Source organism: Canis aureus, chromosome 8 (assembly GCF_053574225.1).
Source record: "Canis aureus isolate CA01 chromosome 8, VMU_Caureus_v.1.0, whole genome shotgun sequence".
NCBI lineage: Eukaryota > Metazoa > Chordata > Mammalia > Carnivora > Canidae > Canis > Canis aureus.
The window spans coordinates 32,468,378-32,612,556 of record NC_135618.1 but is presented as its reverse complement, the minus strand read 5'-3'; the positions used below and the strand labels follow the sequence as shown (position 1 = coordinate 32,612,556).

The following is a 144,179-nucleotide window of genomic DNA, read 5'->3' as shown; positions in this document are numbered from 1 at the left end:
TTTTTCTTATGTATGAAAACAACCCAATGAGCTAGGTGATATCATTATGCTTCATAAGTAAATAAACCAAAGCTTACAAAGTATTAACCAGATGCATATAGTTAATACAAATGGAAATAGAAATCAAGACCACATATCCATAACTCCAGAGCCTTGCTTTTTAACCACTGCTCTATACTGCATTTCCTGGATGAAATGTTTATCATCTTTGAAATAATAAAGTTTAATTGCTATTTTTTCTCCCCCTATTTTAATGAGAATTTTATGGGTTTAAAAAATTCCTTAGAATTTAGCAATTTTAATATTTTATCATTGTGTAAAATTAACTACTTTCTTAGAACATGTGTAATCCAAATAATGGGATTTGTGCTATTTCCTCTATCCTTTAAATTATAACTGCTAAAATAAATTTTTCAGTTTAGTGTTTCTCATTATTTATATTTTGACTTTGCCTAGAATCTTAGTAGAAAACAAACAGGCAAAACTAATGAATAATTAATAAGAAAACAATGCCATATTTTGGCAGAACAAAAAAGAAGGAAGGAAAGTAAGTTACTTAGATAAAGCAATAACTTGAAAAAAAAATAGTATGTATGCAGCCAAATAAAGGACCAGTGATTGGCATCTCTTACTGGCAAGCAAATGTAACAAAGAGAATGGTCCACATGATGGAGATCAAGAATCTAAGAAAATGGAAAACAAAACCTTGATAAAGAGCAAATCATTAAGTTGTGAAAAAAATATTACAGGAAGAGAAAGAAAAAGGAATTTTCTCTAATTTTTTGGTGTCTGCGGCCTTTGTTGATGGAGTAAGTTGCAAAATTAGAATGAGAACAGGATTATGGGCAGGCACTGGGCACCCTCTTCGGGATCTTAGGTTCATTTCTAAGCCCTCTTGCGGACTGTGGTGGCGGGTGCAAGCAAGAGCTGCTGTAAAGGGTGATGTATAACACCAATGATCCCAAATGTCCTATGTGATGTTGGCCAGGGACCATGGAGCCTGAGGATTTTATTACTTTGTCCATTTGTCATTAAAGAGAAAAAAAAATCTTATATGACTCGGGTAATGTCTCAAATGTGGTCTTTTACAAAAGGCCATAGCAGCCTTTTTTTTTTTTTTTTTTTTCACTTAGAGTGAGATTCTGTGATGATCCTTCAGGTTGAATTGTTAGATGTCTCTCTCTGTGTGTGGAAATATAAATAGGTGTAATTGCTGCCTTATTATTAAGGAATATTATTTATTTATTTTCTACCCCATTTTCTCTGTTTCCTTTATTACATACTAAAAGCTTAAAAAGAATAATTCTTCAGTGACTTTTTAAAAACTTCCCTTAGAAATTATTTCTTTTATGTCTTTTATCCTAAGACATTTGACATAGAGAAAGCCATCAGGGACTATTGTTTTTTCCTCTCAGAAAACATTTCTTTTAAGAACAACATCAAATTGGCATGAATTTTCTGCTGTCTTCTTTGAAATTAGTGTTAGTGCAGGTGTAAAAAACAAGCATGTATTTATTTTCTAATCCATTTTATTTCCTTGCACTTCAGTACTTCCAATCTGACAACAAATAAAGTGCTTTCTTAAAAAATGACTTCTGCAATTTCTTATCTTCACTTTTTTAAAAATAGAAACTGTGGCTATGCAGATCAAAAGATGCTTTTTACTTCCTTGTTTGAACTTCAGCTTTCTCCTCTATAAAATGAGGATAATATCACCTACTATGTAAGATTGTTGTATATATTACTATGATCATCTCTAGAAAGTACATAGTATCCGGCACATTGTGAATCTCAAATACATGTTAGCTATTATACTATTATGATTATTTCTCTAAATGATGTACAATCCACTTTCCCACTCTCCTATCCCTTTCAAGCATATTATACTAATGTGGCCCTTACTATATAGCGAGCTATATCTACTGATCTGCTTTCAGTCGAGTGAATCCACATAGACCTGAGATTTCCTCTAGTTGAATCTGTAAACATAGCTCATATCATGATTTGAGCTCTTCCATGTTCCCAAATCATTGTTCTGTAAATTTCAATGGAATCAGAGTAGAGGGTTTTGTTTTGTGAAGTCAGCACAAAAAATTACTTTTAAGAAATGACTTTTAGTAATTAAATTTTAAATAAATTACATTAGTAATTATTGAGATATAGTACAAGTGAAAGATGCTACAAAGAAAAGAATGTTTGAAAAAAATTGTTTGAATGTAAATGATGTGATAGTTGGCATCTTTTGATCAAATATGACGTATAATAGAGGTAAAAAAATTTCTGCGACAACTTTATAGTTTAATGTGACTCATTTGGATACCCCAGTGATGTGAAGGAGTTAATGTTATTTCCAAAGTGCCTGGTCCCTGGTCATCATTATTTATTCAATGGGAAAGTGGTAAAAAGTGGTAAAAAGAATAAAACCAATAGTACTATTGGTAAGCCAGAACTCTCTTGCTCTCCAAAGACAGTCTTTAGGAGATTTTTAAAAATGAGCTCCACCGTATTTACTCTTATAAGCAAGAGAGGAAGGATATTGTGATGAAATATGGCCCCTCAATAAAACAATGCCCTAAGCACTTTCACTCTCAAGCAAATATCCACAGCTACAGCCCTAAAGTATCAGGCTTATCTATTACTTGACTACATATTTATAGCATATTACCCTCATAATGCTCAAGGAAATAAAATGCATCTCAGCTTTGTACTGGGGAAACCTCAGCACTGGCATTGAGACCTCAAGTTTGCATTTAATGTCTCTTCTGGATGTCTGAGTTGGATGGGTCAGGGGTGTCTTTATGAAATCAAACAAGAGGGTTCCCTTTCTCAGGGGGAATTCTGGATACAAATCTTATTTCTTATGATGCTCACATACATATGTATGCATGTGTGCATATAACTTGTGGCTTGGTGTCAGTTGGAAATTTATTTATATTATCTTTACTTGTTTCTTTCTGAATTGTCATTGTTATTGTTAACTCTTGAGAAATGTTTAGCTCTTGCAAATCCATGCCAAACTTTTGGTGGTGCTACCCTAATTTAATTTGTTCATTTTATTGGCTGCTGACATTAAGGAATAAGGGCTACAGTACCAGGAGGTAACATGTTAGATGTTTCTAAAACCATGGTTTCTCACAGAGTCTGATTTTCCAGATTTTGGTCATAATGATATCAATTTTATTATTATTACAAATGGTTTAAAAGTACATATCAATTTATTTCTGGTGATATTTTTCTATACACTTTTCTAGAGAAAAAGAATTACTGGAAAATCAATGGCATTATGAGAGACAAATTACTGAATATTTTGAGGAGCATTTAAATCTGCCAATGGAATATTGATAATTGATGCTGTATCATCCTTATATACTACATTTTTATTCTAACTACTGTAGATTAAATGTACTGTCTTCCACTTATATTTTATTTTATTTTATTTTTTTTAAAAACATGCATTTTATTAGAATACTTTAAGAAGATAATTCTTTAATGACTGAATATTTTGAGGCTAAATAAATTTTTTCTTTTTTTTTTTTTGTTTATTCATTTGTTTTTGTTTTTTTTTTTATTTATTTTTTATTGGTGTTCAATTTACTAACATACAGAATAACACCCAGTGCCCGACACCCATTCACTCCCACCCCCCGCCCTCCTCCCCTTCTACCACCCCTAGTTCGTTTCCCAGAGTTAGCAGTCTTTACGTTCTGTCTCCCTTTCTGATATTTCCCACACATTTCTTCTCCCTTCCCTTATTTTCCCTTTCACTATTATTTATATTCCCCAAATGAATGAGAACATATAATGTTTGTCCTTCTCCGACTGACTTACTTCACTCAGCATAATACCCTCCAGTTCCATCCACGTTGAAGCAAATGGTGGGTATTTGTCATTTCTAATAGCTGAGTAATATTCCATTGTATACATAAACCACATCTTCTTTATCCACTCATCTTTCGTTGGACAGCGAGGCTCCTTCCACAGTTTGGCTATCGTGGCCATTGCTGCTAGAAACATCGGGGTGCAGGTGTCCCGGCGTTTCATTGCATTTGTATCTTTGGGGTAAATCCCCAACAGTGCAATTGCTGGGTCGTAGGGCAGGTATATTTTTAACTGTTTGAGGAACCTCCACACAGTTTTCCAGAGTGGCTGCACCAGTTCACATTCCCACCAACAGTGTAAGAGGGTTCCCTTTTCTCCGCATCCTCTCCAACATTTGTTGTTTCCTGCCTTGTTAATTTTCCCCATTCTCACTGGTGTGAGGTGGTATCTCATTGTAGTTTTCATTTGTATTTCCCTGATGGCAAGTGATGCAGAGCATTTTATCATATGCATGTTGGCCATGTCTATGTCTTCCTCTGTGAATTTCTGTTCATGTCTTTTGCCCATTTCATGATTGGATTGTTTGTTTCTTTGGTGTTGAGTTTAATAAGTTCTTTATAGATCTTGGAAACTAGCCCTTTATCTGATATGTCATTTGCAAATATCTTCTCCCATTCTGTAGGTTGCCTTTGAGTTTTGTTGACTGTATCCTTTGCTGTGCAAAAGCTTCTTATCTTGATGAAGTCCCAATAGTTCATTTTTGCTTTTGTTTCTTTTGCCTTCGTGGATGTATCTTGCAAGAAGTTACTATTGCCGAGTTCGAAAAGTGTGTTGCCTGTGTTCTTCTCTAGGATTTTGATGGAATCTTGTCTCACATTTAGATCTTTCATCCATTTTGAGTTTATCTTTGTGTATGGTGAAAGAGAGTGGTCTAGTTTCATTCTTCTGCATGTGGATGTCCAATTTTCCCAGCACCATTTATTGAAGAGACTGTCTTTCTTCCAATGGGTAGTCTTTCCTCCTTTATCGAATATTAGTTGCCCATAAAGTTCAGGGTCCACTTCTGGATTCTCTATTCTGTTCCACTGATCTATGTGTCTGTTTTTGTGCCAGTACCACACTGTCTTGATGACCACAGCTTTGTAGTACAACCTGAAATCTGGCATTGTGATGCCCCCAGATATGGTTTTCTTTTTTAAAATTCCCCTGGCTATTCGGGGTCTTTTCTGATTCCACACAAATCTTAAAATAATTTGTTCTAACTCTCTGAAGAAAGTCCATGGTATTTTGATAGGGATTGCATTAAACGTGTATATTGCCCTGGGTAACATTGACATTTTCACAATATTAATTCTGCCAATCCATGAGCATGGAATATTTTTCCATCTCTTTGTGTCTTCCTCAATTTCTTTCAGAAGTGTTCTATAGTTTTGAGGGTATAGATCCTTTACATCTTTGGTTAGGTTTATTCCTAGGTATCTTATGCTTTTGGGTGCAACTGTAAATGGGATTGAGTCCTTAATTTCTCTTTCTTCAGTCTCATTGTTAGTGTATAGAAATGCCACAGACTTCTGGGCATTGATTTTGTATCCTGCCACGCTACCGAATTGCTGTATGAGTTCTAGCAATCTTGGGGTGGAGACTTTTGGGTTTTCTATGTAGAGTATCATGTCATCGGCGAAGAGGGAGAGTTTGACTTCTTCTTTGCCAATTTGAATGCCTTTAATGTCTTTTTGTTGTCTGATTGCTGAGGCTAGGACTTCCAGTACTATGTTGAACAGCAGTGGTGAGAGTGGACATCCCTGTCTTGTTCCTGATCTTAGGGGAAAGGCTCCCAGTGCTTCCCCATTTAGAATGATATTTGCTGTGGGCTTTTCATAGATGGCTTTTAAGATGTTGAGGAATGTTCCCTCTATCCCTACACTCTGAAGAGTTTTGATCAGGAGTGGATGCTGTATTTTGTCAAATGCTTTCTCTGCATCCAATGAGAGGATCATATGGTTCTTGGTTTTTCTCTTGCTGATATGATGAATCACATTGATTGTTTTACGGGTGTTGAACCAGCCTTGTGTCCCAGGGATAAATCCTACTTGGTCATGGTGAATAATTTTCTTAATGTACTGTTGGATCCTATTGGCCAGTATCTTGTTGAGAATTTTTGCATCCATGTTCATCAGGGATATTGGTCTGTAATTCTCCTTTTTGGCGGGGTCTTTGTCTGGCTTTGGAATTAAGGTGATGCTGGCTTCATAGAACGAATTTGGAAGTACTCCATCTCTTTCTATCTTTCCAAACAGCTTTAGGAGAATAGGTATGATTTCTTCTTTAAACGTTTGATAAAATTCTCCTGGGAAGCCATCTGGCCCTGGACTCTTGTGTCTTGGGAGGTTTTTGATGACTGCTTCAATTTCCTCCCTGGTTATTGGCCTGTTCAGGTTTTCTATTTCTTCCTGTTCCAGTTTTGGTAGTTTGTGGCTTTCCAGGAATGCGTCCATTTCTTCTAGATTGCCTAATTTATTGGCGTATAGCTGTTCATAATATGTTTTTAAAATCGTTTGTATTTCCTTGGTGTTGGTAGTGATCTCTCCTTTCTCATTCATGATTTTATTAATTTGAGTCTTCTCTCTCTTCTTTTTAATAAGGCTGGCTAATGGTTTATCTATCTTATTAATTCTTTCAAAGAACCAACTCCTGGTTCTGTTGATCTGTTCCACAGTTCTTCTGGTCTCGATTTCGTTGAGTTCTGCTCGAATCTTTATTAACTCCCTTCTTCTCTTGGGTGTAGGATCTATTTGCTGTTTTTTCTCTAGCTCCTTCATGTGTAAGGTTAGCTTTTGTATTTGAGTTCTTTCCAGTTTTTGAATGGATGCTTGTATTGCGATGTATTTCCCCCTTAGGACTGCTTTTGCTGCATCCCAAAGATTTTGAACGGTTGTATCTTCATTCTCATTAGTTTCCATGAATTGTTTTAATTCTTCCTTAATTTCCTGGTTGACCCTTTTATCTTTTAGCAGGATGGTCCTTAACCTCCATGTGTTTGAGGTCCTTCCAAACTTCTTGTTGTGATTTAGTTCTAATTTCAAGGCATTATGGTCCGAGAATATGCAGGGGACGATCCCAATCTTTTGGTATCGGTTCAGACCCGATTTGTGACCCAATATGTGGTCTATTCTGGAGAAAGTTCCATGTGCGCTTGAGAAGAATGTGTATTCAGTTGAGTTTGGATGTAAAGTTCTGTAGATATCTGTGAAATCCATCTGGTCCAGTGTATCATTTAAAGCTCTCGTTTCTTTGGAGATGTTGTGCTTAGAAGACCTATCGAGTATAGAAAGCGCTAGATTGAAGTCACCAAGTATAAGTGTATTATTATCTAAGTATTTCTTCACTTTGGTTAATAATTGATTGATATATTTGGCAGCTCCCACATTCGGGGCATATATATTGAGGATTGTTAAGTCCTCTTGTTGAATAGATCCTTTAAGTATGATATAGTGTCCCTCTTCATCTCTCACTACAGTCTTTGGGGTAAATTTTAGTTTATCTGATATAAGGATGGCTACCCCGGCTTTCTTTTGAGGACCATTCGAATGGTAAATGGATCTCCAACTTTTTATTTTCAGGCTGTAGGTGTCCTTCTGTCTAAAATGAGTCTCTTGTAGACAGCAAATAGATGGGTCCTGCTTTTTTATCCAGTCGGAAACCCTGCGCCTTTTGATGGGGTCATTAAGCCCGTTCACATTCAGAGTTACTATTGAGAGATATGAGTTTAGTGTCATCATGATATCTATTCAGTCTTTGTTTTTGTGGACTGTTCCACTGAACTTCTTCTTAAAGGGGAATTTTAAGAGGCCCCCTTAAAATTTCTTGCAGAGCTGGTTTGGAGGTCACATATTCTTTTAGTTGCTGCCTGTCTTGGAAGCTCTTTATCTCTCCTTCCATTTTGAATGAGAGCCTTGCTGGATAAAGTAATCTTGGCTGCATGTTCTTCTCATTTAGGACCCTGAATATATCCTGCCAGCCCTTTCTGGCCTGCCAGGTCTCTGTGGAGAGGTCTGCTGTTACCCTAATACTCCTCCCCATAAAAGTCAGGGATTTCTTGTCTCTTGCTGCTTTAAGGATCTTCTCTTTATCTTTGGAATTTGCAAGCTTCACAATTAAATGTCGAGGTGTTGAACGGTTTTTATTGATTTTAGGGGGGATCTCTCTATTTCCTGGATCTGAATGCCTGTTTCCCGTCCCAGATTAGGAAAGTTTTCAGCTAGAATTTGTTCAAATACATATTCTGGCCCTCTGTCCCTTTCGGCGCCCTCGGGAACCCCAATTAAACGTAGGTTTTTCTTTCTCAGGCTGTCGTTTATTTCCCTTAATCTATCTTCATGGTCTTTTAATTGTTTGTCTCTTTTTTCCTCAGTTTCCCTCTTTGCTATCAACTTGTCTTCTATGTCACTCACTCGTTCTTCCACCTCGTTAACCCTCGTCGTTAGGACTTCTAGTTTGGATTGCATCTCATTCAATTGATTTTTAATTTCTGCCTGATTAGCTCTAAATTCTGCAGTCATGAAGTCTCTTGAGTCCTTTATACTTTTTTCTAGAGCCACCAGTAGCTGTATAATAGTGCTTCTGAATTGGCTTTCTGACATTGAATTGTAATCCAGATTTTGTAACTCTGTGGGAGAGAGGACTGTTTCTGATTCTTTCTTTTGAGGTGAGGTTTTCCTTCTAGTCATTTTGCTCAGTGCAGAGTGGCCAAAAGCAAGTTGTATTGGGAAAAAGAGAAAAAGAGAGGAGAGAAAGAAGGAAAGAAAAGGGAAAGAGAAAAAAAAAGGGAAGAAAAAGAAAAAAAAACGAAAAAAAAAAAAAAAAGAGGAAAAAGAGAAAGAAAGGAGAAAAAAAGGGGGTGGGGGAAGGAAACAAATCAAAAATCAAAACAAAACAAAAACAAAAACAAAAACAAACAAACAAAAAAAGAACCACCGGGGAGTATCTTCTGATTCTGTGTACTTTAAGTCCCTTGGCTTCTCCTGGAAGTTGTCCGTCTAGCTGGTGTTCTGGGGGAGGGGCCTGTTGTGCTGATTTTCAGGTGTTAGCACTTGGGGGAGCTGCTGTGCCCCTGCCTGGTGCAGGGCTCAGTGGGGGTTGTTTACCCCGTGAGGCCGCAGGAGGAACAGCCCCAGTGGCGGGGCAGCTCTGGAAACCTGGATTCAGCTCCGGCAGGAACTCCGTCTGCAGGGCCTGGAGGCTCCAGGGCGGGGCCGCTGATCTGCTCAGCTCCGGGCAGGAGCGTCCTCGCTGTCCTGGGCCCTCCCGGCCTCTGCCTGTCCCGGGGGAGGCGGGATCCTGGGCTGTGTCCCGGCGCCCTGTGCTCCGGAGCCTGCGCTGGTGGATTCGCGCTCCCGGGCCGTGCAGCCCCCTCCGCGGAGCTGCCACCCAAGCCCCTCCGAGCTGCTCCTGGAACCGCGCAGCCCCCTCTGCACGGAGCCTCTTCCTCTGCCCGAGCCCCTCCGAGCTGCTCCCGGGGCCGCGCAACCCCCTCCGCGGAGCCGCCGCCCGAGCCCCTTCAGCTGCTCCGGGTCCCGCCTGCGCGCTGCAGCCCTTAGGGAGCTCGGCGCACTCTCCTGGGCGCGCAGTTGCTGTTACTGTCCCCGGGAGCCCGAGGGCATCCCCGCCCTCCTGGGTCCTGCTCCACCTCCCTGCGAGCCCCTTTCCGCCCGGGAAGGTCGGTGCAGCCCCTGCTCCTCCGGGACGGGGCTCTCCTGTCCTGGGGACACTCGCCCCGGCCTCAGCCCGGCTCCTCGCGGGGCCCCTCCCCCTTGGAGGCCTTTGTTCCTTTATTTCTTTTTCCCCGTCTTCCTACCTTGATAGAAGCGCGAACTCTTCTCACTGTTGCATTCCAGCTGGTCTCTCTTTAATTCTCAGGCCGAATTCATAGATTTTCAGGATGATTGGAAGGTTTTCTAGGTACTTTGGTGGAGACGGGTGATTTGGAGACCCTGCTCTTCCGCCTTCTTGCTCCTCCCCCCTCCACTTATATTTTAAAGTTCAAAACTCCAGTACCTCACAATGTGACCTTATTTGGATTCTTCTACAAGCCAAGAAAAACCAAAGATTCCCAGCGTTTCACCAGAAGCGAGGAAAGAGGCATGGAACAGATTCTTTCTCTCAGCCCTCAGAAGGTACACCTACTGAACCTTGATCTTGAACGTTTAGCTACCAGAACTGTGAGATAATACATTTGTGTTGTTTAAGTCACTCTGTCTGTGGTGCTTTGTTACAGCAGCCCTGGCAAACTAATACATTATCCAACCAGTACACACTAGGGGAGGCATAATCGGTTGTTTATAGCAAGCAGGTGTGCTAGTTAGCTGTCATCAATTCCGCCGGATGGCTGCCTCTGCTTTCCTGGTTGTTAAATTTGTGAAAATTATCCCAGTTATTTCTCTCTCAGAAGTAGCCTTCTGACTACAATCGAGCCCAGATACTGGTCTTCAGTTTCTAAATTTAAAATGTGGGTACTAGATGAAATAACCTTTAAGCTGTCATAGAATTCTGAAACCCTCTGAATGCTGTAATTCTAACAATGGGAAGAACTAGCATTTACATGTTACAGATAAGAAAAAGTGAGACTCAAAGCCATTGAGATAGACTAAGAACACATGGAAGTGTCAGAAAGGAATTTAATTCAAGACCTATCACTCCAGTGGGTTTTTCACTTTGCCATTGTGTCCTCAAAATGGTGGCTTTTCGGACAAACATTGACTATACAGTGGACTCTAACATGGATATAAAGTCTGGTCAAGGGGGTTTATTAGTTTATTGTCACGGAAGTGTTATTTATTTATTTATTTTTAAATTAACAGATAGGTATTTCCCAAATACCCCATAATTGTAGGCTTTATTATAATGTTGCTCTGTAATGGATGTCCTTGGAAGAAAAGAGTTGCTTGAGCAAAGGTGGCTGAAAATCAGCAAACTGTATTTAAGGATTATATCTATGGCTGTAAATAGATTTTTAGAGTTCACATTTTATTTGTGTGTTTTTATAGCAATCAATAGGAAGCCTTCTATAGCAGTTAGGTGTTCCCATGCTGATTACTGTGACAGCTACTGAATCACTGCTAGGAAATTCAATGTGTTAACAGGTTATATTGGCTAGCTAAACACATCACTTGAATAGAATAGAAAACAACAGTAGAGGATCAGCTTTAGTTTAGAGGGTAAGCTAAAAATATAAAAATCTAGTTGAACAGAGAATGAAGGGGAATAGAGGCAGTTCCTAAACTTTCTCTTAAGAATTGGCACTTTCCAATGATAATAATATTTAATATTATGTCAAAAATGTATGTTAACAATAATTTCAAATCTTTCATTGTCATATATTCTGTAAGAACAAAAACCAGATTATCACAAAAGAGTATACTGAGATTTTGGTTTGGTCATTTTTGTGATTTTGATAGGAGAAAGAGTAGAGTGGTAGTCCAATCACATTCCCACATACCACTATCAGTAAGTGAAAAGCCATGAGAGTTATTTAGTCCATTGACTTAGTATCAAGAAATTTTCTTCATTCGAGCAAATCATATGCTATATGAGACCTCCAGATTAAATCTCAGAATCCTGGGGGGAAACTGACTGATTGCTTCTTTTTGGACTGGAATTTTAGGAAGTATTTTCCAAAATGGTTAGAATCTAAACTATGAAGGAACTTATATTTCATATCAATGAATGAGAACCATTTACAGGCAATCTTAGCATGCTTATTCCATCAGGTACCATCAACTAAACCTAAGTGACAGACCAGCTCCCACTGGATTTGCATTCACTTTGTAATGGTCTTCAAAGGATGCTTCCCAGGGATGAAAGTTGTACAATTAATCCAGATAAAGTAAAGAAAAACTGTAACATAGTTTGAAATTCCTAACAAAAACATCATAAAGCAGTAGAAATAATTTAAAAATTGGTTTAAAAAAACAAAAATTAAATTAGAGAAAAACTAAGGCTTAGACAAATATAATTAATTACAGGTTTGTGTACTTGTTTAGAGTTTATTTGAAAAATATCCTAAAATATTATGGTGAAAATATTTTTATAATCAGGGTTTTAAAAAATAAATGGAGATATTTAGAAGAGACCTATGTTGATATGTACATACCACTATATTACATATTTGGAGCATGAGTTTCTATTGCTTGTGGAGAATAAGTAGATAGGACAATTTAATTTTTTTTTTAAGGGTATACAGCAGGAGGCAGTAGGTGATTTAATTTGATATATTTATTCAAACACAGAGATTCATGGATTCTTTATAATGCAAAATAATTAAATTGTTATAAAACAATATATATCTTTTTAAATGCACAATTTAATTTGTAAATTTTTGATGCAAATTAAAAAATATAAAAAATGATGTAAAATTTTGATTATATTTCTATAAATATTTATAGAAATATAATCTTTTCAAATTTTGTTTTTTTAAAAAGAGGAGTTAACCTGTGTAATTTTGGCCTGAGAAGGGCTTCAATGTTGTAACACTAATGAAGGAAATAGAGCTTTTAATTTATATGAAGAACAAATGGAGGACATTAAAATATCTTTACACATGATTTTATGTTCTTCCATTAATTGTGGCATTTATAAATGTATATTTCTATTTGAATTACCTATATTTAATTTATGAAAAAAATGCACCACTAGTCAATATGAAGTAATCTTAAATAATTGATTAGTGTGATTTATTTTGTTATAATCTTAACTTTCTGATTGTTACTTTGGATATCTTTATAATATATTTAGAAAACATTGAGCAAAAGGAAAGCTGTAGAAAAATTTAGAATGAAAAATGTATTTGAGTATATAGACTACCATATAAAAATACTTTATAAACGATGTATCCTTTGGTGATTTTTTATGACCTGAATTTCAATGCATTTTTTAAAACCTGATTATTAGGTACAGTAATCCTAATTCATTATGGGTTTTGAATTTCAACAGACCTCAAGGAAAAAAAAAACATGTTTCATCAGCAAAATTACTGCATCTTAAGGCAATATTTAATTATTAATTTCTTAAGACTTCTTTTTTGGTTTCTTTTGCTGCCTTAGTACATAAAATAATAGAGGTTACAATAATATTGCAGAGAAAATGCATCTACTGGATTAATAACAACAAAAAATGCCAGGCTGGCATTTTAAATATGTTGGTCTCTGGAAAAATCTGGACTCTCCTCTAAATCAGTGCTTTTTTAATCAAAGCCTGAAGTGAGAAATTTTCTTTTTTTTATTTGCAAAATTAGGCTGTGAATCATTGCCATTAAAAAGTTTGTTTCTGATATGACACCAAACATTAGCAGAGAATCAGGGAAGAATTTTCTGGTATGTGTAGAATGTCCCAAAACTTAGAAGCATTCAGGAAGTACTTTTCGGAAAGGTTAAAGCTTATTGTTAAAGTTATATTTTTGCCTAACAGAGTATTGGAATCTACTGATTAATGTTGTTTTCATGTTGTAACTGTAATTGTTTCAGAGGCCATAATGGTTTTGAATTCCATTTATATAACACTTATTGTTATAGCACAAAGTTTGTAGAATAAATGGTACATGGGCCATACCTCTGAGATACAATGATGATTTGAGTAACTCTTAACAATAGTAAGATTAATAACCACAGTAATAACAATAGTTTATTTTTTTTCGAGTGCCTCATCTGTGCCATGTCCTATGCTTAGTAGATGATAAACACGATCCCATATTTCCCTCTTAACAAATCCTGATCTATTTCCCACCGTATTATCCTTTTTAATATTACACTTGAGTAGGAGATTCTTCAAGGTATCAAGAAGTTGGAACTTTTTTCACTTGCACCTGCTTTCTGAAATGTTTAGAACCCAAGTATTAAGAAAAGTGGTATATCTGCCATTGAGATGTTTGACTTTGATGCCTATTTTCTGAATCATTACCATTTACTCATAAATTATTAGACCATAATTATTCTATTGTATTGGCCTTTTAGGGTTATGTTGAGAAGGTATCAAGAATTTACATCTTATGCCTCTTTCAGTCAGACTCTACATGGGAAGGCATATATAATTTAGGAAACTCAGTTGTCTTTGTTTCAGTGATACAACTGTAAATAGTACTTTTCTGGAAACTCTTCAAGGATCTGAATGTTGATTTGCCATGAGAGTGTGGATGTATAGGCAGACGAACAGAATATACTGCTGTACTATTTCCCCAGGTATTAAACATGGGGTGCAGAACACTAGCTTCTTGAGCAAATCTGCTACACGTCAATTTTGCTTTTGACTATTAAAACTCTCATTTACTTCATAAACTGTCCTATTTTTGGTTTCATGGATCTAAGAAAAATTACTGACATTCTCTACACAGGGATAACAAACAGTCCTTGAGTAATTTTATAGTTGCTACTGTCTCCAGGTAATAACAATAATAATTAGCAGTAGTAGTAGTAGTAGTAGTAGTAGTAGTAGTACTATCATTATCATCAATGTCTGGTAAAGTATTTCTTCTCATTCTTAAATGCAGGCACTATTATCTGGTGGAAAAGAAACTAAACTGGGATTAAAAAAACTGAAATCCATTCTCAGTTACTTCTCTCTTTGTGACATTGCATTGCCTCAGGATACCTCTGAAAGACAGTTGATGTGGGAATTCATTGTGTTTCGAAAACTCCAATGTAAATTAAGCATGAACTACATCTCATGATATCATGAAATAATAGATCAGGTGTATTCATTGATCTTCCAAATATTATATAATTCTCTAATCATATTAAAATGGCTTATTTACAAATATAAACCATTTGCTAAAAGCCCAGATAGTTATTTGAACTGCATCTGAATCTAGTGCTTTTTTGTACCCCAAAATATACAGTTTGTTTGATTTGGTTTAAGTTTTCAAAGGAGAACACTAAATTGAAGGTGACATTGTCTGGGGCATTTTCTTTTTGCCAAAAGAGTATACAGACAATGGGGGCCAAAAGGACTTCTACAACTAGCAGTAATTTTTATCCGATTTAATATCCCCTGCATTCAAACAAAGAGAAATGAGTTGTACTTTGAGTGTGTTAGAAGACACCTCCCTGTAGGCATGGATAAAAATGTAAAAGATCTTTCCACTTGTACTTGTGTTTGGAATTATTTGGCATCAGTATATTGAGACAAGTGAGAAAGACATAAAATTTGGAATATGGTCTCTACTCTGCCCTTGAATTTCACATTCAATACTCCTTTTTAAAAGCTCCCATAAGAGACCATTTCCATATTATTCCTCTTTATGCTAAACTTGATAGTCAAATATGACTATTTGAAGCCTGATCTTCAAATATAAGAACCCAACCTGGAATTTCAAACACAATTGTATAATAATCTTAGAGCAGAATAGAATGCAACAAACTTAAAATGAATTGAAACACCTGCTTTACAGATATCCCATGGAGGACAAGACATACACACGTGGGCAATTCAACAAATTTAACAAGACCTAATGAGCCTTGAAACTGTAATTTAATTCTTAATTTCTGTGAAGTAAATTTAGTAATGACTGATAAGGATCATCATCATCCACACTTAGAGAGTCATTAACAGGGAAGTGGAAACACCTGTCCTTTTATGTAAGGTGTTTAGTTCACTTTATCTAAGATTTGAAGCTGCTGTCCCTTGTACAAGAGCCACAAATAAAGATTCCAGGACTAAAATGATCTTAGAAACAAAATTCCATACCACAAGCCATGATAATATTTAAAATGAAATTCCATAGCTACCAGTTTAAGGGTAACACAAGCTTTATAACTTGTATTTCTGGAGATGAGTAAGTCTGGTATGACCTCTATACCCTTGGGTGATTACCTGTATGCATGACGGTAGTTACAAAAAAAGGATATGTTTACTTTGTACATTTGAGTTCTAGAAGAGCCTATTTTCCTGCAATGGGTTTCCTTTGTTAATATCACAATGAAGTCTCTGAGCATTCTTCCTATGGTATTATTGTTTCAGCAGAAGAGTTTTTGTATTTGTTTTTAGACAAAGGGACTGGTTATATTCAGCATTGATTCAGACTATGATTGAACAAGTGGGAGACCAAGCAAACTATGAAATTAATATTTGTTAATAAAGTGAAAGAATAATATTACAATACCCATTCCCCTTCCCAATCATCCTGACATTATGAATTGTCAACTCCCTGAAGATTCTTCATGAAGGTGCTAATGGATAAAAATATTTGTCTGTATCTTTAATATACTTTATAAATGAACTCAAATTAGGCATTAGGGGTAGCTCTGAAGGAAAAAATAATGTCACAAAAGCCCAAGAAGCAGTAGATTATTGGAAGCAATGTAGCACCAAATATTAAATCTTGCTTCCACCACCTTCCATCAACCAGTCTAGTGACCCACTTGCATAGTAGGTTACAGGAATGAGTTGATATCCATTGCAATTCTTAATTTTTCTATGATTCAGTTTCCCCATCTATAAATAATGATTTTACTCAACCTGGTGTTTCTTGGGAGAGACCAAGATAAAAATGAAAATGAAATTACTTTGTAAATGATCACCTTGATGTAAGTCTGTTATCATTATTCCCATATTCAGTATTTATTTCATTAGACAAATAATACTGAATGTTTATGGTGATGCAGGCAGATCTGTGAGCTGAGTGAGAAGGGATTGTTGTGAGTGGGTTATATTCCAGGCATTGTGCAGAGCTATCCAGGGAAAACAGATAAAAAATGAACATACTTGGAATTAATGTTAATGTCAATATTAGCATTAATATTTATTCTTTTATTGGTAGTACAACCCAAAGAGCACTTACAAAAGAAGGAATAAGAGATTACTTGAAGGAGATAGGGTTGTGGGCCTGTAGAGGTACAAAGATAGGGTCCTGTATGCCATAGAAGTAAGGGAAGAGAATAAAATGGTAAAAAATTGGAAGAAAAATATAAATAATAAATTCATCTTAGAGTGAGTCTCAGTTTTGATCGAAACAATCAGATAGGATAAATTCAACTGGTGTGCAGAATATGGATTTTATCTAAAGTAATTTGAAATTAATGTGTAATAGGAATGACCCAACATGTTAGCTAAAGCACAGATTTTCTGACTGAATTATCTGAGATTGTTTCAATAGTACTGTACTGAACCCAGGGAATTGAGTCATGTAGCTCATGTAATTGGTTTAAAGACCACACTGGAAAAAAAAAAAAAAAAAAAACTGAGTTAGTTTACCTGAATTAAGTGATTAGAAAACTAAAACCAATAAAATACTTCCTTTCATTGTTCAGTCAAAAGGTTTATTTTATAAGTAGTACAAATAGCTATTATCTTTTATTTGTTTTGTTTTGTTTTGGTTTGATTTGGTTTGATGGCCAGAAGTTTTTAGGTGATGAAGACAAATAAAAATTATTTTCTGTGTATTGTAGTCTGTGTCCTGAGAAAATCTTGCCTACCCAAAGTCATGAAAATATTATCATATATTTTCTTTCAGAAGCATTATAACTGTTACTTTTACATTTTGATCCATGGTTTATCTGAAATTAATTTTTGCATATAATTTGAGATAGGAGTCAAATTCTTTCCCTCATGCCCCACATGGAATCTACTTATTCCCACACCATTTGTTGCAAGTATCCCTTTCCTATTGGATTATTCTGTTGCTTTTTTTTTTTTTTTTTTAATCATCTGACTATAAGCTTGGATCCATTTCTAGGCTTTCTATTCTATTCCACTCATCTATTTGTTGATCATTATGCCAATACCAGGCTCTCTTGATTACTGTAGTTTTATTATATATTTTGAAAACAGGTACTATGAATCTTCCAATTTCGTTATTTTTAAAATTTATTTTGGCTATTATATTTTCTTTGCCTTTCCATGTACATTTTAGTTCAGCTTATTAATTTCTACAAAACACCTTGCTGACATTTTGAGTGAGATTGTATCCAATTTATAAATGTAACAGACCAATTGAAATCTAAATACTGAGTATTTCTACTAATTTAATATTTTCTTGTTTCTTTCAACAGTGTTTATGATTTAACCATACTGATCTTGCATGCATTTTGTAAAGTTTATATATATTTCATATTTTTGGTGTTAGAGTGAATGCTACTGATTTTTATTTAAATTCCTAATTGTTTATTGGTAGTATATTGCCTTTGAATACTGCAGCCTTGCTAAACTCAATGATTAGTTCTGGAAGCATTTTTTTTTGTAGACTATTGGGGATTTTTACATAGAAGTTCATGTCATATGTGAATAAAGTCCATTTTCGTTTTTCCTTTCAAATATATATGACTTTGGTTTCTTTTAATTACTTTGCTATACTGACAACGATATTCTGTAGGTTGTTGGATAGAAGTAGTGAGATCAGATATCTTTCTTTGTGCCTGATATTAGGGGAGAAGTATTCAGACATTCACATTAGATACAAGGGCAGCAGTGAGTTATTTTTTTATTCCCTTTCTATTCCTAGCTGGCTAAGAGATTTTTCAGGAATGGATTTCTTTTTGCTATTGTTACTCATTTTATGTTTACATTTCCCATAAACTCACAATACATTGCTACTCTTTCATCTTTAGATAGCCATTAGAGTAATTGAAAATGAGGAAAAACATTTTATGTTTCCAGTTATTTAAAATTTATTCATAGCTATTCATATGTTTATGTAGATCCAAGTTTCTCCTAGTATTATATTGATATGCCTGAAAATTTCTTTTTTCCTATAGTGCAGGTCTCCAGCCAATAAATTCTCTAGTTTTTATCCAAAAAGGTTTTATTTTTCCTTTCTTTTGAAACCCATTTTCACCAGGTACAGAGTTCTGGGAAGACAGTTTTATCTGTCAGTCCTTTAAAATTTCTCCCATTGTCTTCTAGTTTGCAGAATTGCTGACAAATTTGTTGTAATTCTTAGTTTTTTGGTATATGATAAGGTTTTTATTTAGTGTTGTTTTTTAATAAATTGAATATTGCATGGCTAGATATTTATTTTTAATTTTTTGTTTTTGTTTTTAAATGTATCTTATAGAAATTCATGTGCTGAAATTCCCCATCTTCTCATTTATTTAGAAACTTTTGTACTAGAGTCTTTTATATATTACTTATAGCTATTTTGAACATTCCAATGCAACATTTTTATCATATCTGAGTTTGGTCCTTTGGACTGCTTTCTCTCTTTACAATAGATAGTTTTTCTTTGCCTTTTTTTTTTAAGGGTGTCTTTAAATTTTTGATTCAATGCTGAACATCATGTGTAGATTGTAAAATCAGGTAAGTACCATTTATGCCTGAAAACTATTGTATTTCTTGTGCTAAGGCATAAATGGGGGAGGAGAACTGAGTCAATATAGTCAAGAGTTGAGTTGAATTTGAATTTCTATGGAACTATGTTACTGTCAGTCCTTTTTCCAGTGCAAATTCTTGCACGGTTACCATGTGCTTCAGGGGAAGGTTTTTCTCAATGTTTCTGCTCTCACCTCATATTTAGTTCATTTCTCTGTACTTATGCCTCAGAGAGTGACTCTCTCACATTTTTGCCCTTTCATAGCAGTATACTTATATCTGTCCCTGTACCAGGGCTCAGGGTTGTTCCTATTCTTCCTTCAGGGGTAAAGTATTTGATTCCTTTTCCCACTCCCTAGCCATAAGCAGTATTCACCTCTCCTCTTGAAGCAACAGTTTCTGTTGGTCTTCCTTTAAGAACCTAATCAGTTGTTAGTTAGGAGAGAAAAATCTAAGTCAGAGTTTGTATCTTTCTTGTAGCTATAGTATTTCCTCTTCTCCAGGACTGCACCACTGTCTTGACTCTGATCATTTTTGTGAGTGCCTAATACAGGTCCATGGAGATGAGCCTATAATTGGTCCAATCTCCCCTTGTGTATGTGACTCCTTGGACCTTGTGTATGTTCTCATGCCAGCCAACACTCAGACCTTAGCAATTAGTTTAAATTTTATTTTTTTATTTTTTATTTTTTTAAAAGATTTTATTTATTTATTCATGAGAGACACACACAGAGAGAGGGGCAGAGACACAGGCAGAGGAAGAATTGCAGGGAGCCTGATGTGGGACTCGATCCTGGGACCCTAGGATCACACCCTGGGCCAAAGGCAGGTGCTAAACTGCTGAGCCACCCAGGGATCCAATTAGTTTAAATTTTAAACTAAATTCTTACTCACTTGTATGTCTGGCTAATCTCTTTCTCATGTTTAAACACAGATGATCTAGTGCTGAAGCTCTGTCTCTTCTTAGAAGCTCTTATCTTTAGATTATTTGGCTTATGACCTAAGTTCTCTAAAAGGTTCAAGAAAAACCATGGTTTTGTAGATTATCTGGTGTTTCCAGGATGAGTGACATTGTTTTCAGCTTTCTATATTCTAGGCAGAAACAATTCTCTGTTCTACTTTTCAAAGAAGTCTCCAATTTGTCAGTCTCTTGTTCTGAATAACTTTTGAATTTTATGAATGCCTCAATAAGAAAACAGGTTGAATATCAATTTCAATTTTCTGCCCCTCCATTTTCAGTTTTCAGCAGTTTCTGGCTGCTCAATTCTCTAGTTTTTGAAAACTTGTACTAATAAAATTGCCAAAAACTCTTCTGGGGTTTAAAATCAGATATTTATCCTTTTTATCAATGACAGATTTTCAGCCTCTTGCCTAGCACCCGGACACAGGAAATACTCCACATGGAATGGTTCTCCTTACAGTGTGGTCTTGTTCTTTCAAGTTGGGCTTGCCTTTGCAGTTCTCAAATGCCTCATTCATTCACTCATTCATTTATTTAAATTTTTAGTTTAATTATGGAAGCATTAATCTGCCACAATCCATTCTATTTTAGTTAGGAACAGACATCCCTGTTTCAGTTAATTACTATTTTGTCCTTTCCATTAATCAACCTATCTACTTTACAATGCACATATCATCTTAAACAGATTATTTAATACAATCTGACAGTTTCATCTTGCACCTTTAGGGTACATGGTATGAACTGTATGAAGAAGAGCACCACCTAAAATATATTGGCCCAGACAAGAATTTTTGTCCCCTGGAGCAATCAAGATAGTCTTGGTCTGAAGAGACTGACTTCTGCTCCATAGTCTCATCAATATATTCTGGTTCCTTCTATCATGTCGTTGCTCCTTCTATTAGAATATTGTTCTGGACTTTAGGATCAAAAGTGGCTCAGCATAACCATAGGTTTCAGATTCTGCATTCTGCTGGTGTAGTTTCAGAGTCTGAGATTGATTTAGAGACAGTACAGAGGCTTTTTAAAGGCAGGGCTTATGTTTCTTTTGACAATCAAATCCCCTAAAAACTTAATCAGTTTTTTTTTTTTTCCTTCTCTTTTCTTCTGTCAAATCACTTCTGCAAATAACCACAGCCAAACTTCTCATCTTGTCATAATTCCTGAGCTTAGAAAAAATGGTGCATATTGGTCTTTATGCTAGGTACATCTCCTTTCTCCTCAACTTAATGATAATGAATCTGTGACAAAATGAAAAAAAAAATTTAGTTGCAAGCAAATAAAGTTTCTCTTAACTACACTGTTTCCCCTTCTATCTGTCTACAACTTATGCAAAGCTTGTTTGACTTCATCCCCTGTTGTAGAATTTTACTAAAACAATGATCACCTATCATCATTGTAACTTTTGCTAATACATTCCCTTAGAGCAAATAATAGGCTTGGTGGGAACGTTGTTTACTTTCTGTGTTAGTAAAGGCTATAGTTTTATCAAGAGCCTTATCATTTTTCCCTGATGCAGTATCTATTTTCATCACCAACTGCCCAACCTCTGAAACATTTTCCCACACTTTAGGTATATGTTAGCATGACACCTCCAGCTAAAATTTTCTGTACCAGTAAGCTACAACATTTTTTTTTCATACACATACATTCCTTCCCACACAACTATATAATTATCATGTTAAAAATGAAATGAAGTAAAGAACCATAAGTGATGCCTTATACAAAATCTTTACTGGGTAAGGAACTTTAGAACAATCCTTGTTAGAATAACAATGTCAACTGTAAATAATTAAATATTTTGCATGCATGACTGAATTTTAGAAGTCAGAAAAAATAACTCCAGGATATGCAATATGTTTCCAGCTACAGGTGAAACATTTTTTTTGTCTTATTTAACTATTCTGAATGTTGAATCATTTTTAAATATTTTTTTTGAATGTTGAATCATTTATAAGTTAATCCTATGTTAATGAACAAAGAATTGGCTTTTTGACACAGGTAAGCCTTAAAAATCAATACTGAGAAAATAGTAAAAAATTTTCCATTAAAACAATAGTATTTTAAATTTGATCATTGATTATTTTGCTGATAGGCATGAGATTTGACCTCATGATAAATGCCCACAACTTCATATACCTCTCTTCCAAGCATGATTTGAAATTTAATTATAATAGCTAGTACTGTTTTTTTTCATAAATGTGCAACTTTATTCAAATTATTAAGCTGATCACCAACTGGTTTACAATGCATCAGCTCCTAGACTAATGAACCATATACCTTGTCAATTTTAGTAATGTTTTGACAGTTTTTGCCTCAGTGCCTTTGAATTACAAGTGTGTACAGCTGCATTGCTCCCTGCTAAGATAGGTTTCTCCCTAAGGATATAGGAGGTCATGATTTCTGATTTTGAATTGTTTAACCAAGCAATAATATTTTATTATTCCATCACAAAGAAAACAAAACAATTTAGTTTTTGATCTTCATTAAAATCTTAATTCATTATAAAACTCAAATATAAATAAATATGATTTATGATTTAAATATTTAAATTTATAACAAAAAAGGGGACATTTAAAAATAAACAAAATATTTATAGCATGAGATAGCCCATGGAAGTCCATAAACTCTTTTTTATACTTGTAAAATCTAAAAAGTTCTGAAAAGCAAGATTCTAAATAACTTATTTGATAGCAAATTCTGTTCTAAATTTAAATGAGGCTATTTATTGATATTCTGATGTTCAGTGTGTATATTACATTTTTGTGAAAAAAATACAAATATGTTTGATTTTGGCATGCTGTTCTAACTTCTGCTATGGGAGGCAATTAATGTTCTGTATATATGCATTATTGCTTTACTAAAATAAATATATATATGTATATAATACCCGGAAATAAAATATAGATAAATGGGTTCTATCTATCTATCTATCTATCTATCTATTATAAATCATACATCTACTTGGCCAAAAGGTTTTAGATAAGGGATTATAAATTTGTAAAATTAGATTGAACCATAAAAATAGTAAACCAAAAAGTAGATATTGGCAATTTTATGCAGTTTAACCATCTGGCACAAACTAATATGTTTCTTGATTATTTAAAATAATTATAAACAAATTATTTCATTATATATCTAAATATAGACCATAAAACTGCTAGTAAACTTGATGTTAAAACTAAAAAAAACCCACCTAATTTATAAGTAATTATAAACCTGAAATTCCATTTATAGATCAAATTTTCTGTTTACATTACTTCTTGTAGTTTCTTCTAGTCCTTGTAACTTCACTGTACCTATTAATGCCATCATGTCACCCAGGCTTGAAACCTCAGCCAGACTTGACATCAGCCCCTTGTTTGTTACTCAGTCTAGTTCTCCTTTGATCCTTACTCACATCTTATCTTTTACGTCCATAGACATTAAACTGGTTCAGAAACTTAGACTCACAGCTGGACTATTGTAATAGTTGCCAAATTGACCTTTTTATATCTAGTTCTTTCATACTCCAATTGTTCTATTGATAGGTACTTGTTTAATAGGATTTAACAACTCTTAATCTTTTCCTTAATTTATGTTCAAATTACATAACTTAGCAGTTACTACCCCCTGCAGTTTGTTCATAATTTTATATCAAACCTTATTTCCTTTAGCATTCTAGGGATAGAGCAGACTTCCTCAACTGAATAAAGTGTATCTGCAAAAATCTATAGTTAACATTATACTTAATGGAGAAAGACTAAAAGTCTTTCCTTAAGATCAAGAAAAAGGCAAGGATATTTGCTATTATCACTTATCCTTAGATAATATTCAAAGTCCTAACTAGTGCAATAAGGCAAGAAAAGGAAAAGATCTTCAGATTAGAAACATAAAATAAAAATTTCCATATTTTTATTGGAATGATTATGTAGAAAATCACAAGAAATCTGCAAAACTCCTTGTACTAATAAATAACTTCAGCAACGTTACATTATACAAGGTCAATATACAAAAATCAATTACAGACTTCCAGGGAAGATGATGGAGTAAGAGGACCTTAAGCTCACCTCATCCCGTGCATATGGCTACATAATACCCACCTCAGTGTAAATAAACCAGAAAATGATCTGAACAAACTCCACAATTAATGTAGAGAAAAGGCCACATGGAGAGTAGAGAGGGTGGAAATGTTAGGTTTTTTCCAAATGAATGGTGGAGAAATAAACAAACAAACAAACAAACAAAACAAAACAAAAAAACCCGGCAGAGCCAGGCAGTAGGTTCGAGAGTGCTTTAATGGGGAGTGCTCTCGGGCAAGGTTCTGTGACTAGGAGAGGTGGCCCGAGTCAGGGAAGTCCTGCCTGGTTGGGGAGTGTGGGGGTTTTTAAGCCTTATGGGTTCTGGGTCTGGATCTGGGTGGGTCCCTTGCCAAATTAGGCAAGGGAACACCGTGTCCCTAGGTGATTGGGTGGGGGTGGGGATAGTAGAGACGATGGGGGGTGGTCCCTGGATGGAAAGTCCTGGATGGAAAGTTTCAGTTTCCCGTCTAGGCTTCGATTTACTGGAGATGATGTGGTGGTCATGGCTGCTTTGGCGGGAAGATCAGCCATTTTGACCCAATTTGAGATGTCCGCCATGTTGGGTGCCCCTGTCTCTCAGCCAGCCCAACAGGAAATATATCAGGTCTGGCTACTGGAGGGAGGGAGCCACAAGAATGAAGAGAAGAGAGAAATGGACTAACCATGGAGTCTGCAAGGTGAAGAAAAAGCCCCATAACATTTGACTTTGAAAACCAGAGGAGCCAAATTTCATGAATTCTTACAACCAGTGGGACTTAAAGTCTGAAACTCTAAAAATTGTAGGCTTGGCTCTGGGAGAGCCAGGAGGACAATAGGAAACTGAATCCTTGTCCTTCAGGAAAACAGCAGGACAAACACCCATAGAGATCCAGCAGCAGTTTGAAAAATGCCTGGGGCATACAACAGGAAAAGTTATTCATTAATCTTAGTTCACTGAGGGACTTCTGCAGGAACAAAGAGCTGGCAGGCACCATTTCCCTCCTTTGTCCCCCAACATAAACACACTGTCAATTGTATGAACCAGTAGGGTGCCAGCATTCACTACCTAACTTGCTTACACTATAGCCACCATCTCAAGCCAGGCCTGCCTCAGTCTCTGCACCGCATATCCCCTCCTCAGAAGACCAGGACAAATTCTTCCAATACCTCATCTACCAACTGCATGCTTTTGGGTGGCATTGGTCCCTGCAACAGCCAGTCATGTCTCAGGGAGGTGATTGCACTTTGTGGAGCAGGCATGGCCAACTTTGGTCTCAGCAATGGCTGCACGTGCATTGTAGAAGAGGACCAGTCCCACCTTGTTGAAAGTGTGTACCCCACCTACTACTTTCATGAACAGGAGACACAGCTGGCTTTCCTAACACACCAAAACAGATACAGAGGTCAAAGAGAGAAAAAGGGGCAGATAATTTTTTTTGAAGAAACAATAGCTGAAAACTTCCCAAATCTGGAAAGTAAATAAATTCAGATCCAGAAGGCACAGAGATCCCTTAGCAAAATCAACCCAAGGAGGTTTACAGCAAGACACATAATTAAAATGGTAAAAAACAGTGATAAGAATGTTAAAAGCAGCAAGAAAAAAAAAGCAGTTACATACAAGGGAAACCCCATAAGGCTATCAGCAAATTTTTCAGCAGAAACTTCTTAGGATAGATGATAATGCATTATATTCAAAGTGCTGAAACAAACAAACAAACAAAAAATCCATCAAGGATGTCATTTAGAATAGAAGGAATAGAGTTTCTCAGAAAAAAAAAAAAAAAAAATGAAAGGAGTTCAAAACCACCAAAGCAGCTCTATAAGAAATGTTAAAGATGATTCTTTGAATGGACAGTAAAGACCATAAGTAAAAATAAGAAAAGTAGGAAGCACAAAAACAGTAAAAAAAAAAAAAAAAAAAAAACGGTGTATCTGTAAAAATAAAGGGTTTCACAAAATAAGCATATATAAAGTATGATGAAATCCTATACCTAAAACATGAGGCAGGGAAGAGAGGTGTAAAAACTGGGTTCAAATTTAAGTGATCATCAACTTAATATAGACTGGTATAAGAAGAAGTTATGTAAAACCTAATGGCAACCACAAAATAATAACCAGTAATAGACATTCAAAAAATAAATAAAGAGAATGGAAGCCAAGTGCCTATATAAAGAAAGCCAATTTATAGGGACAGAAGACAGTGAAGAAAGGAACAGAGAATATCCACAAAAGCACAAAACAAACAACAAAATGGCAATAAATACATAACTATCAATATTACTTTGAATGTAAATGGACTAAATGCTCCAACTAAAAGATACAGGGTGATGTAATGGATTAAAAAAAAAAAAGACACATCTATATGCTATTTACAGAGAGTCATTTCAGACCTAAAGACACATGTAGGTTGAAAGTGGGTGGAGAAACACTTATCATGGAAATGGATGTGAAAAAAAGAAAACTGGAGTAGCAGTGCTTATATCAGAAAAAAAAAATGACTTTAAAACAAAGTCTGTAACAAGAAACAAATAAGGACATAATATAATCATTCAGAAACAATTCAACAAAGAGACTTAACAGCTGCAAATATTTATGCACTCAACATGTGAGCACCTGAAAACATGAAAAAAGTTAATGATAAATATAAAAGAACTAATCTATAGTAACATAATAATAGTAGGGGGTGTTACCATCCTACTTACATCAATGGACAGATCATCTAAATAGAAAATCAACAAGGAAACAGTGGTTTTAAACACTGGACCAAATGGATTTGCTATATTCAGAACATTCCATCCTAAAGTAGAAAAATATAAATTCTTTTCTTTTCTTTTTTAAAGATTTTTTTATTTATTCATGAGAGACACAGAGAGAGTCAGAGACCTAGGCAGAGGGAGAAGCAGGCCCCATGCAGGGAGCCCGATGTGGGACTCGATCCCAAGACTCCAGGATCATGACCTGGGCAGAAGGCAGGAGCCAAACTGCTGAGCCACCCAGGGATCCCCAATATGCATTCTTTTTAAGTGCACATAGAACATCCTCTGGAAGAAATCACATATTAGCTCACAAAATAAGTCTTGGCAATTTTAAAAAGATTAAGTTGTACTATGCATCTTTTCTTAGCACAATGCTATGAAACTAGAAATCAATAGTGATATGGTCATTTAATCTTCAACAAAGGAAGAATGAATATACAATGGGAAAAAGACAGTCTTTTCAACAAATGGTGTTGAAAAAATTGGACAGCCCATGGAAAAGGTTGAAACCATATGACTTTCTTACATACACAAAAATAAACTCAAAATGGATTAAAGACCTAAATGTGAGACCTGAAACTAAAAAGATGCTATTGTGATGAACATTAATTTGCACCAAGCTGATAGCAATATAAATAATTCTTGTCCACACCAACATAAATTACTGTTGTTTGGTAGAGATAAAAATAAATTGCTGCCTGTGTTCTCCTCTAACATTTTGATGGATACCTATCTCACATTTAGGTCTTTTGTCCATTTGAATTTATTTTTATGGTGTAGAAAGAGGTCCAGTTTTATTATTCTGCTTATGGCTGTCCAATTTTCCCAACACCGTTTGTTGAGGAGACTGTCTTTATTCCATCAGATATTCCTTCCTGCTTTGTCAAAGATTAGTTGACTATTGAGTTGAGCATCCATTTCCAGATTCTCTGTTCTGTTCCATTGATCAGTGTATCTGTTGTGCAAGTACCATACAGTCTTATGATTAAAGCTTAGTAATACAGCTTAAAGTCCAGAATAGTGGGGATCCCTGGGTAGCTCAGTGGTTTAGCACCTGCCTTTGGCCCAGGGCATGATCCTGGAGTCCTGGGATCAAGTCCCGCATCAGGCTTCCTGTTGGGAGCCTGCCTTTCTGTCTGCCTGTCTCTCTGCCTGCCTCTCTCTGTCTCTGTCTCTGTCTCTCATAAATAAATAAATAAAATATATTTTTTAAAAGCCCAGAATTGTGATGCTTCCAGTTTTGCTTTTCTCTTTCAACATTACTTTGACTATTCAAGGCCTTTTCTGGTTCCATACGATTTTTAAAATTGTTCGTTCCAGTTCTGTGAAAAATGCTGGTGTTGTTTTGATAGAGATTGCATTAAATGTATAGATTGCTTTCAGTAATATAGACATTTTAACAACATGTTTTCTTCCTATTCATGAGTACAAGATACTTTTTCATTTCTTTGTGTCTTCCTCAACTTCTTTCATAAGTGTTCTATAGTTTCCAGAGTACAGATATTTTACCTCTTTGGTTAGGTTGATTCCTAGGTATCTTATAGTTTTGGGTGCAATTATAAATGGGATCAATTCCTTATTTCACTTTCTGCTGCTTCATTGTTGGTGTTTAGAAATGCAACAGATTTCTGTGCATTGATTTTATATCCTGTGACTTTGTCGAATGCCTGTATCCATTCTAACAGTTTTTGGTGAAGTCCTTTGGATTTTCTACATAGAGTATCATGTTGTCTGCCAATTGTGAAAGTTTGATGTCTTCTCTGCTGATTTGGATGCCTTTTATTTCTTTTTGTTGTCTGGAAGGCTAGGACTTCCAGTTCTATGTTGAACAATAGCAGTGAGAGTGGACATCACTGTCATGTTCCTGTCCTTAGGGGAAATGCTCTTAGTTTCTCCCCATTGATGATGATATTAGCCGTGGGTCTTTTGTATATGGCTTTTATGATGTGGAGATAGTTCCCACTATTCCTATTCTCTTGAAGGTTTTTATCAAGAACCTTGATAAGTTAGAAAGGTTCCTTGATAGGAAGCTAGAGAAGAACACAGGCTTTGTTTGACATTGGCCACAGCAACTTCCTGCTAGATATGTTTCCAGGGGCAAGGGAAACAAAACAAAAATGAACTATGGGGACTTCATCAGGTTAAAAATCTTTTGTATAACAAAGGAAACAATTAAAAAAACTAAAGACAACCAAGGGAATTTGAGAAGATATTTGCAAATGACATATCAGATGAAAGGCTAGTTTCCGAAATATATAAAAAACTTATCAAACTCAACTCTCAAAAACCAAAAATACAGTCAAGAAATGGGCAAAAGACATGAACAGACATTTCTCCAAAGAAGATATACAAATGGCTAACAGACACATGGAAAAATACTCAATATCACTCAGCATCAGGGAAATACAAGTCAAAAGTACAATGAGATACCACCTCACATTGGTCAGAATGGCAAAAATTAACAATTCAGGAAACAACAGATGTTGGCAAGGTTGTGGGGTCAAGGGAACCTTCTTACACGTTTGGTGGGAATGCAAACAGGTGCAGATCTTCTGGAAAACAGTATGGAGGTCCTTCAAAAAGTCAAAAATAGAACTACCCTATGACCAAGGAACTACATTACTAGGTATTTATCCAAAGGATAAAACAGTGATTTGAAGGGGCACCTGCACCACAATGTTTACAGCAGCAATGTCTACAATAGCCAAACTATGGAAAGAGTCCAGATGTCCATCGACAGATGAATGGATAAAGAAGACATGGTACATATATACAATGGAATGTTACTCAGCCATCAAAAAGAATGGAATATTGCCATTTGCAATGATGTAGATGGACCTAGAGGATATTATGCTAAGTGAAATCAGTCAGTGAGAGAAAGACAAATACCATAGGATTTCACTCATGTGGAACTTAAGAAACAAAATAGATGAACATAGGGGAAGGTAAGGAAAAATAAAATAAGATAAAAACAGAGAGAGAGAGAGGGAAACCATAAGACATTCTCCACTATAGGGAACAAATTGAAGGTGGCTGAAGGGAAGGTGGGTAGGGAGATGGAGTAATTGGGTGATGGACATTAAGGAGGGCACTTGGTGTAATGAGCACAGGGTATTATATACAACTAATGAATCACTAAACTCTACCTTGAATCTAACATTACACTATATGTTAACTAACTTGAATTTAAATTTTTAAAAAGTCAGTTAGATCTCTATATTAAAAAACAAAACTATTTACAACTGTACCCCCAAAATGGAATACTTAGTTATGTATAAACTTAACAAAATACAAAGGATCTGTATGGTAGAGATTACAAACTGATGATGAAGTAAATTTTTAAAAATGAATGAAAAAAGTGGAGAGATGTAGTATGTTCATGGATTAGAAGACACTTAAGATGTTAAATCTCCTCAGATTGATTTGCAATCAATTTGATGTATACTCAACTTAAATTCAAATCCTGTCAAAATCTTAGCAAGATATTTTGTAGATATAAACAATTTTATTCTAAAATGAATAGCTAAAACAGTTTTGAATGAGAAAACATGTGGACATTTTGGGTACAATGTGGAAAAAATGAAGGTAGAAACTACTCTAGCCAACTTTAAGCCTTGTTATATAAATACAGTAATCAAGACTATTATATTAATAGTGGGAATAAATCAATGGAACACAATATAGAACCCAGAAATAACCCCACAGAAATAGGGACAACTGAAATTTGGTAAAACTTAAAGACAATAAAATGGAAGAAGAATATTCTTTTCAAGGAAAGATGTTGAATTTATCACAGAACTAGAAAAATGAATCCTAAAATTTGTATAAAGTCACAGAATATCCCCAAAAGCTAAGGCTAACTTGAAAAAAAAAGAAGAAAGCTAGAGGTATCATATTCCTTGATTTCAAACTATACTACAAAGCTATAGTAATCAAAACAGTATAGCTCTGGCCCAAAAACAGACACATAGATCAATGGAAGAGGCTAAAAAGCCCAGAAATAAACCCACACAAATGGCCAATTAATCTATGCAAAGGATTCAAGAATATATATATAAGAAGGAGGAAAAGACAGTCTCTTCAATAAATGGTGTTGGGAAAAAAGGACAACTTCATACAAAAGAATGAAACTGAACCACCTATCTTATACCATGCACATAAATAAATTTAAAATGGACTCCAGATTTAAATGCGAGACTTGAAACCATAAAACTTCTAAAAAAGAAAAAGTAGATAGTAAGCATTTTGTAAGCTTTTTTAGACCAATCTCCACAGTCAAGGGCAACAAGAATCAAACAAATGAGATTATATCAAACTAAAAAGCTTTTGCACAGCGAAGGAAACCATCAACAAAACAAAAAGGCAAAATACTGAAAAGAGAAGATACTTACAGATAAGGAAAATGAAATATGGGATTAATATCTAAAATATATAAAGAACTTATACAACTTCATATAAAAAACAATCTATTTTAAAAATAGGGAACTGATTTCAATAGATATTTTTCAAAAGAGGACATACAGATAACCAACAAGCACATGAAAAAATGTTCATCACTACCCTATCAGGTAAATGCAAATCAAAACCAAAATGAGATATCACCTCACACCTGTCAGAATGGCTATTCTCAAGAAGACCAGAAATAAGTGCTGGCAAAGATGTAGAGAAAAAGGAACCCTCATACACTGCAGATGGGAACACAAATTGGTGTAGCCACTATAGAAAGCAATAGGGAGTTGCTCAAAAATTTGGAACTACCATACAACACAGCAATTCTACTTCTGAATATTTATTCCAAGGAAATAAAAGCACTAATTTGAAAAGATACATGCACCCTTATGTTCACTGCAGCATTATTTACAATAACCAAAATACAGAAGCAACCTAAGTGTCAATTAATAGATGAATGGATAAAAAAGATGTGGTATATTAAAATGGAATATCATTCAGCTTTAGAAGAGAATGAAATTTCTCATTTGTGACAACATGAATATACTTAAAAGGTATTATGCAAAACATGATATGTGAAATAATATGAAATATATGTGAAAAATGCTTTTGTTAAAATAATATTTTATTACAATATTTTATACAATTATTTTATTATTATAATAATATTACAATGGTATTACAATTATATTGTAATAACTGTATGGTGATAGATGAAACTAGATTTATCATGGGCATCATTTTATAATATATAAAAATACTGAATCATTATGATGTATACCTGAAGCTAATAGATTATTGTATGTAAATTATACTTATTTTTTTAAGATTTTATTTATTTATTCATGAGAGACAGAGAGAGAGAAAGAGAGAGGCCAAGACACAGGCAGAGGGAGAAGCAGGGTATCTTCAGGAGCCTGATGCGGGACTCAAGCCCGGACCCTGGTATCACAACCTGAGCCAAAGGGAGATATTCAACCACTGAGCCACCCAGACATCCCTGTCAGTTATACTTTAATAAACATAATAAAGGAATGAAAGAAAGAACAAAGGAAAGGAGAAGAGAAGAGAAGAGAAGAGAAGAGAAGAGAAGAGAAGAGAAGGAAGAAAAAGAAAGAAAGAAAGAAAGAAAGAAAGAGAAAGAAAGAAAGAAAGAAAGAAAGAAAGAAAGAAAGAAAGAAAGAAAGAAAAGAAAGAAAGAAAAGAAGGAAGGAAAGAAGGTAGGAAGAAAGGAAGAAAAAGGATAGGCAGATGGGAGGAATGGTGCTGGCCTAATTAGACATGCATAGTTTAAAAAATAACAATAAAAATAACCTAAAAAATTATAGAAAAACATTCAAAATGGATTGTGGATGTAAATGTAAAATGTAGAACTTTGAGACTTTTAGAAGAAAATCTTTGGGACCTAGAACTTGATGAAGAGTTCTTATATGTATAACAGAAAGCGTGATCCACAGATGGAAAAAAGATAAATAAACTGGACTTAATAAAAACTTAAAACCCTTGCTCTGCCAAAGACCCCTTTAAGAAGCTAAGGAGACACACTAGAGAGTAGGAGAAAATGTTTGCAAACAGCATATATGACAAAGGACTTCTATATATTAAAAAAAGATCAAAACTCAACAGTAAGAAAACAAATAATCCAAATAGAAAATGGGCAAATAAATGATCATACATTTCACCAAAGAGAATAAACAGATGACAAATGAGTACGTGGAAATGTATTTAAAATTACTAGTGATTAGGCAAATGAAAATTAAAACCACAAAGAACAGGGATCCCTGGGTGGCTCAGCGGTTTAGCGCCTACCTTCGGCACAGGGCGTGATCCTGGAGTCCCGGGATCGAGTCCTGTGTTGGGCTCCCTGCATGGAGCCTGCTTCTCCCTCTGCCTGTGTCTCTGCCTCTCTCTCTCTCTTTGTGTGTCTCTCATGAATATATAAATAAAATCTTAAAAAAAAAACACGAACTATCACTATGCATATATTACAAAAGTTAATAAAATATACTATTGACAATATCAAATGCTAGAAAGGTTGCAGAGAATTTGGACCTCTCATACATGGGTGGTGAGAATGTAAAATGGTACAGATACTCTGGGCATGGGTATAACTACAAAAGGTAGCGCAAGATTTCTGGCAGTGTAACAGTTTTATAGTGGAAGTGGTCTCGTGAATCTATACATGTGACAAAGCTGCATAGAACTATACACACACCCCACACACAATCACAGATGAGTATCTGTAAAACTGGAGCAATCTTACAAAAATTTCATGCACTGTGCTGATGTCAATTTCTTGAATTTGTTATTATACTACAGTAACAAGTTTGTTTCTATTAGGGGAAACTTGGTTAAGGGAACATGGAAACATTCTGCATTATTTTTACCACATTCTGTAAATATATGGTAATTTTAAAAGAAAAAAACTTATTTTCCACTATTTTCTACCACAAATCTTGTTTCATAAAAATTATTTACTTACATTCTTACATTATAAGTCTGTTGCTCTGCTGTAATATATTCTAACTATAGTATGGAAATAACTAAAGAAAAGGAATTAGGGTTACACAGATCTGGATTAAACTACTGTATCTTCCACTTAAATTCTTTTTTTTTTAAATTTATTTTTTATTGGTGTTCAATTTAAAACATACAGAATAACCCCCAGTGCCCGTCACCCATTCACTCCCACCCCCCGCCCTCCTCCCCTTCTACCACCCCTAGTTCGTTTCCCAGAGTTAGCAGTCTTTACATTCTGTCTCCCTTTCTGATATTTCCCACACATTTCTTCCCCCTTCCCTTATATTCCCTTTCACTATTATTTATATTCCCCAAATGAATGAGAACATATAATGTTTGTCCTTCTCCGACTGGCTTACTTCACTCAGCATAATACCCTCCAGTTCCATCCATGTTGAAGCAAATGGTGGGTATTTGTCATTTCTAATAGCTGAGTAATATTCCATTGTATACATAAACCACATCTTCTTTATCCATTCATCTTTCGTTGGACACCGAGGCTCCTTCCACAGTTTGGCTATCGTGGCCATTGCTGCTAGAAACATCGGGGTGCAGGTGTCCTGGCGTTTCATTGCATTTGTATCTTTGGGGTAAATCCCCAACAGTGCAATTGCTGGGTCGTAGGGCAGGTCTATTTTTAACTGTTTGAGGAACCTCCACACAGTTTTCCAGAGTGGCTGCACCAGTTCACATTCCCACCAACAGTGTATGAGGGTTCCCTTTTCTCCGCATCCTCTCCAACATTTGTTGTTTCCTGCCTTGTTAATTTTCCCCATTCTCACTGGTGTGAGGTGGTATCTCATTGTAGTTTTCATTTGTATTTCCCTGATGGCAAGTGATGCAGAGCATTTTCTCATGTGCATGTTGGCCATGTCTATGTCTTCCTCTGTGAGATTTCTCTTCATGTCTTTTGCCCATTTCATGATTGGATTGTTTGTTTCTTTGGTGTTGAGTTTGATAAGTTCTTTATAGATCTTGGAAACTAGCCCTTTATCTGATACGTCATTTGCAAATATCTTCTCCCATTCTGTAGGTTGTCTTTGAGTTTTGTGGACTGTATCCTTTGCTGTGCAAAAGCTTCTTATCTTGATGAAGTCCCAATAGTTCATTTTTGCTTTTGTTTCTTTTGCCTTCGTGGATGTATCTTGCAGAAGTTACTGTGGCCGAGTTCAAAAAGGGTGTTGCCTGTGTTCTTCTCTAGGATTTTGATGGACTCTTGTCTCACATTTAGATCTTTCATCCATTTTGAGTTTATCTTTGTGTATGGTGAAAGAGAGTGGTCTAGTTTCATTCTTCTGCATGTGGATGTCCAATTTTCCCAGCACCATTTATTGAAGAGACTGTCTTTCTTCCAATGGATAGTCTTTCCTCCTTTATCGAATATTAGTTGCCCATAAAGTTCAGGGTCCACTTCTGGATTCTCTATTCTGTTCCACTGATCTATGTGTCTGTTTTTGTGCCAGTACCACACTGTCTTGATGACCACAGCTTTGTAGTACAACCTGAAATCTGGCATTGTGATGCCCCTAGGTATGGTTTTCTTTTTTAAAATTCCCCTGGCTATTCGGGGTCTTTTCTGATTCCACACAAATCTTAAAATAATTTGTTCTAACTCTCTGAAGAAAGTCCATGGTATTTTGATAGGGATTGCATTAAACGTGTATATTGCCCTGGGTAACATTGACATTTTCACAATATTAATTCTGCCAATCCATGAGCATGGAATATTTTTCCATCTGTGTCTTCCTCAATTTCTTTCAGAAGTGTTCTATAGTTTTGAGGGTATAGATCCTTTACATCTTTGGTTAGGTTTATTCCTAGGTATCTTATGCTTTTGGGTGCAATTGTAAATGGGATTGACTCCTTAATTTCTCTTTCTTCATTCTCATTTTTAGTGTATAGAAATGCCACTGATTTCTGGGCATTGATTTTGTATCCTGCCACGCTACCGAATTGCTGTATGAGTTCTAGCAATCTTGGGGTGGAGACTTTTGGGTTTTCTATGTAGAGTATCATGTCATCGGCGAAGAGGGAGAGTTTGACTTCTTCTTTGCCAATTTGAATGCCTTTAATGTCTTTTTGTTGTCTGATTGCTGAGGCTAGGACTTCCAGTACTATGTTGAACAGCAGTGGTGAGAGTGGACATCCCTGTCTTGTTCCTGATCTTAGGGGAAAGGCTCCCAGTGCTTCCCCATTGAGAATGATATTTGCTGTGGGCTTTTCATAGATGGCTTTTAAGATGTCGAGGAATGTTCCCTCTATCCCTACACTCTGAAGAGTTTTGATCAGGAATGGATGCTGTATTTTGTCAAATGCTTTCTCTGCATCCAATGAGAGGATCATATGGTTCTTGGTTTTTCTCTTGCTGATATGATGAATCACATTGATTGTTTTACGGGTGTTGAACCAGCCTTGTGTCCCAGGGATAAATCCTACTTGGTCATGGTGAATAATTTTCTTAATGTATTGTTGGATCCTATTGGCCAGTATCTTGTTGAGAATTTTTGCATCCATGTTCATCAGGGATATTGGTCTGTAATTCTCCTTTTTGGTGGGGTCTTTGTCTGGTTTTGGAATTAAGGTGATGCTGGCCTCATAGAACGAATTTGGAAGTACTCCATCTCTTTCTATCTTTCCAAACAGCTTTAGGAGAATAGGTATGGTTTCTTCTTTAAATGTTTGATAAAATTCCCCTGGGAAGCCATCTGGCCCTGGACTCTTGTGTCTTGGGAGGTTTTTGATGACTGCTTCAATTTCCTCCCTGGTTATTGGCCTGTTCAGGTTTTCTATTTCTTCCTGTTCCAGTTTTGGTAGTTTGTGGCTTTCCAGGAATGCGTCCATTTCTTCTAGATTGCCTAATTTATTGGCGTATAGCTGTTCATAATATGTTTTTAACATCGTTTGTATTTCCTTGGTGTTGGTAGTGATCTCTCCTTTCTCATTCATGATTTTATTAATTTGAGTCTTCTCTCTCTTCTTTTTAATAAGGCTGGCTAATGGTTTATCTATCTTATTAATTCTTTCAAAGAACCAACTCCTGGTTTTGTTGATCTGTTCCACAGTTCTTCTGGTCTCGATTTCGTTGAGTTCTGTTCGAATCTTTATTAACTCCCTTCTTCTCTTGGGTGTAGGATCTATTTGCTGTTTTTTCTCTAGCTCCTTTATGTGTAAGGTTAGCTTTTGTATTTGAGTTCTTTCCAGTTTTTGAATGGATGCTTGTATTGCGATGTATTTCCCCCTTAGGACTGCTTTTGCTGCATCCCAAAGATTTTGAACAGTTGTATCTTCATTCTCATTAGTTTCCATGAATCGTTTTAATTCTTCCTTAATTTCCTGGTTGACCCTTTTATCTTTTAGCAGGATGGTCCTTAACCTCCACGTGTTTGAGGTCCTTCCAAACTTCTTGTTGTGATTTAGTTCTAATTTCAAGGCATTATGGTCTGAGAATATGCAGGGGACGATCCCAATCTTTTGGTATCGGTTCAGACCCGATTTGTGACCCAATATGTGGTCTATTCTGGAGAAAGTTCCATGTGCGCTTGAGAAGAATGTGTATTCAGTTGAGTTTGGATGTAAAGTTCTGTAGATATCTGTGAAATCCATCTGGTCCAGTGTATCATTTAAAGCTCTCGTTTCTTTGGAGATGTTGTGCTTAGAAGACCTATCGAGTATAGAAAGCGCTAGATTGAAGTCACCAAGTATAAGTGTATTATTATCTAAGTATTTCTTCACTTTGGTTAATAATTGATTGATATATTTGGCAGCTCCCACATTCGGGGCATATATATTGAGGATTGTTAAGTCCTCTTGTTGAATAGATCCTTTAAGTATGATATAGTGTCCCTCTTCATCTCTCACTACAGTCTTTGGGGTAAATTTTAGTTTATCTGATATAAGGATGGCTACCCCGGCTTTCTTTTGAGGACCATTCGAATGGTAAATGGTTCTCCAACTTTTTATTTTCAGGCTGTAGGTGTCCTTCTGTCTAAAATGAGTCTCTTGTAGACAGCAAATAGATGGGTCCTGCTTTTTTATCCAGTCGGAAACCCTGCGCCTTTTGATGGGGTCATTAAGCCCGTTCACATTCAGAGTTACTATTGAGAGATATGAGTTTAGTGTCATCATGATATCTATTCAGTCCTTGTTTTTGTGGACTGTTCCACTGAACTTCTTCTTAAAGGGGAATTTTAAGAGTCCTCCTTAAAATTTCTTGCAGAGCTGGTTTGGAGGTCACATATTCTTTTAGTTGCTGCCTGTCTTGGAAGCTCTTTATCTCTCCTTCCATTTTGAATGAGAGCCTTGCTGGATAAAGTATTCTTGGTTGCATGTTCTTTTCATTTAGGACCCTGAATATATCCTGCCAGCCCTTTCTGGCCTGCCAGGTCTCTGTGGAGAGGTCTGCTGTTACCCTAATACTCCTCCCCATAAAAGTCAGGGATTTCTTGTCTCTTGCTGCTTTAAGGATCTTCTCTTTATCTTTGGAATTTGCAAGCTTCACTATTAAATGTTGAGGTGTTGAACGGTTTTTATTGATTTTAGGGGAGGATCTCTCTATTTCCTGGATCTGAATGCCTGTTTCCCTTCCCAGATTAGGAAAGTTTTCAGCTAGAATTTGTTCAAATACATATTCTGGCCCTCTGTCCCTTTCGGTGCCCTCAGGAACCCCAATTAAACGTAGGTTTTTCTTTCTCAGGCTGTCGTTTATTTCCCTTAATCTATCCTCATGGTCTTTTAATTGTTTGTCTCTTTTTTCCTCAGTTTCCCTCTTTGCTATCAACTTGTCTTCTATGTCACTCACTCGTTCTTCCACCTCGTTAACCCTCGTCGTTAGGACTTCTAGTTTGGATTGCATCTCATTCAATTGATTTTTAATTTCTGCCTGATTAGCTCTAAATTCTGCAGTCATGAAGTCTCTTGAGTCCTTTATACTTTTTTCTAGAGCCACCAGTAGCTGTATAATAGTGCTTCTGAATTGGCTTTCTGACATTGAATTGTAATCCAGATTTTGTAACTCTGTGGGAGAGAGGACTGTCTGATTCTTTCTTTTGAGGTGAGGTTTTCCTTCTAGTCATTTTGCTCAGTGCAGAGTGGCCAAAAGCAAGTTGTATTGGGAAAAAGAGAAAAAGAGAGGAGAGAAAGAAGGAAAGAAAAGAGAAAGAGAAAAAAAAGGGAAGAAAAAAAAACGAAAAAAAAAAGAGAGAAGAAAAAGAGAAAGAAAAAGGAGAAAAAAAAAGGGGTGGGGAAGGAAACAAATCAAAAAGCAAAACAAAACAAAACAAAACAAAACAAAACAAAACAAAACAAAACAAAAAAAGAACCACCGGGGAGTATCTTCTGATTCTGTGATCTTTAAGTCCCTTGGCTTCTCCTGGAAGTTGTCAGTCTAGCTGGTGTTCTGGGGGAGGGGCCTGTTGTGCTGATTTTCAGGTGTTAGCAGTTGGGGGAGCTGCTGTGCCCCAGCCTGGTGCAGGGCTCAGTGGGGGTTGTTTACCCCGTGAGGCCGCAGGAGGAACAGCCCCCGTGGCGGGGCAGCTCTGGAAACCTGGATTCAGCTCCGGCAGGAACTCCGTCTGCAGGGCCTGGAGGCTCCGGGCGGGGCCGCTGATCTGCTCAGCTGGGGCAGGAGCGTCCTCGCTGTCCTGGGCCCTCCCGGCCTCTGCCTGTCCCGGGGGTAGGCGGGATCCTGGGCTGTGTCCCGGCGCCCTGTGCTCCGGAGCCTGCGCTGGTGGATTCGCGCTCCCGGGCCGCGCAACCCCCCTCCGCGGAGCTGCTGCCCGAGCCCCTCCGAGCTGCTCCTGGAACCGCGCAGCCCCCTCCGCACGGAGCCTCTTCCTCCGCCCGAGCCCCTCCGAGCTGCTCCCGGGGCCGCGCAGCCCCCTCCGCGGAGCCGCCGCCCGAGCCCCTCCTGGCTGCTCCGGTCCCGCCGGGTCCCGCCGTGCGCGCTGCAGCCCTTAGGGAGCTCGGCGCACTCTCCTGGGCGCGCAGTTGCTGTTACTGTCCCCGGGAGCCCGAGGGCATCCCCGCCCTCCTGGGTCCTGCTCCAACTCCCCGCGAGCCCCTTTCCGCCCGGGAAGGTCGGTGCAGCTCCTGCTCCTCCGGGACGGGGCTCTCCTGTCCTGGGGACACTCGCCCCGGCCTCAGCCCGGCTCCTCGCGGGGCCCCTCCCCCTTGGAGGCCTTTGTTTCTTTACTTCTTTTTCCCCGTCTTCCTACCTTGATAGAAGCGCGAACTCTTCTCACTGTTGCATTCCAGGTGTTCTCTCTTTAATTCTCAGGCCGAATTCATAGATTTTCAGGATGATTGGAAGGTTTTCTAGGTAATTTGGTGGAGACAGGTGATTTGGAGACCCTGCTCTTCCGCCATCTTGCTCCTCCCCCCCACTTAAATTCTTTATTCTCCAAGTACTTATCTGTAAAATGGGCTGAAAGCAATAAACTTAACTTGCAGAGATTCAGTAAAAAATTAATGAGCTTATGTAACATATCTCATGCAATGGTTAGATTACAATTATTGAATAAATATGTGTGTGGTTGTGTGTGTGTACACACATTGGGAATAGGGGCTTGATTCTTTTAAATCTTTTTAAAAAATCTTAGTACATACATGGAATGAAGAAACAAGTGAATAATTCTACGAATCTAGTACAATGCTATTTCCAAGCAAATTTCAAAAACTGACATATGGTATCTACTCATCATAAGATTGAACTTTAGTTAGGGATAAGGAAATAATTACAGAATAAGATGAAATGGAAGATTTCTGAAAAAGAAGAGAGATTTAGATGCACTCTGCAGAATGGATCAGCTGTGAATTGATGTGAGTCCTTAGAAAATGGTTCTAAACAGTGGTTCTTGGACCACTGCCATAACTGTACACTGGAAGTTTTCTAGAAATTTAACTTCTTAGGTGTCATGATCATCTTACAGATATGTGTTGGAGCCCCCATTCCACATTTTGTTTGGATATTAGCATGAATTATGGATCTCGTGCGTGTGCGCACACATGCACACACACACACCAAGAACATTTGAAAAGGTTTGTAACTCACATGATAGTATTTCTGAGATCATAGTAAGCTCTCAAACTGATTTAAAAATGGCTTGTGAAACAGAGAATGGGGACTGGCATTGGAGTCCTATAGTAGTTTGGGGGTGAGGCAGCAATTGGTGTTGCTTGACTGTACCTCCCAACAGTACCAAAGGAGGGACAGCTTGTCTAGATGTAGGACTAAAAGGGTAAAAGGATTGGTGAGGTTTGAAAGCTTCCCTAAGTGAACATCAAAAATGGAATCAGATTCTATTACATTGGGCTATACATCAGACCTACCGTATCAGAAACTCTAGACTATGACCCGGCAATCTGTGTTTTAATCAGTCTTTTCCTTAATTATGCTCTGTCTGAGGATTACTGACTTAGTAGAGGGTAATGCTGGGAAATGCACAAGCATGAGGGCACTTTGGAGTTTTGGTTGGAAAATATGAAGTCAGAGGTTTTTTAACTGAAGCTGCTAGGAACAAGATGTTTGTATTAGGGTGTGTTGACAGATTTGGAAGGGAATAAAAATAAGTTTAATACTAATAAATGTTATGGACTCATCAGGACTAATAAAAGAGTGAATTTGAGAACATTTATTTTCATTTAAAAATATTTCCCTTTATTACAAAATTCTCTGAAATTTATCTTAAGCATTTAAAGATAGTATGCTTTATGCTAGAAATATTGCTGAGATGTACTCATTATATAGCCTATCAAAAATGGATATAATGGGGAATAATTTCTAATTTCCTTGATTTTGTAAATGTAACTAGAGGCTTCTGAAGACACATTCACATATGTGCATATATAAAGATTTAGGGCTATCTCAAGACTATTGTCGACCCATGGGTCATTGGCTTTCGAAACAATTACCTATCAAGTAATTGAATACTTATTCAAGTAATGCAAATTATTTAGCATCCTAAATTTTATTTTCTTGGAGTGTGATTTTTGAGAGAAAATACATATATTTATTCATCATTTATTGATTTACCCATGTCAAAGACTGCCCTGAGTACTAGAGATACAGTGGTCAAGAAGATGGACCCCCTGTATATGGTACTCAAGATACTATGTCCCCCTGTATATGGCACTCAAGATACTATGATACTAAGGAACTCACTGGGCTCAACTCATAAGGCCCACAGAATTTAAATAATTAGGTTGGCAGGAACCAACTAAGGAGAAATTAAACTCAAATAGTAAAGTGGCTTAGTGTAAGACAAAGGAAGTCTTAGGAACTGTGGTAAAGAGAAGATAAAGGGTCAATTTAAAAGTATTTACAATATAACTTAAAATACTATTGCAGTATATGGATGAAACAGGTGAAATAGGTGATGGGGATTAAGGAGTGTACTTGTCATGATGAACATTGAGTGATGTATGAAATTGTTGAATCACTATACTGTCCACCTGAAACTAATACCAGTATATGTTACCTATTTTGAAATTTAAAAAATCTGTAGCAAACAAAACACTTCTGGAAATACTAATTCAGAAAGACGTATGCACCTCTATGTTTATTGCAGTACTTTTTACAGTAGCTAAGATAGGGATGTAACTTGTGTCTGTAAATAGACAAATGGATAAGGATACGGATACATATTTAAAAAAAGGATAAGGATAAGGATAAGGAATATGTGGTATAGATACAACAAAATATTACTAGCCATAAGAAAGGATGAGTGTGACATTTGCAGCAACATGGATGGATCTGCAGGATATTATGTCAGACTGGTAAAGACAAATATGATTCCACTTATAAGTGGAATATTTTTTAAAAAGCAAAAAATAAACCCCAAATGTATTAAACAAACCAAAAGCAGATCAGACCTATAAATACAGAGAACAAATTGATGGTTCCAGAACAAGGGAGATGAGGTGTTTGGCAAAATGGGTGAAGGAGAGGGACATACAGACTTCCAGTAATGGAGTAAGTAATGAAAATAAAAGGAAGGGTGTAAGGGATACCGTCCATGATGCTGTGAATACGTGCAGGACAGATGGTAGCTACCCTTGTGGTGAAAACAGCATCTTGCATAAACTCTTGAAATCACCAAGTTGTACACCTGAAACCCATGTAACATTGTGTGTCAGCTGTAACCCCACCCAAGACACCAAACAAACAAAAAACACTCCTGGAGGACTGCTCCATAAACAGGTAGGCCACTTGTGCCCTTTCACGCAGCTAGCTGGTTTATGGTGGAGCTTGGTGAAGACCCGGCTCTGCTGTCTTTTCTGTTTATCTCCCTGACATACTTTCCAGTTAAGTGACTTACCAACTATTAGGATTTTTGGAGGTGATTTCAGCTCCCTTCCTTCCCTTCTCCATTAACCTTAGAATGTTTTATTTCTGAGGTAATTAAAATGAAATAGATGACTTTGAAGTTGCATCCAGGATTAAAAAAAAAAAAAAATCACAGGAATGAGATGCAACCAATTCAGGCTATAAGTTCTATGGAGAGGGGGGCATAAATATCTATGATTTTTATTTATTGGATAAATATTTCTGAATCAAATACGATAAAATGTTAAGATTTATAAATTTGAGTGATGCATGTGCTGCTACTTACTACACTATATTATACTATTTTGCAGGCTTGAAATGCTTCATGGAAATAAAATTCTCAAATCAGTTTCTATATGTACACGACAAGTGTATGTTTCTTTATACTCTAGCTATGTACCTAAAAAAAGTGTCAATTAGTATTATATAAATGGAATAATTTTCAAAACTTCGCACAGCTTACTCCGTAAGGGACTCAATGGTAAATCATTTTTTTAAACCATAAAACTTATTTTACATGAAATCTGCTTAAAACAAAGCATATATGTAGGTTGATGAGGTCCAGAGTGAGCACATCCGGGCAATTATGTGGTTTGTATAATTCTAACTCATAATTTAGGTTAGATATGCCCTTGCTATTATAAAGTAAATAAGAGCAATTCAGGCAAAAAGATTTGTAAAAATGGATATATCTTTTCTCTAAGGAAAAGTGTTATTTTATTAATATATTGTAGTGATTCTTTTATCAATTAAATAGGAATTAGTATATTGCATTCTTTTAGATTTCATTGTTTTTCTAATTTTTTCTATTTGGAATTGACTGTCACAGAAGGATAAAATGTTCAAAAGATATAATGACAAAAATTTTATTTCATTTACCACTGGAATTTGGACAAGTTGATATTAAGATGAGCTATAAAATTGCTGGTAATATCTGTGCATAACAGCTGTGCTTACACTGTGTAGGAGTTGGAACTGGGGGTGAATCTCAGAGATCAGGAACGCCTCTGGAGAAGTGGTTGAGGGTAAAAAGAAGGAGTCTAACTGATGAAAAGAACATCTTGCCTTTTTCATATAATTATAATTATAGTTGCCTGCCGATCTTAAAGAGATAATATTCCCAGCCTTTGCCCCATAAGTCAGATCCTTCCTTCCTCTAGCCAGCTGGCTCCAAGACATAAGTACAATTTGGATGAAATTCAGGAGTTCGTGTATAGACCGAAACAGAAGACTAAGGAGAAGGTGATTCACAGCATGACAGTAGCACTTGTTATCAGATCCTTCTACACACCTGCCAGGATATTCAATCTCTAAAAAGCTAAATAAACAAAATTATAAGATCAGGTGCCTGGGTGACTCAGTTGGTTAAGAGTCTGCCTTCGGCTGGGATCATGGTCTCAGTGTCCTGGGATTGAGTCCCGCACTGGGCTCCCTGCTTAGTGGGGAGCCTGCTTCCCCCTCTGCCCTCCTCCTGCTCTTTCTCTCTCTTTCAAAAAAATTTTTTTTTAATCTTTTCTAAAAAGATCAATATCAATTATTGGTAAGCACATGGAGCAACTGAAACTTTCACTCTGTTTTTGGGATTCTAAGTTGATACAACAGTGGTGAAAACCTGTCTGTTGGTGTCTATTACAGCTGAGCAGATGTTTACTGTAGAGCTGCATTTCCACTCCTACTCAGCAGAACATGTGAGCCAGAAAACATGTACAAGAATGTTCATCATGTCACTATCTGTAATGGCCAGAAACTTGGAATAGTAGCAGAGTAGATAATCTGAATTTTATTCATATCATACAGTCACATACTACAGAGCATTAAAAATGAACAAACCATTGCTACATGCAACGACAAAGAATATTCTTAGAAATATAATAGTGAGTGAATGAAGGCAGGCAGAAAAGTGTACGTTGTATCAGTTGTCTATTGCTGTATAACAACTTACCACAAATGTCGTGGCCTAACATAATAATGTATGTTCATTATCTCATGGTTTCTGTGGGTCAGGATTTCAGGAATGAGTAGCTGCATCCTCTGCTCAGGGTGATTGGAGGTGCCTGCTGGCATTGCAATCTCAACTGAGTCTTGGGGTCCTCTTCCAAATGCATGCAAGCTGTTGGCAGAAATGAGTTCCTTGCAATTGCAGGATTGAAGTCTGTGTTTTCTTGTGGTTGTTGGCCACAGTTTGCTCTCAGGTCCTGAAAGTCACTCTCAGCCACACGATCCTCTCAGAAGGTGACAAATTATTCTTCAAGGCCAGTAAGAGAACACATATGACTTTGAAACTCTCTCAGGAAGGGTTGGGCTCACTTGATTACTTGATTAGGTCAGGCTCACCAAAGCTAATCTCTCCTTTGTGTAACTCAGAGTCAACTAATTAGTAACTTAATCCCAGGAATGAAGTTCCATTATATTCACAAATTATTCCTACACTGAAAAGGTGGGGAATATATGGGTCATATATGCGAGGGAGAGGGAATCTTGGGAGCCATCTTAGAATTCTATTTGTACTGTGTAACTCTATTCATACAAAGTTCAAAAATCAAATGTTGAGGAAAGAAGTCAAAACAGAGGTCCCCTTTAAGAAGAAACAGTAATGGCTGGGATGGAGCTCAAGGAATGCTTCTAGGGTCCTAAAAATCTTTTGGTTTGTCTGTCAAGATGGTGGTTACAAGGATGTGTTCAGTCTTCAAACTGTTCAATTATGATGTGGCTGTTTTTTGGCATGTATCTTATAATTTGACTTAATCTTTTATTTAAAAGAGAAGAAATGAAATATTACAGCTTCTCCTTCCTCCAAGAATATATGTAGGTGGACATATATAGAAAATAATAGCATTCTAAGTCAAGAGTGAGTGGAGACAAATTACTTGTGAGCCAGAAATTATTTGATGATTATAGCTCTGATTTGTCACCTAACAAATGGAGAAGTCAGTCAAAATATTTTTTTGTCCATTGTCAAAAAATGAAACAAAACATCTTGCCATTTACAACGACATGGATGGAGCTAGAGCATTATGTTAAATGAAATTAATTTGTCAGAGAAAGATAAATACCATATGATTTCACTCATATGTGGAGTTTAAGAAACAAAACAAATGAGCAAAGGGAAAAGAGAGAGAAACAAATCAAGAAACAGACCTTTAACTATAGAGAACAAACTGATGGTTATCAGAGGGGAGGTCGGTGGGGAATGGGTTAAATAGCTGATGGGGATTAAGGAGGGCATTTGTGATGAGCACCAGGGGCTATATGGAAGTGTTGAATTAGTATATTGTACACTTGAAACTAATGTTATACTGTATCTTAACTAACTGGAATTTAAATTAAAAATTAAAAATGAAAAGAAATGCAACAAAACAAACTTTTCATTTTAAAGAATGGAATTTATGTGTTCCTCTTTCAAGACTCCTTCCTTAAGGGGTGCCTTGGTGGCTCAGTCAGTTAAGCATCTGACCCTTGATTTCAGCTTGGATAATGATCTCAGGGTCATGAGATACAGCCTCCTTGGGATTTTCTTTCTCTCTCTCTCTCTCTCTGCCCCCTCATCCCCAGCTCTCCCTCTATCTCCCTCTCTCTCTCTCTCAAAAAAAAAAAAATCCTTCCTTGAAATGCATAATCAGAATGAAATGCACCAAACATTGCAAAGAAAATTGTGCCACAATGCCCATTTGGACACAATTCAGTTGATGATTGACTTTCAGCCCCTATACATGCCTATGCTCCCCACTTCCCACTCTCTCCGTAAAAGGATGGTTAAATTCTATTTTGTCTAACGTTTTATTTTACTGGTGAAAATAAGGAGGAGGGCTAGTAAGTAAGTGACACTTCCTTAGGAATATTTGAGACTTTTCAGTTCAGTTTATGGTCAATTACATATCATATGCATTCCACCATCTTTGTTTTTGTGTTTCTTAAAACAGTATGTTTCAATTAAAAAAACTTTATTGTAACTTTCTTCATCTTGCAAAAATAATATCCTCCCATATAAGTCACTAATTTTTAGACCCCAGTTCTCAAATTATGAGTTTTGCTGTGTATGCTTTCCTCTGTTGTCTGTTAATTTTTTTCCATTTTCTAGACCTTGTACCACTAGGAATGGTGATGAAGTAGATGTCTGAGTTTTCTTTTCATGTTTCAGAGCATTTTCCTTCAACTCCTCTAAAAATCCCAAGTTTCGCATTTCATACGAGTCGATTTTAGAAACCTATCCTTCAATTGTAGCTGCTATTCCCCGAACACTGGATCATTTCTTCTCATTTCTCCATGAGTCATTTTCCAGGTGTCCCTCTCCAATTACCTGTATCCTAAGTCTTGGTGATTTGAATTAACTTGTTCTCTCCATCTGGCTCAAGTTGCTTAAAATTCTCTACTTCCAATAATCTTATCCTCTACAATACTACGTTATGGTAGTCACCCTCTAGATATAGCTGTTATCAATAATTGCACTCCCTCTGCAACATCAGTCTTGTACAGCTCATTCTCTGACCACTGTCTCTTGTTGTTTTCTTTTTTAGGGCTCTGAATATACATTTTTCACCCTACAATCCATTAATCCTATCAACTTTTCACTGTTCCTCATCCTCTTAATATCCTCTTTCTTGCATTTAAAATTTTACAATCATGCTTTGCACGTACTCTTTATTATTTAACACCTCTCATTTTTGTCATTTGCTTAAGTTAATTTCAATTCATCATCAATTCCCTGACATACATCTGTGTAGCTGAATGTGGCTGGATAAAACATATAACCCTGTTAATTGTTCTCATTATAAATTTATATCCATGAAATTCAAATAAGCCATTAATCATACAAGATGGTCATATGATTTTGTTCTTTTCCATTCATTTCCCATTTCTGAAATCCCATACATCACAAACTCTTGTCTTTATTCTGAGATGATAACTTTCCCTCCATTTCAACACTAGACTCCCCCTTGTGGCACAGAGGACTGAGAGATCACAAAAGATACATACTTGCTTTCTGTAATAAACAATTTTGATAATTAACTATTCATCCTGGGGTTGTATTTTTTAGTTTCCCTTGTACCTGGCACATTATTAGTTCTTAGTAATTTTATGTGGAGGGAAGAAATATACATCACCCTGGGCAAGTGACTAAGAAGTAAATATATCTTCTCCATGCTGTCCTTCCAATCACCAGTCAAGGGGGAAGAAAGGAACTCTCAGATCTTAAACAATAGATTGAAACATAGTATTGAAGAAGTCTTTGTCCTTTGGAAACTTTCATGGAAAACAACCTGCTGAAGACCCTCATGAAGCTGTTGAATGAGTTACAGACTCCTAATGTGTTAAGAAATGGAGGTTTTGGGTAGATCTTAGAGCAGCTAGTGGTAATTTATATATGTTTCCTCTGACCATCATTCTAGATCCTATCTCCTGTATTATTGATTTTTTACTCTTTACTAGAATGCTAATATTCATCCCATATTTTTAAAAAAAGTCCTGACTCTACTTTCCCATCAGTCACCACCAAAGTACTTTGCGACCCTTGGCATCAAAATTCCTTGAGCAAATAATTTATACTAACCATGTATCTCATTCTCTTTTAATCTCACTCCAGTTAGGTTTATTCCCCACTTTCCATCAAAACTTTCCGCGAGATCAGTAGTGACCTTCAACTTGCTAAATCTAATAGTCAATTATCAGTTCCTTTCTCAATTACCTTATCTAGCTTATTAGCCACATGCTAGCAACTGTGCTCCTCTTCTTTGTATGCTCTATTTAATTGGTTTTAAGACACAAGGTGTCTTAATTTCCCTTCCACTTCATAGATCACCTCTCAGGCTCCTTGGCCACTTATCTTCACTTTGAACTCTTCATGTTGGATTGCCCCAGAGATCAGCTTTGATTCTTTTCTTCGTCAACACTTACTACTTTGGTTATCTCATGCACTCTAATGCTTTAAAAGTTGTCCACATGACATTGATGGCTAAATGTATAATTCAAGCACAAGTCTCTCTCTTAAACTACAGATTGTTATTTGACTAAACACCTCCACTTGGAATTTAACAGACATATTAAACCTAATAAATCTGAAATTAAAATTCTGTCCTCATCTAAACCTCTCTTCCTATTGCTTTCCTGAGAAGTCAGATATAATTCTTCTATTTGCTCTTCTCTTTAAGTAAGGGGCTTTCCCCCCACTGCTGCACACACACATCCCCACCCCAACTCTGGCGTCTTTCAATATTTTTTCTGTATCTTTAATTTTCCACTTTGAGTATGATAGACTCAGGGGTAGTTTATTTTTGCTCTTCAACCTTCTTGGTGTTCTCTGAGATTTCTAGATTGGTGGTTTAGTGTCTGACATTAATCTGGAGAAACTCTCAGTCATGATTGCTTCAAATATTTCTTTCTGTTCTCTCCTTCTGCTTTCCCATTACATATGTGTTACACCTTTGGTAGTTGTCTCACAGTTCTTGGATAGTTGTCATGGTTTGTTTTTGCTTCTATTTATTTGTCCCCTAGTCTTATTTTTTTCCTTGATAGTTTTGGAAGCTTCTATTGGCATATTTTCAAGCTCAGAAGATCCTTTCCTAGCCATATCCAGTCTACTAATGAGCCCATCAATGATGCTCTCCATACATGCTGCAGCATTTCTTTTGGATTCTTCATTAGAATTCCATCCTTATGCTTATATGTCCTCTCCTTTGACTTTAGTGTATTAATCATAGTTGTTTTAAATCCCCAGTCTGATAATTGTAACATCCATGCCACGAATGGAATCTATTTCTGGGGATCTCTGGGTGGCTCAGCAGTTTGGCGCCTGCCTTCAGCCCAAGGTGTGATCCTGGAGACCCGGGGTCGGGTCCCACATCGGGCTCCTGCATGGAGTCTGCTTCTCCCTCTGCTGTGTCTCTGCCTCTCTCTCATTCTGTGTCTCTCATGAATAAATAAATAAAATCTTTTTAAAAAATGGAATCTATTTCTGATGCTTATTTTGTCTCTTCAAACTGTGGGTTTCTTTTATCTCTTCATATGCCATGAACTACTTGTTGAGAGTCAGAAATGATGTACTGGATAAAAAGTATGTGGTGAATGGACCTTTAGTAGGGTCATAGTAAGATATGGGCAGGGAGCAGTGTTCTATCACCCTGGATTGTCTCAGTCTGTGAGGGAACCTGGGCCCCTGAGTTGTGAGCTTCACAGGTATTTCTCAGGCCCCTATCTCCCTTTCAGTGGGACAAGATGGCTAAAAGGGCTGGAGCTGGGTATTTCCCTTCCTCAGAGTAGGATAGGCTCTGATAAAACTACAATAGGTTATGGCCTGGAAAATAGTTTCTCTTGAGGGGAGACCTTGTTAAGAAAAAACAGAATGCTTTGGACACCTGAGTGGCTCAGTCAGTTAAGCATCTTCCTTCATCTCAGATTATGATCCCAAGGTCCTGAGATCCAGCCCCCTGCCCTGGCTCCCTGCTCAGCAGGAAGTCTGCTTTTCCCTCTCTCCTCAACCCTGCTCTTGCTGGAGCATACTCTTTCTAGCTTTCTCTCATGCTCCCCCTCCCAATAAATAAATAATCTTAAAAAAAAAAAAAAAAAGAAAAACAGAATGCTTTTCTGTATTTCAAAATAGTTACTTTTCCTTTCCCTCTCTTAGAAGGCAGAAGGGATTTTTCTCCCATAATCACTGTGAATATTGTATCTCCAAAATGGAGGGTAGTAGTTTGCCCTGGGAGCTCACCTCTCTGACAGAACTAAGATGACAGTTTGTTCAGCTTTTTACTTGTTGTTACAATGGGGTGACATTCCACATGAACTGCCATTCCTTTGCTCTGAACTCCCCAGTGTCTTCCTATTTAAATCAGAGTAAAATGCAAACCTCTTTAAATTCCCTCTAAAGCCATGCATGACCTCTGTCACTTCCAGTCTAGAATGATAGCCTACTGAATTCCACCTTGCTCACTCTGCTAAAGACTCACTGGCCTTTCTACTCATCCTGGAGCACCCAGCACTGTCTTGACAATGCCACAATACTGGCTGTTCCTGCTGTCTAGGACTCCTCTGCCCCAGATATCCATATTGCCAATTCTCTGGTTTTCTTCAAATCTTTGCTTAAATTTGATGACACTTGCTATGGAAAAAAAAAAAAAAGTTTAATATTTTAACCCATCCTCCCACCCTCTTACATTCCAAATCTTCCTTACCCTGTCCCTCTTTTAAAAAATCTTTAAACAGCTCTCACCACCTTCTAATATACAATACGATGTATTTATTTATTAGATACATCATGTCTAGCATGTTGCCCCTGCCCCTTAACTCTTACAAATTACCATAGAATGTGAACTTCATGGGGGAACCCAGACAGATATTTTTGTGTGTTCTATTCATTGATGTATTCCAAACACATAGAATCATGCCTGGGACTTAATAATTTGCAGATTGCATGAACAGAGGCACAATATCATTGTTTGTTTTTAAATTTAAAATAAATTTAATTACAGATTTTCACACACACACACATACACACACTAACATTGCACAGCCTAACACAAGCCTAGCCCAGCAAGTGCAACAATTATAGGTTATTCTGATGCTCAAAAATATTTGTAGCATTAAATTGTATTAAAATGCTTACATTTAAAAAATGATTAGTGGATCTTAGCACACAACACAATAACCTGCTGGAATGTTTTAGCTAAAAGTTTCCTGGATAATTACTCATATTCAAACATTTTCTGCAGTTCAATTGTGCTTTTATTTAAAAAACTTATCTCCCTATGACTGTCAGTAGAAATGTGGCCTTCAAGCTGTCTTTCGCATATCTATAGTGCAGAATCAGGACACATTAGTTCTGAGTTCACTGTTCTATTCTTTTTTAATAGTTATATTTAATCAAGCTAAGGTAGGGCTTTGTTTTATTAATTTCTAGCAATTAATCAGGACATTTTGATTATACTGAAGACTGTTTTTTTATTTTACTAAAATATGTAGAGTTCAGTTAATGTTGAAATTCTAAAGACAATCTCTTTCTAATATTAAATGAAAAATATTAAACAAAAATTTTATAATGTTTTCTAATGACTCCATATGCGAATATCCCTGAAAATGATATTAAGAGCTGTGAGGATAATATTCAGGATATCATTCCAGACACTCTGCACACCCATCTACTTAAAGATCATCAAATTATAAGAAATACAGTGTTTGATAGCATTGCTCACTGGTTCTCTACCAATACATTTATAAGATTTATGTGTGCCTTCCAAATTGGCTCTCTACTCTAGATTTCTTAGAAAAAATACATATCTGATGGTTAATAAAATTCATTCTACTTTCCATTTATTACAAGCTATACTTGAACAAATTTATTGAGCATTGAACTACATACTTGATACCGTGTAATGGAAAGAGCTCCTCAGTGTGCCTGAAGAAGAGAATGTAGCACTAGATGTACCATGAATAAATCCATGGGAAAAAAAGGAGAGAGAAAAATGGGAAACTATTATCAATTTGAAGTGGTAATGATGCTTCTTTTCTGAAGAGAGAAAAGTCTCAGAAACTCTCAGTATTTATTATTGAATAAAAGAGTGTTTATTTGTTCCCCAGGCTTCATTCCAGTAAAAATCTCAGTGGAAAAAAGTCACAAAATTATGCCTTTATAATTATGATGACTAATTATAAGTTAATTTTAGAAAGGGAATTTGGGATCAGAGGCTGTGCATTATTTGTGTTCTTGTACTTTGGAGAGAAACATAAGCCAGTTAGCTTTTTCAGATGTGGCATCAGTTGTTTGTTGTTTGTTTGATATATAATCTGTTATTTTAGAATATCTTTTGATTCAGGGAAAAGTTACAGAAACAATTCATAGAATTCACATATACCTCGTCACAGTTTGCTGTTGTTAAGACCTTATATCATTATGATGTGTACCACACAACCAAAGAACCTCTATTGACACATGATTAACTTCATTCAGAGTTCCTTAGTTCTTACTCATTCAGGAGTCCATATTACATTTCATCATTATGTCTCCTTAGATTCCTCTCTCTCAGCTATGACACTTTTTCTGACTTTCCTTGATTTTGATGACCTTGAGTATTTTAAGGATGGCTGGTCATGTATTTATAGAATGTCCTTTAACTGGGATTTGTCTGGTATTTTCTTATAATTAGACACACATTATGAGTTCTGGGGAGGAAGATCACAGAGGTAAAATGCTGTTCTTACGACAATATATGAAGAGTACATGTTGTGAACATGAGTTATTGTTAATTACTATTAACCATCATTAGGTGGTTGAGGTATTAAGTTATTGCACTATAAAATCTCTCTCCCTAGCTTTCCACGCTGATTCTTAGAAAGTCAGTGTGTATAGCCTGGACTTAGAAATGAAGAGTTATGCTACCGCCTGGAGGGGCAATACCAACATAAATTATTTAGAATTATTTATTTTTATTTTTTTAAATGATATCCTGTGCTTTTTTTTTTTAAGATTTTATATATTTATTCATGGGAGACACAGACAGAGAGAGAAGCAGAGACACAGCCAGAGGAAGAAGCAGGCTCCATGCAGGGAGCCCAATGAGGGTCTCGATCCGGGGTCTCCAGGATCAGGCCCTGGGTCAAACACAACACTAAACTGCTGAGCCACCCGGGCTGCCCTAGAATTATTTTAAATGAGAAATCTACTTATTTTCTCCATATATTTATTAATTCAATTATTTCTTTCTATCAACATGAATTCTGAGATACATATTTTATATTTTTTATTATAATCCAATATCACTTTATGTATTCTGCTACTCAGATTATTGCAGTGTTGGCCACTGGAGCTCTTTCACTCTGTGTCCCTTCGATATATTTCAATAGTTTATTTTTCCGAATACTTTCTTATTTTTTGACACTACCTCCAGGGTCATCTTGTGTATTTTCTGTTCCAATATTAGAATAAGCCATTTCTCCAAGAAACCCTGATTTCTTGTTTTGGAGAACAGTATTAGAAACTAAGATCTGGGCACTGGATGTGTTCACTGGTACTTGGATGTGAGTGCTTCTAGGATCTCTAAGCAACAGATTTTGGAATTTTGTGTGTATATACTAACCCATGTATATACACATGTGTAAAACTATTTCTATATTTATCCATCTATATCTGTATTATATTAAATGTAAATTCATACTAATGTTGCCAATTCTAATCCAGTATCACATGGCTTATTCTAGCATTTACTCTTTGCTTTTATACACACACATACTTCTTATTATTTGTGAGAGAGAGAGAGAGAGAAAGAACACATATGCGGGAGTGGGCTGGAGAGGGGCAGAGGGAGAAGGAGAGAGAATCTCGAGCAGACTCCTTGCTGAGCTTGGGGCTCAATCCCAGGACCTTGACTGAGATCATGACCTGAGCTGAAATCAAGATTTGGCTCCCTAACTGATTGAGCCACCCAGGTGCCCCAACTCCTTGCTTATATTTAATACCCCACTCTAACTGTGAGAAATCTGGCTCCCCTCATCCTCCATCCATTTACTGATTTATTAGATCCCAAAGTACAACTAAAGTGGTTCCAGAATTGTTAACTCAGATATCAGTAAGAAACACTTTGCCAACTAGAGGATAGTGCTTATGTATGATTCCTGTTGTCTTTAGTCATATAATCTCCATGAATTTCCGGTTACTTAGATTAGCCTTGTTTTCTCCTCTTCAACTATGTGATACCATACAACTGTTACACAGTTAGATTATTTTGTCACAGTCTGAATTTTATTATGGGATCCCCCAGTGATCTAATTTTTAAAATTTGCTTAATTAAGCCTCAATCTTTATGCTATAAAGTTTGATGGATTTCGACATATGCATAATATCAGATACCGCTTTGTATTATACAAAATAGTTTCACAGCTCTTAAAAAAAGGCAGCATTTCAACTACTCAAAACTAACCCTTCTGCAAACTCCTAGCAATCAATGATGTCTTGTCTTCCACATAATTTTGTCTTATAATCGGAACCACACAATATGTAGCATTTTCACACTAGCTTCTTTCACTTAATAGTATACATTGAAAATTCACCCGTGTCATTGTGTGAATTGACAGTTCATTCCTTATTATAAGTAATAATATTGAATTATATATATGGACTACTTTATTCACTCACTTTATGACGGATATCTTGGTTGCTTCCCTTTTTTTTTGGTGACTGTAGGTAGAGCTATTAGAAACATTTATATGAGGATTTTTGTGTGAATTTGATATTTCAAATCAGTTGGATAAACACCTGTTAGTAAGACTGCTGAATGGTATTTGTAAGACTATGTCTGGTTTCTAAGAAACTGCCAAACTGTTTTCCAAGTGGCTGTACCCTTTTGTATCCCCTCAGACAATGAATAAAAGTTCTTGCTCTTCTACATCCTCACCAGTAATTTTTGACTTTTCAATTTTTTTTGAATTCTAACCATTCTAATAGTTACGTAATATTATCTCAGTATTGTTTTAGTCCACATTTCCCAGATGGTGCTGGGCATCTTTAAATACGCTTACTTGTCATCTGTTTATCTTCTCTGGTGAAATACTTGTTGAGATATTTCGTGCATCTTCTTAAAATTGAATTTTCATTTCCTTCTGTTAAGTTTTAGAAATCTTTGTACATTCTGGATCTTAGTCCAGATATATAATTTGCAGATATTTCTCCAAGTGTCATTTATTTATTTATTTATTTAGACTTTATTTATTCATGAGAGACACACACAGAGAGAGGCAGAGACCAGGCAGAGGGAGAAGCAGCCTCCAGGCAGGGAGCCCAATATGGGACTTGTACCCGGGACTCCAGTATCATGCCCCAGGCCGAAGGCAGGTGCTAAACTGCTGAGCCACTCAGGGATCCCCTCCAAGTGTCTTTCATAGAACAAGTTTGAAATAAAGTCCAACTTCTCAAGTTTCTCTTTTTTAAATTGTAGTTATAGTGTTGTATCTAAAAACTGACCCCGTACACAAGGCCTCTCAAATTATTTCCTATGTTTTCTCCTAGAATATATTTAGGCCTCTAAACTATTTTGAGTTAATTATTTTGAAAGATGTAAGGTTTGTGTCTTGGCTCAAGTTTTTGCATGTGTATGTCCAATTGCTCTAGCATTTTTCATTGAAAATATTCATCTTTCTCCATTGACCCCTTGTATCTTTGTCACACTTGGTTGACCCTATTTGTGTGGATCAGTTTCTGGTTTCGTTATTCTGTTCTATTTATCTGTATGTCTATTAATTCACTAGTAATACTCTGTCATGATTGTTCTTACTTTTTATTATTTCAAAATTAAGTAGTGTGTGGCCTCCGACTTTTTTTTCTTTTTAAACACTATTGGGATTTCTACATTCTTTGTCTTTCCATATAAATTATCAAATGAGTTTGTTGACATACATAAAAGAAAGCTTGCTGAGATTTTGATTGGTATTATATTGAATCTTTAAATATTATCAAGAAGTTTGACATCTTAATAGTGTTGAGTGTTGTATGTCTATGCATACAAAAAATCTCTATATTTACATAAATCTTCTTTGATTTCTTTCATCAGTGTTTGTAGTAGTTTTCTGTGTTTCTACAGTCGTTAGATGAATTATTATATAATTATTAATTAGATCAATTTGATTGCTGTTGAGGTCACCTATTTCCTTACTAATTTTCTTCCTACTTAAACTATCAATTACTTACAGGTGTCCAGTTATAATAGTGGATTTGTCTATTTCTCCTTTCAATCAGTTTTTTGCCTCATTTATTTTGATGCTGGATGCTTATACATTTAGAATTGTTATGATTTCTTGAAGAAATAACTCCTTTATCTTTCATTCCCCCTCTTTTTTTAAAAAAAATCTTTTTGCATTACCTCTGATAATCTTGTTTTTAAGTGTTCTTCAAATTAATACAGCTACCCTAGTCCTGGTTTAATTGGTGTTTTTATGATATATCTTTCTCCAGACCTCTATCTTTAACCTAAAAATTATATGTAAACAGAGATATTTATAAATATATTTATAAAGTGACTTTCTTATGGACAACATACATTAAAAAATCCAATTAATATTCCTTGTCTTGTAATTGAGTATTTACACCATTCAAATTGGAGTTATTATTGATGTGGTTAGATTTAAATCTACCATCTAAGTAATTTCTTTATTTGTTGCATTTGCTCTTTATTTCCTTATCTCTTTATATTTTGACCTCCTAGATTTCAGTTGAGTACTTTATGCAGTTCTATGTTACCTCTTCTTTGAGCATAGCAATTATTATTTTTTATTCAATCATTGACTTAAAGTTCACAAACAACATTTAAAAATAATTTAAATGTACTTTCAAATAAGATGATCCCCTCTCAAATAGTGCAGGACTTTGTAAAAGAGTATTCCCATCCTTTCTCCCATCCCTTGTGATATTGTTAGCATGCAATTCACTTATCCATATACTATAATCATTCACAACATTGTTACTATTCTTACAATAAACAGTTATCTTTTAAATCAGTTAAGAACAAGAAAGATTACATATTTTATTTTAGCTTCACTTCTGCTTTCTCTGATGTTCTTCATTTCTCTGAGTAGATTTCTATTTTCAGACCTATATCATCTTTCCTTTACTTAAAGAGCTCCTTTTAATATGCCTTACTGTGCAAATCAGCTAGCAATGAATTCCTGCAGTTTTCATTTGCTTGAGAAAGTCTTATTTGTCCTGACTTTTTGAAGGAAAATTCTAGGTTTGTAGTTTTTTTTGCTTTCAACACTTTAAATATTTCACTCAACTTTCTTCTAACTTATATGGTTTTTTATCTTTGTTCGAATATGGAGAAGATGTTTTCCCATCCTCTGGCTTCCTTCAGGGTTTCCTCTTTGTCTCTGATATTTTGAAGTTTGGGTAGGATATGCCAAGGTGCATTTGTTTGTTTTTTATCATGACAGGTTTCTAAACAAAATATCCTGTGGAACAGATTTTGTATTTTCATAGATTATTAAAGTCATTTAAAAATACCCATAGGTAAATGCACTTCAGAAAACTTTTCCTCTCTTGACAATAACACTTGGTATTTCAGTTAACACTACAATGACCCAGTAATTACAAAGTAAAAAGCTCAGATCAGAATAGATGAAGTATTAAACAAGGCAGGTGAAATTTCAAAGAGAATTGTGATACTTATTTCTGGTATTGTTACTGATTAACTTAATCCATTTTTAAGATAACGAACAGTAAAGGTAATAGAAACACTTTAGTAGATTTAATTTTCTTGGCTTGTTTCTTCCGAATAGATAATTTGGTATTAGTGAGCAACTGTAACTACAGTTTTGCAAGAATGACTGCAGATTTTGTTAGATAGTAACATTTATGGATAATACTGAAAATTTTATAAAACTATTCACGGGATCCCTGGGTGGCGCAGCGGTTTGGCGCCTGCCTTTGGCCCAGGGCACCATCCTGGAGCCCCAGGATCGAATCCCACGTTGGGCTCCTGGTACATGGAGCCTGCTTCTCCCTCTGCCTCTCTCTCTCTCTGTGATTATCATAAATACATAAAAATTAAAAAAGAATAAAACTATTCACAATGTTTTATTAACTCAGATTACTAGATATTTGTATTGGAGTTTGGATAACAGCCATTGCCAAACAATCGTGGAAAACCACATATGCCTAGTAAAAACAGTTATGTAATTTTTTCAGGTTTTATATATTTTATATCTTTTAAACTGTATTGTGAATGAATATTTAATCTTTGGTGCTTAAGCCATTTTTGATTGAAACACTTGAATGGTTTTCCTAGGTGACAAGATTGCACTATGTGAATAAAGTAGAAATAGTGTAGACATAGTGTAGTGTAGACACTACATAATAGTGTAGACATAATAGTGTAGACATAACTAATGCAACCATCCCTTACAGTTAGGGGTTTTAACATTAAAGTGGCAGCCAAATTAAGAATAAAACAATTAATAATGATCTTTTATTAAGTTCATTTTTAGTTACTGCATTTAACATATCATTTAGCTACTGTGTAATTATCTTTTCATTCTGAGATGCTCTTCGTTGCTTTCTTTTGTCTAAAAATTATGTGAATTTCTGACATCTATTACATTTAGAAATATATTTTTCAACTTTTCTAAGGTTAACAATGGGGAAGGTCTTCATGAGATCAAAACTCAAATCTGTTCTCATAAAAATAATATAGCCTTCTGCTTATGACACATCTGTTGACCCTTAATAGCAGGAAGACAGGGTTGATAATAATATTATAATCTTTGTTTTATATTAGAAACTGAGACAGAGATAGCCAACCATTTAAGTTTTACATAGATAACCTGTGCAAAAAAAATACTATTGTCTTTGAGCTCCATATTTTATAGAACAATAGCAATGTAGTACCTCTTTATGTGGCTAATTATATTATTTCTAAAATAGAATCAAAGGATGTATCTTAGATGTATCTTAGAATGTTATGAGTTTATGATCAGAGATGTATCTTAGAATGAGTTTATGATCAAAAATCATTTTTCTTTTCCATTATAATCTAACAAAAACTCTTATTATTATATTCTCTAATATTTGAATGGCTATCTTACACCTGAAAAATAGAGCAGGTTCTTGAAGTCCATCTTATTTGGGCTGACTTGCATTGGTTTAAACTCTATTATTGCTTGGTTATTGTAGGCTAATGAGAAAAGAATACAGGCTGATTTTATTTGTAAATGAACACAGGCTGTACAAAGCTTTTGCAGTGGTCCTAATAGTTAGATTTGGTTAGTTAGTGGTGGAAATGAAGCTTACCAAAGTAATAAGAATTGCCACGGGTTGGGAGGCGCTTCTCCTAAAGGCATTAATATTTTTGTTGAAAAGGATATTTGCTATCAGTAAACTATCATCTACAATGTTAACTTACTATTTAATAATATTAATTTGAGATTTTATTATTTGGCATGATTGTACTTAATTTGCCCAAATATTTTATATGTTTTAAAATTATGAAAGAGCTATTATCATAAGGAACCCAGTTTTACATATTTTAAAATATATATATAATTAAATACTCTAGTCACTAAAGGATTCATAACTTCTTTTCTTTGATAAAGATTTAAACTGGAGAAATACTGCTAGTCAGGAAACATGGGATTCAATTGTGTGACGCAGCCCATAGCCATGCAATCACGGTTCTATGAGAGTAGAGATTAAAGACACAGCAGTTTCTGGCACAAATGTTTTCTAGCACATCAAAGAACTTGCTTTTGCTTTTGTAGAAAAAAAACCAAAAATGCCATCAGGTCAATACGTAGTAATTAAAATCTTATTTTTATTTTTGCTTTCAAACTAGAAGGAAATGAGGAAATTAAAGCTGTCAAATACGAGATAAATTGTTCCTCAGATCTAGAGTGTTAGCATTGAGTTCAATTTGACCACATACGTTAACTTTACTTTGAAGTGTTCAGTGCATGAATAAAACTTTTGGTTTGCATGAAGACTTTTTTGTGAAATAACCATGGGATAGGTAAAGTAGCTAGATCTATATTACCAAAGAGAAATTTGGGAGCAATTCATGTAGCCACTTTTCTCAGGCATAGAGATATTTGGAGCAATAGGTTGCAGTTCATTTCCAGGTTCCAAGAGATATATGAACCTCCCAGCTTTCTTTCTTTAGTTGTATGACTATGTGTCAACATTGTCTAAAATGTTCAACCATTATGCTGGTTAAGAATGCTACAAAGTGACATACATCCAATCTTAATTCACTTCACTGTGTTCAGGAATCCTGAATCTACCACAAGTGGCCTCTTATCTCTTTAACACAAAGACTGATTTTCAAACTTTTTTTCAGCCTCCTATGTCAATGCTTCTCAACCATGGATTTACCTTACACTCACCTGGGAAGGAGACTTTTATAAATCCAAATGCTCAGGACAGAACATAGACCAATAAAATTTGTAACTTTGAGGATGAGAACCAATCATCAGTAGTTTTTAAAATAATAGAGGTGATGCCAATGTAGAGTCAAAGTAAAGAACTACTGCTCAAAGCCATGTTTCCCTCCAATGGAAGACCACTTTGCTTCTTTTAAGAGTAAGAAACAGCCAAACCTCATGAAATTTCACAATCCTTTGATAACCCTGAAAAATTGTTCTATCTTCATTTTTCCTCTTTCTTTGCTTTATTCAGAGTGAGATCTATTTATCCTCAGAATAGCAAACTTAACTGCTGCATCCTGGATCTTGATTCCAGTACTTTATGCCTCTTTTGAGTCCTTGGTACAACTAACTCCTCATTCATGTGTGATTTTCATTGGTTATTTACTCATTATCTATTTAAGTCAAATTCCTTCCTAAAATGTAAATAATAATTTTTAAAAACTTCTATATTTTATCATATTTGTAAATTATTTAATCTCTGACATATTATAAATATTGACTTATTAATGTTATATAAGATTTTATTGTGTAAGAAGTAGTATATATGCACAGTAAAATGATAGAAAATGATGAAAAGCAAAAATAAGAATTGAAACATTATACTCTTACTTTCTTGATCATAGTGATGTTAAAAATCATATTTTTATGTCATATATATACATATATATTTATGCATTTTTTAACCAAAACATCATCCCATGGTATATGCCGATTTATAAACTGCTCTTTTTAGTTAAAAACTTTATCTTTCCTAGGAAATAAATTTTTATCTCATTTAAGACCCTAAATTTTCCCCCAAATTTTCTTTATATAAGATTTGATAGATTTGCCTATAAAAAGTACACTTTTTGTGGTTATAGTGTCCTTCTAAAGTCATTTTGATTTTAATATCAGATTTATTTTATTTTTGATGTGCTTGGCTTATTGAATAGATCCACACCAGTATCCTCCAAATGGTCTCATCTTCTGAATTTATGTGGTGTCTTTTTCTGACAGATAATCTGTTAAATTATCTGTCACTTGCATTTAGATTTAAAGTTGTGATAGATTCAAGTTAAACAAACTTGGGTAGAATACAACCTTAAATGCTATTATACATCATTTCAGGAGACTCAGATCATTTAGATAACTCTCCATTAATAGCACTAATACTGACCACTGTTTTAGGGTAATAATAGATGATCCCTTCATTGTGATTTGTTTTTCCTCCCTTGAGAATAGAGGATAATCTTTATGGTTCACTTTGTATTTACTTTACAAAGTATATATAATAATATGTATACTATACATAACATTACAATGTACACTTTGATAAGATGCATACAATTGTTTTCACTCCAACTGATAATTCTGGCATGTCAACGATTTCTTTATGGACTATAAAACAATAATGATTTTCCAATTCTGGCATTAGTTCTACAATATTCCCTTGAAGTCTTTTGTAAAGTAGAGCTTTCCTCCATCAAGAGCCTTACTGGTCCTTATTCAGTTACTCTGAAAAAAGTGCCTAAATGAAAGGTGGCGGGCAGGGGTTGTTTTCTTTTAGTTACACTATTTGAAAGAAAAGAGATGGCTTATCAATGGCATTGAATGGTAAAAGTTTTTTTCTAAATTTCTCTTTTTTGAGTATCTTTCTGTACTCATGGATTTTCTTGACTCATTGTATTTAAAATGACTAACATCATTATTTTAGATGCACATATTGGCATCATTTTCACCAGTGCAGGCTCCTGCTGGCTAGCTCCTATTCTTACTGATGTGTTCCTAACAATTTTTTGGAAACTTTTTTGTTTTCTGGTTCAAAAAAGATATCTGCGGCTTACACTGTACCTTTCTGACTTAGACTCACAATCAGTCATTTCCCCAGAGTCTTGGTTTTTTTATGAAGAAATGATATTTAAGACACAATCTCAGTTCTAGGGGAACTTATTGCTCCTGTACTGATATCCATTTTAGGTCGTGTCAGTGGACAGGGCTAGATGATGTGTTTGAAAATATTTTTAAAAAATTCCTTTTATTTCAATTATTTTTAATACTGCTACATTTCTCAATAAGTTTAAAGTTTTACTATTGCATTTTACCTTTCATATTGAAAATCTTAATCCTTAAAAAGTAGAATTACTGATTTTCTAAAATCTATAATATAAAAAATATTTCCAATGACAATGTCAATATTGTCACAAAAATAAAATTTTGGAGTAAAGATTACAAAGTTTTATAAATTTCTTTTACCTTTAGAATATATTCCACTAAGTTTGTACAGTCAAAATGCTATGTTATACCGTCACATACAAAAATTTTTTCCGAGTGTTTTTTTAAACAGATACATACCTTCTTCATTTATTCAATTTATTTTTAATTTCAGAAGTTTGTAAATTGTTTCATTTTTGAAAATATAATGAATTTTTATTGCTCACAAGTAAAAACTATTTAGGTGGTTTTATTATACCAGAAACTGCTCCTGCAGGAAGTAATTCTGTTTCATATTTTCCTTCTATTTTTTTTTCAAATGAAAGACTGTATGTGTATAAGTAAGTATATTCTTTAATTTCTTTCATTTATTATGAAAAGTCAAGATACTATTTATGCTCTTTGCACCTTTTAAAACTTGACTGTTACCTCAAAGCTATCAATTCATTGAGACTATTCTTATTTCTTTTTATGGCTGCATAGCATATACTTGTGTAGTTATACCATTTAACTAATGGTTTCCTTTTGGACACTTAAATTTTTTTTCCAATATTTTATTATTAGAAATAATATCATCATAAAATGTTTTGGTTTAACAACAATTTAGTTGTTAGATTACAGGATATTTCAGTTGAATGTCTCTGAACTAGATGAGGTATTAAAATCACCTAGTGAGGGATATGGTAAATAATGGGATATATCAACTGGAGGAAGATGGTAAGAGTATGGAGTCAACCTTTATAAGAAATAATTGCATCATATTAGGCAGAATTTTGTTACTGTTATTGCTGTTCTCTATATTGAAAATAGCATTGTTGATGAGAATGGGTGCTTATTACCCAAAGAGGTGATCCCTTATTTGCTCTATATTCCATTTCATGCAATGATGATCTCCTTCGTCTACTAAGGATCTGGAACATGCAAACCACATTTATCACTCTTACTAACAAGATTCCCATTAGGTTCTGCCAATGGGAGGCACAGGAAAGGCAACGGAAAGCAGAGGAAAGAAAACATTTCCCCTATTTTTGTGTTCTTCTCCTAGCGGCAAATGCAGACTTCTGAGTCTCCCCTCAAGAAGCAAGTTCCTAGCGGTGTTGATGGCAATCAGACCTTCAGCAGTCCCAGGTGGAGACCCACGGTGGGCTTCACCTCCAGTAGCAGCTGCCACAGGTACCGCTGCAGCCCCCGAGCAGCTGTGGCCCTGGCCCAAGGCAGGTGTCCTTGTTCCCTCATGGAGAGCAGAGGTGCAGGCTCCTGGTTTGGGCAGGTTGTGTTTCAAACATTAACAGTAGAGAAGGTTTTCACTGAATGTCCCTTGAGTCTAAGAATTGTTAACACCTTCCTAACCATACTTCTTTGGAAGAACACCTTTTCACTTTTTCTTCTCTATGATTTCCAACATTTTAAAAATAATGGCTTGTGTTGTATTTTCTTCCTTTGAAAAACCTGGAGGGACGCCAGCATGGCTCAGCGGTTGAGCATCTGTCTTTAGCTGGGGGTGATCTGGTCCTGGGATCCAGTCCCCAAGGGGCTCCTTGTGAGGAGCCTGCCTCTCCCTCTGCTTGTGTCTCTGCCTCTCTCTGTGTCTCTCATGAATAAATAAATAAAATATTAACAAAAAAAAAAAAAAAAAGAGAGAAAGAAAAACCTGGAGAGGCTTCTATTTTTCTGTCCAGACAAAATTAAAAAATATATAATAAACCGTATACTCTAGTTTGCTTTTTATTCATATTTGCCTAGTTAACATTTGCCCATATTTAAATTTTCAGTCTCTGTGTCTCCACTGGGGACCACATATTTCTAGAGTTTTAGTTTATTTTTTGACCCTATCTGAGAGTCTCTTGATTTAATATTTAAATTTATCCTACTTAAATACATTTTACTTTTCTGGGTCTGTTAGGAATAACTTCTGCCATATTATTTATATCTTATATTTAAAATATTTTATTTTTTCCTTCTTTAGTTTTCCTTCCTTGTTTCCCACTAATTTGGATTACTTCTGGTGGTTTACAAGTTGTACCTTCTTTTTAAAATTTTCTTCTTAGCTTTGTCCTACTCTCTTCATTTCTACTGTTGTCTTTATATCACTAATTTTTTGTCACTATTAACATGATGGTAGATGAGATATAAGGCAAACTGAATTTCCAAAACTAGCTTTTGATTCCAAAGATCTGTTGTAGGGGTTTTGATATAGATGAATTTTAGCAACTAACTATATGCTGTACGCCTGGTGTAGAAGTTAGGGACCCCTGCACAGCAGAATACATAATAAATTAAATATATATATTATAATTTAATGGAGTTTTATTAAGCATGTCACTCATTTAACACCCAAGTCCTGCTTCCTAAATTGTCAGTGTGCAGTAAAACCACTTACCTGGTACTGATGTTTGGAAATTAATGATAGTGTACTAGCGTACGTGCCTGGTAAATAGCAGACATTAGATAAATGACAACAACAATACTTTGTACTAATAATATGTCACAGGTAATAGTTTTGTTTTTGTTGTGTTTTGGTTTAGGCTTTGGTAGCTACTGACTTCTTCCACATAATATAGGTGTTTTCAGTATCACAGAATAAATCCTCACTGATGGGGCTAGTGGGCAGCATTCTTCCTTGTTATTGATTCATGTGGAATGAACTGGAAGATTAAAAATGCAATGTGCAAATTACATGCTCCACTGTGAATCTGGAAAATAAAGTTAGCAGGAACACATAATCCTGTAGATGTCTTTTTTCCCCCAGCCAGTGATAGTTGGTTGTGAATGGATACTCTGCTTTCATAAATTTTTGAAGAGATCCGTTTATTTGATAGTAATTTGTTCTAGAAGCAGGTTTGCATTTATCACACTGTGGGCCTCTTTTTCTTATGATGTCTTTCATAGCATGTATATTTTTGGAATCCCTGTTCTGAAGTACGAGATAAACAAACTATCATCCAAGACATATAGTGCTTTACATAAACAGCATAAATCTCTTATGTTCTCCCATAAATATCCCGTTGTGACCGGATCTTGGGATTTCCTAGAGCAAAGTGTGCTTTTGTAATTGATGTGCCTCAGCTAACATCATTAATCAAATGAGTTTATGAGCAAAAAATCTAAAATGCCCATTGATATTTTTTCTCTGACTCGGTAGATGGAAAGCAGGATTTAACACATAGAACTGCTAGATTGTTTCAAGATTTCCAAGGGAATATCACTCCCTTCCCTTCCTATTCAACTCATCCACCCACAGCAAATCTTAAACTCCCTCCTCAAATAGTTCACCCCAAGATGGAAAAAAATGTCCATTTCAAAAATATAGTTTTTAAATATATAGGATATTTCCAAGTGTGACAGTGAAGCAGAGAACAGGAAGTCTTTATTGGAGACAGCCAAATAGCATAGTGGTTTGAGCATGAGCGCTGAAATTAGTTCCCTGCCTATAAATCTTACTTTCATACTTCACTAGCTGTGTATTCTTGGACAAATTAAGTATAAACTATTTTTCAGCATTTCACATCTATAAAAAATGGGAATAATATTTACTCATTTAACAAGATTATTTTAAAGCTCAAAAAATGTCACTTACATAATGTTCTTAGTTTTGTAATGAAGTGTGAACTCAATTCAGCTCCTTTATTTTTGACTGACAGTATATCAATGTGATTAGAAGAACCAGAAATATGTACTGAAAATGAGAAGAAAAAAAATCTGGGAAGGGGAGGAAAACAAACAGTTGTGCATATGGACTAAGCTAAATAATGATTCGTAATTCATTGAGTTAATATTAATCACCTAAATTTTTTCTATTTCATATGTATTTTTAGATGCACAAATAAAATGTAATCATTATAGAAAAGTGGAAAATTAAAATAACCAAACAAAATTAATACACCTCAAAGTTCAAATTCTAGGAATGACAATGACAAATTTTGATGAAAATATTTCAGTCCTATTCATAGAAAAATATATTTCATGTAAATGAATCATTAAAATGGATCACACTATTCTCTATTCTCAATGGGATCATACATAAAAGTATTTCCACATCACTAAAGCTTAATAAATTTATCATAATATTTAATGACTTCATATGATATCAATATTGACAATTTTACATAACTTATTTCCCACAACTCTATTTTTGGGATGTTTAAGTTCTTTCTAATTTTTTTTGCTACATATCCTATTGAGCTCAGTGCCAGGCTACATCTAGGGCTTCATTACAGGCATTGTACTAACAAGAAGGAAAGGTGAGGCAACATGGACTATGGAAATTTGGTTTATTTATGTGGTAGAGATGATGCCAGTTGGAGAAATGGTAGGCACGCAAGCTGTGTGTTCCATAAGTAGTTGATCCTCAAGCTTCCACATCTGCAAATCTACACATTTATTTTGTAACCCCCAAACCTGTAATCATGATGCTTTCACAGGCGTTTCTACACATGCAGAAAGGCAAAAAAATTGAGCCACCTGACTATCACATTTCCAGCGGAGGTCAAACAAGGCAGCCCTCTGCCTTCTGTTGCAGCTATTTCACTATAAACAAGTGTCCTTTTCAGCCTTTTTAGTGCCATGCTTTTCACATTTCTGTGCTATTCGTTAGTGCTTTTTCTGTTTCAAATGGCCCCAGAGTATAATGCTAAAGTGTTGCCTAGTGCTCCCAAGTGCAAGAAAACTATCAGGTGCCTTGTGCAAGTGTTAGACAAGATTTTTTCAGATACGAGTCAAACTTCCGTTGGCCATGAAGTCAATGTTAGCAAGCCAACAATATATATTAAATGAGGCATCTTCAAAAAGAAACACACATAAAACGTTTGTTTTAATCAGTTGATAAAAATGTGGTCAGAGGCTTGTAGGAATAGAACCCTACATTTTGGGATGCCTGGGTGGCTCAGGGGCTGAGCATCTGCCTTTGGCTCAGAGTGTGATCCCAGAGTCCCAGGACTGAGTCCCACATCGGGCTCCAGGCAGGGAACCTGCCTCTCCCTCTGCCTATGTCTCTGCCTCCCTCTGTGTCTCTCATGAGTAAATAAATAAAATCTTAAAAAAAAGAACCCCGTATTTCCCCATTGTATATGAGCAACAACTTAGTATATGTGACCATTTAATAGAACTAATGATAGTAAATAATTAGAATTGGCTGTATTTCCATCCAAGCTATACCCTATATGATTTCTCTCTTTATCCTCTATTGAAACACTTCTGACATGCTTTTTCGTTTCTGCTTCAAAATAAAGTTCATAAGATTTTTCTTTGAAAGGCTCATGATCACTATTTAATTAATTTGTTTTTATTATAATGTCATTAGCAATGCTTGGGTAGCTCAGCGGTTGAGCATCTACCTTTGGCTCAGTTCATGATCCCAGGGTCCTGGGATCAAGTTCTGCATTGGGCTCCCTATGGGGATCCTGCTTTTCCCTTTGCCTGTGTTTCTGCCTCTCTCTGTGTGTCTCTCATGAATAAATAAACAAAATCTTTCAAAAAATCATTTTATTATAATGTCATTAAGAGGAGGATAGAATTCTGTAACCAAAGCAATGGGATCATTGCCTACCCAGATTAATCTTGGCTCCCATCCTATTGTGCCCTGTTATATAAACTCACCTGTTCTTTTATCTGCATCTTTGCAGATCTCATTTGTATTTTGACATATTTTCTGTCCCAGATAACTCATCTTAAATCCACAAATTTAGTACCAACATGACATACGATGTATTTGAAATTTTACACATATTTGGTGATATGCTGACATAATGAATCCTACTTCCCGAAGGTAGGAGTAGAAACCCAAATTCTCAGCAGGCCTTACACACCAGAATATAGATATGATCTAGGGTCTGCCAGTGGATGTAAATCAATATTATTTCTGTTCAAAAATAACCAATTCAAAAAACTATGCTCTATGGAACTTGCATTTTTGCTGTCACGTCTGATGGCAGAAGTGTTAGATATTTGGTGGTTGCAGTTACAGTGCCAATGGCAGCATTTACCGGTGGCTGTGACATCAGGTTCCTGGTGCAAAAGCTGTTCAGCCCGTGGTGAGTCATGATTTATCTATGGTTCACTCAAGCAGCAGATTTATAATTGAACCAAATCCATGGTCTGGTTTTGGTGTATGATCTTGGATGATTTGCTTTAAAATTGATTTGAGAGTCTTCTTACCAAACCTGTGAATTGGCATATATCACTTTATTAAGTTGTATGTATGTAAAATCAGTGAGATCATCTTATTTTGCTTATAACATGACAGCCTTGACTCATAGATTATATTTCTTTTCGAATCCTGCCATAACATGTCATTAAAACTTAGTGATTAAAGCAACACAAATTTATCTCAGAGTTCTGCAGGTAAATCTGCCACAAGGTCTCAACAAGCTAAACTTAGGGTGTTGGCAGGGCTGTATTCCTTTATGAAGGCATTAGGGGGGAAAACATTTCCTTGCTCATTTATACAATGTATAGGATTCATTTCCTTATGATTATAAGACTAAAGTCCCTTTTTCCCTTCTAGCTGTCAGCTGAGGGGCAGTCCCAGTTCCTAGAGGTTGCCCATATTCCCTGGCTCATGCCTCACTCTGTCATCTCAAAGCCAGTAGTAAAGTGCTGAATCTCTCTTAGTCTTTGAATTTCCCCTGCCTCTTCTCCCATTATTACAAAGTTGCAGGAGCAAGGCTGATACACAAATGTCCATTGCTTTCTTAAAAAACAGCAATGAACCACTGGAATTTAAAAACACAATACTATTTATATTAAATACTAAGGCATAAATATAACAAAATACGTTTAAGAGATTTACAAGACTCTTTTTTTTTTTTTTTTTTTGATTTACGAAACTCTTATAAGAGAAACCAAAGAAGATCTAAATAAAAGAAGAGCCATTCCATGTTCATGGATAGGAAAACTGAATATTGTCAAGATGTCAGTTCTTCCCAACTTGAATTTATAAATTCAACCATCCCAATTAAATTTTCAGCAAGTTATTCTAGGATATTGAAAAACTCATTCTAAAGTTTATATGTGAAGGCAAAGGACCTAGAATAACCAACACAATACTGAAGTCAGAGGACTGACAGTCACCAACTTCAAGATTCTTATTGAGCTACAGTAATCAAAACAGTGTGCTATTGGCAAAAGAATAGACAAGTAGATCAATGCAACAGAATAGAGAGTACAGAAGGAGACCACACAAATACAATCAACTGATCTTTGATAAAGGAGCAAAATCTATTCAACAGAGAAAGGACAGTCTTTTTAACAAATGGTGCTAGAACAATTGAACATCTATATACATCATCATCATCATCATCATCTAGACACAGACTTTATACCTTTAAAAGAAAAAAAAAAACCCTCAAAATTGATCAAAGAACTCAATGTAAAATTCAGAACAATTAAATTCCTAGAAAATAACTTAAATACAGGTGACCATGAGCATGATGATTTTTTAATATAACACCAAAAGCAGGATCCATATTAGAAAAAACATCATGAGGGGATCCCTGGGTGGCTCAGCGGTTTGGTGCCTGCCTTTGGCCCAGGGCGCAATCCTAGAGACCCGGGATCAAGTCCTGCCTTGGGCTCCCAGCGTGGAGCCTGCTTCTCTCTCCTCCTGTGTCTCTGCTTCTTTCTCTCTCTCTCTCTCTCTCTGTCTCTCATAAAAAAAAAAGAAAGAAAGAAAAAAATCATGAAATTTGACAACATTAAGATTCAAAAAAATATCCGCAAAAGTCACTGTTAAGAGAATGAAAAGATAAGCCAGAGACTGGGAGAAATTCTTCATGAAACACATATCTGCTAAAGGACTGTTATCCAAAATATAAAATTACTCTTAAAACTTTACAATAAGAAAACAAACAGGGGCACCTGGATGGCTCAGCAGTTGGGTGTTTGCCTTTGGCTCAAGGCGTGATCCTGGAGTCTCAGGATCGAGTCCCACATCGGGTTCCCTGCAGGGATCCTGCTTCTTCCTCTCTCTGTTGACTCTCATGAACAAATAAATAACATCTTTCTAAAAAAAAGAAAGAAAGAAAGAAAGAAAGAAAGAAAGAAAGAAAGAAAGAAAGAAAACAATCCAATTGAAACATGGGCCAAAGCTCTTAAGATACCTCACCACAGAAGATAAATAGATGGCAAATAAATATATGAGAAGATGTTCACCTTCCTGTGTCATTAGGGAAATGCAAATTATAAAAGAAAGATACCAATACACACCTATTTCAATGGCTAAAATACAAAACACTTCACCAATAGCTAGAAAGTATGAAGCAACAGGAACTCTCCTTCATTACTGGTGGAAATAGTGCAGTCACTTCAGAAGACAATTAACAGTTTCCTATAAAACTAAAAGTAAACATTTTTCCCTTTACAACCCAGCAATTATGCTCCTTGGTATTTACCCAAATGAGTGGAAAACTTATGTCTACCCAAAAACCCGCACACAGATATAAATAGGTGTTTAAGTCGTGATTTCCAACACTCAAAAGCAGCCAAGAAATCCTTGGAAAGATGAATGAATGAATAAATAAACTATAGGGCATCCATACAATGGACTATTATTACTCACTAATAAAAAGAAATGAGCTATCATGTCATGGAAAGATATGGAAGAAAAATGCATATTACTAAGCTAAAGAAGCCAATCTGAAAAAGCTGCATACTGTATGATACCTCTATATGTCATTCTGAAAAACAAAACAAAACAAAAAAACAAAACAAAACAAAACCATGGAGAAAAGAAAAAGATCAGTGGCTGTCAGAGATTAAACAAGAAGGGTGGATGAATAGGTGAAACATAGATGACTTCTAGAGCAATGAAATATACCTGTGGAATGCACATCAAAAGTGAGCCTTCACGTAAAACTACACACTTTCATTAATTGAAAAAACCTTAAGGTAAGTTCTGTAAATACTAAAGGTTAGATTTGAACAAAAATGAAACTTTATAAACTTCAAGAAAGAATTCATTTAAGAAGAGACATAATGATTTTGAAAATATTATAAATTCAAAGATCCAAAAGCAAACAGCAAAGAGGAGACCCTGGAGGGTGAATCTGAAGCCTGACCACATGTCTTAAACGAAGTTCTAACAGAAGGTGGTCAAAAGGGAGAGAAACAATATTGAAGACAATTGCTGAGATTCTTTTTTTTTTTTTAAGATTTTATTTATTTATTCATGAGAGACACAAAGAGAGAGGCAGAGACCTAGGCAGAGGGAGAAGTAGGCTCCATGCAGGGAGCCCGACATGGGACTCTATCCCAGGACTCCAGGATCATAACCTGGACCAAAGGTGGGCACTCAACCGCTGAGCCACCCAGGGATCCCTGAGATTTTAAATTATTGTATTTTTAGATCACAATTGTGCTCACATAGAAAGAGGATGAAGATTTCTTGAAACTGCAAAACAGCAAGAATAAACAAAAAATATGAAAAGCTGTCAGTGAGAAAATTGATTATCAATAAAAAAGTCATTCTTAGGCAAAAAAAGAAAAATCAGAATTCTCTTACAGAAAAATCAGAAACAAATACATTATAGAGGACAATAAATTAAAATTTTAATCACAGAGAAATAAATATCAATTTTGATTATATATCAAATAACAATATATGGGCAAAATATATTTTCATTTATATAAAGACTAAAGGAATTCATCATTATTTTTCTTCAGCAAAGCAATACTAAAGGTTATATTTTAACAATAACAACAATATAAAAGAAAAAAAAATAGAAAGGACCTGCAAGAAACTTTAGGTAAAATTCAGATTGGTGGGATCTAAGGTTTAGGAAAAATTATTGTTAAGTGATGTGAAATGGAGTGGGGGAAACAAATTATCCACCAGTACACAGAAATCAGTTATTTTACAATCAATGACATTGTTCAATAAGTTATTTACCTTCAGTAATTTTTTTAAAGGTTTTATTTATTTATTCATGAGAGACAGAGAGAGAGAAAGAGACGAAGAGACAGGCAGAAGGAGAAGCAGGCTCCATGCAGGGAGCCCGATGTGGGACTCGATCCCAGGACACCAGGATCACACCCTGGGCCAAAGGCAGATGCTCAACCACTGAGCCACCCAGGTATCCCTACCTTCAGCATTTCTTAAAAAACCTTCTTGTTTGGGTTCTTAATTTTGCTGGTTGCAAATGACCACCTCTTTACTTCCAAGTAAAATAAAAACCATCCTGTATTTTCCAAACTAACTACATTAAAATTCTATTTGTAAGGTTTAGTGAATTCTAATAGCCAGCAGTTCCAGAAGCACCTTGTCATCCCAGAAATCATTTACATACTGGGTCATACCATTGTCCATTAGCATCTTTCTAGGTAGTATCATTTTAAATTGAAGTTCCTTTTCAAAGTGTGGGAGTACCTTATTTAAACTATTTTTAAAAATACATGTGTAAATAAAGTACTCTCTCTCTCTTCCTTGGAAACTAATTCATAGCGACATTTTCTTCTAGTTAAATTATGCTGATTTTTTTTCTATTCCTTTTCCCCATATCCTTACTTCAACCTGGCTAAAATTACACTCTGCCCCTTGGCTATTCAGCCTTCAAATATTAGTGGGTAGCTATCATACAGAGCTCTCATTTAGCTAAGCCACACCCATTGTGGGTTTTCAATATTTTTCCATAAATCAATTCCTCTGGCCATTAGTTAGAAAACTGAATAAAATCGTGTATCACCTGCTTTCTAGTCTGATGGTTTTTCCTACAGAGTTGAGAATAGCAACTCTCAGTACAAAATTGCAGGCCGTACTTCAAAAACGTACCACTGGCTGCAAAGGACAAGATAGTGTAAGAACATTGCAGACAGACCCATAGTAAGTGACATTTCTGCAAATCACTGCCTGACCTAATAAGCAAATCCATTCTTGGTGGGTAAAAGGGACTCAGAGGGAAGGAATGCAGCGAGCAATGTTACACAGTTTTGTACTAGCTGGTAAAATAATCCATTCTAACACTAATGAATGGCTGATCTTTTTGTTAAAGTTTATTTAACTTCTTTAAAGGAATTACTCTATTTGATTACAGTGAAATTGAAGCCTAAAAAAAAAAAAAAGAAATCGAAGGCTTTAAGCAATGGGTATATTCAAAAATTCTATTAATAATTATGTCATATAGAATTTCTTCTTTCAAAATCAGAGGGTTTCCGTACTGTCAATGAACACACTCCACAAAAAATACTCACATAAATTTTCAGGAATTCAGGACTTTTTTGTTGGATTTAGAATAATATATTTCTCCATTAGGCAGACAAGAATATGGGGAGATAGTTACGTTCTCTCCAACGGTTAACTTACTTGTCTCTTCTGGACTCCAATAAGCCTCTTAATATTGCCTACCCCACGCCCCACAAACCTTCTTTCCCAAGACAACAGCCTCTTATAAAGAAGTGTTTTTCCATCTCGCTTCCCCATCTCACTTTTCCCCTTCTCACCAGATTACTTACAGGCAGAGTCCATATTTTCTATCTGGTTGACTTATGCTGTTTTGTTTTAATATTTCCTCCCCTATACTTATTTCAACCTGCCTAAATTTACACTCTGCCCCAGGCTGCTCAGCCCTTAAATATTAGTGGATAGCTACCATTTATAGTTCTCCAAGCCACACCTATTATAGTTAGTTACGATCTTTGTCCATCAATTCCTCTGTACTTAGAAAACTGAATAAAATAATTTATCACTTGCTTTTTTTCTAACTGGGATCAAAACAGCAACTCTCAGTACAAAATTGCAGACCTTACTACACAAACTGAACCGCCAGCTGCAACGACATGAGCTACCATTCTCGGGGATCAGTACTGAGTGGAAATAAATAAGCCAGAGCAGATACGTTAAACACAGGGTAATTGGCAGCAGGGAACCAGAGGTATTTTTCTCTGCTCTTCTCCTCCTGCTCGTGCCCATTTCTTCCCATTCTGAGAAGGTCCTCATCACCTGGACCACAAACTGAAAGGTCAGATTAAGCTGACCTTGATTTTGGTAATAGCATTTTCCTTGTTTGCAAATGTCGGTCAGATTAAGGTTTATTCATGCCTTTCTGGCCCTACAACAATGATCCTTAACAGGAGACAAAGGATTAGTCTTCAGGAAGCACAGTCTTAATCAGGAGAAATGATATTGAGTCCCCGCTTTGCCTTTTGCTTATGGGAATATCTGTATTTTGACAGAAGTCACTTACTGCCTGGGTTTCAGATTTTTCTTGTCCTACATCATAGGTCCCAATGTATCGATCAGGCATTTTACAGGAATGACAAAGAAGAGGGTAATGGCATGATTTCAAGTGGTTGGTGAATCCATATGTATTCCAAGTGTTGAATGTATACAGGTATAGAGAAAATACCTTGGAAAGGTATATATGATTTTAGTAACACTATTGACATTATACTAGTTTATAAAAGTCTTTAAAGGTTTTTTTTTTTAAGTCATCAGATATTGAAAACATAACCTTTTTGTTTGATATTTTAAAATAAATGATTTTCATGTGAAAAAACTTTTGAAATCTCTGCACTAGATACTCAATTTAGCTCTTTCCTGTATAAAATTACAGGATTCACTGACACTCAGTAAATTGATTGTTTTGGCCAAATTCATAGGAGTTGAATTCACACATGACACCACTAAAACAAATCTATTTTTCGTTCTAGATCCCATTATATTTTCTTTTTTGAAAAAGATTTTATTTATTTATTCATGACAGACACAGAGAGAGAGGCAGAGACACAGGCAGAGGGAGAAGCAGGCTCCATGCAGGGAGCCCGATGTGGGACTCGATCCCAGGTCTCCAGGATCACACTCTGGGCTGAAGGTGGCGCTAAACTGCTGAGCCATGCAGGCTGCCCCCATTATATTTTCAAAAAATGCATTATTATTTTCATTTCTTTTTCACCTTTATCCAGTGAGGTATACAATAAAAAGTCCTACCTATTGATTAATTGTTAATATGTAATGTTTTCTCATATAAGACCATCTATAATTCTCTGTGCCTCTGCTTGAAGCATTTTTTACATCTTGGCAATGAATTGGTATCTAAGTGTCAGGTCCCTAAGGTTTATACTGGTTTTGACACCTAAACACTTGATTTTTAAGTAAGTTCTAATGCAGGCAACATGTACTCTATCCCTGGGCAACACTATTCTTTCAATAGCAGTTACATTAACAATTACCACAGGGCATCTAAGTGGATGCTGTGCAGTAAATAGAAGAGGGATGGTCCACAGCAAGCAAGGCTTGAAAGTGAAATTGGATTAGAACTCTTTGAAAAATCGCTTTAAGAGTGAGGCAAAATGTTCACAATACCAGCATAGGATACGACTTTTGCGGACTCTAGTGATCCCAGGTGAGGTGTTTGGGAGGAATTTTGTCCAAAACTCTAGAAAAAAAAAAAAGTCATTATAAAATGTCTTTCCCTCAGTGACTCATTAGCTAACTTTAAAAAAATAATCATATACTTTCTACTCTTTTGTCAACAGTAATCCTCATTTTTATACATTTAGCAATAGTGTGTGTGTGTGTGTGTGTGTGTGTGTGTGTACAGCTGTACCCTGTGCACCTATCACTATGCCAGGCATCATTATGACACCTTATCTAAGATCCTTATATCATATCTCCTTATCTTACAAGAATTTACAACCTAATTGGAAAAATAAGCCTTATTATGGAAAGTTATTTGTTAAATGCATTCATGTACTGTGAAACAACTAAAGATGCTACCAAAGGTGCCAAATTTACTCTCAAAAGTGACAATACATTACTGTGAATAATGTGGCTCAGAGTGTTCTGTAGAGAGCAAAGTTTGAAGTCTAGCTAAGTTGTTTAAGCCAGAAAAATAATGAAATCTTCAAAAATTAATCATCTATTTACCTTATTATTTCTAAGAAAAAAATTTAACTGAGAAACTTCTTTGGTTAGAAATTATTTTTCATATAAAAATATTGACAAAGCATGATTTCTTGGAGAGAGAAACAACAGTGAGATCCAAACAGGTGGATTTGTTAATATATATTTTCAAAGTAAAATCTCTTAAATAAAGTACTTAATTAAATAATCAGCAATTAACCCCCTAAAAGATGAGGATACTTAACTCATCAATGATTTATTTAAGTGCTTTTCTGAAATATGAGTATTTGAGATATTGTGTAGCATGGTATGTATGTATAGATGCATATATGGATCTATCTACATCTATCATCTATCTATCTTTAGTTCAATAAGTATTATGAATAGAAAAATGAGTGCAATGAGCAAAGAATCAGTTAAATTCTTAGATGAATGGGACAAATATGTTCTTTTTAAAAAAAGACACATTTAAAGATAGTTCATCTTTGGGGTGCCTGTTGAGAAGTTTAGAGGTAATTTATAAGCAAATGATTAAATAATAACTAATAGCAGAGGGGAAGGGTGTTATAGAGGTGGACAGACCATAGCTTGAAATCCAGCTATAAGGAAATTCCTGAAGTGGAAAAATATGATCTGAAGTGAAACAAGTGAACAGAGGAGTGAATTGTAAGGACTGCCCATTAAAAAAAAAAAAAAAAAAAAAAAAGGATGTCAGAAATGATGACCTGTAAATTCAGAGCTTCCCCACTGTAGCCTGGCTGCTTGCTCACTAACAATGGCACCTACCAGGAAGAAGCTTCTTTTTTTTCAGAGGACCTGCATTGGCGGCTCTGGAATCCACATAAGAATTAGAATCTTCTGAGTTGCAGGATGGAACACACCATACCTGGTTTCTAAGTCAAAAACCAGAAACCCTTCTAGTGAGGCTTATATAATAAGAATAATGTAGTGGCACTCCATGTATTGGGAGATCCCAGAGACCAACTGCAGATCTGATGATTCTCTAGTAGGAGGATTCTCAGCGCCCATCATGAAGTCATACTCATCACTATGCTTATTACAGCAAAAGGAATACACAGAAAAATCCCGAAAGTGAAAAGCCATCTGACCCTGGGGGAAAGCAGTCACAAGCTTTCAGAGTCCTCTCCCAATGGCATTACAGAGGATGTGCTCAGCTCTCAAAGTAATGGATTGTGACAATACATAGGGAAGTTATCTTTCAAGAAAGCTTCTTAGAGACTTAGTGTTCAGGGTTTTTACTGGAGGCTAGTCACATGTGATCCTCTGCCTAGCACATACCAAAATTCCAGAGCCTGAGAAGGAAAGCAGGTATTCGGTAGAAAGTATATTATTTGTACAAACATTCTAGGCCCAGTGAGCCACTTTTATCAGTTCTGGGAAGGGTAAAAACTCCCTAAAATCCAAGTTCCCAGATGTCAGGTCAGGGCCAACCTTGTAAGTGGGCCTTTGAAAAGGTACAATTCAGTCTTGCCATGTTCACTCTTTTCTGTATGCCCAATTATTAGAAATTCTACTTTTAGCAACGTAAGCTGAATGTCTGTTTCCCAAATATTTCCTTGCCATAAAACCTGTAAGAATGACAATATTTGAAGACCTATTAAAGTACAGTTGACCCCTGAACAACATGAGTTTGAACTGCATTAGGTCTATTTTTACACAGATGCTTTTTGATTCAGTGCAGGGCTATAAATGTATTTCCTCTTATGATTTTCTTAACATTTTTGTTTCTCTATTTTATTGTAATAATACAGCATATAATACATATAATGTATAACATATCTGTTAACTGCCTGTTTATGTTATTAAGCCTTCTGGTCAACGGTAGGCTATTAGTAGTTAAATTGGGGAGAGTCAAAGTAGTATCTGGATTTTCTACATCTTGGGAGGTCAGTGTCCCTAACCCCACATTGTGTCCCTATAACCCATCCACCATTCAAATAAATAAATTGGGCTGTTCTAGGAGGCAACTAGGCTTCTTCCCCTTTACCACCAGCTGCTCAGAGGCCTGAGGGCACAATTATATTGGTATCCCCGAAATCCATCTGTGTCACACTGGGAACAGTCTCTGCCTGAGAGGAAATATTGAATTTGTGTACAAGGAGACGATGTAGAAAAAAATTATTTGCAACTTCATTTTAATATTGAAAAATTGGATCAACTTAAAAGTCTATAAACTGGAGAATGAATTAATAGACTATATTAATACATTATAGCATATTTCCAAAAATGAAAATAAATGGCCAAAAGGTGCATGCACCAAAATGGATAACTTTTAGAAGTGTAAAGTTGAGTGAAAATGATTAAGGTGCAGACTGTTACTCTTCAGATAAAGCTATATATTTGCAAAAATACTAAAAGACTGTATTTGAGTATGTAGCTATATAACACAAGTTAGGAGGATGTGTAAGAAAAATACACTCCAAATCAAAGGAATTCTTCTCTTTGGGATAATAAAGAAGAATGAGGTCTGGGAGGAAAACAAGGATTTCAAAAAATTCTGAAGTGATTATAGCAAAAATGCTAATATTTTATAAAGTTCAGTGGTAGGGATATAACTGCATATGATTTTGTTCTCTAGGCCTTTCTCTGTGTTAAAAATGTCTCCTCATATAAGTTCAAAATAATTTTAGTATCCATATCTCCATTTATATTGAAAGTACATTACCCTCTCCATTTAAATTATTTAAAGATAACTTAAAAGGCTAGCTGAAATTCTCTGTAATAGTCTTTGACACAAAGTTATTCATGTTCAAAAGCACCATAGACAATATTAGAAGGATTCTAGGTGAGTTAGAAGAATATGTTCTACTAGGCCTAAAGATAGAAATAGTTTCGATTGTACATGGAGAAAAAACAGTCAGAGGTCTATGAAGTAAAAAAAAAAAAAAAAAAAAAAATCCAGGTGTGTTTTTTTTTTCCTCTGAACAATTACTTAAAAATAAAGATAGCTTTTATCAATCTAATTTTGTCTCCAGTGAGGCCTATAATGAATTGGCCACTTAATGTCTGAATCCCTAAATTCCATACATCCAGCCTGCTTAATAAATGCTAATCCTACAAATGCCAGATGCTGTTACTTTGACAGGGGATTTCATCCAGAATAATTTCAGTCTCAGTACTGTAGCCCTATAGTCCCTATGCAGCACTTTTATCCTTGATCGTCTGTGCACATCTTCACCTTCTCTGTCAATATTATGTCAGATGATAAAGCAGAAACAGAAATAGAAATAATAGATATGGTTTTTTGAATTCTTATAATGTGTAAAACATAGTTTCAATATTTTAATAATTATCAGAATATTCTTAAAATCTCCACTTTGATGTTAAGCAAGTGCCTCAAAGGAACTCTTGATATATGTATTATTCTGCATCTCTCCCAGCACTGCCATTCATTCTTGGCAAAAACTTCACATTTCTTTCACACTCTACATATAATCTCTCCATGAGAAAATTCTGTTAGATATACCATTCAAATATATTTCTAATCTCTTTCTTCTCCAGAAGTATACTTTTATATTCTGTCCCAGTCCAAGCCATAATCATTGGCTGGACCACTTTACTAACTTCCAATATTTCTCTCTATCCACTCTGGACTTTCCTATGTTCCACTGTCCACATGTAGTCAAAATGAAGTCCTGTTGGGTCATTTTCTGCTCAAGAGAATATATCTTTTCCCCAAACATAGGATAAAAGCTGAAATTCTTTCAATGGCCCCAAAGGACACTGTATTATCTGTTTCCTGACCTTTCTGACCATCTCTCTCTCTCTCTCTCTCTCTTTGTATATTTTTTTATTGGAGTTCGATTTGCCAACATAAAGCGTAACACCCGGTCCTCATCCCGTCAAGTGCCACCCTCAGTGCCTGTCACCCAGTCACCCCAACCCCGTGCCCACCTCCCCTTCCACTACCCCTTGTTCATTTCCCAGAATTAGGTGTCTCTCACGTTCCGTCACCCTCACTGATATTTCCCACTCATTTTCTCTCCTTTCCCCTTTAATCCTTTTCACTATTTTTTATAGTGAATGAGACCCTGAATGAATGAGACCATAAAATGTTTTTCCTTCTCCAATTGACTTACTTCACTCAGCATAATACCCTCCAGTTCCATCCACATCGAAGCAAATGGTGGGTATTCATCATTTCTAACAGAGTAATAGTCCATTGCATATATAGACCACGTCTTCTTTATCCATTCATCTGTTGATGGACACCAAGGCTCCTTCCACAGTTTGGCTATTGTGGACATTGCTGCTATGAACATTAGGGTGCAGGTATCCCGGCGTTTCACTGCATCTGTATCTTCGGGCTGACCATATCTCTTACACTCTCCTCCTTGCTCAAGTAATTTCAACAACAATGCTACTTCTGCAGATCCTTATACATGTCAAAAACAAACCATTTTAAGGTATCTGCACTTTTTTTTTCTTAGCATGAAATGAATTCTCCCCTAATATTTGCATGGCTTGCTACTTTAGAGATGACTTTTAAAAAAATTATTTATTTGAGAGAGAGAGCACACACAAGTCAGGGTGGGGAGCAGAGGCAGAAAGAGAAGCAGACTCCTCACAGAGCACAGAGTGGGGCTCTATCCCCAGACCCTAAGGTCATGAAGAGCTGAAGACCATAAGAGCTGAAGTCAGACACTTAACCTACTGAACCACCCAAGCATCTGGGATGACATTCTTGACAAACATTTTACCTCTTATTCTTAAAAAAAAAAAAAAAAAAAATATTTATTCATGAGAGACACAGAGAGAGAGGCAGAGACACAGGCAGAGAGAGAAGCAGGTTTTCTGTGGGGAGCCTGACACAGGACTTGATCCCAGGACCCCAGGATCATGCCCTGAGCTGAAGGCAGATGGTCAACCACGGAGCCACCCAGGTGTCCTTATTCTTTTTCTTAATAGTACCTTAACTGATACATATATTTATTTGTTGAATATATATTCATTTATTGCCAATATCCTTCCTTAGAACATAGTCTGTGGAGACTGTTTGTTGTTAAGCATTATATTTTTAAGCCTAGAACAGTGTCTGTTAAGTAGCAAGGGCTTATGTAAGTGAATTAACAAGCCTATGAGAAATGCATTTTTATAATCTTAATTTTACAGATCAGGAAACAAGCATAGAAAGATTAAATAATTTACCCAAGGTCATACAACTAACAAATGGAAGAGCCACAGTTTCATTCCAAGTTCTGAGTACATGCTATATATAGCTGCCTATAGGAAGAATGATTTTTTTGCCTGGCATCTAGGATTCTGAAAGCTCGAATAGGCAACAATCAATCTCCTATAGTACCAAGTTGCAAGTTAAATTATACTGACAATTCTTAATGAAGCCCCCTGTGTGTCATCAGCTTGATCTCTGTGGCACAGCAAAGATTCCTGTCATTGAAACAAGGCAGACGAGTTCTGGCACCTATGTAGGCCAGGATACCTACTTGATCTCTTTGTCCCTAGACCTAATTCTGGATCACAGTTCTTGAAAAATTACCACTCCGATGAGAAGAAAAGACCAGATCAAAGAAGAGTAAAGAAAAAAAGAAAAGTATTTTCTCCCCTCAATGTTTAGAGCACAGGTAGATGAATTCACCCATCTGATGCCTTATCAGAAATGTATCCCTCCATTTTCGCAAAGGCCTTCGCTTAACCCAGTTGCCTCCTAATTACCTCAGGGATTACAGCTCCAGTGTGATGAATCTCAAGAGAAGATGCAATGGGAGAGCTTGAGACTCCTAAGGTATAGACAAAGAAAGCTTACCCAAGTCACCTGGGCCTCCCCTGCCCTTTGATTTATCCTATTCTAAGACAAAGAGTAAGAGGATAAAGGAATCTTGAGCTCCTCCTTGTGGTCAACACGTGCCATTAACTAGTCATCCTCAATTTTATGAGAAAAATACAATCGAATAAAAAAAGGGGTTTGAGTTATTTTTGACATAGATAACTATGCTTTGGGGTAAACCCAGATATTCAAACCATAAAATCAAAGTCAAAAACAGTCTTAACTTTTTAGCAGTTATCTAAATTTTAGTTCAGGCATCGAGCAGAAAATAAGACTCTCAGGAAATGCAGCCTTACGAAGCAAAAGCTATAATTAGCACTTGACATGCCAGTGGCTCTGCCTCTCTAGTCATATATACCATTTCTAATCCATGCCTTAGTAAGTAATTTTGAGGTTATTATCACCATCTTACAGAGGAAGAAGTGAGAACAAGAGAGTTTAAGTAACCACTTCAAGGTCACAAAACCAGTGAGGACCAAGAACAGGATTTAAACCATAGTCCCCATGATTTCAAAGCCCTGTGCTCTCTCTACTAGGCCATGTGGCTTCCATGAAGTTATGACAAACATCCCAGTCTTGAGAAATTTTAAAATATATCATTGATGTTTCATATCTCAGCTTAGTTATTGTTCCTGATGCTGTTGCTATTTATGTGAGGGTGGCTGAAAGTGGAAAAGAAATGAGTCACTGTATATACATCACTGTTGCTAATGTAGTCACTGTCTCCAGAGCCTGTCACTGTTTGTCGCTTCGCCACTTTCCCTCACCAGCTGTCTAAGGCCTTTGCACAAAATGAACTATTCCATATCTGATTGCTGAATTCCCAAGTTAGTTGACTGATCGTGCCCTTCAGTATCCCACAGCTAGAGCCTCCTTTCCTGAGGTTGTTTGCCAGTACGTACTGTAGATTTTCTGTTTTTTGCATACTCTGAGCTACTGAACAGGCCACCGTTTGGTGCACTGGAGCAGTAATTTGAGCAACAGGACCAGGGCTACCTCAAAGTTTTAATGTTCTTCCAAAGATGCCCAATGTAATTTTCTGGGAAAATTTGGCTTGTTCTGTAAGAAATCAATTTAGGTATTAAGATACAGAAATAGGCAGTTTAAATATTTAAAAGCAATCCTTTAATCCTTAAAATGTATTTTTCCCCCAGATTGAGTTGAACAAATATTCGGGGAGTCCCATATGCTGTATGTATGACTTGACCATTTGACGCTGAATGTGTTGATGGCTTTAGTAAACAGACTTTGTCAGGACCAAAGGTCATTTGTTTGACTCTCACAGGGCGAGAGGATGGGTAATGTGTGATCTTTACAGTCCTGGGGCTACGAGGCAGATTGTTTCCCCCAGATGACCTAGCTCTGTGACTTCTTGAAATTTGAAGAGCAAACGCCAGAAAATTGGTGCATTTGCATCATTGCACAGTGTTTCAATATGACACTTGCTGGTCCTGTTTGCTTGCTAGCTCTCTCACACTGTGGGTCACGTGTTGTGCATATCCCCGTGCACTTCATGCTCAAGTAAGGCCAGGGAGCAGCTGGGCAAAGAAACATCAGAGAGCTTGGCAAGCTACGCCATACCTGCGTGTCTCTTGCGGCAGTTGGTGTTCCTCTGAAGCATCTGAGCTAGAAGGGAATTAAAGCAGCAGTGCTGCTGAGATTGGGCAATTTGTAATACTTGCTGTGAGTTACCACACACTAATTTAATTCCACTGTTGGTCGCAAAGGCTGCATTTTGCCTGAGTTATGAAAATAATCGCATTGAGCCCTTCGGAATGCAGACTTTTATGTGGATTCCTCAGCATTAAGATTTTGTCAGTCTATCACCCAGTTCATCAAATGCCTTCTTTCTGGGACTTGCTTTGCACAATCCTGGATGGAAAGATTTAGAGATTAATTTGAACTCTAATGAAAATTAGCTGTGCTGTTTGGTTTCATGTTGTGACTGTCATCATGGAGGTCAGTACTGATGACATGTCAGGCTCTCGTTGACAGTTTGCATACAGGCACCGTTTACTCAGAGCTCAGCAATGCCACTCTCAGAAGATGAGGAGGTATTGAACTGTCAAATGGGGACAGCACAGATGACAGCTGATGCATCTTAGATCAGCTCCTTAACAAAGTGAGCAGGCTTTTTCCTCCCTCCTACCCCCAATAGTGAAATAATCTATTTCATCAAAGTTACTAGTGTGTTTACAGTAAACACTTTCCCATTGGATTTTCTAAAAGGAAAACAAATGCAATCTCTTGAGATCACTTTAAAAACTTTTTTCATAAAAGATAAAATATTTGTGCTACATTGCAAATTAATTATCTTAAAGCTCTCTGTAGTTACAATTAATTTGTGTGGATATTGAATTTTTTCAAGCAAGAAAACAGAGGTAAATGCAGATATTCGCAAAAATATTTGGATGTGACAAAATTTTCCATTAATGGGTTTTTATTATTTCATATCTCTGAAATACATTTGTATCATTCTTTACTTTGAATATTTTAATGTTTTGGAAACATAAATACTATTAATTAAAGTAGAAATAAATTTTAGCTCATTACTTACTTCATATTCCCAAAAAAATATTATATGAAACAATTCAGAAAAATAGTCAGCTATTCCTAACTGATTTTCATATATCTTATTTTTTCATGTCTAAGCATAAATTTCTAGGCAACCTATGTATGGGGCTACAGACTTTTCATATATTAATTTCAAATCTTTGTACACACTTGAAAGGTTCTTTTGTGTCACTGGGGAAAGATGGTTTGCTTTAGAACTTGTTAAAAACAAAAAGAAACATTGGGCCCAAATGGAGTCATTCCTGCTAAGTACCACATCAGCAAAGCAATACTTAATAATTAACGTTACTGCAATTCCAGCCTCCCCCAGGTAGGTGATCTTTAACCGGTCTAATCTAAAAATCACCTGGTTAGCACTAGTGAGGTAATCTGTTTTACCCCTGCTTTCCCCCCCCAAGAAGATCTTGCCTGAAACAATCCACTCTTTGCTAGAAACTTCCTTTTACCATCCCCTCTGCTTACTAAAAGTCTTCTGTTTTGTACAGCTTTTCTTTTTTTTTTTTTTTGTACAGCTTCTTGAAGCTCTTTTCTATTTGCTCGATGGGATGCTGCCCAGTTCATGAATCATTGACTAAAGCCAATTAGATCCTCAAATTTAATCAGTTGAATTTTGTTTTTTAGTTAAGTTTTAGTGATTAACCTTTTCTTATAGAAGATACAAAATCCTATATCTAAAGTAAATCATTATCTCTTATAATAGTTTGATAAAAGTGTATGTACTTTTATCTACATAAAAGTCTATGTATGCATGTTTCATGTCTCTATGTGATTAGTTTCTGGAGATTTATTTCTATGTATGCATGTTTCATAACTCTATGTGATTAGCTTCTGGAGATTTATTTCATCATCACACATGTATTAATTTACCTTAATCTCCTTATTTAATACATATTTTGAAATAGGCATGTGATTCCACAGATTATATTAATTAGACTAGGCCAGACAAGAGGATACAATTAGCCATAAAAGAACATAATAGCATTTATGCTGAAGTCACCTAAACTATATTCTCTTTATCTCCAGGGCAGTAGGGAATGCAATAGAACTAGAGATGATTGACATTTTTTCCTAACCTCTCTGTCCTTTCCTCATGAAAATGCTTAGCGACTCCTGAGAAGCACAGCTGTTGGACAAAGCACAGGGCTCAAGGTTGTGCCTTGGGAGGGCTAACAGAGAAATTCATCCAATCAAAAGGCAGGCTGGAAAATGTCAGATCAGATATGCCAATCATCATAAAAAAGGTGATGACCCGAAGAGGTGATAGTGCCAACCTGATGCAGAACTCAATCTATAAAGAACAATTCTCTTGCCACTGATTTCGCTTATTTATCTATGGTATTGGTAGGAACAGCTGCAGAAGATAGAAGCTGATATAGAGAGATAATGCTTCAAAAATGGTGCAGAAAAATCTTTTGTTAAAGAGAGGGTCAATTTTCTTTTACCAAAAGAAAAACCTCATCTTATCATATAAATGAAAAAGAGAAGAAAAGAAAACACAAAAACTCCATACATTAATATTTCTATGCAAGAATAATGGGACACATATCTAACCCAACCTTTAATGCAGCAGAATTGTGTTATATTGCCAAGATATAAAAAAGACTTTACATAAAAAGCATAAGGTTTCAAAAAATGTTGGAAGCTTTTTTGCCTGATAATGTCACCAATTAGTTCAAAATACACACTATTGTACTGTAAAAATGAAAATTAAAAAAAGAAAACATCTTAATTATTGGATTAATGCAGTAACTAGTCAATGTCCAGCAAGAAGAGATACAGTTTTACCCTAAATTATTAATTAAACTGGTTTTAACTTGCTCTTCCAATTTGATTTCCTTTTTTAAGAGGAAAATATTAGAACTCATTGCTACCTGCAATACTTGCTACTATATTTACATTTCAATCACATTTTAACATTAGCTGCAAAACATCCCGAGCTGTGTAATGTTACCAATTACATTGTTAGTAGGTTATATAATCTGCCAATTACAACTAAAAATAAATGCCAGGTGTTTCCATCTCAAGTCATTAAAATGCACATGATGGGCTGGGACTGACCCTGGGGCTGTCTTACTAGCATTCAACATAAAAATCACAAGAGGAAAAACAACAATAACAACAACAACAAAAAAACAAAAACAACAAGAACAACACCAAAAATAACACCCAAAACCCAAAACCCAAAAAAAAACTCAGAACCCCTCCAAAAACCAAAACCACCACCAACAAAAAACAAGCATATGGACCTACACAGATAGATGGATAGATTTTTGTTTTGTAGTTGTGCTCTGACAAATAAGATAACACATTTTGCATGCCTATATGATAATACAAGTGTTGGAATGTGTATCTTCTATCCAAAAGGGACAATTTGAAAATATCTGTACAGGAGAAAAATAATAATTTTCCTTCTTCTAGATTCTTGGCTAAGATCTCAACACCCTAGAATCAAAAGCCAGGTTAACAGGAGAAAAACAAAATTAATAGCATATATAACTTCAGTATATATGCGAGATACCCAGGAAAAGTTACTACCCCCTGCCCAACCTCCCTCCGCCCCCATGGCCCAAATTATTGCCTTAAATACCATGTCCAGCTAAAGACAAAAGACACTGGGGAGAGCAGAGCCAAGTTGTGAGTGGTTTCCAGGCAAAGCTCAGTAAAAGAAGGTATTTTTGTTATGCAAAATTAAGTCTCTGCCTTCTCCAAAGATAAGAGTTTCTAGAGATTTAGCCATCTCCTCCTTCCTCTGCCCGGGAGACACCCTTACAATGGAGATTTCCCTTGTAAATGTAAATATTCCTACAAAAGGTAACTTCTACTCCATTCAGAGTTTCTCCTGTGTTTGTTGTTTCTTAAAGATAAAGCCTAAAATAATCCAATAATCCTCATGCCGAAGAGGCATATTTGGGACTGACAAATTCCACTTCTCCTTCACATTAGATATTAGGGTGTTTTCTCCTGAACACGAGAAGGAAAAGAGTAGAAAATCTAGATGCTTCTTGAGACCAATTTGTCAATTCAGAATGTGAGAAAACGAAAATAATTCAAGTTTACAGATGAGTTTTAGGTTTTTATATTAACTACAGGGTTTTTATTCTTAATTATTGCCTTAATTTAGAATCTGCGGTCAATGTTTTAATTCACCTCAATTTTTGTCCAATGGTGTCTTCTTCCCTGGCCTATGTGAGGATGACAAGTATAAAAATGCTCAGCAAATAGTTGCCAAGTACAATGGATGAATATGTGAATCAGCACAGTAATGCCAAGTATGTAGTATGTGGTTCAAATCCATACATAGGCCTAATATAAATTGCTTTCCGTGAACCACCCATGATTGCAGCAAAAAATCAATCCTTTTTGTGCATTCTCTGTAGGCTAGCACTCCTGTAGAGGCTGCTTTCAGGCAAAAGGTTTGAGCGATGGAATGTAGAAAGGACCTACGGTGACCACCAGGCTGAATACAGACAGGCCCAGCAGGAGATCCACCTCCAAAATATCCATGGGCCTTGACTGACCAATGGGCTACTTATAACTAGGCACAGTTACCAAAAAAGGGAAGATCCTGTATGTTGCCATGCCTTCTCATCTTTCCCTTTTAAAAACAGGCCCCACCCCCTGCCTCCTTGCAGAAGCCTCTACTCTGCTGTCATACCCTCAGCTCCCTTGAGGGGTATTCAATAAACTTCTATTTTCTTTGTTCTGTCTCAGGTGAATGCTTTGACCTCTAGTGCCACTGGCTTCCACTCAGTTGATGCCCTACATTTGGGGCCCCTAACTGATGGGGAAACTCCTCATTTAGGCACTGATGTAGGAAGGAACATTAGGGTTTAAAGCCAATGGCTAAGAAAGATTTCTTGAGAGGTCTTTGGAGGCAAAAAAAGTGTGTGGTTGTTTGTTTGCTTGTTTGCTTGGTTATTTATTTGAGAGAGAGAGAGAGGGAGAGAGAGAGCACACACAAAGAGGAGAGGCAGAGGAGCCTGATGTGGGGCTTGCTCTCAGGACCCTGAGATCATGACCTGAGCTGAAGACAGCCACTTAACTGACTGAGTCACCCAGGTTCCCCGACAGGGCCCATGGGCAGAAAGAGCTGCACCGGGGTCATGAGGAGTGGTCCATTATATACTTCTGGGAGGGGGTTAGGGATAGAGTAAGTCTCTAAGGAATTTTGGAAGCAAGATTTCCAGGACCTTGAGGGGGCTAATGTGCCCAAGATAGCGAATCTGAGAAACCACCAAGGAGCCGACACCGATGCAAACACGGGGATTTATTTACAAGCTGGAGCTTGGGTCCAAGTTTACCCGACACAGCGGAGCAGGGACTTGGACCCCGAGGTGGGTTTCAGCTTAGTTTTATGGGGTGGTCTAGGGGACCTTCAGAAGGGGGGAGGAATTTCTCAAGTTCTGTTCTCATTCTGAAATGGGGCTTCCTGCCACTGGCTTGGGCTCTGTTCTCATTTTAATATGGGGCTTTCCAGGGCATTAAGCTGTAAGCTGTTTTTTTTTTTTGTTTTGTTTTGTTTTTCCTGTAACTGAAGTAATGTAAATTTCAGCTCTTATTCACAGGGGCCTGGGATGGCTGTACTTGTGCTAACGCTGAACTTAAAGTGGAATGGCCTTAATTTTCTCGGCTTCCACACTAGCTATTGTTGGGAAAATGTCATTTATTACCCTCTAACAAAACCTTAGTCATGAGACCCTTCAGATGTATATCGGTGGGCCATATGCTTGCAGGATGATTACCAACTCACACCTTGGAGGGCTTAGAGATAAAGAAAATTTCTAAATGAATATTCTGTGTTAACATAGATTTGCAGGACCCTGGGAGTCTGGCTAAGATTGCCCTTTGCTCTTAGTGAAATATTAAAATTGAGGCAGTTGAGTCCCTAGAGGAATGTCTCTCTGCCTGTTTCAAGGGCTGTAGGTAGTAAGGAAATTTATTAATTTCTTTTCTGCCTTTGTTTCCCACATCAGGCACCACAACTCCTACAACTGCATCTTCTATCCTGCATCACCAATTATTCCCTCTTTACTGTAACATTCCAAGATCATCCAAACATGTTATATATTTCTTACTATAAAACAAAAATGGATCTCAACACCCCTTTGTAACTGCTGTGCCACTTCTCTGCTCCCAATTGCAGTGAAACTCCTCAGGGAATGTAGTTTCTTTCTCTTCATTAACTTTTGGACTCACACTAGTCAGGTGTTTTCCTAACCACTCCTTCAAAACCAGTTATTGTGAAATTCACAAATGACTCTTGGTAGTAAATGCAATGTTCACTTCTCAAGTAATATCTTACTAAAGCAATTAAAAACGGTTGATAGAGTTGACCATAACTTCCTCTTGAAATACACTTTTTTCCACTTATTTTTTAGTCAATCCTCTTATTTTTTTTCCATCCACCTCATTGAATGCTTCTTCTCACATGTCGTTGCTGGTCATCTCCTCCTGACTTCTCAACTTTGGACAGCTTTGGTTCTAGTCCACTGAACTTTTCTTTCTTTCTTTTTTATACATTTATGCCTTAGGTAACATCATAATCTACGACTTCCAATAACATTTATTATGATGAAAACCAAATATGTATCTTTAACTAAAAACTCTCATGAATTCTAAACGTGAGTTCCCTATTCAGCATCTCTATTTCAACGTCCAACAGACATTTCCAATACAACATGTTCCAAACTGAACACTTGATTTGCCTCACCAAAGGTCTTTCCCATTCCAAAAAGAAGACCATTCTTCTTTCAATTACTCAAATGAACAATCATGGAGTCCTCTGACATTTATTTTTCTCTTATACTCCACATTTCTTTCTGTCTTCACCTTCTGTCAAATCTTTCCATTGCTACTGCTATTGACCTGATGGAAACATTCATAGCTTCATCTAAACATTCTTACTTGGGCATTTGCAATAGCTGTCTAACAGCTCTCCCTGCTTCCACTCTTTATTTTCCTCATCCTGTACACTGTTTATTTTCCTCAATGTAGCCATAGTTAAAATTTTAAAACATGAGTCAGATCATGCAACTATCCTGCTCAGAACTCTCCACTGAGATTTATATATGATTGAGTTTCTTTTTTTTTTTTTTTTTTTTATGATTGAGTTTCTTGACAGCGCTCAGATACTTTATTACTCTCCTTTGGCTTGTTCTGCTCCAGCCATGAGGACCTACTTCATGAGTTCATCAATGAGCTGCACCTGTTTCTGCTCTAGGTTCTTTGCTCCTGCTCTTTCCTCTTTTCAAAGTGTTTAGCTTTCTTGGTCACTTTTGCCTGGTCTCTGAACTAACGTCATTTTATCAGAGAAGTCTCATCATAACATCTATAAAACATCTTATAATTTTCTATTCTCTCTTACTATGCCTTACTTTTCTTCAAAACATTTAATTCATCTCATATATTATAGATTCATTTGTTTAACCTCTGTGTCTATCTCCCTTGAATACAAATATAATAAGGCTACTGATTCTGTTTGCACTTTGTTTCATTGTCACATCCTTAGTTTCTAGGACAGTAGTGGTACATGGTAAATGCTAAAAACAGATGTTGGAAAAATGAATGGGTAAGTAAAAGGAAGAGAGAATTCTTTGGCACACTGCAAGAGATTTCAGTCCCTATTGAACAGTTGTATAATAATCTTTCTTTGGGTATAGTATTTCCATTAGCAATGCAGCAATAAAACAACATATTTATCAAAATTTATACCACCATCAATCATCTCTACTATGTCTATGAAGACATTGAAATCTGAAAAAAATCATATATATTTAATATATAAATAATACATCAAACATTATATTCCTAATTCCATTTGAGATGCTTATTTGAAATTTTACCAGTGCTTTTGGAAAACAGAATTTAGAATGTTTTTTTCTTTTATTTTATTATTATCATTTTTGCTATAGGATATTCTACTTAAGGTAGCTACTGATGATTCTTTTTTAGTCTTTTCAAATATGTATGACAATTCAGGCTAGATTTCATTATGGTGTTTTCATTACAGTCCTTTAATTTTGGAAATGGATTACTTTAAATATCGCTGCATTTATCTAACCACCTCACTTTAACCTATTCTTGGATTCTCCACGATTGTAAAACCAATGCTAATTGCAGCGGACCTGCCATAAAATCAACACCATTCATCAATACCTTAAGATGTAATTTATACAAGAGATGAAAAATAAGTTCACTGAGGGACACCTGGGTTACTCAGTGGTTGAGCGTCTGCCTTTGGCTCGGGGTGTGATCCTGGAGTCCCCACATCAAGCTCCCTGCATGGAGCCTGCTTCTCCCTTTGCCGATGTCTCTGCCTGTCTCTGTCTCCAATGAAATAAATAAATAAATAAATAAATAAATAAATAAATAAATAAATTCACTGAAATTTGCTAAGGATTCAGTTACTAAGTAGGTAATAGTTTTGGATTTTCTTTCATTTTTTGGGTGTGTTTATGATTTTACTATTGTAGGCTCACTTCTATCAGAAATGTTGGAAAAAGAGTTCAAAGGCACTGGTATTAGGTTGGAGATCCCCCTACCCTCTGCCTAGGTAATAACCATTCACAATCAGCATGTGCATCAGTGTGTATTTACCCAAGAAGACTTGCATTTGATTTTTCCTGGTACTCTCAGGAGTAGCCACCATCTTAACTGGGTGATTTGCAGATGTAAATGGCTCTAAACACATGAGGGTGGCTGATGCATTTGAAATTCCAGAGAGAAATAGGGAGCTAGTTTTACTGTTGCTTATTTAATCTACTATCCAGAGCACACACAAAAAGCTATTTCTCTTAATTCATAATTTTCCTCAAGATATAGCTTGTCCTTAGGTCCTTAGGGTGGCTCAGTCACTTAAGGGTCTCCCTTTGGTTTACATCATGATCCCAGAGTCCTGGGATAGAGTCCCATATCAGGCTCCCTTCTCAGCAGAGTCTGCTTCTCCCTCTGCTCGTCCCCCTGCTCGTGATCTCTCTCTCTCTCAAATACATAAATAAAATCTTATATAAAAAAAAAAAAGACATAGTCTGTCCTGATTCCAGATTTTGTGAGTAGCTGTTTCTCTTCTGGTTCACCACTCAGTATACAACCCAGGATCAGCCCATAGCACCTTTCTTTCTTCCCCTCTGGGCAGTGCTACACATGCAAGCACTAAGACTTAGTGCCATTAGGGTATTTTGATAATTCTCCCATATACTTAGTTTCCTGGATGGGTATCCTTACTTCATTGTTAATTTCAAATGGTTCTTCTATTTCCTGGCAGTCTCTTTCATGATTTAAAAATATTTTAATCTTTTGTATGTCTTATAGGCAGTGGGTTTAGAGATCTTCAATTTATTACTCTAAACAGAAATCCACACTTTGAATTTCTGTTCTAAAACATTTTGTTTACTTTTGCATTTGCATGTAGTTCTTATTAAGTAAATTGAAGCAAAAAAAAAATAATAAGATAGTTCTGTCCTGAGCTCATTTTTTGATACAATTTTTTTTCTTATACAGGAAGAATGATTTTGAACAGCCCATTATGTTCTATGGCTGCTAATTGTAGGAAACATTGAGAAAAATTCTAATTATGATGACAATGATGGTAATTTGATTGAAAAAATTCCTGTGACTGAAGATAAACTGGGACTCCAGAATAAACTGAGGAGAAATTCAAGGATTCTCAGGTAAATTGTTCATTATAACATGGGCTTTTTGAAATCTCTGGTTTATGTAGTAAACAAATATTTTGGGGGCACCTGGGTGGCTCTCGTCGGTTAAGTGTCTGCCTATGGCTCAGGTCCTAATCTCAGGGTCCTGGGATCAAGCCCCACTTTGGGCTCCCTGATCCGCAGGGAGTCCACTTCTTCCTCTCCCTGCCCCTCTGGCTTGTACTCTCTCTTTCTCTCAAATAAATAAATAAAATCCTTAAAAATAAAATAAAAATACTCTGGTACCCTAGACATTAAGTATAAGACAATATGATTATACTCTAGGAGGTATATATGGATAGGATAACTATATCCATTTCTCTTATTATCGACTTATCACAAATCATTTTAAATAATTACAAATGTTCTAATTCTCAGAATAGAACCAATGGTATCTTTTTAATTCTAAAAATTAAGTGAAATTAGCTTTTCTGAGATATTTTTTCAACCTTTGAAATATACTAATTTTTATTCCAGAAGTGAAGCAAGAATTTCAGATATTGACCTCTTGTAGTTCTCATTTTAAATTTCTGCACTACACAAAGATATTAAACTACAAGGGATAAGTTATAACTACAATTAAAGTATTTTGTTAACTTCAAAGCAGGGTTGATGCCAGGATGGCATTAACCTATGAACTTTAAAAGAACTGACAAGATAATGAAACTATAAATTCCTGAGAAAATACCAAAAGGGTAGAGTACCTCTTCAGAATTTTTAACTATTCTGTATACTCTAAAATCTTAGTAAATTATTTAATATACACAGACACACATACTATTTAAATTTTTAAAAATCTTTTAATATATTTCTTACAACAGAAAAACACTTTGATCTGTCATAAGATTATTTCTCTCCTTCAAAGATGATTCATAATGACTATCAATTATCTGTAAATGTAAATCATATGTCATATATATCTCATATCTTCCCTCTCTGCCCATTTCTATTTTTCTCCATCTATATACTTTTAGGTATATTTAATTTAGGAAATAAACAGGTATTTTATACCACTTATTCATTCATACTATTTCATTCTTCACATATTAATACTGCTACATTCATATGTAAAAATCTCATTGGATTTACAGGTCTAATTCTTTGGAAAAAATGTGATTGTGAACAGTCCTTATATCAGCATCTTAATATAGTTCACTGTTTAAACATTACTATTTCAATTTGGAATTTAAAAACTCATTGCAAAATTATGGGCAAATTATTTAGGTTTAAATATTTCTGTAAAGTCATTAAATTCATGTTAGTTATTAATTTATTTCACATATATTTTTATAAGCTACTATATAAGGCATCTCTCCAATATACTATAGGAGAGGTTCATTGAAATGGCTCATTTGCTTTTCCTGTGGAAGAAAAATTTACCAATTTTGTTCTTTTATGTATCATGATTTTGATGTAGCATTTAAGAATATTTGCCTAATTCCAGGTCCATAAAGAGTTTCTCCTATATATTATATGTTGGACTACTTGGATAGGTTTTCAAATATTGAGCTAGCTTTTCTTTCCTGGGAAGTGTGTGTACTGCTGTACTCAATTTACTAATAATTTTACTGAGAGTTTTCATTCCTATGTTCATGAGGAATATTTGTCTAATATTTTTCTGCTTCTCTTTATCTCTATTTCTCTGTAATGATGTAATACTAGCTTAAACAAACGGATTAGGAAGTAATAATTTCTCTTTTTCTGTTTCCTAGAAGACCTTATGTAGAATATCTGGTGTTATTCCTCTTTTAAAAATGTGTGACAGAGTTTTCCAGTAAAACCATCAGAGCCTGGAGAATTCTTTTCCAGGTTTTAAAATATGAGTGTAATTTCTCTAATACTTATATTAGTCCATTTCATTTAAGTTGTCACATTTATGCATGTTAAATTTTTGTAATATTGTAATTAATATTTAAGAAGTCATGACCTTCTTAAAGTTTGAATGTCTCTAGCAATATCCCTCTTTCTTTTTATTCTCTTTTTTTCTTTTAGGTGAGAACATTTCAGTCCTGCTCTTAGCAAATTTCAACTATACCTACTATGTTAAAAACTATAGTCACCACATTTTACATTAGATATTCAGACTTCTTTTACTGCTTTCATTTCTGAAATTAGTAATTTGTGTCTTTACTAAAATTTTGTCAATCTTCCTAGAGGTTTATTGTTTCTTTTTCACTCTTCTGATTCTCCTTTCCTGTCTTTTTTTTTTGCATTGCTATTTCATTCTGTTTATATTATTTTTTTAAGATTGTATTTATTTATTTGACAAACAAAAAGAATGAGCAGTGGGGAGAGGCAGAAAGAGAGAGAGAAGCAGGCTCCCACCTGAGCAGGAAACCCAATGTGGGGCTTCACCCCAGGACCCAGAAATCATGACCTGAAATGAAGGCAGATGCTTAACCAACTGAGCCACTCAGGTACCTTATCTATTTTATTTTGTACTCTATTTGTATATTTGTATAGGGTTTTTTCCTCCCCCAGTGGTTGCTTTGGGGACTATAAACTATACAGTTAGCTTTCACAGTCTACTAAAATCAATAGCTTACCAAAAGAATAAAGACATCTGATCACTATATAGACCCTTTACCTTTCCTCCTTTTGTTATGATTTTGTTCTATATCACATCTACATACCTTGAGAACCCTATTAGATAGTGTTACAATTTTTGCTTTTAGTACTCAAATTTCTTTTAGACGCATTTAAATATTGAGTTTAAATTATTCATATATATATAGATACAAGTGCTTCTGAGTATATATGCTTTGCTAGTAGCTGCCTTTCCCACATAGCTTCCTATAGCAGTTTTTTCACTTTGAATGCAAAGTCAGATATTTTCACTTCTGGGGAATGAATAACATATTTGAATTCTGGATCTCAATCACACTGATTTTCTGTCTTATGATTGTTTGAAAGAAGAGAGGCTTTCAAACAAATGAAAAGGTTTATGGTCTGAGGCATGAAATTATCCTGATTTCTGGACCTTGGAGACTCCTACTTAGGCACCAGCAGGCCTTCACCTCCAAAGATATTCATCATGGCATCTTCTCAGTGGCTTCTTCTCAAATACAGCTAAGTACTCTTTTTTTTTTTTTTTTCCTAGTCCCTGGTACAATATTTTCAAAGCAGGAATATGTTAGCTTATATTTTGGTTCAAAAGGATGATTGATTGAAAGTAAAACATCAAACTTCATTTCTCAAAGTATTTGTGGCCAATGGAGCCAGGTGGAATTTAAAAATTAATCTGGGCAGACATCACGTTAACTTTATCTGTTAAAAAGAGAAGAAAGGCTCAATAGCATATGAAACTCAGTGTTGCTCAAATGTTGGATTAAATCTAATTTCTAATTGATAGCTTCAGAAGATGTTTAGATATGAACTCACAGTATGCCATATATCTATGTCTGAGTCAGAGTCTTGAAGAAAGCATTCTCTTCCAAAATAATTGTTACTATCACAATGATATTCCCATAGTATTGTTAACTTTCTCATGTATGTTTAGAACTATGAAGACATTACATTATGAGTACAGTTTGACTAGTTATACAAAAACAAAATTTTGGCTCAAAGCTATGCTTTTAGTAGAAGATCCAGTTGGGTGCTGCACCACTGGCCCACATCTGTTAAAATGACTTTAAAATATAATCAGACTATAAGCCTAATCTGAGCACGATGTTACAGTAAAAGAAACACATTCACAAAGCCAAGAGTGCATTAACAGAAATTCTAATTTTTTTTGCATCTCTTGAAGAACAGGAAATGAATCACAATAACTGGAGCGATCGTTTAAAAAACAATTTCTCCATCCTCATCATTTTCTTGTGTACATAAATGACCACAGCATGCAACAAGTACTTTATGAATGTTAGTTCCTTCTACTCTTTTTGTGACTTTGATATTTAATAATCTGGTCTTTAGCTTCTCTCAGAAATCTCTTAGCTCAGATTGAGTTAACTGAAATATTTAAGAGTAATTAAAAAGGGATATTTGTTCCTTTGGACTCCTTTTCTTTTGGCATATGGAATTACAACACCAGAATTTTATGTAACTAAAAAGCATTTCTTTTTTTTTAAAGATTTTATTTATTTATTCATGAGAGACACAGAGGAGAGACAGAAACAGGCTCCATGCAAGAAGCCCAATGTAGGACTTGATTCCAGATTCCGGGATCATGCTCTGAGCTGGAGGCAGATGCTCAACTGCTGAGCCACCTAGGCGTCCCCTAAAAAAAGCATTTCTTTAGCTCTTTTGAGAACTGATTTTATAAAGGGGCAATCGGATTCTATGAGTGTCTTTTCTGCTTATTGGTAAAAGTTACATTTGTAAACAATGTTTCTTTCTTATTCAATGGCAATGATGGAAAAAAAATGTATGTAATTAGTCCTTTTGAGATTTTTACAGGGAATGATCAATTTTGCCCTACCAGCTAGCATACACTTCTTACTAACAAATAATAAAAATTTCATAACAAATTATGCTTTCATTTATGCTTGCAACTCCAGGACATATAGAGTTAACTTTTGAGCTTAATAGAAGTTATGCTTAACCTACTTTTCTCTTATAATACCAAATGTCTACCCTCACTTTTAAAAATGTGACACTCTTTAATGGATTATTATGTGATTGTCAGTGTGTGTGTCATAGAAATAGGTGGGAAGAACTAACTAATTAGTTAATTAAATTGCTATATAAAGTCAGATATAGAAAATTTTATTTAAGTTTTTGGCTATTCTCCACTTAGTGATGTTTTTTTCTATTTCACATATTTGTTTTTGGCACCTTTTCCCCAAATCTCATTCTGAAACAGAATGATGATGAGATAATGTTATTTTTATGTTAAATTATACCATCTTTCAGGAAACTTTTCATACATTTCAATTTTTAACTAAATCCAGCTACATCGCTTATTTGCTACCATAGTATAGTAGCATGTATAGGGATACATGGGATAGGGAATTGGGATAGGGAATTGTTTAAAATATTAAGGATCAGAAGAAAACATAAGAAAGAATAATCTTTGGGACTAGGCCTAGGTTAAGAGTTCTGAGATGTGACATCAAAATCGATTGTTAGAAAAAAAAAGGGGGGGTAAATTGAGCTTCATCAAAATTAGAAACTGTTATGCTGTGAAAGACTCTATCAAAGGAATGAAAAAAAAAAGCTATATACTAGGATAAAATATTTGCAAAACACACCTAACTGAGGTATCAAATACAAACTGTAAAAATAGCTCTAAAAATTCAATAGCAAAAAAATAAATCCGATTATTTAATAGGCAAGTGACATGAACAGATATTTTACCAGAGGAGGGATAGAGATGGCAAATACATGAAGATATGTTCAACATCATTAGATATTAAGAAATGAAAATTAAAACCACATATGACTTATTATTAAATATTTATTAGAAGGAGGAAAAAAACAGTGATAATACCGAGTGCAAGTGAACATGTGGAGAAAGTGGATCTTGCATTCACTGCATGTAGGAATGTAAAATAGAATAGCTACTCTGGGCAATAGTTTGATAGTTTCTTTTAAAACTCAATAAGCACTTTCAATATTATTCAATAATCATACTCTATGACATTTATCCCAGAGAAATAAGTACTTATGTTCATACTAAAACCTATACACAACTGTTCATAGCAGCTTTATTTATAATGACCTAAAACTCAAAACAACTCAAATGTCCTGCTTCAATAGGTGAACTGTTAAGCCAACTCTGATACAGTGGAATACTATACAATGAAATACTATGAAGCAGTAAAAGGTACTGATGCACATAAAAACCTAGACAGATCCAAATGCATTATGCATAATGAAAAAATATTCTCAAAAAGTTATATACTGTATGTTTATTTCCTTAAATATTCTCACAAGGAGAAAAATGTTGCTAAGATGACCTTGAGGAAAGGATATTCCTAACTCCATTTCTTCTTCATTAATTTTCATTTTCCTACTTTGCTTGACTTCATGGAGCTTCATGATGTTCCAGACTGAGCCACCCAGGCACTCCTAGAAGAATTTTTTGAGTGTTCCCAGAACCCCAAAATAATCTCTCTTAGGCTTTCCTGATACCTCAGGACACATGTTGCTCTACAAGATGCACAAATTAAATCAAGATAAAGCACAGACACTCACAGACAAAGTTCAAAGCTCTGGTGGCTGGGAGCTGAGATGCTGAGCATAGTTCCAGGGAAGGAGTCTGTCTGGTAGGGCCTCTCTCATGGCTGGGGATATGCACTGCCTCTATAAGGGCTCTGCAAAACAAATGCTGAGTGGTATTTTCATTTTGTCTGTCTTCATAAAAATAAAAATGCACTTCAGATTTCTTTTGGTTAGCAAAAACAGGTACTAATGTAGTCTTTTGTAAAAGTGAAGTGGCATACATGAACTTTTGAAAAGCAGCGGATACCTGTGTTCATGCTAGATTTATTTTCCTTAGTAAAACCTCCTGTCCTTTCTTCAATACTCAAAAACAGTGACTAACCAACAGGGCCAACTCATGACCATGTGCAGTCCCACAGGGCCTCGTGCTTAGAAGGGCCCCACGCCTGATTTAATGCTTTGCTATAGCTGTCTTAAAATTCTTAATCACATTTTAACAAGGGACTGTGCATTTTTACTTTGCCCCGGGCTCTACAAATTCTGTAGCCCATCTGGCTCCCAATGATAGTGAATAAATTTGATGCCAGCCTCCCACCGAAAAGCATGGGCCTTTCACATCCAGTACCTTCTCAGCCCTAATGATCACTCCTCCATTTTCTTCAATGAAACTGGGTTGCTGGTTACTGTCCAGACGTATTTATTTATTTCCTACACTTTAAGTTATTACTACTTGATATATTCTCAGTTCAGACCTCAAAATTTTATTTAAATTTTATTTTCCTCCCTTATTTTTATTCTTTGAGTCCTAACACAGTTGACTATGTCTCTCCTCTAAAATCTATAGTACTGTGTTTATTTCTTTTTAGAGAAAATATTTATCATATTTATGGTAATTTTTCTTTCAGTAAATGTCTTGTTATCTCCACAAAGACAAGGATAAACTCTTATTAATGTGTCACATACAGTGCTTAACATATATAACAATGCAATATTATAACAGAATTTACTAATGTAATCTAATTAACTGTTCTATGACAAAAATAAAAATATCCTTCAATCTGGTACTCCTTCTCATGTTATAAATTTAAAAAAATGTATGTGCTTAGCGTTCCTGATGCCCTATCTATATAGTCTTTGCTTCTGAGTGGAATGGAGGAAAGGTAGAAATCCAGGCCGTAATAAATTCAGCAATAGAAACTTGAAATATAAAGGAAGAATAGAGGGGAAAGAAAAGCAGAGAAGGAAAAAAAATGGGAATAGAGACAAAAACATATCAATTCTGCTGATTAACATGTTCCTTGGTTGTATCGCTACCCTCTCTGGCATTCCAGAAAGGTGATATATCATCTGAGTGCTGGTCTAGAACAGTAAAAGGAGAATTTAGGAAATAAAACTGGAGATGATATAGTTGCCTCCAGCATTTTGTTTATGAGAGTATCTATTTGTGTCTGCTTGGGCTTGTTGAATAATATCCATTCTGTCCTTGAGGCATAGATCAAGCAATGAAATTTTGTTATATTAGTCCTTTCAGGCTTTCCACCGATTCCAGAGTATCTGGAAGCTTAATAGTGTAAGGTGTAAGGAATATTTATCAAAATTTTGTTAGGCATATCAGTGGCTCTATTACTTTGATTTAATTTTTTGGCAATGTCAGATAAAGATTAGATAATGGCAGGAAAGAGGGAGAGTGAAGAATTAGGACAAGAAAAAGAACCAAAAAGTAAGAAAATACATTTTCCAGCTGGAATGAAACTCAAATATCATCCAAACTAGCTCTATCATTTAGTGTCCCAGTTATCCTCATTCTCAATCCACTACTCTTTCTTACTATGTTGCTTACATAAATGCCTATGTCACTGTTAGAGAAAAACAAAAAAAACAAAAGAAATGAAAGCCAAGGTTAAGGTTTTATTATAATTTTGTTTAAACTATTCCTATCAAACGAGTGTCTTCCTTTTCACCAGTTACAAAACAGTATCGGGAATATAGTACTCAATGTAAAAAAGCAAACTAAAATCACAAGGAAGGTTATCATAGATACATATGAAGAACCTATACAATCATCAGTCTGTTTATTTGATTCATGAGTCAATAGATATTACCTTGGTGATAAAGGATGAAGTAAAAGCATGCAGGCTTCCAGGGGCAATTAAACTGTGATGCTAGGGAAGAACACAAAGGCACTGGAGAATGCTAACCCTGGAAGAGAGTAGAGAAGTCACCGAATTTTCCCTGTAAATTTATTAATAAGTGATAAAATATGAATGTATACAGTTTTGCCTTCTACTTCCCAATACTTATACCTCATTTCTGTTTCTTTTTGCTAATTGTTTCATTTAGTATGTTCAAGACAAAGTTAAATAATAGTAATGACAGTATATATATATATATATATATATATATATATAAATGAATGTATACACATGCATTTTTATATATTTATTACTAATTCTATAAAATACCATTTCAACATCTATTGAGACTTTTTCCCTTTATTCCATTAACATTACACTAATTGTATAATGTTAATTTAGTAGAGTTTCAATATTTTCTAAATCTGTCATGTCCTTATTCTCCTTTTTTTTATATGACTATTAGAAGCCAACAGTTTAAGTAATGTCAGCCCTTATTTTCATTCCTGCACTGTAGTAAATATTGCCTAATGTCAAAACCCATAAGGATGAGCTGAGCAACTACTTGAGGATCTTAGATCTTTGGTCTTCTTGGTTTCAATAACATTTTCATCCATTACTCTTCAGCCATAAGCCCTGACTTTGTTGTCACCAACAACAGTGTCACATTCAAAATCTTGACTTATACCCTCTGATTGTCTTACTTTCCATTATTTTTTCAGCTCAATAATCTATTCCAGAATTTCTTCAACCTAAAGGAGAATCCCTGTTCTCTGAACCACTGGCTTTAACCATTCATTCTTTCCTTAGTCCATAACACCTCATGTTCTGTGTTTTCCTGACTCATCTTAGATTCCATGATCCATCATTGTAACAAGTATCTTATAAATGTCAATAAATCCTGTATCCCTTTATAATACTTGCATGGGAAAAAAATAGCTCTAATAAATCCCACGTATTCAGTTGTTAAATACATATAGATAAAGTATGCCTTTTTAAGAGTATTTTTAAAATTATTTTATTTATTTATTCATGAGAGACACACACAGAGAGAGGCAGAGACATAGGAAATAAAACTGGAGACGTAGGCACAGGGAGAAGTAGGCTCCTTGCAGGGAGCTCGATATAGGACTTGATCCCAGGACCCCGGGATCATGACCTGAGCTGAAGACAGACGCTTAATAGCTGAGACACCCAGGTGTCCTCAATACCTCTTTTCTATATAACTTTACACTTACCTTCTCCCCAATCTCAGCTGATGATCTAGCTTACTTCATTTTAAAAAGTAGAGTAAAAAAAAAAAAAGTCTCATTTTAAAAGTCTGCCTGCAGAAGAATATTCTCCTCGTCCCTCTAATGGATGTTTCTGTCCCTATTCAGACAACTCACAATTTCAAATATGCAGGAGATCCCAATAAAGGAATTTGTACTGATAGGTTCCATTTCCCTGCATCATTAATCTTCCCTCTCTCCTGGATTATTCTCATAACTGCCATAACAGTTCTTGTTTTAAAACAAACTATTAAAAAAAAACAAACTAATCAGAACTCAAAACAACAACCTATTATCTCCATATTCTGCTACAATTTCCCCTTCCCAGTTTCCTTTATTCTAGTCATTTATTACAAAAGTTTGTCCGAAGTAATTGAGCTTGTTTCCTCATAATATCATTTTCACCTTAACCCACATCTTATTTGAACAATTATCAGGTTGAGGTCATCAACATCTTCCATCTTCTGAAATACATTGTTCTTCAATATCTCTATGGAGCATGTGGCACTTTTGATCAATCTTTCCTTTTTGATACACTTCCTTCACTTGGATTTTATGATGACACTGTCTCCTAATTATCTTTTCCTTTAGAGTCTTTGTTGTTATTGGCTGTTATTGTCATCCATACATCCTTTCCCTAACCTCTAAAAGGGGCATCCACTAGATCTTTGTCCTCAGTCCTTTTCTCCTCTCTATTTGCACTTTCTTCCTAGATCATCTACTTTAGCCCTCTGGCCATTATATTCCAATTATTTGTAATGACATCAAAATATAAGTGTTTAGATTTCCTCTTCCATGAGCTCCAGCTTTACATACCCAGTGCCAATTTGATAGCTCAAGATTAAAAAACTTAACATGAAAAAAAATTTAAAAAAATAAAAAGCTTAACATGGAACACTTTCCCAATCTCAAAGATCTAATCCTACATTTTCCCCAAACTCAGTGAATTTTCTTTCCATGAAGTTCACTTAAATTCACTCCTTTGTAATCAGTAGGAAGGGAACACATACCAAAAATGTATACTTTGTTGAACCTGAATATTTTTGCCCTTATAATGAATGCTTTGTCGTTTACCTTAGATATATTCAAGATGAATTGCTAAATAGTAGGTAATGCTTACAATAGTCATATAACCAACAAAGGTCCTTTAATTTAATTTTTTACTGAGTAACTTTTATATCTAGTCTATAAAAGCTCTGATGACATATTCTAAACATTAACAAACATAAAGTTTAATAAACATTACACACTTTTTCCCTCAAAAGTCATCAAGGTTGTAAACAAGATGATGTTATAGGAAATGTCTCATTTAAGAAAGAATAACCTGGAAATAGTGTGCTGAATAACTTGTGATAGGAAATACTGGAGAGAGGAACAGATGGTTATAAAGCTATTGAATCCAGAAGTGAGATCACAAAGATTTTTTTCAAAGATGTGGTAATTACTTATCCTTTTGATTGGTTAAAAAATCTTTCACTGAATTTCTACTGCCCACATCAGAATGTGCTACTTGATTTTTGCTACCAAGTATATGGCTTGGTATTTGCAAAACAACCACAACAACAACAACAACAACAAACAAAGAAAAGAAAAAAAAGGAATAAAAAGCTCAGAGAAATCAGTTAAGTAAAATATGTTAAACAGATCCTTTTCTAGTAGTAGAGGGCATCAAGCAGAGGGTTAAAGGGGAGTTCAGTGTGTAGGGAATCTAAATGTTTCCCATTTCCTAAATGGAGGTGGTGCTGAAAATCTGCCCTTCAGGGTAAGACCTCACCAGGCTGTGGAAAGCAGAGACTGGGGGCTTAGCAAACACCCTTGTAAATACTCCAAGTATGTCATCCTGAATCCCCAGCAAAATTAGATTACTTGTTTGCAGAACTTGCCTTTTTTCAAGCCAGAATACTGGATCTAATGTCTTTATCTGAAAAACAATTTAGTATGCCATCAGCATTATCTAGCTACATTGCTCAATGGTTACATAATAATGACTAAGCATCCCATATACACAGTTGCATCAGGACTATATAAAGATGGTCTGTCTGTAGGCTTGCATAAGCAGTTATTTACAAGGTCTAGAAGCAACTGATCATGGCATTCTTTGGCAGGGCTTCCGTTAGCTAAGCATTTTAGAAATACACAAATAAACAATTAGAACACAGTACTAAATTATAGCTCACCAAAGACTGAAAAATATATGTAAGAGATACATATTTTTTTTGTAAAGCAGATATATTCAAAGCATGTTTATTCTCTTAATGTGATGCTATGAGGATTAAAAACATAGGTTATGTTGTATAGTAAGTAGAAGAGAAAATTTTCTCTCTTGAAAGATAGGAAATAGCAATGCAAGTTTTGAGACTAGTGCTGCTTGTTTAGATTTAAACATATTTCATGTCTAATGCATCTGCAAATTTGAATTAGAAACTCTTACTGAACTTTGATTGCATGAGTATAAAACTGATTTATTAATAGATATAAGAATCAATAACTCCTTTCACATAAGAACAAATAATATGTTTGAATATCTGAGTGCTATACTTTATGTTTGGAGATCTGTCTCACTGCAGCCATACATCTAGAAAGTATTTCTAAGTGCTGGAATTTGCTTGTTCAATTATGGAATTAGTTGATATTGTGAAAGATGGTAAAAGGAAGAGAATTCTCAGTTGAGAATAATCTAAATTGTTTCTTCTGCATTTTTTATTCAGTGAAATATTTGAAGTACCCAAACTGTGCAAAATACTTGACTTTCTAAATTTTAATTTCTTAATGGTAAAAATAATTAGTTATAGCCATGGTACCATCAATATCAAATATGCTTAGTGTTTAATAAATAACTAATAAGAAAAATATATTCCATTTTTCTTGTTAAAATTTCATGAGACTCTTAATCATAGGAGACAAACTGAAGGTGGCTGGAGGGGAGGGGCGTGGGGGACAAGGTAACTGGGTGATGAGCATTAAGGAGGGCACATGGTGTTATATATAAGACTGAGGAATCACTGACCTCTATCTCTGAAGCTGATAGTATATTATATGTTAATTAACTGAATTTAACTACAGTTAAGATTTTTTTTTTTTTTTAATTCCTGGGAAGTCTCCATGTTGCACACACAAAAGTCTCCTCTATCTTCTCGCTTTCTTTTTTCCCTCCCTCCCTCCCACCCTTTTTTCCTCCCTCCCTCTCTCTCTCACACACAAATACACACACACACTACAGGAGGAAGCCAGAAATTCTGGCATTCATGTCCTGGCAGACTGAATCAAGGACTGTGATCCCATAGCCAACTCATACATCATGCCAGGTTAGCATTCTATGGGTTTTCTAAATTAGGAAAAAAATACAATCTATCAGCAGATCTAAAGACTGAAAGTTTTAAGCTACAGTATCTCTTTAATGGTAAATCTATTTTTAGTACTATGTTTTTAAATAGAAAAATATATGTTGAATCAATTCAGGTGCCTTTTAATTAACAAAATCTAACAACAATAGTTACTCTACTTTGACATATTGATAGGATAAGTTATATAAAAAGAGTCATTCTATATAATACCTTTACATTTGAAGAGCAAGCTATACTTGAACATGGTGTTTTACTGGTGAGGTATCTTCAAAATTCAGTTTGGTAGTATTTTAGATAACAATATTTTCATCAACCAAATTTGGTCAGTAGTTTTCTGTTTGTGAGTGTATTATCTTGTTTTGATGTTGGCATTATGTCTGCATTATAATCAGCTTCACAAAATTAACATTCTATTATATAGGTAGTAAATGACCACTGGATTATTTGTTCAACCTCTTTCCGTTGAACCATTCTCTGACGTTAGATATGGATAGTTATAGCCGTATTTGTTTTAGATTACTTATCTCTGTCCATAACTTTTTGGATCAAGAGTGGTCCATTCAGATTCTCTCAACTGAAAACTTAAAAATGAGATTAAAAACATTAGTTTTACTGGTTTCTCAAAATTAAGAAAAATACATTCAGCAGCTGAGACTTCAGTATTGAGGTAAAAAATACTGGTCTTCACATAGCTGCCTCAGTAAAGATAATATTTTCCAACCTCCACTGTACCAGATGTGACCTTATACTAAATTCTCATCATTGAAATGTTTGTCTTGGTCTTAAGACATTATGTGACCCTGTGCTTCCATGCATCTCAAATTGTTGGAACATAAAAATACCTACAATCCAGCCTGAACTGTCAAAGACAAAATCAAGGGTATATAAAAATTGGAATTTAGAAAGGATCTGGGTCTTTAAATGATTGCCGACTTGTGCTGCTCACTTTGGGACTTTTTTATCCAAAAGAAAAAAAAAATTTTTTTCTAAGCTTCTTTACTTTGGGCCTCTTTTTTAAAAAAGCAGCTTAGCCTTTATCCTAAGTAGGCCAAGCATATGAAGTAGTAAATATTATTAGGTAGAAAGAGAGTAGGAAATGAAGTGGACTGAGAAAGACACTGAAAGTGGACTGAGAGAGACATATTATCCAAAGGGATAGTCTAAGGGATAAGTACTAACTTACATTTTTCCTGTTTCTTATGTAATTTTTGATTTGGAACCAAGTATATTCCAATAGAATGGTTTCCCACAGTTAGGCTCTGTAAGTGATAGGAAGTTCCTCTTTTTCATTTAACCTAGATTGAGTTTTCCTTCCACAAATGTCATTACTAACTTAATATTTGATCCAAAGCTTGAGATTGCAAATAACACTCCCCAGAACCATAACCTGGATGGGGAGTAGAGATAATGAAGTTCCCTTTATCCTGGCATGTGAAAGTGGCTCCATATGTACATGAACCAAGTGATTTTTTACTACCTTTGGCATCCAGATGCTATGTTCTTATAAAATTATACTTTAGGAGACTTAGAAGCCAAATATAATCAAATTGTTTTGATTAGCGTTGTACATAATGGGAAAGAATACAATTGAAGTCCAAAGCTCCTTTGGCTGTAAATAGAAAGAAAAGTAGATGGAAGCTCTGAAGTTACTGAGATCTAAATTAATTAGATTGATAATAATTGAAATAATAATGGAAATTTACATGCATGATTCCCGGGAGTCAAGTAACTTATACATATTGTCTTATTTAATTTTTGTGCAAATTCAAACGGGTGGATTCTTTTATCATTCTCATTCCTCTGAGCAAACCTGAGGTCTAGAGTGTTCAGAAATTTGTCCAAAGAAATGGATTTGATTCCATTTCTGCTTTGTGCAACAACCACTACATTTTTAACCACTATACCATATTGGACATTATCAATAGATTAACAATGTGCTTTGCTGAACTGAAGTGGCTCAGTTCTGTCCTTTTACTTGTACCTATGGTGCAGAGTGATTCAGGGCTGAAAACGAGTGAAATCCTGAAAAATGAAATAATAGGACCTAACACACTTTCTGTAACTATGTTTAACTCATAGAGAATGTGGAGATTAATCCACTTTCTATTATTAAAGCACATTCCACTACTTCGGTTTGTGCAAGGCTATTTTGAAATGTCAACACTGGTCCAGCTAGCTAGATCCCTAGACTAAAGTTATTAAGGATCACTAAAAGATAGTTTCAAGTACTATGTGGTTTTTATCCAATTAAAAGCAAACCCAAATATTGGAAGCCACTAAAAAACTAGATGTTATTTTTTAAGTTTTTATTTAAATTCCAATTAGTTAACATACGGTGCAATATTAGTTTTAGGTTAATACAATATAGTGATTCAACACTTCCATACATCACTTGGTACTCATCACCACAAGTGCATTCCTTATCCCCATCATCTATTTCACCTATCCCCTCTCCCTCTTCCACTCCAGTAACCATCAGTTTGATTGATATCTATAGTTGAGAGTCTGTTTCTTGGTTTGTCTCTTTCTCTCTTTTTTCCCCCTTTGCTCACTTGTTTTGTTTCTTAAATTCCACATATGGGTGAAATCATGTGGTATTTGTCTTTCTCTGATTTCGCTTAGCATAATATCACCCACATGATTGCAAATGGAAGAGACTAGATTTTAACACAACTAGGTATTTACACAAAGGATCCAAAAATACTAATTTGAAGGAGCACATGTACCACAATGTTTATAGTAGCATTATCAGCAATAACCAAATTATGGAAAGAGCACAAATGTCCATCAATTGACGAATGGATAAAGAATGGAATACAAAATACAGCCATAAAAAAGAATGAAATCTTGCCATTTACAATGACGAGGATGGAACCAGAATATATTATGTTAAGTTAAATAAGTCAGTCAGAGAAAGACAAATACCATATGATCTTACATGTGGAATTTAAGAAACAAAACAGATGAACACAGGGGGAAGAAAAAAAAAGAGAGAGGAAGTCAAACCATAAGAGAGATTCTTAACTACAGAGAACAGTTTGAGGGGTGATGGAAGGAAGTAAGTGGGGGATGGGTTATATGGGTAATGGGCATTAAGGAGGGCACTTGTGATGAGCCCTGGGTGTTGTATGCAAGTGATGATTCACTAAATTCTACTCCTGAAACTAACACTATATGTTAACTAAAATTTAAATTAAAACTTGAAACATAAAAGGAAAATATGTTCTTATCACAAGATGAAAGAATGTAATTCTGTGAGACAATTGATGTTAACTAAACCTACTGTAGTAATCAATATATACTTATATCAAATAGTTGCATTGTGCACCTTGGACTAACACAATATGCCAATATATCTCAATAAAATTGGGAAAACATCTGTTATTGAATATGCACCTTGCTTGATTCACACCAAGAAAACAGAGAATGTTGGTCATTCAGACCATTACTGAGTTAGTTTATGAGTACAAAGGATGTCAGTACTAACTGAAAGCCACCTGCTACAAACCCTTCAGTATTATTGCCCCTTCACAGACATTAGAAGGTCTAGACAAGGGACATTTTTTATCAGTTGTCAAAAATCAAAGCAACCAGATTTGCTGGCCAGCAAAATCATCCCTTCAAACAAGAGTTGTACCAACACAATGAGGTGCATGAAACTCACTGTCTCCATCACTTATCTCACATATATATCTGTATTTTATACAATTTATATATACATATATCATGCCAAAGTTTAAATAGTCACTTAGATTATAATAGATAAGTGAGTAGTTCACCACGGAGATGATTTTAATTCACATTAAGATAAAAAATAAAAGTTCTAGATACAGGATAGGAATGACAATGTTTGCATGCAGGAAGTTGAATGTATTTTCAGGTAGTCAAGGGACACTTGGCATAATAGAAATAGTGGTTATATAACTATTATACTTACTATTTTTATCATTATTCTGCTAGATCTAATAGTCAATCCTAAACAACATTTTGCTTAGATGATTATTACCCCTCCCTTGGGAAAATATATATGTTATATACATATCTTTTGCTTGACTTTAAGGTCAGCACAGTTCCTTGGTCTTCTTTTTTCCCCCCACTAATCACTTATTCTCAATCTCTCTATTATTTGATACTATTTTGTGCATCCCCTCTATTTTTAACACACTGACAACCAGGCTTATGGTAAATTACTCAATCCCACAAGCCATAATGAATAGCGAAAAGTCATTGCCAGATCCCAAATCAATCATTCAGTCTTACTCCCAGAAATTTAAAATTAGCTTTGAAATGGTCACTTCCTGCTAGCTGAAACTAAGCTTTACATTTGGGGCCACATTTGCCAGTATGTCTAGTTATAGGCAGAATTTTGAGATAGTCCCAAGATTCCCATTCCCCGATGTGCATGCCTTATATAATATCTTCCTTCATAAGTGTGAAATGTGTATGAGACTGAGAATATGATGGATTTCTTCTGATAATCAGATAAAATTATACTGACAAAGGAGGAAAGATTTTGTAGGTGTAACTAAGTTTCCTGATCAATTGACTATGAGGAATCAAAAGAAAGATAATAGGCCTGGCTTAACTGGTCAAGCTTAGTTAGGTATAGATTTAGGGAGTTGGCTGTGAAAGAAGAAATTTGAAGGATAGGAGAGATTTTCCTTCTGGCATTGAATAATACAGCTGCCTTGAGGAAATGAACAGACATTTCTGTAAGATAGAGAGATGGCCAACAGAAACATGAAAAGATGCTCATCATCAATTATCATCAGGGAAATACAAATCAAAACTACAATGAGCCACCACCTTACACCTGTCAGAATGGCTAAAATCAACAACATAAGAAATAAAAGCTATTGGTGAGGATATGGAGAAGAGGAACCCTCTTGCTCTGTTGGTAGGGATGCAAACTGGTGCAGCCACTCTGGAAAACCATACAGAGGTCCCTCAAAAAGTCAAAAAAATAGAACTACCCTATAATCCAGCAATCATACTACTCAGCATTTACCTTGAGAATACAAAAATACGAATTCAAGGGCACCTGGGTCATTCAGTCAGTTAAGCTTTTGCCTTTGGCTTAGGTCATGACCCCAGTGTCCTGGGATCAAGCCCCACACTGGGCTCCCTGCTCAGTGGGGAGACTGCTGCTCCCTCTCCTGATCCTCCTGCGTGTGTTCTCTCCTTCAAATAAATAAAAAAAATATTTTTAAAAATACTAATTCAGAGGCATACGTGCACCCCGATATTCATAGCAGCATTATCTGCAAAAGCCAAATTAGAGAAACAGCCCAAGTGTCCATTGACTGATGATTGGATAAAGAAAGGGAGGGATGCCTGGGTGGCTCGGTGGTTGGGCATCTGCCTTTGGCTCAGGGCATGGTCCTGGGGTCCCGGGAGCCTGCTTTTCCCTCTGCCAGTCTCTCAGCCTTTCTCTCTGTGTGTCTCTCATGAATAAATGAATATTTTTTTTTAAAAAAGGGAATATTACTCAGCCATAAAAAATAATAAAATCTTGCCATTTGCAATGACCTGGATGGAGGTAGAGAGTATTATGCTAAGTAAGTCAGAGTAAGACAAATACCATATGATTTCACCCATATGTGTAATTTAAGAAACAAAACAAATGAGCAAAGGGAAATAAAAGAGAGAGAGAGAGAGAGAGAGCAGCAAATCAAGAAAAAAACTTGTAGCTATAAAGAACAGACTGATGGTTACTGGGGTGGTAGGAGGTGGACAAGTAGGGCACTTGTGGTGATGAGCACTGGATGATGTATGGAAGTGTTGAATCACTAATACTGTACACCTGGAACTAATATTGCACTGTATGTTAACTAATTGGAATTTAAATAAAAACTTAAAAAAAGAGAAAAAGAAAAATCCAACTGCCTTTATTCTTACAGCCAAAAGGAACCAAATTCTGCAAACAACCAATGAGTGTTGAAGGGCATCCCGAGTTCCAGCTGACATTGTGGTTTCAGTCTGGTGAGACCCTGGCAGAGAACCCAGTTAACTTACTACGTTCAGACTCCTGACCCCTGGATACAGTGAAATAATGAATTAATGTTATTTCAAACCATTAAGTTTCTAGAAATTTGTTATGTAAAATAGAAAATGAACATATTTTTGTAGAAGCACAGACAACAAATAGGATAGGTAGAAAGAATTAAGGGAGGGAGAGAGGAAGGGAGTACAGGAGGGGGAGGGAGAGAAGAAGAAGGTAAGGAGGGAGAGGGAGAATGTGATCTAAGCTAAAAAACAAACAAACAAAATCAAAATCAAAACCAAACCAAACCAAACCAAACCAAAACCCAGATCACCTAAACTCAAGATACTCATAGAAAAACAAATATATGCTTCTTTTTCAGATGACTTTTCAGTTCCTGATTCTAGAATCTCATGAGACCTGCCTATATATATAGTTTTTGGCCATATGATAATTCTGACTAGCTTAAGCACAAACTCCTAAACTAAGCTAGCTCATATGGGTTTTTATTATTTGGAATTGAAAGGTCTTAATTAAGACCTCATAATATTTTTGTTTCATAAAAAAATAAAATAAAATAGAAATAGTCTTTTGCTGGGAATGATGAATCGATGACAGTGCTTCGTAAAGTCTGTGTGTGGATTGAGTATAAGTCAATATTGATTCCTTGAGGGACTCCATTTATTACATGAATTCTCTCCCATGAAGAAGCTGGTTTGGTGCTCTTGAAGGTTTTTTTGTTTGTCTGTTTGTTGTTTGGTACCCACTGGCTCTTACCCCATCCCATTCTATCACATTCCTCACATATGACTTTATTACCATTCTAGCAAATGAAAAGGCTAACAAAACCTTTTTCCCTTTCCCATTTGTCTAGTTAAAGTGTTCAAACACAGTGTTGGGTAAATTCATATTTTGTCTCCAAAGGGGACATTAACTATACAAGATGATGCTTGTGCCAAACATACACCCCGTCGGTCTCTACCTTGATAATTACAGAAGTGCTCTACCAGAGACATTTATTACCCTCCCCCTCCAGCTGTGGATGAGTGTGAGTGTTTAGCTTATGCACACAGAAGACTGGAAGTCCCTGAGTTTGATATTTCAATGACAGATGAGTAGTGGTCAATAAATATTTCAGATTTCTTTCTTGGGATAATGCTAAAATACACTCCACAACGTCTCCCAAATTTGCTGGTGGGGTTGAACTTGTATTGCACACCATGGAAATCTGCTAATATTCTATTCTATTCTATTCTATTCTATTCTATTCTATTCTATTCTATTCTATTCATGGAAATCTACTCTCTTCTTCTATTCTCCCTAAAAACCTACTTACAACTGGCATTTGAGCCTCTAGGATTTGACCAAAATTACACTTCTATGTTCAATAATTATATCTATATTCCTAGATCAATGGAAACTGGAATTAATGGGGAATAAAGCTTTCCACAAAAGTTGGAGCCCTGGAGGAGGAACAATCAGTGCTGGAGACACTCTCCAAAAGCAGAGGAAAAGAGCAAGAAATCCGGTAGCTTTTCTCTTCTTCCCACTTTCTGGTCTCCTGTGAGAAACTACCATTGGCAGAAAATGCCAAAATGTAGCTCGCAGAGGATTCTGGAAAATGAAGTTTTCTGCATTAGTGAACAGAGCAGAGGAAGCACCAGGAATGTATCTTAGAGCATACAGGCTGTAGCTGCCATGAAGGTTCTGAATTACCTCGTGGATCACTGACTGCATGGAGCATAATTGATCAAAATCTCCAGCTTTTGTGGTCACACTGTATATTGCACAGAGACCACACCTCACACGAATTGCTCCCAAGAAATGACAGCATATTGCAGTGATATTAAGGCAGCACCATACATGGGAGATGGGCAACTCTTCTGATAGTGACTTTGGCTCCTGGGGGTTTTGATAAAACTTTCTTAGAACTGCACCACAGTCTATTTGTTGTTTCCTTCTTGTTCCTTTCTTCCTCAATGGGTAGACCTACACCATTGTCCTACTGGCTTTTCCTACATCCTCAGGCTAACTCTCCATTTTTTTTCTCATGATGTTTCCCATTAAGTATCTTGCATGTCTAATTCCACTTTGTTCTGTGTGCTTCTTAGCAGACTCACACTAACACTCAGGCTTAGATACAAATAAAAAAAAAGACATGCAACAAACCAGAAGAATGTATTTGTAACATAAAATCAAACCAAGGGTGTAAAATGAAAAATAACCCTATGAAAATGAAGGATATAAACAGCAAATTCATAGAAGGTGAAATACAAAATGACCAAAAATGACACAAAATATTAAAATTTTCTAATCCTTAGGGAAATAACTATTTAAAATGAGATGCCATTTTAGTCAAAAATGGAAAACATTAATAATAAAAAATAAAAGCAGGTTAGTCACTTTCTTATGTGGCTCATAAGAGTGTTAAATGTCACCATCTCTCTCTATATAAATTTGTCAATAACTATTATATTAGTTTGCCAGGGCTCCCATAACAAAGTTCCTCAGACTGGATGGATAAACAACAGAAGTTTATTTTCTCATGGTTCTGGAGGCTAGAATTCTATGATCAAGATGTAGGCAGGTTTGGTTTCTTCTGAGGCCTCTCTCATTGGCTTGTAGGTGCCTGCCTTCTCACAGTGCATTCACATGGTTGCCCCCAAGTCCATGTGTTGCCTGTATCCTGGTCTCCTTTTCTCATAAAGACACCAGTCATGTTGGATTACATCCTCCCTGACATGACCTCATTTTACTTTAATTATCTGTTTAAAGGTTTAAAGGCTCATCTCCAGATCTAATACATTCTAAGATATTGAGTGTTAGGACACATAAATTTTGTGTGGGATAGAATACAGCTCATAACAATATGAAGTTTATAAATGACATACCTTTTAATTCAGAAACTCCACAGAAAAACATACACTTCATAGTTCCCTTCCTTTGGGAATTTATGCCTAAACTAAACCAGGGCAATCTTCTCTATCCTGTTGTTTCAGTGGGGATCCCCATGCTCTCTTTCACAATTCTGCGACTCAAGTCAGAATAGTCCATCTTCTTACTCACAGTTTATTGTCTTCTACTATCTGGGTATATGACTCAGACTAAGCCTATCAGTGCTGTTACTGGATCTTTCCAAACATTTGCAAAGTTACTCTCTCTTGTTTGGATATTGACTTGGGCAGCTGGATATAATCTTCCACCATATTGAAAGAAATTATCTCAGAATGACACCAAATAACGAAAAATGGAGATCTGGATGGACACATGCTGATGACTAATCCATAAATCTAATAGTTCTTGATATGCACCTTACATTAACCAATAAGTTGTTTTTGTTGTTGAGCTAATTGAATTGCATTTTTGTCATGTAACCAAGAAGTCCTAATACGTACATACATATACTCAGAGTTTTAATCCCCAAAATTTTCTTCAAAATATTTTTAAGCTAAAAAATAGAAAAGTTTAATATTGCAAACATTTAGTAAATTGTGTATTAGCTAGACTGTAGACTGACATGAATCTATATACAATGATGTGCAAAAATGATAATATATTTGTTAAAGCAATTACCAATAAAACTATGATCTTATTTATATTTGTATGAATATATATGTAAGTGTATAAAGTATGAATATAGTGCTTATTATGGCAGAAGGAATAGGATTGGAGTTGGCTTTGAGATGAAACAAGATTTTCACCACTTATTAGTTATGTTTACATTGTTTTTTTTTTTACTTTTAAGATATACTCTCATAGTACTTTTAAAATGCTACTTTGCACTCCTAAGTTTCTCCAGATCACATTGCCAGATCATATAGTGGGTACATAAGAGATGTTTATAGGTATGTATATTTGAGGTCGGAGTAGGCAGAGTAATGCTCACCAACCCCTATGGCCATTCCCAATTTTGTGAAACCTGGGAATATATGACTTTACATGGCAAATGGTATGCGGATTTGATTGAGGTTAAAGACCTTGAGATAGGAAGATTAGATCGGATTATCCAGATGGTCCTAATCTAATCACACCGGTTCTTAAAAGCAGAGAATCTTTCCCAGCTGCAGAGGACTAGAGAGATGGTGGCATAATTAGGACTCCACCTACCGTTGCTGGATTTGACGAAAAAGGAAAAGGGGCATGAGCCAAGGAATGTGAGTGCTCTATAGAAGCTAAAAAAACCACAAGAAAACATTATTCCCTAACATCTCCAGAAAGGAATGCAGCCCTGCAGCCAGCAGACACTTTAACTTTTGCCAGGTCAGACCAGTGTTGGACCTCTCACCTACAGAACTATAGGATACTATATGGTAAAGTATGGGTCCCCCCTTATCCATGGGGTATACATTCCAAGACCCCCAGTGGATGCCTGAAACTATGGATAGCACCGAACCCTATATATACTACGTTTTTTCCTATACATACATGTCTCCAATAAAGCTTAATTTATAAATTAGACATGGTAAGAGATTAACATCAACAATAAAATAAAACAATTATCATAATTTTCTGTAACAAAATTTATGTAAATGTGGTTTCTCTCTCTCTCTAGAGATATCTTATTGTAAGGTACTCACCTTTCTTCTTGTGATCATGTGAGATGACAAAATGCCTACATGATGAGATGGAGAGGTGAATGATGTAGGCATTGTGACACAGCAGTAGGCTATTGTTGGCTTTCTGCTTCCTTCTATGGTTGACCTTGGAGAACTAAAACTGTGGAAAGCAAAACCACAGATAAGGGGAATTACTATAATAGACGGTGTGGTTAAGCCTCCAACTTTGTGGTTATTTGTTACTGCAGCCATAAAAATTCAATAGCACAGTTTCAAAAATTACTGTCCATTATATTAAAACTGTGGAAGTTATCTTGATACAAGTATCATTTCATTCATTTTGTATTTGTGTGCCTTTTGTGTGTCCAGACACTCCTATGTCTCATTATTATAGAAAATCGATGCTTACAGAAAAAGCAAAATACATTCTGTTTAGTGTGCAGATGAACATAAACACACAATATATGGTAGAAAATATGTGTGCTAGCTTGAATCTTAGAGTAATTAAATAACTCACATACTTGAACTTCAAATTATGGAACATTTCATCAAGAGGGAGTCAAATAGGAAAATGCCCTAGATTTCAAAATGGAACAAGGCCCAGATGGATTCACAGAAAGGTTGCAGTTCTCCTCTGAAAAGTGCAGACACAGATTGTTAACTAGATATAAGGGAATCATTCAAGGGAAACTCAAAAATGCAAAAAATAACAGTTTTAGCCCAATTCTCTTGTGAGTAGGAAATTGTTCTTTAACTAAAGTAACATGAGCATAGGGAAGGGAAGATTAATTTTGCAGCTACATTTATTACGGACATAACATTGGAAAGAACAGAAACAAACCAATGGCAAATTTTATAGCAGTTTGAGATCATACATTTGAAGGATACCTACATATGCCATACCTGTAACAGATAAATTAATTCGATGAAGCAGGTGAGAATGAGTAGCAAAAGATGAAAGATAAGGCTTCATTTTCATGGTGAGAGTGTTTGAGTAAAAGGATATTAAATGTGATCGTAATAATGATAATAATGAAAATTGCTGTCTAAGTTCTCAGATGTGGCATATTCAGTGTACCAAATACTAAGAAATCACACATCTTAATTATTGCTGTAGTAGGACATATAGTTAATTAGCAAACTAAATATTTAAAATATATTCATGTATAAGCATTGACTCCTGCTATTTTGCTTTAAACTCTATATATAATTGGAATGTATAAAAGAACCTGCCTGTCATTAGTCACCACTATAAGATACATTACTGTTTATATTAATAGTTTCTAATTATTTTTTATTTACTATTTAATTATATATCATAGAGCTTCAGAAATATTTATCACATTACTTGTTAGCCTTTTGAAATTCCAAAAATCAGGGCTTCCTGGGTGGTGCAGTTGGTTAAGCATCTGACTCTTGGTTTTGGCTCAGGTTATGATCTCAGGGCCATTGAGATTTAACCCTGAGTTTGGCTCCACACACTGTGGAAAGTCTGCTTGAAATTCTCTCTCCCTGTCTCTACCCCCCATCCCCACTCTCTCTTTCTCTCTATAAAATAAAAAAATAAATGTTGAAGAAAAGAAATTCCATAAATCAAAGTCCTTGCCTTCACTGAATCCAGATAACTTTTAGCTTTTTTTCCCGTTCCACATATTTTTGTCTTTCTTACTCCTTTTATGCACACAAACGATCTTAACCACTTCCTGTAAAATTGTACTTTTTATTTTCAGAATGTGGTTACCTGCTCTCTTCTCATTGTCCTCCCTCCTTTTGTCTCTTCTTCCTTTCCTTCCCTTCTGCATGTGAGCATCTACTATGTGCTAGAAACTACACTAAGCCTCAAGGATAGAGAGGTGAGTAATAACCCCAGTGAACTAGCATTATTTGCAGGACAAATAAAACCAAAAATTATAATGGAGAGTTGCAAGTATTATAAGAGAAAATATCATGGGAACACAAAGAAGAGACAGAAGATCTATGGCGGTCAGGAAAAGCCTGTGAATGGGGCTGATGCTTGAATTGGGTTTTAATCTACATGACAGTTTATCAGGTGAAAAGAGAAAAATGTGATACAATTTTCTGCTTTTTTGTGTACTTTTGGCATCTAGGTTGTATGGTGTGTGTGTGTGTATTTATTCCAGAGCCCTGAAGGAATTAGATACACACAAAGTTTTTAGTTTTTTGGGTTTTTTTGCTTTTGATAACTATGAACTCACAATTTTGGTACTTTGAATGTAGTGGGGGTAGATAAAGGATTCTAAGAAAATATTCTGACAACTCTTTCCCTTTTTTGCTGTTTTTCTGTTCTGCTTATTGCAGCAGAAGGTGAACTTTGAATGCTAAATTCATAGCTGGCAACTTGTGTTCCTCTAGTTTTGTCTGAAAGTTTGGATTCTGATCTAATACAGTATAATATTTCCAAATAATTATGATAACATTAAGTTATTTAATACATATAAAACACTCAGCATCACGCTCATTTTAGCACCTAATCAGCAATATAATCTATCTTAGATGAAGAAGGTCCACAGCAGAGAGTTAGGAAGAGAGACAGTTTGAACTTTTAGTTTTGCATATAAAACTTCATTGTTTAACTGGTTCTTTAAAAAAGAAAATCTGGTTCTTATATCAACAAAAACTTCTATATTGTGAAAAAATATATATGATTTTTCTCCGTAATGGTATAAAAACTGAAGTCCTCTTTCTAGAAGTTTGGTTCTAAAGAAAAGATGGAAGTTAAGGATCAAAAGTTGGGGTGAGATAATATGTTGATTTAAAATTTTTTTTAAAGATTAAATAAAGAATGTTTGTGGATTAAAGGGAGAAAAAGTCAAGGCTATGAGTCAATAATTAGTAACCAAATAGATAATTGTTTCAGGAAGACCCTGAGGGGACAAGAGGGCATCTGATCAAGGACAAATCTCTCTCTCTCTCTCTTTTTTAAATTTATTTATTCATGAGAGATACAGAGACAGGCAGAGACAGGCAGAGGGAGAAGCAGGCTCCCCACAGGAAGCCTGACACAAGTCTTAATCCTAGGACCTCGGGATCATGACCTGAGCTGAAGGCAGACACTCAATCACTGAGACACCCAGGGGTCCCTAGGACAAATCTCATTAGAAAAGGAATAACCCATGTTCTCATATAGAAAGAGGACTTAACTTGCTTTCTTTCTTTCTTTTTTTTTTTTTTTAACTTGCCTTTTATGGAATTTTTCCTGAAAGACTTCTTGAACTCTTACTGTAGGCAAGATACCTATCTATCTGGGACTTAATTCTGTGTTCAAAAGTTCATTATTGACACAGCCTAATTCTGAAGAGGTACAAAGCTCAAAATACAACTTTTGGTTGCTCCTTCTATCATTTTTGTGAATGATTATGTACTTATGTCACATTTTTAGTTGGGTATATTTGTCCTTTATTTGAAGTTGTATTTTATCACATTTCCTTAGAGATTAAGGATAGATATATCACTTATTTTTGACAATTACTGATTTTTTTTATTCTTGCACATTTTAGTGTTTTTTAAACTCTTTCCAAAATATGTTCAGTTGCCATGAAGAATTACATACAACTTAAGTGAAAATTTGATCAAATTTATGCAAATGAGTACCTGCTTCTGCTTTATTCTGCATTATTCCCTCTGAGCTATTTGTCTCATGCTAATAATGTGCATCTAATTTGGGGAAGCTTTTAGGCAAAGTTAATTTTATCATTATTGCATTCCAGGTTTTCTGCCTCCCACCTAGGGTCTATGTTATGTTTTATTCTACTTTGAAAGCAACCATTTTTTAAACCGTTAAAGTTGAAATTGTACATAAATTATTTCATTTATCCACCATCTGTGTCTTCTTATCTGTGCATTAATTCTTAATTTTTGATTATCTGTTAACTTAGTCCTGATGGAAATTAGTGAAAAATAAAAATAGAACATCAAGTAAATTCTTTCAACATGATATAAATATTCATAATCATACATGAGGAAATCTAAGAAATTTGAAGACTGGAAAATGCTTAAGTAATATGTGACAACAAATGTATTTTAATGGAACCAGCCTCTGCAAGACAGAGATTGCCATCTCATGGCCTATAGCTCAAATCCTGCCACAGATGTCATCTGTTTTTTTTATATGGTATTTTTAAAACATTTGAGTTATGTGCCAACATTTTGAATTTAAAGTTTACATGTAATTTTTAGTATATGTGCTGCCGAAGCGAGCACTACATGTAATTTTTAAAACTCTAGTTATTCCTATATTTGCAAATAATATACCTGATAAGGGGTTAATATCCAAAATACATACAGACTTATACAACTCAAAAGTAAGAAACAACCAACCAAAAAATCCAATTAAAAAATTGGGCAGAGGATCTGAGGACCTGAATAGATGTTTTTCGAAAGAAGACATACATTCTCTCCCTCTCTTTCTAAAAAAAAAAAAAAAAAAAAAGCTACTGAAGCATTTCAGGCATGACATGATTGTGAGTGACAGTAGAGATGGAAAAAATGGATAAATTTGAAAAAAAAATCATAAATCATCAGTACTCAGTGGACTGGATATGTAGGATTCATGAGAAAGAAATGAAGAAGGAAATTTTTAGATGATAGGGCTGCTCAATGAGATGGAGAACAGTGGAAGAGGACTGGGTTTATCAAAGTAAAGATCCAGTGTTCAGATTTGTAAATGATGTGTTTGAAGTCTGTTGAAATCCTCGTCTACACAGAGAGGTTTTGGCTGAGATCCCAAAGATAAATGCTGTGGGGTGAAAGGAGAACGAAAAGGCCCAGAGGAGAAGGGTAGCCCAGGGAAAGGAAATAAGAGGGAACAATTAGGAAACTAATATGAAAATCAGAACAATGAGCAAACATAGAAACTAAGAAAAATACATCACTAACAATGGAATTTTCAGAGTGGTGATAGCTTATAAGATGCCATGTAGAATAGAGGATGAAAAGGTTCATTGTATTACAGACATGTAGGTTTGGTCAAGGTGCCTTTTATAATTAAGCTGTAACATGAAACAAACTCCATAATTTATACTATAAGGTCCTAATATTTGTTCTGAATTTATTTTTCAATGAAAAAGTTTTTAGAGATCTTTTATTTATTCATGAGAGGGAGAGAGAGAGAGAGAGAGAGAGAGAGGCAGAGACACAGGCAGAGGGAGAAGCAGGCTCCATGCACCGGGAGTCCGATGTGGGATTCGATCCTGGGTCTCCAGGATCACACCCTGGGCTGAAGGTGGCGCTAAACCACTGAGCCACCCGGGCTGCACTCAATAAACAATTTTTAAAAACCCGAATTTACTAAAGTAAATATTTTCAATTTTCATCTGACTTTATTTTATTCATCTTTTGATTTTACATTTGACCTCAGGTTGACAAAATTAAATGAATCATAACCTTCAAAATTAGACTATTGGTTTTTTCTCCACAGAGAATCCCACTATATTTATTTTATTGTTATCTATCATTCTTTACCTCATTTTCCTTATCCCCATGCTACCTATGGTATCTAATGTATGTCTTAAAACCACTTATAAATCTCCTTATTAAAAAATCATCATCATGATCTCATATCTACAAAATTACATTATTGGAACTACAGTTGTCGTTTTTTCTCCTCTTAATATTGGCCTTTGATCCATCTTGAGGTCCATGTTGATGTATGTAGATGTATTTTATTTTTACTGCTGTAAGATGTCTTATTGTTTCTACAGATCACATTTTATTCTCTATTCATTTATTGCCACTTAGATTGTTCTCCTCTCTTTGCTATCACAAAATAAACACACTTGCATATGCACAAACATACACACAGAGTCATGAATATCCTCATATGTGTCTCTTTATTTACTTGGCTTACATTTTGCTAGGCTGTATAAACACTGGGGCATGGAGTTCCTGGCTGGTAAAATATGTATAATTTAAGGTTCATTAAATACTTGCAAAATTATTTCCAGAATGGTTGCATCTATTTTTATAAGCTCCCCTGTGCTAGAGCCTGAAGACCTTTATTATAATTTAGAGAATATTTGTAGGTTTAATCTTCAGAATTTCTCATGGTTTACCTGGTTTAAATCTTTCTTAAGAGATTTCTCAATGGATGTATTTCCACTGATAATGCTCTGGAAAGAGTTATCAGATTTCATACACACAATTCTTCTTATTAAGAATTCTTACAGCTATCTCTTTTATTTATGTATTCTTTAACATAAGTGTTTATCAACTTACTATATTTTAGCTTTCTCATCTCTTTCATCTTAGCATTTTGTGCTCTGTTCAGCACCTCTGATAAAACTGTTTATTACGATGTTATTCTCTGGAAATAGGTGGGAGAAAAGGAGATCATGTGTGTTTATTAAAATGGTGGTGTGTGTGAGGGAGTGGAGATTGGTGGATGTTTTAATTGAAGTATTTCCTTACTTCTTAATCTTTTTTTTTTAATCTTTTTGGTCTTGAGATCTCACTTAGAAGGAGTCAAGGCTGAAAAAAAAAAGAAGGATTCAAGGTACAAAACATCCTATAAAGCTTTTTATACTAGAATACACTTTATAAATCGTCTGCTGAGAAATTACCTTATACTAAGGAATCGTCTCAGAGTGATTTACCTTCACAAAAATTTTACATGTCAATAATTGAACAACAATAACAATAACATACCCACAGGTGGGAAATGAAAATTTAGTTTATTTATGTTGGCTTCAGTAGCTTCAGAGAAATATTTTTTGGATGAAATTATCTTTTTTTTCTCTCAGTTGTAAAAGTGTTTTTCCAATTTTTTCCTTCAAATTTTAGCGGTATAAAATAATGCATGAAAGATATCAAGCTAAGATGCAGAAAGGAACAAACAAGTTTATCTAATTTTCCTTCTCAACTCTTATTGAAATGATTAACAGAATATTCAAGTTTGAAAAAAAAAAGAAGTCTGAAACTCTGTTTTTAATTAGGGAAGGATGCTATTCATATATAGGGAATAATAAAGAATTAGTAGTAGGTCTAGTACATATGGAACTAGACTTGAGGTCACCAAGGAACACTTTATACTTGCTTCTTTTCCTGAGAAACAGTATCATCTCAGGGAAGTTACAGAGAACGCTTAAAAGAGAAGCCCATTGAAAGTTACTGGTTTGTAGTGAGATAAGGAAACAAGGGAAGCCTTGTATCATATACGGAGTTTAGGACCTGAGGTGCATTCTCTCCCTCTCCCCACTGTAATGTAGTATTTGAAATCAGTGATGATGATTATACACTACAATTTTGCTGGTGGCTAAAATAAGCAGAAAGGCTGCCAGGAGTAGAGCTGCCTAAAGGTGTGTCTGACTGCAGAAAGGGGTGCAGTGAAACCACAAAGTTGCCTCGTATGGGTCGCCTCAAACACAAGACAGACATAACAGACTGAGAACTTTCCTGCAGGTTAACCATTCCTAGAGAATGGAAGACACAGATATGAATTTCCTCTGTTAGGCTACTCTAGATTTTCTCCCCACTAACCTTAGCTAGCTTGATTTTTAAACTGATAAAGTAGCTTAATATTAACCATTTCTCCAGCTTAACATTTTTATTTTGGATGGACTTGGGTGAGGTTTATCTAATAAGATGAGGAATAGTAGTCTTTGGCTCTGCCAGATGACTTAATGACATAAACAGGAGGTAGAAGTGCTATTCAGTATAGCTGTGACAAAGTCACATGAAATTAAGATACTTTTGTTTTTTCCTTCTTCTAGGTTTTGTATCAGTCTGGACGTAGAGGCATATTTTTAAAATCCTAGAGAATAAAATTTTGGGAGTGGGTTCAGGATTCTTTGACAGTTTTGGATATATTAATTTAAATAATGTTTAAAACATGGTTCAAAGATAACAAAATATTCTATTTGCCACACTAATAGGAAAAACCTATGTGCCAGTCTTCTAAAATCTTTGGAATCAATCTGCTCTAAGCATTCTTTTTGTTTGGGAATTTAAGAAAAAGACTGTTGAGTTCATTGGTGATAGTTCTGGACACTCAGAGCAAGATGATACATGAATATTTCTTCACAATCCCACAAAAATATATATTCCTCTCTGGTTCTCCATGACATAAGCCCATGAATGGATGTGTGCCATTCTTCCTTGATAGTAGAGGCTGGTTTTCATCTCGGAGGTTAAAAATGCTCAACACCTAATTTCTCTGTCTTTGTCTCTTCTTTTTCTTTCTTTTTTTTGTTAATGAATGCAATAGGATCAAATGCTAACCAATGGAACCTTGCTGGGCAACTTTTGGGACATGTTTTCCAATATAATAAAGATATGGTCACCAGAATGCCCCCTTCCTCATGCTAAACCATAGTTGTTCCTAAGTGTGATGCTCAGAATGGTTGCAGCTATCTTATGTTAAAGAGGGAGACATCACCAGCACGTTGAAGATTTCAGAGCAACTCTACACTTGATACATGACGAGTGTCTCCATACCTTTGGAACTTCTCCCCCTGATCTGTCTGTGGCATGAGACAAGATATACCTCTTCATGCACCAGTTTTCTGGCCTTTGCTTAACCCCTGGCCTATGCTGATGCTGAAGGTGAAGAATAGTTTCAGTTTTCAATGTCTTCTGAATGCATCTTTGCTGTAATCCCAAATGTCCAGTTCCTCAGTTACCAGTTTCATTGTTTTGATTTCTTGATTCTGTCATCAGAAATTGGGAGCTCATATATATGTGAAATTCAAATATCAGAAAAAAATGTTAGAAATTACAGAAAGCAAGGAGGGGGAAATATTAACATATAAACATATTGTAGCTCACATCTTGTTTAACTCAAATTTAGTCTTATTTTTCGGAGCAATAAGTTGGACAATTTCATCAATTATAGCCAAGTGAAATAGGGTATGCTAATCCACTGTAGATTTTCAGAATGGCAAATGACAAACTTTCATGAACTTATTCATGAGAAACATTTGAAACAGTGCTTTGTATCACTATGCCTGTGATGCATATTCTAACAGCAATATACCAGAGGATGAGAAAACAGCAGGAGAACTTTTCCTTTTGGTACAAATGATATCCCTGAATAGATCTTTCCAGTATTAATATTATAAAATAGAGAAGAATGAAACCCCTCAGTTTTAGCCTATAAAAAGATTCTACAATGACAAAAAGGAAGAAAAAAATAGTTATACCATTCAAGGATAAGAAAAAAAGAGAGGCTTTGAAAAAAAATCTCTCTGTAAGAAAAAGAATACATGCTAGAATGTATCCATCTGTGTTTTCAATGTAATTCAATATAACCTGGATCTTCTGTAAGTGGAGATGAAACGTGGAATGATAAGACAAAAGACACATGACAAAAGTTCTGGCTGAGAGTCAGATTGAAATAAAACAGAGATGGATGATATAGGAAAATATTGAAATTAAATTAAATACAGCAGCAGGGAGAAAAGTCCCTTATACTTTAGGAGAAGGAAATAACAGAGTTGATACTACAGAAAGTGATATGAAGCAAAAGTATGTCCCAGAATGAGGATGGGGCAAAGGAGTGAAAATAACAAGCAAAGAGGGTAAGTTTGGAGCACCAAGAACAGAATTATACCTGGAGATAATTGGTGCTCCCTAGAGAGACCTCAGAGCACAGTGGAATGAAAGCTATAGTATGAAATACAATAAAAAAAAAAGTCAAAGAATGTCATATGCCTGTAGTTTGAAAGGGTTCAGCAGGGTTCCAGGGAAGATTAATAGAACTATATCCCTGTCTACATAAATTATGGTGACTTTCTTTAAATTTCAAGAATACAGAAAGAATTGTATAAAAATCTAATCAGAAAGTTTAAAAAATGCAAAGGGGAAAAACTAGGATATCCACAAAGGAAGAAAATTAGGGCCTCCTTTAATATTCTCACCTATAACATTAAATAAAGAAAAAAACTAAAACAGTAATTCATCTACACAGTTTTAAGGAAAATATTTGTGACCCAAGAATTTCATTCTCTGACTACTTATCACATGAATATTAGAAATGAAACAGTATTAAGAGTATTAAGCCCTATCATAATTGTATGTAACTTAAATATATATCTAGCCAGCTATGTGTCTATATTTACATATATGTATATAGATATAGATACAGATAACTTAGCCTGAAAAATTATATAAGAGCTCTAAAAAGGCATGTTATAGTATAGGACATTTGGGGATAACTTCAAATCATCTAGAAATATAATTAAAACAAAGTATTATAAATACTATTTCAAAACACAATCACATGTCCCCCATATCTTTATCTTTTTAACCATTTTTTTTTGCCAATATTATGCCTTCACTGAACTCTGATCTCCCTGGAAACAACATTGTCTGTTGGTGTTCATTCTAGTGAAGATGGTTTGTTTTCCAATACAGAGAATATCCAATTATCATTTAAAGATTAGGTGTGTATCTTTCTTATTTTACAAATGCCTCCTCTAGTTCAAAAATTAATATTATAACATCAGAAACTAAATTACTTCCTATTTCAGACATTAGCCCCTGCTTCTACGACTTTATCTCAAGTCTTACTATCATCAGGGTGGTTTTTTTTTTTTTTTTTTTTTTTTTTTTTTTTTTTCATCTGGGTGGTTTTATAATCTATAGAGATGACTCAGAAAATATCCTAGTCTCACAAATGTTTGGCTTTCTCATCTGGAGGGTTTTTTTACCAACACTTTTCTTCTGCCATATGAACCTCCACAGCTCTAATTTTGAAAAAAAAAAAAATGTGTCCACTCTTAGACCACATTCAGTTATGATTTTATATCTCCCAATTTGCAAAATTTTGGCAAGGATGCAAAGTAACAAAAACTCTTATATAATTAGAGAAAGGATGAAATAGTTCAAGCATTTCACATTATTTTGTGAATTTGAAAATGTGGTAATCCTATTATAGGCATATACATTGGAGAAAACATTTCATATGTGCCAAAAGTAGTCATAGCTATACTGTTTATTTTTCATTAAAATATATTCTGAAAACAAACCAAGTGTCCACCATAGAAGACTGGCTAACTATGTTGTAGTATTATGTTGGACAATTGAATGTTTACTTTTAAGATAACTGTCCACAGTCTCCCACCTTTTCTCTATAACACATCATATGTCATATGTCTGCTGACCTCATGGTATGTTTAGCCAATCAGAGGGCTGGTGGATGATATGGGAATATGAAGACACTTTCTCCAAACCAACATATTTCTTCTGCTCCATGTGCTTCCTATGGTATCTAAGTAAAAGCTATCTATTTTATCACTCAATCTTTCTTTGACCTCAAATCTGCAAAGCAGTCCCAACAAAGGCTCTAGGACCTATAATAATATTACCTCTTTACCATTATCCCTCCACTCCTGAAGGTGGTAGTAGCTTCTGATAGGCTGATTGATACCTGGATTCAAAAGTGGTCTATATGAAATGAAATAGGCATGCCACGTTATTTCTAGCATAATGTGGAGAGAAATAATTAAAATTTTCAATAAAATAGAAGTGTTAGAGTGGATTATGTGCCACTGCTCATTGTAATCTGAACTGTGTCTCTTGAAAGGGCTTAGAAACCAATTTATTCACAAAGGCATTGAGAAAAGGTAAGACCAAATCTACTTTATCAAAAAAAGTTATTTTGTAGCTGTGTTGGTAGTAGGAGAGGCGGCCATAATGATATGGGCTCCAATGACTTCATTAATTCTTTCACATAAGTGTTAAGGAGTAAGTTTGAAAGAAGTGAGACTCTCAGACTTGGGATGGTAACATGAGAGGACTTAGAAGATTATTTATTTCTTTTAAATAACAGGTTTTTTATTGGACTCTCACAGAATCTAAAGATTTGGCTATTGAGTCACAGTGATTATGGGATTTAGCTGCCAATTTAAACTAACTGCTATGTGATCTGCCAAGCCATAAGGGGGCCTTTCAGAAGCAATCCCTTATTAAATGGAAAATAGTATATGTTAGATAGTCCTTGAGTAGATTTTGAAGACACAAAAAAATTGTACAAGTAAGTAATTCAGACTTCAGCAAAGCTACTCCTACACTAATTTCTATGTTTTCATGGGAAATTCTTTATTATAGGTTGATGGAGGAAGAAAAATATCTCAAACCCCTTTTTTAGGTAGATATGCTGGCACCAGTTAACCCTTGAGTAACACAAATTTGAACTGTGAGGGTCTACTTTTACATGGATTTTTTTTCTTGAAAATGAAGTGAAATACTGTAAAAGTATTTTCTCTTCCCTATGATTTAATAACATTTTCTTTTCTATAGCCTACTCCATTGTAAGAATACAGTATATAACACATATACAAGATAGTGTTATTCATTCTTCCTGTAAGGCTCTGGTCAACAGTAGGCTATTATAGTTAAGTTTTAGGGGAGTCAAAAGTTATATGAAGATTTTTTAACTGCATGGGTGTTGTTGTCCCTAACCTCTACATTACTCAAGACTAAATTATAGTCTAAAATCATATTACGATTCTATTCAGGTGTTGTCCTGAAAGACAGTGGCAAATAGAATTTTTTTTTTTGGTGAGTGAAAATTCGAGCAGTATATCTAGTATATCTGATTGTCTGCTTTGCCAGGAAGAAGTGATAGCCAAAGGAATGGGTTTTCATGGATTCAAAGGCCCTACCAATTTGCAAATTGATTGCAGACTTGATACAAACAAGATTCGGTGATAAGGAAATTTAATAAAAGTCATGTGAATTACTTCTCTAAATGGGCATATAGTCTATGAATATAATTTCCCCTGTTAGTTTTCGCCAACATTTAATAAAAATGACTTTTTCCATAGTCAGATAAAATGACCTGTGTTTTGGATGTAAGTTATCTTCACTCCTTATCCATCTACAAAGTGGTCTTGGTGTTAAAATGCAAACTATGCATAGGCCCAATACAGAGCTCCCCAACATTAAAGATGATTTCAATACTTGTATGTGGTTAAGTACCAAGGCTGTTAAGCACCTGATGTGGTCCCTTCATAGGTAGTCAGGCTATTGGTGAAAGATTTGAAGGGAAGAGAGGATATGAATTTGATTTCTTTTCCTGTAACAATGCCTCTGTCACTACCACTCTGCATAATTTTAGGAAACCGTTTACAATCCTGATACCGCAGACTGCATTGCTGTAACCAAATAACACACTCTTAAAAACAGACAAACAAAAACAAAACAAAAAAACAAAACCCATGCTCATGGATCATGGATTTCACATATTATGTCAAATTTACCATTGCTAGAGTCAGCTAGTCTGATATAATTATGGAAGATTCAGGTAAGGCACCTGCCAATAATAATATCCAGTGAAGTTGGAGTTCTGTCCTATACAATGTAGTATATGCTTTAAAACAATGACAATTAAGGTGTTGTTTCTTCTACAGCCAGCATACACATAGCTGAGACCTAAGGAGCAGTGTGAGTAGTGCCTCTACTATACCATTTAGCTATTGGCTTGCAAAACTTTTGCTTTCTTTTCCTGAAATCTTGGGCTCTTTTTGTTTAGAATCTTTAAACCTTAATGGTTGAGCACTGAGTGTTATACTATATGTTGGCAAATTGAATTTAAATTAAAAAAAAAAAACTTAATGGGATTTTAAAAATGGGATACAAATTGGTTTTTTTCTTTTAAGTTGAAACTGCCAGCAAGCTCCTTATGCTCCAGAGCCAATGGACAGAACAGGGTGATCAGTTCTAAGTACCAAGAGGAAATAAGGCTGCTGGTGGAGGCAAGGAAGACTCTGAATGTTACCTAAATGTTTTGCTGGCACTTCTTGGTACTTTTATGATAAATCGTAGATGTCACTGGAAAAAGTAATTCAACAAATGCAAGGTTATAGAGGACTTAGATACTTCAAAAATTAAATTACCTCATCAAGTAGAGGACCCTAACCAGCTGAGAGGTTAGCTGAGGGTGATGAAAAAATGGTGTAGGTAAAAAAAAGAGAGGAAATGGTAAATATCAACTATACATTTTTGACTAATTACAAAATATTGCCTGCATTATCATTGTATATTTCTGTTAGGTACATAACAAACAAATTTTTAACTATCTCTTTACGTGTATGTTTATTTTTTAAAGATTTTATTTATTTATTCATGAGATACAGAGAGAGAAAGAGAGAGGCAGAAACACAGACAGAGGGAGAAGCAGGCTCCAAGCAGGGAGCCCGATGTGGGACTTGATCCCAGGACCCTGGGATCATGCCCTGAGTTGAAGGCAGACGCTCAACTGCTGAGCCACCCAGGTGTCTCATGTGTATATTTATTTAAACACCCCTCTTTTCTTCCCATTTACAAAGAGGATTTTTAGTAATACTTTCATAAATCATGAAAAAATCACTAGAAGTCACACACATAACTGGTAACAAAGAACGCATATTGCTTGGGATCTCTGGACCTGAGATGGCTACTATGATTCTTGAGACTTCATATTTACCCTCTTTGCAGAGACAGCATTTCCACCTGTAATAGATATCATCTTATATTAGTCAAAAACATTACTAGTTGTTGTTGTATAGTTCAAGGGTTAGAACTGACCTAAATAGAAAAAGAGAAAATATGTATTAGGTATGAATATATATTTTAAAAAGCAAGATAATAAATAATAAATGTGATATTCCAGAAAATACTTACCTCTAGAAGGTACAAGGATGGCATAAACGAGGAAAACATGAATTTACTCAATAATTCTGGTGATGCTCTAATTCTTCTCTTGCATTTGAGGATAATTAGGGTTCATATTTTTTAACTTCCATATATGCCACATACATTCTATTATTTGCATCAAAAATTCACTCCATGGTTATAACTGCTTATCCTTCCTAGCATATTTTAACTTATTCTCACATGGTTGTGAAATCATATCAATCATCATTTTCTAGGCCCTTTATTGTCTCTTTCTTATTTGATTTCCTATTATCTTCTACTTCTTTATCCAACACATTACATTATTCTTAATTTCAATTTTCATTCTTAATTTTATACCAGTATTGTCTATTTTTCTTTTATTTCCTGTTGCATCAACTGAAGTGATCACTGTATGTTGATTTCCTTTAAAAACAGCAATATAACTTCTTTTCCTGTCTCCTCAATAAAAATGAAACATCACCACCCAGGTAGCTACCCAGTTACCCACATTATTCTTTATTCCTCTTAATCTTTCAATTTTCCCCATCCTGCATTTATAATATTTGTCTCTTTCTTTAACATTGTTTTTTAAAGATTTATTTTTTTAAAGATTTTATTCATTTATTCATGAGAAGCAGAGAGAGAGAGAGGCAGAGACACAGGAAGAGGGAGAAGCAGGCTGCATGCAGGGATCCCAACGTGGGACTCGATCCCAGGACTCCAGGGTCATGCCCTGGGCCGAAGGCAGCACCAAACCACTGAGCCCCTTGGGCTGCCCTCTCTTTAATGTTTCTTATCTAGATTACTACCACATTTTTCTATTAAAACATGCACTCTTAAGCAAAACTCCACTCTTCAAGGTATATTCAAAGTGATCTTTAGAAAGTGCATTTATAAATTTTCTTTAATGGCAACTTATTGCTATAAGATAAAATAATTATGATCGGAATATTATGAAAAAATTAAAAAGTTTTTTAAAACCGCATCAGAAAATATTTAGGATATATTTGAAATTAAATGCACATCATAAAGAGTTTATATAATTTGATTCTAGTTTTGTAAAAAATAATTTTTATCCATACATGTAAATCTATCTATCATCTTCTATCAAGGTCTATTTTTGTTTCTTTCAACAAATCTATCGTCTCTCTACCCATACACAGAAAATACTGTGGAGAAACACAACAATATTTTAAGAGTGTTTCTCCCTGAATTAAGGAGTCATGAGCCATTTTCCCCCTTTTTTTATGTGTACCTGCATTTTCCAAGTCATCTACAATTCATGTCTGTGCTTTTCCTTATTTTTACAGTAAGTATCCATTGATATAATAAGACAAGTAAGTTAAAAATATAAATAAAATATGATCTCCTCCTTTAACTTCTTGCTGATAATGAATTTCCCTACTTTTCTTCAAAAACAACAAAAAAATGAGAGAAAAAGACACCAATATTAGACCCTACGAGATTCCATCTGATCTCATCCTTGTTCCTTTGTGTGAAGTAAATGTCAGCTAACTTCACTTTGCCAGATGTGAGGCATTTATCCATGAATGTTTGCTCATTTGGCAATATTAGCTCTGGCTTAAGTCAAATGTTACTTATAGGGGAAGTGAAAAGCATTGATATTTAAAGCAACCACACATATATATACCATGCACACACACACACACACAAACACTCACACACACAATTTTCTCCATATCTATGTAGATAATACTCAGCACCTTTCTCCCTGCTTTCTCTTGAATATAGTTTTGAGATTCTTATTTGTAAATTATTCTATATAGACCCTACAACCTAATTATTAGCAGTGTATTACCACAGTTTGGAAATGTGACCAGACACCCAAGTTCTAGAAGAGTTTAAAGATCTCTACTAAGAGATTAGAGCAGTAGACTTGACTGTTTTCCCTTTTATAGCTCTGCATATTCCCACCCTACATCATCCAGCAAAGTAAGAAACACTGTCCCATTAGCAAATGTAGCTTCTAGAAACTTGTAATTGGTATACTTAATAAAGGATGTTGTTCCACTGTTTATATGCTTTAGCCATGCGTATGCTGAGCCCTCTTTCAGCACATGGTGAGTCCAAGCACATACTATGTGCCAGTCACCATTATTGGTCCTGGAATTATCATGTGCAATAGGAGAGAACCAAGCCCTCAAGGAGCCCTCATTCAGCTTGCCATAAAATAAAACCACTGGCATATCCAGAGCAACAGCTCTATATTTATACATATATATTCATTATTTAATTAAGTCTTGCATTGCCTATGGCTCATGAAGAAAATTTCTTTCTTCTTCCTTAAAGATTTTTAAGGAAAATTTGAGATAGCCACACCAAGATGATTTTCATGAGGAGAGAGAAAATCTACATTCATGTTATGCTTACTCTTTTCCAAGCTTTAACATAAATTTCTAAAATAATACTTTTAAATGTATAAATCACATTTTCCTTTGAGAAACATGTGTACCCATATAACCCAAAGATTTCTTATCACCATAAGGACAGCTGGGTATTCATCATATTAACTTATGCTTCTATATACAGCTTTAAGGTCCTAGGAAGAGTGTATGTGAAATTAAGGTTAAAACACTGGCTTTGTACAGGCAGTAGTATTCTGTTAACTGGTTGAAAGGGCAATCAAATATGTGCTTTGAGGTCAGACAGACCTAGATTTGAATATCTCCTCTATCAATTGCTCATGCTTTAACCTCTGGTAATTTATTTGAATTTAGCTGGGACAACAATAATGACTTTACAGGACTTTGAGAAGTATTACATGAGATTGTATATATAAAGTTGTTACCAAGTAAAAAATGAAAGAACTCAATAAATGGTAGTTTCTTTCTTTACTTCTATAATAGTGTAGGCAGTTAAGAGGACTTTAATGCTTAAGAGGACAGGAACTAGAGACCTTCCTGGGCTCAAATCATGTCCTTTGTCCTGTGATACTTTGCTTTTACAGATTGTGAAGGTATTGAATAAATTATGGTATATAAAGAACAGTGGCTGAAGTGTAGTTGGCAGTATTATTAGTAGTTAGTATCATTATTGTTGTTAGTAGTAGTGGCATATTTAATAAACAAAAAGTGCCCTCTCCAATATTATTATTATTATTATTATTAATTATTACCAAATTAATAAACAAAATAGCATTCTATACCCAGAGGTAACCTCTGTGTAGCTGCTATGTCTGTGAATTTGGAAGATACATGTATGGAAACAATACTCTTTTCAATCCCTATGTTAGAGTAGATTAAGAAATCAATCAGCATTTGTACACATTCCACTCTCCCTTCTTTCAATTCTAGTACTTATTCCTGCCTTGTGCCATCAGCAGAGTATGCCCTTACCATTTTATAGTTTCCATAAGTGTGTCCAAGATATTTCTATTCACTTTATCCATTATTAGCTGTTACCTCCCACTCTCTCTTTCTCTTTTTCCTCTGTCCCTTTTACTCAGAATTTCTTGAGTTGGTTTCTTCTGTAAGAGTTATATTTCAGTCTGCCTGTCTCTGATAAGTTATTTTATAGTCTCTGATACTTTATAACCTCTGATAGCCTACTTTAATGAAGATTTAAGATAAATAATTTGGCCAAATAGCTTATTTTTTATTTGATGAATACTTAACAAATATCTTAATTTTAGATACCAATGGAAAATGTATCTGTAAGATGATTTCTTTTTAGACTCATTTTGAAAATAAGAATTGCAAAAACCTGTGGAAATATACTTGTATATGTATATATAATAATATATTTTTATTTTTATTTTTATTTTTAATATAATATATTTAATAATATATGTACATATATATAAATATTGAACCAATAATCCTTAAAAACATTTTTCTCTACCTTTTAAAGCCCTCTTCACTAGCTAAATGTATTTTCTAAGTAACAACACACACTCTCAGGAATGGATATGGATGATAGGGTTTGCAATGTCTTCAACATGGAGATTAGTTGTGAACACTCATGTATCCATGTGTGCACACCTATTCATAGACTGTGCATTCCTTACTTTAACTTATTACCCATCCATGCCAAACTCTTGGTTGTATATGGTGAGAGGATTGAGATTGTTGGTTGAAGCTTTAGTGCTAGACAGAAGCACTTACTTAACTCTCCTCCCTCAGGAGTTTATATTTTCTGTTTTATCTGTGGGATTGAGTTTAGTGACAAGCACACACTGAAAGGCTATGAGAAATGCCATGGGAACTGCTTAACAGCATTCAGATGAGGAGATGGCATTTGAGTTCCCAGCATCTGGCCTGCCTCTTTTGCATTAGAAATCTTAATCAGGTGAACTCCTATAGGGTAGTTGGAAAAAGAGATCAGCTACATATCTGTTTCCACCAGTAAAAGATGCATGCTATTTTTGAATCAATTCTAAAGGTTAGGCATCTGAATGATTTTCATTTGATTGGCATGTTTAAGGTAGTAACATGGCTGGTTCTTTGAAACAATATGTAGAATTTATATTTTTCTACAATTGTTCTACTACATGTACCTATTTCATAAATCATATTTTTGCTATAGTCCTCTCCTTGTGATTCTGGTCAATGCACATTAGCAGCCAGCATATTTCAATTTATACTACTGTAGTATTTATTTGGCATTTTATAAGAGAAAAATTAAGCATTTGACTATCTGTAATCAACAGCTCAGCTTTATATTTAATACTCTGTGCTTGAAATGGGTGCACATTTGATTGTAAATTATATGAAATTTAAATCAAATGCTGCAGTGATTTTTCCACCATTAAATATTTCTAGAATTCCAAGTATACCTGAGCTTCATATAGTAAGAACAATGTACATATTTTTCTCTTTCATTCAGTGGTAAATACAATGTAATTCATGCAGGCGTAGTGTGAAATTAAGAAAGTACATGAAATGAATATAAAAGCAAATGACTGAATTGGAAAAGTAATAAAAATGTAATCACTGAAGCTGTGAGGTAAGTATGGTGCTTTGCAATGTTAGTGCTCTGAACTGTTAAAATATAAAATAATTCCATTTTGCATAATATTTTTAAATTCACATAAAATGACTGATTTCAATTTGAAAAATCTGCAGTACAAAGAATTAACCTCACCCTCCAGACAAGATGTTTAAGGTTAACTATAATAGAAACATAAATCTTCTGTAAATCTTATTAAAGGAGAAATATCTGCAGTATCTGAGTTAGATTTCTTTCAACCAAAAACTCCCATTCTGAAATGCTAGCATTCTGACATGGTGACAAATTGCTGGAACAAATGCTAAATAGTTAAATGGACAAGTGATGGATGGCCTCATAAGCCTTGCAGGGCAGCCTGTGTAAGATACTAATTGGTTCTGTGGAACTGGTTTTAGTCAATAAATTCACTTGAGAGATTTTTTTCTGTTAGACATCTTTAAAGAATGCAGTGCTATAGGTGACAAAACACTTGCAACATATTAGGCCACCAACAACTTTATCACAGGCACTGTGCATGCTATCTCTTTCCTTAGACCTAGATATACTCAAATGCTAAATATTCATTTTTAATGCCCATTGAGGAGATTCTTTTATGGGTTCTCTATTTTATCCTTCTACTTTTGAGACTATCTGTTTTTCTCACTCTAAAAATTCCTTAATATTTTCTTCTTAACAGGAAGCTTCTCAAACTGGGTGTTTTCAAATAAAATTTAGGTTTTAAAAAATAAAGTTTTAAAACATTTTATAGGATTAGAATAAAAATAATATTATTATGGCATATGTGAAAAATTAGCAGTTCTAATATTTTAGGGCAAATTGATTCCTTTTCTCTTCTTTTTTAAAAATAATAAAATCATGTAATAGTATCAAATTAATCTTCAAATTTCCAGAATCCCATTTAGTGGAAGGAAAGATGAAAGGAAGGAAGGAGGAAGAAAGGATGTAAGGAAGTAGCAAGGGGGAAAAGGATTCACTTCCAGTTGACTGTGTCCTTATGAAGTCACTAAGAAACTAAATCTATACTTTCTTAGATTGAGAGATGAATGCTAACAAACCAATCTGCTCATCGTTTGCAACTGCACCAGATGTTTTTGTACAATAAAGAGAAGGTTGGTTACCAATTCCCGTAGTCTACTGGAGAACAAAAGTTCTTGTGAGCCTTAAATTGTGTTTCCATTTTCAGAATATCCCAGACAATTCCTCCTTCAAGGCAGAGCTAGGACTATGAAGTGAAGTGATTCCTCTGCCCACAAATATCCCATCTCTACACTAATAAAAAATGAGACACTTAGTAGATGATAAGCAAACAGGCTATGCAAATAGATTTCATCCATTTAAACTTAACTCTAAAATTCACTATGTGACATTGAACAAATTATTTCTTTGTGCCTCAGTTTCCTCATCTATAAAGGTGGGATAATATGAGTACGGGCTTCTTAAGTTTGTATTTGATTTATATGTAAATCACTTTCATAGCAGCCAGAACACACTAAACACTCAACAGGTTTCAGTTATAATTATGTTATTGTTGTTGTTGTTATCATTATGTGTATGTGGGTTTTTTTCTTTAATGAACTCAACTTTATGAACCATATCTATAAAGTTGTATTTCTAACAACATAAAAATCATTTTAAGGGTATTTGTAGTTCATTCAGTAGCTAAAACAGGAGAAATTATAATTTCATTTTTGTGAACTGAATATATTATAATCTTATTCTCTCACTTGGCTCTATTCCCCTTCATATAAGACTATACAGTGTTTAAAATAGGTGAAGGAGACTAATAGATACAAACTTCCAGTTATAAATTGAGAGAGTTATAAGGATTAAAACCACAGGATAGAGCATATAAAAAAGTAAATATATATATATATATATATATATATATATATATATATATAATCAAATAAATATAAGCCATATAATAGTAAAATAATCTCTAATAATAATACATGACATGCCAATTTCTAAACATATTCTTATTAGGTGAATATTATAAATATAGTTTATGTCAGTGGCAAACAATCTAAATATTTTGTTGATGTTGAAACACCATGTGATATTTAACTATCTATCAACTACTACAATTCAAGAGAGATGAAAGAAACTAGTGAAGTAAGGGATCATCTTTGTGCTGTTTTTAAGAAAACTAAAATCATTATGGCTCTTTATTATAATCAAAAATATAAAGGGAGAGAGCCTATATAAAGATTCTGTAAATTTTTGTTCAACAATGGAATTTTATCTCTATATGCAAATTAATGGATAGTTGTTTACATTACAGTGTTTTTCATTAAAATTAACAAATTGGTATGAACTTCATAATAATTATTATAAAGAAGATTATTTTAAACTTAAGAACATGAAATGCTTCACTGGGGACATCTAAGAAACAAAGAAGATAGATAACTGACAATACAGAAAGAAAGTCAACAAAATTTAAAATTAGTAAGAATTAAGCACTAAGGAATTTCACTTCAGTAGGAGCTGGAGATTATATTCTTGACACATCAAATTCAAATATTATACAAACATTCCCGACTTCATGTCTTACCATGGGCTTTATATAATTGTGGTTTAGATTCTTGTCTCTGCCATTAAACAACTGTCAAAAATGAGTTCTTTTTCAGACAGCTTTATTCAAGTATAATTGACATATACACAGTTTTACACATTTAAACTGCACATTTTGATGTTTTTATGTATTATACATCCATGAAAGTATCACCAAAATCAAGATGGTAACATGGTCTACACAGTTCTTATAGTTCTTTCTTACCCCACCTCCTCTTCTCCTCCAAGCAACCACTTATCTTCTTTGTCACTATAGATCAGTTTGCATTTGTAGAGTTTTATATAAATAGAATCATAAAATATGTACTGATTTTTCCCTTGACTTCTTCTCTCAGCATAATTATTATGAGATTTATCTTGTTGCATATATCAATAGTTCATTCTGGTTTATTGCAAGTAATATTCCATTGTATGGATATACAGTGAATTCTCATTATTCATAGTAGTTATGTTCTATAAAGTTCAAGCTGACTGAATTAGCAAATACTGAGTCATTGCCCCTCAGGAAAATACAGGGTTAGGTTCCTGTCAGCCTCTGGTCACAACGTTTTCATCAACCAATCAATATGTAATCCTGTTTTATATGCGTTTCTGTTTAAAGGCACCTTATTTAATACATATTTTGATTCATTAACATTGAATTTATGGCACTATAATTCATGGTGAAAAGTAGTTTAGCTGATATCCATATTTTCTCCATGAGGCACAGTATTAGACATTTCGATAGTGTTTGGGGACCATTTATGCAGCAAAATCACCAACAACAACACAAAAATGCAAAACACATGACACTGATTATACAGCAGAATGGAGAGATGCTGATTATAGGAGCTGAAACAAGACCTTGTTCAGCCTCCAGTAGGAAAATAAGCTCTTTGGATGACTCAAATGTTTTCACTGCTCTGTGCTCTCAAATGTCCTCCAGTGCCCATGGAAGTGCCAATAGGATTCATTTGGCGGGTTACAATAAATTTTAGTTGGTAGTGGAATTTGCAAATGTGGATTCTCAAATATGAAATCCACAAATAATGAGGGTTGACTGTATCATATACAAATATATCCATTTACCCACTGCTGGATATTTCTGTTGTTTTATGAATTTTATCTATCACAAATAATGGTATCATGAACACTCATATACAATTATTGGTATGGATGTATGCTTTCTTTCCTCATAGGTAAATGCCCAAGAGTAGAATGGCCAAATAGTATAGTGTGTATGGGTTTAAGTTTTAAGAAACTGTCAAACTGTTTTCCAAACTGGTTGTAGGATTTTACATGCTCATCAGTAGGGTATAAAAGTTTCAGTTGCTCCAGAGCATTGCCAGCATTTGGTATAATCAGTGGTTTTAATTTTATCCAACCCTGTAGGTGTGAGGTTGTATCTCAAAGAGATTAAATTTTCATTTTCCTAACAACTAATGATGCTGAGCATCTCTTCATTTGTGTTTTGCTATCCTTAATTTTCTTTGTTGAAATGTCTTTTCAAAGTCTCTGCACATTTAAAAATTTTTAAATTGTTTTCCTATGACATTGGAGAACGTGACTATAATTTTGAACACAAGAAATATCCTTAGTAAGTATTATTCTCTCAGGCTTGTCTTTTTATTTACTGTCTAAAAGCATAAGTTTGTATTTTTAGAAAGTCTACTTCATCAATGTTTTTCTATCATGAATTAATCTTTTGGTACTGTATCTAAGGAATCTGACCATAAACAAGGGTAGAGCAAACAAAAATGTTCTCTTATGTTTTATATTAGGATTTTTATTTAGTTTTAGACTTGACATTTACATCTATGATACATTCAGAGTTAATTTTTTGTTTATACTGTAAGGTATAAATTGAAGAGTTTTGCTTTGTTTTTGTTTTGTTTTTGCACAAATTTTCAGTTGTTTCAGAGTTATTTGTTGAGAATACTTTTATACTGTAAGGTATAAATTGAAGAGTTTTGTTTTGTTTTTGCACAAATTTTCAGTTGTTTCAGAGTTATTTGTTAAGAATAGTTACTTTTTTCTTTCCTTTTTAAAAAAATAGTTACCCCTTTCATACTGAGTTGCCATTACAACATTTTCGAATGTAAGCTGTTCATAGGTAGATGCGTCTATTTCTGAATTCCCTATTCTATTTTTTTATCTATTTAACTGTAATTTTAGACAAAAACCACATCTTTGTGATTAGTGTCTTTCAAATTTTTTTTTCAAAGTTATTTCAGTTGCTCAATATCATAGCACTTCCATATACATTTTAGAACGAAAGTGTAGATTTCCATAAAGCAATCCTGCTGGGATTTTTTTTTTTATTAGGATTGTTTTGAATTGATAGATAAATTTGGGGAAAATTTATATCATAAATATTGAATGCTCTAAATCGGAAACAGGTTAAAGATTTCACTATTTAGTTGGGTCTTTTTTTTTTAAAGATTTTATTTATTTATTCATGAGAGACACAGACAAAGAGGCAGAGACACAAGCAGAGGGAGAAGCAGGCTCTCGGCAAGGTACTTGATGAGGGACTCATCCCAGGATCCTGGGATCATGACCTGAGCCAAAGACAGGCACTCAACCGCCAAGCCACCGAGGTGTCCCTAGTTGGGTCTTTCATTATGTCAGCAATGTTCTCTAGCTTTAAATATGTAAGACACATGTTTTGTTAGAGTTATCTCAAAGTAAGGATATTTTTATTCCACTGAAAATAGTACTCTTAAACTTCTGACTGTTCATTGCTACAATGAAGTTGTAACAGAACTGATTTTTATATATTTGATGTTACATCCTACAACTTTGCCGAGTTCACTTATTCTAGAAGCCTTTCTTTGACAGAGATAAGGATGCTTCAAATAAATAAAACTTTACTATTTTTTTAAAAAAAAATTGCATGTCGCTTATTTTATTTATGCTTTATTTCACTGTTACAAACTTCAGTACAATGTTGAATATGAATGCTGAGAGCAGATATCCTTATCGCATTCCTAATCTTAGGAGGAAAGCATTCAGTCTTTTAACATTAAGCACCATGTTAGCATAATGTTACTGTTAGGGACCCATTAGCAGAAAGATGAAGTTCTCTTTTATTGTTAGTTTCCAGATATTTGTTTGTTAAGATGGGAATGAATGTTGGATAAAACCCTCCTGATCATAATGTTTTATTCTATTTACATATTGTTGGATTAAATCAGCTAGAATTTCCTCTAGAAGTTTTACACCTATGTTTATGTAAATTGTTTGTAGTTTTCTTACTTATACTGCTTTATGTGGTTTGTCATCAGAGTGATGATGGCCTCACAGAATAAATTGAGAAATACTCTTGTTCTTGAATTTTCTAAAAGGGTTTGTGTAAAATTAGTATTATTTCCTTTTAATTGTTTAGTAGAATTAATCAGTGAACAATGTGGGCTTGGATTTTCTTTATGGCAAGATTTTCAACTTAATTATATAATGGATACTGGGTTATTTGGTTTATCTATTTCTTTCTGAGTTTTGGTAGAATCTGTCAAGCAATTTGTCCAGTTTAACTGACTTAATAAAATACATTGTAATAAAATTATTCATAATGTTCCTTATTATCCTTTTGATATATGTAGAACCTATTGTGATGTCTCCACTATTATTCTTGATATCAATAATTTTGTCTTTTTTGCTGATCAGTCTAGCTAAGTTTTTATCAATTTTATTAATGTCAGAGAAACAGCTTCTGGTTCTATTTTCACTAGCGTTTTTTCTATTCAATCAATTTTTGTTCAATTTGACCTTTATCATTTTCTTTGTATTGCTTTTGTTGGGATGAATTTGATTTTTTCTATTTTTTAAGGATGAAAGCTGAGACTATGAATTCGTGACCTTGCTTACTTTCCAGAGAGATACTTAAGTGCTATAAATTTCCTTCTGAGTGATAGGTTTTGTTTTCAATGTCATTCATGATAAAATACTTTCAAATTTTCCTGGTGATTCTTCTTTGTTCTATAGGTTATTTAGAATTGTTTTTTTCTGGATTTCCAAATATTTTGGGGAAATATCCAGAGATCTTTTTTTTTTTTTTTTTTATTTATGATAGTCACAGAGAGAGAGAGAGAGAGAGAGGCAGAGACACAGGCAGAGGGAGAAGCAGGCTCCATGCACTGAGAGCCCGATGTGGGATTCGATCCCAGGTCTCCAGGATCGCGCCCTGGGCCAAAGGCAGGCGCTAACCCGCTGCACCACCCAGGGATCCCCGAGATCTTTTTGTTATTGATTTCAGATTCAGAGAACATATTTTGCATGGGTGGGATCTTTTTAAAAATTTACTGAAACTCAATTTATGGCCCAAATTTTGATCTATACCATACCATGGCTTTTGAGTTCAATGTGTTTCCTGTTGTTGGGTGGAGTGTGAATGTCAAGTAGGTCAAGCTGGCTAATAATATTGTTCAGATAGTCTATATCTTTAATAATTGTGCATTATTTTATCAATTATTGAGAAAGAATTATTAGAAGCTCTAATATATTTGAAAATTTATTT

At 35.2% G+C, this 144,179-nt stretch overlaps 1 long non-coding RNA gene across 3 annotated transcripts; it reads right to left on the bottom strand.

Moving 5' to 3' along the window:
* Nucleotides 1-68,731: 68,731 nt before the first annotated feature.
* Nucleotides 68,732-120,751, bottom strand: LOC144318575 (uncharacterized). 3 transcript variants are annotated; one of them, XR_013384618.1, is made up of 5 exons: nt 118,047-120,751; nt 117,551-117,689; nt 102,346-102,442; nt 100,277-100,395; nt 68,732-69,392 (listed from the first exon to the last, which is right to left on the bottom strand). It is a non-coding gene; the product is annotated as an uncharacterized LOC144318575 (long non-coding RNA). The 3 variants fall into 3 exon arrangements; XR_013384619.1 differs by having other exon boundaries at nt 118,051-120,750; XR_013384617.1 differs by lacking the exon at nt 118,047-120,751 and having other exon boundaries at nt 117,551-118,038.
* Nucleotides 120,752-144,179: the final 23,428 nt, after the last annotated feature.